Source organism: Amblyomma mixtum, chromosome 2 (genome assembly GCF_055824585.1).
Source record: "Amblyomma mixtum isolate Tamu chromosome 2, ASM5582458v1, whole genome shotgun sequence".
In the NCBI taxonomy this organism is placed as follows: domain Eukaryota; kingdom Metazoa; phylum Arthropoda; class Arachnida; order Ixodida; family Ixodidae; genus Amblyomma; species Amblyomma mixtum.
In genome coordinates this window covers 262,812,080-262,928,341 of record NC_143013.1, presented here as the reverse complement: position 1 = coordinate 262,928,341, position 116,262 = coordinate 262,812,080, and the positions used below count along the sequence as shown (strand labels likewise).

General features: G+C 45.7%; 2 protein-coding genes and 1 pseudogene across 4 annotated transcripts; 2 read left to right on the top strand and 1 right to left on the bottom strand.

Annotated features, from left to right (window-relative positions):
• Window positions 1–19,848: 19,848 nt before the first annotated feature.
• Window positions 19,849–35,501, bottom strand: LOC149363820 (uncharacterized; annotated as a pseudogene). The gene is made up of 10 exons (XR_016289118.1): window positions 35,401–35,501; window positions 30,640–30,929; window positions 30,299–30,473; window positions 27,768–27,885; window positions 25,776–25,829; window positions 25,420–25,473; window positions 25,050–25,118; window positions 22,941–23,006; window positions 22,580–22,664; window positions 19,849–21,837 (listed from the first exon to the last, which is right to left on the bottom strand). The product of XR_016289118.1 is annotated as an uncharacterized LOC149363820 (transcript).
• Window positions 35,502–36,253: 752 nt separating this feature from the next.
• Dna2 (DNA replication helicase/nuclease 2) lies at window positions 36,254–97,890 on the top strand. Its single transcript, XM_089573751.1, has 18 exons — window positions 36,254–36,446; window positions 39,840–39,887; window positions 40,514–41,136; window positions 44,803–44,949; window positions 47,930–48,176; window positions 49,333–49,415; window positions 50,781–51,072; window positions 52,340–52,593; window positions 56,286–56,477; window positions 59,161–59,451; window positions 63,744–64,048; window positions 64,444–64,688; window positions 65,667–65,860; window positions 67,269–67,355; window positions 68,544–68,844; window positions 69,709–69,888; window positions 73,273–73,459; window positions 97,798–97,890. Exons 1-18 carry the CDS (start codon window positions 36,429–36,431, stop codon window positions 97,881–97,883), a joined length of 3,780 nt encoding a protein of 1,259 aa, XP_089429877.1. The 5' UTR covers window positions 36,254–36,428; the 3' UTR covers window positions 97,884–97,890.
• On the top strand, window positions 97,844–113,676 carry Pisd (phosphatidylserine decarboxylase). 2 transcript variants are annotated; one of them, XM_089573752.1, is made up of 7 exons: window positions 97,844–98,033; window positions 105,434–105,624; window positions 107,309–107,545; window positions 107,955–108,092; window positions 109,009–109,150; window positions 111,061–111,221; window positions 112,396–113,676. In XM_089573752.1, exons 1-7 carry the CDS (start codon window positions 97,844–97,846, stop codon window positions 112,651–112,653), a joined length of 1,317 nt encoding a protein of 438 aa, XP_089429878.1. In that variant the 3' UTR covers window positions 112,654–113,676. The 2 variants fall into 2 exon arrangements, with proteins under 2 accessions (XP_089429878.1, XP_089429879.1); XM_089573753.1 differs by lacking the exon at window positions 97,844–98,033 and adding an exon at window positions 101,479–101,770.
• The last annotated feature ends 2,586 nt before the right edge of the window (window positions 113,677–116,262 follow it).

Sequence of the window (116,262 nt, the reverse complement as noted above, 5' to 3'; positions counted from 1 at the left end):
TGTTAGAGTCTACAAGGACTCAAGAAGCGGTCAACTCAAACTCAATGCAGCACTTGCAGGGTCTGTAACATTTCAATAAAGGCTCAGATTTGATTGAGCTCGTTCGTTAAGACGTCAAAACGTTCTCTGTTGATATGAGTCAACAGGCAGCCAATTGCTTACAGGTCAATTGAGCCTCATTCAAATTTGAGTAAACAAGAAGCCAATTTCTGACGAGTCATCTGAATCTCAGTTAATTATGTTTAGCAATTATTTCCCTACAGTTTAGCTTTTCATGGAACGCTCGATAAAAAGTTGTTCAGTAGTGTCTGGAGCAGAACGTTTCAACAATATTTATTAAGCACTGACTTGAAGCATTGAAACATTGATGCTAAGAGAAAACGAAAAATCTTACAGCCCTACCTTGCAGCATGCCACCACACGCTTAACTGGCGGTTATCTTTTCAATCCACCTTTTTTGCTGTTCTTTTTCGAGGGGGGGGGGGGGGGGGGAAGAGGGGAGGTTGCCACGTTCTTTAGGGGGTGAGAGGAGGTAAAAAATTTCCACGGGGCGTGGGAGGCACTCTCCGCTCGCTTTTGGAAAGTGCGAGTTTTTCGCTTGCAGGGGCGAGGACAGCGCCTCGTCGTTCGTTATAACCGAGTGTTTCGGCCGCAGTTGTTCGTTGTATCTGAGATACAGTGCTATGACATTAATGCTTATTTTGACAGTAGCACCGGCGTCGTTCGTAATAACCAAGCTTTCGCTATAAGTGCATGGGCTCGACTGTTGCCTGTGGAGCACCACGCGTGAAGGGAAAAGGATCGGAGACCGATCAAGACGACGGAACCTTGCTTTGCGGTCACGCAGGAATGCAGTGAGGAGCATATATCTCTGGTTCACAGTAGAGGTAATGATGTTTAGTGGGCAAGCTTATCAAACGTTTTACGCTCATCAAGGGCGACTATGGCTTCGACCTTGGGAGAGGGAGGAGGGTCAGATTCGTGCGTGAGGATGAAGAGGACCTGAGTGGACACACCCTTCCGGAAGCCAATTTTTTGACGGGGAGAGAAATGTGTGTAGTCAAAATAGGCCTCAAGCCGAGCGAGAGCCGTCCGTTTCATGGTCTTTCCCAGGCATGAGGTTAAGCAGACTGGGCGGAGGTCTTGAAGGGCGGATTTTTTGGCGGGCTTATAGCGGGGTTATAAGGGGCAGTTTCCAATATGCCGGGGGGTGGGGGGTGCTGACTTACCAGTGGGAGTTTATAACGTTGAGAAAGTGTTCTTTGTTCTGGTCGGAGAAGTTTCGATTGAGTGAGTAGGTAATGTGGTCATCATCTGGGGCTGACTAGCCTTAGTTGTTCTAGGGCCCACTCGAGGTACAAGAGTGTGAACCCTTATAAAACTGGTCTATAGACTATATACTTCTCATAAACTCTATTGCCTTCCTATACATATTTCCTTTTGTCTATTCATAGTCCGTAGACTGTCTATAGAAAAAGTCTTTTAAATGTGTATGGTCATAAATCTATAGATTGTCTATAGACTGTCTATAGGGTTTGTATTGCCTATAGACTAATCACTCGGATTTGTTTGTAGAAATATATAGACTTTATAGACGAAAGCCTATAGACAATCCATAGACTGGCTAAATAAATTTTTGTAAGGGAACGGCTCATCCGCCTTAAGCGGAATAATTACCGGCGACTTGCCCCCGTCGGACAGGCAGTGGGGAAAGGTCAGACTTGTGCAAATCAAAGGAGGAGGTGCAGAGATCCTACGGGATTATCGTTCAGTTACCTAGACGAGCGTACTGTATCGACTATTCGCGCTCATATTGAAAAGCTGGACGAGTGCGTGGGCAGAGAGCATGGTGTTAGAATATTGCAGAGAGTACTGGTGCGTTCACCGAGCTGCAGAATGGCTTCCGACCAACACGATGCCTGGGGGCAACCTATTCGTGCTCTCCAAGACAATCCCGACCTTACAAAAATTTTTTAGACAATCTATTGACTGTTCACAGGCTTCTGTCTATAAAGTCTATATACAAATCCTAGAGAACAGTCTATAGGCAATACAAATGCTATAGACAATATATAGACAATCTATAAATTTATGGCCATACACTTTCAGTAGACTTTTGTTTATAGAAGTTTATAAACTATGAATAGAGAGAAAGAAATAGAATCTATGAGAAGTCTACAGACTGTCTGTAGACCATTTTTATAAGGGCAGGGCCTGGCGAGCTGTTCCCAGACATTGCCAAGGTGTATGACACCGTCTCTTACGAACCGCTTTCAACCACATGTCGGACCTTAGAATTCCTCGTGAGCGGAACGACTTCCTGCGTCGACTCTACAGTGACAACACAGTTATCTGATTTATTGGCGCCCGCTCAGAGACCGTGTCCGTGACCGTGTCCTTGTATTCTTTAATTCAGCAGGGATGGACGTCTTCTCTATCTGTCCACGTTTTCATCTCACCTTTTTTGTGACTCCATTGTTCCTTATACTCTTGTGCTGTTTGTTTCTCTGCACACCCTACCTGTCTTTTCTTATAATATTTTTTCCCTCAAATTTACTGGTACTACCTGGGGTTGTTTAGTAGTACTGCTCAGCGCGTAGATGCTTTTATGTTCCGGTTATAATGACATGGCAGTGCCATGGTCAGAATATATTTGGTTTGGTTTGTGGGGGTTTAATGTCCGAAAGCGACTCAGGCTATATGATGAACGCCGTAGTGAAGGGTTCCGGAAATTTAGACCACACGGGCCTCTAGAATTTCGCCTCCATCGAAATTCGACCGCCGCGGCCGGGATCGAATCCGCGTCTTTCGGCTCAGCAGCCGAGCGGCATAACCACTGAGCCACCGCGGCGTATTTATTTATTAGTACCTCAAAGGCCCACTAGGGGCATTACATGAGGGGTGGGCATACATATCATTGAAAAAAATCAGTGATGAATGATTTGAAGTATTCCAGGCCAGGATGGATGAAAGCTTCAGTGGGGCGGTCGTTCCAATCTCTAGCGGTCTGGGCGAAGAATGATTTTAGGTGCGCAGAGGTAGATGCTCGAGGTGTATGAACAACTTTTGGATGACTGATGCGAAGTGAAAGGCGGCATGCAGAAAGTTGAGCATTCCATGTTCGACTTAAATAAAAGCACCCTGGAATACAGTCTAAACACGAATACATGGTTTGGTTTGTTTTTTTTTTTGGGGGGGGGGGGGGGATTTAACGTCCCAACGCGACTGAGGCTATGAGAGACGCCGTAGTGGAGGGCTCCGGAAATTTCGACCACCTGGGGTTCTTTAACGTGCACTGACATCGCACAGTACACGGGCCTCTAGAATTTCTCCTCCAAAGAAATTCAACCACCGCGGCCGCGGATCGAACCCGCGTCTTTCGGGTCTAAACACGAATACATCTACATGGCACTAAAAAGGGCGTAAACTGTACTCTAGCGCACTCCCTTGTAAAAAGGGGAGTGCACTACAGAGCAGCTTACTTCCTTTTTAATCCTTCCTGTTTAGAGTGTATGGTATACGATCAAGCTGTTTTGTATTTTTGGCAGTTGCGTATAATTCTGCTGTGGCATATGTAGCCTACATGACCACAACAGTCACGGCTGGGCCATCGAAACTGTCGCTAGCTGAACCCATTCTTCGCAAAGCACTACATTCTTAGGTTTGCGAGCTGTAGTAAGCAGTAATTGTTCTACAAAACTTTTCAGTGCCTCTCTGAAACAAGAGGGAGCATGCCCACGTCCCGATGTTTGAGAAAGTGCAATGCTATTTTTTGAACTACTAGTAGTGTCACAGAGCTCTGCACAACTTGTAGTTTCTGTAGTGTGCAAGTACAATTTCTTTATTTATAATGAAGTGTTTGGAACGTTTCTACAAAACGCATTATCCCTGTGTTATAATAATCGCAGTTATACTAAGATTATTGCTTTTTTATTGTTTATTCAAAGCGCGTCCTGTCCTTTGAAATGAAGTAATGCTTAGACGTGCTTGTTGAACTTTACTTTTATTTGTGTGCTTTACTGATGTTTTGTATTAGAGTACATCTCTAGCGAGTGTCAAATCTTGGGGATGGGAAAGCGGACAGTTGAGAGGCATCTCACTGCCCATTTCTCGATCTCCTAGGCACTTGTACTGTCTGCATCAAGCCATATTATCTATAAATGACTTCAACCTATAATGAAGGCTCGTGAAGACCGATTCCCAATGCCTTTGTGACACAGCAACCGGTTTTCTTCCATCAGACTCCAATCTACGAAGTCCTCTTAAACTGAATTTCTTAGTTCTGAATGTATACAGATCACATCTTAGCCAGTGTGATAAAAGAATTTCTCTATTTACGGAACTTGTACAACGCATACAAAAAATCTGGAGGAGCATGCAAAGTTCTGTAAAAAATGAAAGGCGTTTATCACAGGAATGCACTTTGTATTAATGAAATCATGCCTACTGTTCTACTAGGTAAGTCCAATCCCAAAACTTCCCTTGTTAACTCAAAAAACTAGTAACAGTTGTACAGAGGCTGGAATGTGTAGGTACATTCTTGAAGAAAGTGTCCAGAAGAGCGTATTAACATAAATACGTTAGCAATTCACGATTTGGCCATGGCTGTCATGACTAAATTATGCACGATCTGTGAACAGATCACGTGATCGTCTGCATCACTACCAAGAAATGGGGCATGCTAGAGAGAAGGAAAATCCTTATTTTAACAAAAGAACAAAATGTCCTCAACGGTGGGTGCCTACTTGTCCATGGGTCCACGGGCCTGGGATCCCAGGCCCGTGGACCCATGGACAAGTAGGCACCCACCGTTGAGGACATTTTGTTCTACAAGGGCGTCCGCAGAATTTTTTGCAGGGGGGGGGCCCATTGGCTGTTGGCGCCGGAGGGGGGGGGGTTATGTTCGTAGCAAAAAGGCACTATTTGCGGAGTAAATTTATTTATTTATAAATAAATAAAATAAATAAGTAAAATACACACATGAAAGAAAAATTACAAACAGCAAATTAAAGCGTGGCTAGGAGAGATACATTGGAGTTTATCAACGAAGAAACAATTAAAATTAATAAAAATGCAAAAAGATACTATCACTTCGTGGAGAAGAGTGCTCAGTCTTGCTGCATACGGGTTCTCGACACACCCGGATTGATGACCAGCACACAGCACAATATGTTCACAAACACGCAACGACAGTCAGTCAGTAAACAGCAACTGTAGACGCCTCGGATTTTTCTGGGCGAATTGCGTGATGACACGGGTGATAAATTCATTCCTGTGCTTCATTACACGCTCTCGGTGCACACTCATCATACAAAGGCCGTCCAGTCTGTCGTTTGTCATCGTTGAGCGTAGCCACGTTTTCACTCTCCTCATTGTACTGAAGGAGCGTTCGACCGTACAGGTAGTAACTGGCAAAGCCAGAGCCACCTCAATGGCTTTTGCAACACCAGGGAAGAATGTCTTGGCCTGATGTAGAAGCTCGCAGTAAGTTATTTCTGATGGGTCCCCAGTTTTGTTGCACCACATCTCGTACCAAGAGATGGCCTCTTCCTTGAAGTTGTCGATGCCGTAAAAGCACTGGAGTTCTTCGGCGAGAACAGCGAACTCAACACGGCTCAAGTGCTTCATTTTTGATGGATGCAGCTGGAGAAGTTTGAAGCTCCTCTCATTGCTTTCAGAAAAGCGCCGAGCTAAAGAAGCAGTGAGGGAGTCCAAGTACGGCACATATATTGCCACACGGTAGTATTCCTCCGGCGACTGAATCCCGTAGTTGTCTCGGTGGGCCTGACGAGAGACTTGTCTTGGCACAAATATCACCACATTTAAGTGATTGGCTGCCTCCCTTGCTGCATTCATGATGTTAGAGAACTCCTCTACAGCGTTCGTCCGGTGGCCGCGAAAAATACGTTGCAGCTCAGTGATGTGGTCATGCACAGAATGGAAGTCCATGGATACACCTTGCAGAATGTTCGTAACTGGTTCGAGCCGAGCGCTGTACTTCGCTACAATATGCAAGCAGACGATGAAAGATGAGCTTGTTGTTGCGCAGTAGAGGATGTGAGCTCGTTGTCTAGTTGCAGCGTTCGAGCATGATTCCGTGGACGCGAGCTCCTCGAGTGCTTCGACTATGGCCACGTAATGCTGAGAGAAGATCCTAATAGACTTATATTTTGCAGACCATCTTGTCTCACACAGCATCGGAATGTTCGGCACCAATTTTCTCCGGAGTACGCTCTCGCGGAAGAAGTTTATGGTTTGTTTGATTATGCCAATTGTGTTTCGAATTTCAGAGACGTCGTTCAGATCGTTGATGACGAGATTTAGTTTGTGACTTGCACAGTGGAAAAATAGTGCCTTCGGGAACTGTTTTTGTATAATTTTGTTCACTCCAGCTTCTTTTCCAGCCATTGTAGAGCATCCATCGTACCCCTGTCCAACGAGGTTCGAAAGAATCAGCCCGACATTCGTCAAAAACTTCAAGATTGCCGCGGCGATGCAAGCGGAGTTTAATTGCTCCAGCTCTACAAATCCCAAAAACTGCTCTCGAACGCACACTTCGGCTCCCGCCTTGTCAATAAAGCGAACGCCTATAGACATCTGCTCTTTTCCTGAAATATCTGCAGTTTCGTCAGCAAGAACGGAAAAAGCAAACGCTTTGTTAGCTTCGGTAACTATCTGCTCTTTCAGGATGTCGCCACAGATTGTGATGATCTCGTTCTGGACGCGGACAGAAGTGTACTTGGCATTGCCAGCAGAAGAAGCGAAGTGCTCCTGAAGTAGAGTATCTCCAGCTTCTACACGAAAGTCAAGCAGATCATTGAAGACTCCACTATCGGACTGCTTGCCGCGAATTGGCAAGTCATGCGTCGCGCAAAAGACAATGGTGGAAACTATTGGAAATAGTTTCTCACGGTTCCTTTCAACTTGCGCGTGGAGTGCTCTGTTCAGCTGCTCTACAACGGGTAGCTGCTTGCCTTTCATCACATCCATAAAGTTCTGTGAGGCCGTCATTGCCTCCTGGTGCCATTGGGATTTTACGTGATCCCTGCACGCCTCGTGCATTTTTCTGTAGTTACTGAAAGCGCGCACGATAAAACTTCCTTGAGTACCCCGGTGAACACGTGGAGGAAAAATGACGCAAAAACGACAAATAGCGCCTTTCGCTGTCGCTGAGTACGCAAGCCAGGGGGCGTAATCTCCCAGCCATTGATGTCGAAAAGGCCTCTTTCCAGGTGTTACATCCTTCTTAAAATCGTATGTAACATTTGGTGACCATGGCTTAGTAAGAAGACGTAACTTCAAAAAGTCCGGTATGCCAGTGAGTTTAGCTTTGCCTAGAAACTCTCCTAAGTCATATTCTTGAGGCAAGTTATTTGTTTTCTTGATGTTGTCTCCGGACTTCGATCCCAAGCAAGGAGAAAGGGAATCGTCTCAGCTTACTGCGTGACCGGAGCTCGCTGGTGAAGTTCCTTCCATGGAGACGACGACGTCGGCTACTGTCCGGTGATGAAAGGTTGCATCGCTCTGGTCAAATCCGGACTTAAATCCCAAGAAAGGAGAAATGGAATCATCTCGGCCTGCTGCATTACCTGAACTCACTGTTGACAGAGTCCCTTCCATGGAGTCGACGACATCAGCTACTGTCCGGTGATAAAAGCTTGCATCACTCTGTTCAAATGCTACACCGTTGTCACATATCACACCAGAATCTGCAGGGGCGCATTTGGATAACGCTTCGTCAGACAACCGCTGACGCTTGAAGAAGCGCCGAATGTCCATCATTCGGAACCGCGCGAGACAAAGCTGGCTATGGAGTTCTTCGGGGTTGGTAGTGTTAAAAATATATACACATTGATTGAAAAAACGGTTGAATGCGTACGTTGAAAACAAAAAATGACTATATATACAACGAAAACATATTTACAAGATAAATGCACGCTCGCAGCTTCATACACCTCGCTCCATCTTGCTCGCGCAACCGCACAGTCGAGTATTTGCACACACACTACTCGCCGCTCGTCGTTTTCTCGTCCGCTGTCTTGATTGTTCTCAGCTTCGTTGACAACCGGCCACTAAAAATACCGAAGCACAAACACAGAGGCGCGCACACATGCAAGGGCCTACTTGCCGCAGTATCCCCGAATACGCACTGTTGGAGTTGAGGGTTCAGGACAGGAGTGCCGCTGAGCGAAGAGGTAGATGGCGAAAGGAGAATAGGTTTATTTACATTTTACATTGGTGGTTAGAAGTGAGACGATTCTGCCGCATCCGTTGTCGAGTTTTATATCCTTCTTGTTCCCTAAAGTCCCTAGGTTGAGGACGCCCTTGCCGGAGTGGGAGGGGCCTAGAGCTTTCACCTGTGCGCACACACACGACACTGCACTCATGGTCACGCCCCCTTCACATGTGGAGTCTGAGGGAAAGAAGGTTGTCGTCGAGGTAGCGTTGACGGCGGTAGGTGATGGCCTCCGGCCAGCCGAAGGTTTCTGCGGGTCACCGACATCTGTTGATCATCAAATGCCACCCGCCGCTCGAGGCCAGACGCGAGGTCACGAAAACGCCGAAAGTGGTTCCTCGTGCTTGGGTCGGAGATGAGGCCCGCCAGCTTGTCGCGGTGCTTGGGCACGCCAAAGAGCAACCGGAGACGAGGCCCTTTGTTCCCTGGCACGGTCACGGCAAATGGGGAAGATAACGTTCGTCTCCCCGAGGCGGCGGCGGCGTTCTACACGTGCAGGCACTTTGTGAAGGGGGTCTGGTTTTGTTCCTGCACTCCAACCGGGAAAACTCCGTAATTGAAGTCAGCTGGCACCTGGGTCCTCTCGGTGCTTGTGGTCCATGGCGGCAGGCCCGAAAGCAATCACCCTCAAGTCGCTAGCAGCCATACACAGTAGAAACAGGCGTGCTGGCGGCCACCCGGCGAGACTTGTTGTCGTCGTTCCTAATAGCACTTTGGGGGTGAAAGGAACGCCTCGCGACTTCCGAGGGGAAGGGACACTCGCCACTCCGGTCGGAAAATTTGTTTTGTGTGTTTTTATGGGGTTCAGAGCCCCAAAACGACTCAGGCTATGAGGGACGGAGTAGTACAGAGTTCCGGATAATGTCGACCACCTGGGTCTCTTTACCATGCACTGACATCGCACAGTACATGGGCGCTGTTGGGATTTGAGGCCCAGCCAGAGGTGACAGGCGAGCCAGGCTAGCCAGGCAGGCGCCATCGGGCTGCCTTGACCAAAGGCGCTGGCTTCCGGAGAAGATGCAAGGAACGCTGGTGTGGGGGCGCCTCTGGAGACTGCGTCGCCGTGAACAAAAGCAACTGCTAATCCCCTTTGCCGAAGATTCTGAAAGCGGCGCTTCTACCGAACTGCGCTCTCCCGTGGATCGGAGGAGACAGCGAGCGGCGGCGGCGCCAACTCATCGCCTGCTTGCCCTTGAGCAGCCCGACAAAGCGGGGGTGGACACGGCTGATTTGTCCCTCCCTCCTGAAGAATTCATCGGTGGCCGGATTGTGCACTGTCTGCCTCCGTGTGGCTATCTCTCTAGAGATCAAAGAAACAGGCACCCATCTCAAGACGCCTCGAAACACATGCTCGCCGGTGCCGCTGTATGTCTGCAACGACGCGTCCCCGGACGCGGCACTTCGCAGATGTGACCCAAAGCTGGAAGCGGGGCCGCTTTTACTCTTTTTGCTGAGCGCACCGCCGCCCCTGGTGTGCGGCCATCACTCACGGTTAGAGTGAGTGATTTTCCAGGGGGGTGCAGCCGCCCCCCCTTGCCCCCCCCTCCGGACGCCATGGTTGGGTATGGGGGGAACTGCCGTGGGTTGGGGTCATTTCCAGTGGTAGTGTATGAGGGCAGCCTTGGCCGCTCCACATGTTGAGCAGAGCGAGAGGGTCAAGGTAGGGTGGAAGCGATGAAGGAGGTAAGGTGAGATGTAACAGTTGGTCTACAGTTGCCGCCAGGCCACACTGTATTTTGAATTTAGTATACGATTATAGTGTACCAGAGTACGGTGGAGGTGGTAGGGTGAAGGGGCTATTTTTATCATGAGTGGTGATTTGTTATGTGAGTACAGCCCGCGAGGTTTCCTGCGTGGGTTTGGGTGTCCGATCTTCCAGGGCCCGGAGGAATAGTTCTCGAGCCACCGCATAAACACGCTGATTACCGGAGACCGAGTCATGCCCAGGAACCCACGTGAGGACTATCTCTTGGGTAAGCGTGTGTCCTGATGCGAGAATGCATCGGGTGGTTTGTGTGACAATGCTTCGCCGATACTGACGGTACGCAACTTGGGAGTCGGTGCAGATTTGTGATGTTGGGATCTTGTGTAGCGTGTATGAGCGTCAAGGCGATGGCCGCGCCCTCAGCCTCCGTAGGGTTGTTGGCGTCGACGGTGGCTGTGGCCCTGATGGTGCCATCCACTCTGCGTCTAAACCCGGCCTTCATTTTTGGCCGCACCGTGTATGTCGCCCCGTACCTCCGAATGTGAAAAACTGGCCTCAACTATTTCGACGTCATCATCCGCACAGCCTGCAAGAAGGTACTAGGACTCCCCTTCAAGACATCCACCGATCGTCTACTTCAGCTGGGAGCCCACAACACTGCTGACGGGCTGATCGCCGCCGCCTCAGCGTCCAAACAGTTCGGCTCACCATGGATGAAAATAGGATGGTAGGCCCTCGCCGACCTCCGCCTCAACTGTCCCCACCACATGGTAGCCAGACAAAATATTCCCCGAGAATGAAAAACCATCTCTCATGCACTTCCTATTCCCAAAAACTTTCATTCCACCGATCAGCAAGACCGAAAAAAAGCATGAACCCAAAAGAGGCACCAATGATATTCCAACGAGCAGGGCGTCTTCTTCGATGCGGGTCCGGTTCACGGCATCTCAACTATCGCGATGGTACACAAAGCTCAGACGATCGATGGGCTTTCCATCAGATGCCGGGAAACTTCGGTAACGAAAGAGGTCACGATTGCTCTATAGTCGGATACAAGTAAAGAAAAAAGCGGCTTTCCCCTTCAAAGGACCCCCTTCCAGTCAAAGACGTCGGCCGCAGCAGAGTGGCCCCTAAGGCCCATAAAATTTTTAACAATCAAAAGTTCCCGCCTCGCGAAAGCAGCTGGTGTGGGTGTCATCGCCACCAGGGTAGGGTGTAGATGGAAATGAGTGCGCACACGCCTCAGCCCGAGAGTTTACCCCCGGGATCCTTCCTATCCCCTACCGACTTGGTGTCCTCCACCCCGCTCACATGTTCAGACATACTTCAGCACCTCCGAGGAACAAACTTTTCTGAGTCCTGCTGAAGGGCTCAGTAAGTCAGAAGAGTGTCATCTCCGACGGTTCCAGACCATGTCATACACCATTCCACATAAACTATACGCCATCGACCAGGAATCTTTTCCGGCACAATGCAAATTCTGCAGGAAAAGTGGAACTATTTCATAAGATAGGGGCCTGTCAGTTAAATGGCCAACGTGGGAGGGGTGGGAGGTTGCTCTCTCCAGCCCGGTACTCGAGAAAAACGAGCACTGGTTGAACGAGCCAGGGCAGCAACCTTCACCAGACCACCCAATCCCCTTCCCTAACACCCTTATACTTAATTTTTTCGACAACTCAGGGGCCTGCTACTGTGGCCACCCTGCACATTTCTCGCAAGAGTCTCGGAGAGCTATCTTTTAAGCCCCGCCTCGATGGACACTTCCGAGGCGTACACGCGAAGCGCCTGCGCGCCCAGCACGTGCCGCGACGGGCCTGGAAAAGTGGCATGTAGTACCTCCATGCTCCTGGTGCTGGCTCGCTCCCCCTCGCGAGCAGACTGAAAAAATGTCAAGCCGTGAACAGAAGATGATTGGTGAGCCAAGAATTCCAAAAAAAAACTTGGGGGGGGGGGGGGGGGGGGGGAATCTGAAAGAGCTTCAAGCAGTGAAGAAGAGAGTCCCCGAGAACCCCGCGGTCCTCCCATTGTTGTAAACCGGACCCCACTTCTGACGCGCGCGCGAGCGCCCGTGCGCAGGCGCCGATATCTGACATGCACAGATATCTGCGCCCTGCTCGCGCGTCGTGCCTTGCGCATGCGCAGACAGGCTCCATCGTACGCCCGTGCTCATAGGCGCTTCGCGTGTATGCCTCGGAAGTGTCCATCGAGGTGGGGATTTAAGTGCCAACTCCAAGGGCCCTTCCTGGGTGTACGCGCACAGCATCGGCGCTCTTGGCGTAGGCCGGAACGGGCGTCCAAAAGAGTCGTCGTTCTCCATCTCCTTGGTGCTGGCTCGCGCCCCTCTCAAGACGACGGAAAGAATTTCAAACCATGAAGAAAAGGGGTCGAGGGGCAGTGAAAGGACAACTTAAACCGCGAAGAAAGTTGGGGGGAACCTAAAAGCCGTGAAGATGGCGAGCGCTGAAAGGACAAATTAAACCGCGAAGAAAAGTTCGGGGAACACGAAGCTATGAAGAGTCCCCGAGAGCCCCGCGGACCTCCGATTGTTGTCAACCGGACCCCGCTTCCGAGCTGGCCAGCACAGCCTACCACCGCTCGAGAGAAGGGATTTGTACTAGCTCCGCCGGAGGCGGTTCTTCCTTACAATCCCATAAGATGTGGTCGAAGTGGCGCGTTCACCACAGGGTTCGTTAGGGCCCAGCAAACCACAAACCTCCCAGAGATGTACGGATTAAGTCTAGACGTCTACGTGCCGAGGTAAAATCTCTGAGACGTCTTATTTACCAATTTTTTTTTTTGTGGAAAAGCTGGAGATGTACCCATAACATTACATCTGCCTTAACGTAGACTCCTCGTAGGTATTGCTTGTGACGTCCTGGGATTGTAAGTAAGATATAATTTAAGAACTCCACATTTTTCAATCCTTTGATATTTTATGTTGCCTTACTGCATTTAAAGTTGGAAATTGCTGTTGACTACAAATTGAAGGCGTGACCAGCGCTGCCTGTATTTTTGTGGTGCGTGTTCGTGCTCACTTCATGGAAACGTTATCCTACCTAAAAAGAAAAAAATATTGGATGCAGTAAAGACAAATCTGCATGTACACCCATCAGGTTTCTGACTCAGCTTGACTCGGTTTAAAATGCCAGTCACTGCGGAGGAATTGTTATTTCATTACTGTTCTTACTTTCAATTTACACTGAAAAACATTTTTTAAATCAGCAGCCAGGACTATAATAACCATTTTCTTCTGATTAAGCATGTTTTATTCAACTTATCGAACTACTAAAATACAAAATTGTTTCAATTCAATTTTTAGGACCGAATTTTTCTCAAAAATATGTTAAAACTACTAGTCGCGCAAGCAATGATAACTACTGGAATGTTGAACTGAGGAAAGCTTTGGCATTTGCGTAGCTGAATGTGTGACCTCATCTTTCTTGAGAGTAAACGTCTTGGGCCCCACTTGTTATCACCAGCCTATGTCTACTGCAGGCCAAAAAATTTCTCGTTAACCCTGTCCTATGCCAGCGGCGTCCGCCTTATCCAAGCAAACTTCCGAACCTCATCTGCCCACCTGACCTGATTCTCTCTGCTGTGCTTACTTTCTCTCTGAATCCAGGACGTTACCCTAATGATAATTGGTTATCTGCCTCCATATGTTACATGCACTGCCCATATGCCTGTTCTGTTATTTCGATATGATGTTTTTAACTTAAGCTAACATCGTAGCTGAAATAACAAAGCCAGCATGGGCCAAGGAAAAAGCGCAATTGCGTTTTTTCGTAAATCATGCGTAATTGCATAAAGCATGGGTTGCAAGAACCCATGCTTTACAAGCTGCATTACAAAGATATAAGGTCTTCATCCCACTGTCCCTTGGGCATTTCTTCCCGTGAGAGTCCGCTGGCATTGTGAACATAATGCTCTTTGCATTATAATGCCCTTGCTAACATAATATGCTTTTTGCATTATGTTAGCATCATCATAGCATGCTAAAGCAAAGCCTCTATAGACAAGAGATGACCCAAGGAATAGTAGGTTGAGGGCATCAAAAATTTTTTCAATCCATAATTTTTCAGTTATTACAATTGCAGTATTTAAGACAAATATTCAACTGGAAATTGAACTGGAAGTAACTGGTTTCAAATGGGAGTAACTGGTTCCGTTGGAATCCAACTGGTTCCAGTCGGGGGCCAAGGGGGAGGCAAATGGTTCCAGTTTTCCAGCAACTCGGGAACATCGTTTCCCAGTTGAGAGCCAAATGAGAGGAATGGGGGAACAACTGGAAAGTAAGCGGTTCCGTTTGAGGGTCAAGTGGGAAGCAAAAATTCCGGCAGAACTAGTCGTGGGTAAAAACCAAATGGGAAGTTTTTTTACTGCTTGGAGGGATGGCGAGAAGAAAATAAATGCTTCCGTGGCTCAGCAGTCATTAGACGCAGAAATTAGATTGAAGCTGGCTTATCGGCGAACATCAATCCGATCCCACTGTGCGCACTGCAAGCTAAAATGCCGGTAGACGCTCTCCTGGCGAATAACGCCACTTTCCTCAAAACTCTGCATTGCATGTTTAGGTCGAGCGGCAGCGAACATATCGTGTGCCCGCGTTATTAGCAATGTTTTATTTTTTTATTAAGCCTGCTCTCTTTTTTTATCTCCAGCCCGTTGCGGCATCGGCGTTTTGGGCAGGGTAACATTACAATTATTTATTTATAATTGCCCAACCACCGAAACGAACTTCTATTGCAGAGACCATGATTACAGAGATATGCCATTAGACGTGACTGCCGCAGACCGGCGGCGGTGCGAAAAGCGCAGTAAAATTGCCTATGCCGCCATCTCGTTGACGTTCGTATCGTATTTTATCAATAACACAAACTGCACATGGCAATTGCAGCTGTGAAAAAGAAATATGTTACAATTAATAAATTAACTTAATTTTCATGCCACGGCAAGCAGACTACAAAGTATAAAAAAAAAATTCAGGGGGCACTTTGGCTATTTATGTACTGCAAGGCGAGAGTTTCCTGGTGCACTGTTTGTTCTTATTTATTTTTTTCATATTTTAGTTTTGTTGGTTTTATTCTATTTTATTTTATCTTTATTTCTGTTTTTCTAATTTTTATTGTTTTATTTTTCACGATGAGTTTTTCATCTTATTTTTATTCCTTTCATTTCATTTATGAAACCCATGCATTTATTCATGCTCAAACTTGAGCCTTCGTGGCGGAGTGGTAGCGTCTCCGCTTCAAATGCCAAAGGCCCTGGTTCGATTCCCAGCCTCGACGCAGTTTCTTTTATTAAGTAGTGACGCCGAAACGTGGACACGGCTGCTAACGACAGTATGAGGCATTAAAGGCTTTAGCCTTAAAAAGTGACGATACAAAACATGCGTCAGTTTCGCACACTCCACATGAGCTAGGTCAGCCATGGCGGCAACCTCCTTGGGCAGATATGGTTGAGCGCCCGGCGTGTGCGATTTCTCGTGTTCCGTGGGCACATCGTGTTTGAAGAACCTCGACAGAATTAATTATTTGCTTTTTAATGCTGGTGAGATTGTTCAACAGTTCTTTCTTTGACGGAGCTGAAGGAAGACAGTTTGCTTGCTTTTACTACTCAGCGAAGTGGACCCACCAGTATGAATTAGGACTACAAGCCATTTTCAAGGAGTATTCGGCATTCGTGAGAGGCGGAAGTTTGATGTACTGCCCTATGTCCATAAGACCTCGCATGGCCTGAAGAGGGTGGCAAGAAAATTCGGTGTGGAAATCTTTTCGGCGCCTTGTAAGCTGTCCCGTTTGTGCGCGCTAACAGTGAATCAAGAACAAAAGCAGGCTGTGGTGTAAACCACAAAATCAAGTTTGTGTCCTGTAGAATGGGAGTAGCGTATGAAATTCCGCTTAGTTGCGGCTCAGTTTACGTGGGACAAACGGGACGCTGCATTAATAAGCGCCTACAAGAACATAAAAATTCGTTGGGCTCTCACAGCGGCATGAATTTGCCAAAACACTGTCTTTCATGTGACAATAAATGCACGCCACTCTTTGAGCGTACAAAGATAATCGGAAGGGCCAAAGACCAGAAAACACGCGAGGTCATCGAAGCCTGGCAGATTGATAGATATGGGCCGGATAAGTGTGTAAGCGAGACTTCGGTCCATCTGTACAAGGAATTGAAGTTCCTGAACTCGATTAGATAAAGATTGCTTGTTGCGCATGCGTAGGGTTGGTGACGGAAGGAAGATGTGCTTCAATAAACAGTTGCAAGTCCGCGCTCGTCCTGTCTACTTCTTCCCTGTGTATCGTCCTTTGCATGGTTTTCGTTCTTAAGCCATTTTCACCGGATGGAATCGTGACCTTTCCAGGAAGGCTGGTGGTGTACGCAAACTGACCTCTACTACCGAAATGTGGGCATGCGTTCGGATGGTGTGCCGAAGAGCATGTGGAAGTACACTTCGCTCAGCACGACTGCTTTTTAGTGCCGCAAAGGCATCCTTTGACGCTTCAGACTTGCGTCGGTAAAAATGGAGTGAATTACTGGGCTTGTTTGTAGTGGTTGCTGTGCTATTCTCTTGTTTGTCATCTATAAAAGTGAACAATAAGTTTGTGCTCCCGTGGTGGCCATGTACTCGCTCACTCAATTCTATTTGAGCTAACTGGAGTGCTTGGACGTCCCGACGCCTCCATAGGGAAGTCTGTGACTGGAATGCAGTAGGTCCCCATAGCATCTGGAATTATAACAGGTGCCAGCTGCATCTGGCATTGCAACTTCCATTTGCAACAACTGGAAATGTGTTCCTTAAACCAAATGGACTGGAACCAGTTGGAAATTTTCACCTTGTATTGGTCTATGTATAGTCATATTCTCTTTAGATAGATGTCTAGAATGCATAGACTGGGCGTACTTACACCATGCACAAATATCTGGTAAATGTCGAGCTGGATGTCTGCACTACGTACTATACCTCGGACCGGATTCCAATTTTGGTTTTGTAGGTACAAGATTTTTGGTAAATGGGACTAAAATGGATGTCTGGTGCTAGTGTCCAATGTCCAGCATAAATACCTCGCTGATGTCCATGCAACGTTTTATGGTTTACTCGGGGAGTGCGTTTGAAGCCGTCTCCACGTGGTTTCTTGTGCTTTCGACAGCATTTTAGCCAGAGTGATAAACTCACCTAGCTGTCCAAGGCGTGATGGTGGGTAATGTCATGAAAAGAGGTCATGCCGTCTCTCGTAAACCCCAGATGAATAGGTGAGCGCCCTGCCCGGTTGGCGAAACCTCGTCTTTCTCTGAAAAGGCTTGGTGCTGCAGCTTCGCTATTCTCTTTCGGCTTTGTGTGGTTGCGTCCCTCAACGCTGCTAGCCTTGTTCCAAGCAGAAAATGACAGTGTCGACGGCTCATAAAGCGATAGATGACGGTGACATGTAGGTTTTTGGTTACAACAGCACGGGAAGAAAAAGCCATTTGCAAGTCTGCGCTCGTTTTGAGCGTGTATGTGTTCTGCGTGTCCCTGCGCCGCATCCGATGGTATCCGTCAGCAAAGCGATATGCGAAGCAGTTTGAAGCGTTTACTTTTTACTGTATACTCTGCGAGTGATATGTCAACTGCGTACAAGTTTTCTCCAATATGGACCCAGTGGATCGACCAACCCGCGCTGCTGTCTCGATAGAGTACTGTTGTGCGATTGTAAGGACACATAGCCGGGTTTAGGAGGCGCAGTGTTGGGTTTAAAACATTTGCCCTTAACAGTGGTGAAGTGTAAGGTCACGCCACAGTAAGATTAAGTGTACCTCGCAACTTACCATTTACTGCGATGCCGAGTCAACCGGCGACCACCTCGCCTAGTTGCACCATTTCTTTCTTGCATTCAGCTGATTAAACGCATTAGTGAAGTCCAGAATTTGTAGTTCATTGGACAGTCAAAATATGGGCCTTGAAAAGGTTTGGTAAAGCATAACAATTACTATAAAACATAGCTTGCTAACTCAACGAAGCAAAATCTTTTAACAAAAGTGACAACACTAGTGTGTGGAAGGAGAACACTCATAAAAAGGATTCAACAAAAAGACTAGAAAGAAGAATAAATGCACAACTGAATTAGATTACTTTGCAACCATGAACTATTCGAACAGAGGGAGCAAAAACATATAGGAAGGCGATAAATGGGGGCTTTGAGACAGAAAAATATTTGTGGACCAATCTTGCCAAATTGTGTAAAAGCTTTCATTTATCGGTAGTTATTTCTGCATCACAAAGTTGACAAAATTTTATAGAAAGCAATGTAAATGCAAAGTAACTGGAACACTGCGTGCAAGTGACTTGAAAAATTGGTCACAATTGTCGCAGCTAGTAAAAAAAATGAACCATTTCCCTCCCTTCTGCTTCATGTATTCCTTTCTGTAATATATGTAAAGAAAGAGAGTACCCTGATGACACTACTTCTATTGTTGCATTCAACTCTTATCTGCCTAGCCTGCAACAGTATAGAAATAGCCTAGTTTTCTGTCCAATTTTCTGTTCTGTTTGTTGTGTGCTATGTGGTACTTGAGTGCACATGCTGTTTTAATATTTGTCAAAACCATGAGCCAACCAGCATAGTCTGCACATAAGACGGGCATTTCAGCTGTGCACTATGTACTAAAGCATGATGACAGCTAAAGAATGATTAAAAAAGTGTACAAATTGTGGCTGGTAGAATGATAAGGTTTTCCTCTGTATGCATGAATGTACCAAGTGCATGTGGAAAAGTGCTTTCATCATTTAAGAACATGAATTCGTTGCAGGCTGCAAAGCTTATATGCTAGTGCTTACTCTGTTGCGTGCAGTGGGAGGATTACCCCCTTTTGACACTTTTATACTGAAAGGCCAAAATCACCTTCAATTGTGTTGGATATCCAGAACTAATATTGTAAGTATGGCACACTAATTACTCTTTTGATTATTCCAACTTCTATAGTATGAAAAACATGCACTCCATATTTTTACAAAATATGATACTTCAGTCGCCCTGTACCCTACATGACAGTAGTGCAGGCATGCTGTAAAGAAAGCTCTGGGAGACTGCTAACTGCAGCCCCTATTCTTGAACATCAGTGACCAATAGTACATGTCCATCTGTGAAGCTACAGCATATAGATTCATGAACAAGAACTAGCATTTGCGCTGTGGACATGTACTGTTGATGTTACTTAACTCGCTTCTTTTTGAAATGTGCGTATTGTTCATTTACCACCAAAGATGAAACTCTGATTTTAGGAAGCAGGTAATTTCTGGTCGATTCAGTAGCAATCAAGCTAAACCAAAGCCCTGATTACTCCTGAAAAAACTGACAGTGACTGCCATCAAGCACGAGCCTGCATCGTTGGTGTACATGACGCATTCACATTACAAAGCTATTCTTTTTAATACTCAGCATGACAGGTTGTAATGTACTCTAAAATGCGAGCGGCCCTTTAAATAAAATTTTCTTGTGAAAAAGTCACACATGAAAGTCTGTTGCATGTATGATTCTTATTCAGCCCATATTGTGCCAGCAAGCTGCAATGTTAACATGAAGCATGGGACCCCAATGGGCTGGTTGTATTCATACTCTACAATTAAGTGAGACCACATGTGCTGACAAAAACCAAGTCTGATTTTTGAATTCTGACCGTCGCATCAGTCACTGCCGCTTGAACTGAGTTATTTTTTTAAACATCTGCCGGACCTGAGCAGTGCACAGGCTCTCAGTTGCCTGCTTGCCAACATGAAACAGGCGCACGTTGATGTAATTTTCTGCAACACTTCTGACAAGGTGTATGTAATGATTGTCGAGTGGAGAGTTGTCAAACATGTGCTCATGAAGCTCATTGAAGAGCTCTCTACCGTGGAATGTGTAAAGAACCTCATGGAGAAGTTCAGTGAGAAGTGTTCTTGATATTAGTTTATTCAGGCACAATGCCGTCCTGATCACCGCCTCCGATTTTTTACAGATCTTCAGTACACTTTCTGATGGGTATTTCAGCCCCCCTCTGCTTTTCCTCTTAATGAGTAAATGTTTCCTCGTTCTGTTGAGTAGCGCACTTGTGCAGTGCTCACAAGTCAACCTTGTAGCCAATTTATGAGCTACATAGCCTGCCATGTAAGCCATGATTCGGCCTCCACATTCACTGATGTAGCCTGGAGCTATGATGTAGTCATGGTCTGCAGCTGTTACCCGAGACTGCTGAAAAGCGTCACTGTCTAGAAGTTGCCTCCTTGGTGCAGATATAATCAAGAGCTGAGAAGAAATAACTGTTGCACTGCTGCATGACAATATGGAGATGCTGTCCAGACTCAGACAGTTGCCTGTTGATACATCAGCCAGTTCACTTTGAACAATCACTTTTTTGAAGGCAGCACGAAACTGCTGTGTAGTGGGGTTGTCATTATGCCTGCCATGTGCTCAAATCAGGCCAAAAAACAGTTCCAAATGGTCCTGGCAAATTTTGTGAACCAGAATGTACTCAGCAATCGTTTTTCAGTAACAAGAAAATGAAAAAGACTAATCAGGCTTTGCATGCAGATGATAAAACCTAGGAAACCTGTTTTTGGTCTGTTTCAATCATTCTTGTTTGTCCCATTTGCAGACTTCTTCAAAGAAGAGAGGTAATGGGTTGTGGTTTTGAACACCCCTTCGAAAGCTTCAATGTTCTTTTCATTTATAGGTTTCTTCCAACCTTTCTGATATAGGCTTCTAGAATTTAGGGCATCAAATGTGTCATTAATTTCCAACAAAAAATTCCCTGTTGCCTGTGTGCCAGAAAAACCGTCCAGGTGAACTTCCCTGCACTCTGCTAGTGCTGTCACAACACAAGTGCTCATCACTTGGGCAGCAAGTCTAACTTTCATGGGCTGTCGCTGCCACTCAATATCAGCTCTGCGCAACTTGTTAGCCAAATGTAGGCTTTCTTTCTGCTGCACAGTATGCAACCACTCGATATGCTCCCAGGACACAGTCCTTCCTTGGTTGTCAGTAAAATGCCTCTTGTGTGCCAGTGCATTCCTCACAAGTTTTAGCATATGCCAGGGGTCCAAAAATGCTGCCACTGGATCCTGGGTAGCTGGATGTGGAAAGGTTGTTTTTAGGTCTCCCACATGTTAGAAATCACACCCAAGCTCTTGCAACATTGCCAGATTTGCAGGTGCATCATCACAAATGAGTGAAACGACCATAGCTCCAGCATCATGTGCTTTATGAAAGCACTGGGTGACAAGGTTAGCCCTCTGTGTTCCAATTAGGCCATCAACTAGGAAGTACCCAAGGGGCAACTTCCATCGCCCATTAATAGCCACAGCCATTACAACAAATGCAGCCTTTGACTTGTGGCAAAGAGTCGCTGTCAATGCCACTGCCGAAGTCAACAAACCCTTCAAAGTTGCGTTTGTTCCACTGGATGTTTTGCCGATTAGCCATTTCATCAGCCATGAGGCTGCAAACTGTTTGGTGCCCTTTGCTTGCTGTTTCAGCACATTTCATTTTTAGCGCATTGAAAGCTTCTGTTGACAGTCCTGTCTGGCCATCAACAGTCTCATACCATTTTCGCAGCGTTCTGGGATGTCGGAGGCACGTGTCAAAAACTTTCCTGACCTACTGATAGGTCTGTGGGGAATAGAAATTTAGAGTCAAAGCAAAAGTTCTCAGTTCAGGGCAGTACTGCTTTGGAGTGCCTATTCCACCATGCTTTGCGACTTGTCTTTCAAGTAGGTGCTTATTTGCTTTACCCAGGCCATCTAACACAGACAATTGCTCTCTACGGAGGATATTCTCCATAGTTAATGGTGACAGAGCAGATTTAAGTTCTGCGTTTTTCTTTTGCAGTCTCCGCCTTGTTTGCAGCAGCTTTTTGCTGAAGCTTTTTTGGGTGTGTCCTCCTATGAAGAGAAACAGAAAATGCAATGCATCATTAGAACAATGCACACCCAAGCCTTGCATACTGCAGTTACAACAGTGTGCACATATAAAGCACAAAGCACTCTGAATGTTCCATAAAAAGAAGAATGAAGGAGCTCAGTTAATCTTGTCATCCTACTTTAATATCGCAGTGTTTCACCTCTGACAGAAATGCTCAACATGCCATCACTTACAATGTACAGAAAATTCACTTGATCATCTTTTTCTCGCACATTGTACCACAGTAACAGATCATTTGCCCCGTCACATATTTTACCAACACCTCACCTCGCATCAAGCTGGCAATGTCTACAAGGGTAACCGTTTTTGTCCGGATGGAAAAGTACAAAATTCACCTGTAACCTTAATAATAAAAGAATGCAATGGTTTACCTTCCAGGATTGCCATGATAACAGAGTCTTTGTTATTTCAGTCAGCATCACTAACTTATATGTATTCGTCACACTTTCAGTAACAAAATTTAATTCTCAGATGACTAATTCGCACCTGCTGTTTAGTTTTTCTTTGTGTATTGTGAATTTTTCTAAGAATATTTACTTTGCGATGATGTTTCTCGACTTGCACCTGAGTGCCGTACCTACGCAGCATTTTTGTTTTTGAAACAATTTTAGTCTGCTTTGAGTTCCCCCCCCCCCCCCTGGTAATTCCCCTAGTGGACCCTTAGGGTATATGAATAGATCAATAAATAAAGCTCTGACTCACTGATTCTCCTCTGGTAGATGGAGAGGTGTCCAAGAAGAAGATTGTATAATGTGCTCCTCAGCTTGATGTGCAGGCCACTCACACACTAAAAATTCATTGGTTTATTGTTTCATCATTGCATACAATATGCCATGCAGATCATTTAGTGGATATTAGTAAAAATTGCCATAGCGAAATCAAACTAAGTCCATTCACACAGTATGGGTGCCTGCACATGCTGTGTTAAAGGTTATGCTAATAATGCATGGTGTGGATGGGCCACTCATGCTATCAAATACACTCTTGGCATATGCACAAGCATTTGACACTCATGGCGTTGAATTCTGCTTGACAAATAGACACATTTGACAGGCCCACTTACCATTGCTGGCTTTCTTCTTCTTGGCGTCCCGACAGAGGCTGGGGTAGTCGGCAAAGTCGGAAGTTCCTGCATAATATAAACTGCTTAGCAATGCAGCCCACCTTAGAATGTCTGTTCTCCTTCGCCATGCATTAAGACGTAAGAAGGAAAGCAGGACATGAGGCTAATCACAAAACTACTTGGCATGCCCACAACAGGGCCATGCAACAGCTTCAGCGCTTATGCACTCAATGCCTCTTGATGTCACTGCAAAATAAAAACGCTCGCACATTGTTAAACGCATATCAACTAGCATGTTAAGGTAGTGCTATATGTCTACACATTTTATTTTTAATTAATGTTATTATACAGCAACTGTACAGCAGCGTGAATTCATACAGCTTTAAAAATTATTGCATTAAATTTTGTGTAGTGCAATCTCCTTTTCTGAATGCCCACTGGAACTGACGTTAAAGAGGTAGGCATGTACCCATATATAGAAAGTAATTTACGAAAGCTTATACATGGAACAACTGAAAAAGAAAAAACATGACAGTACAAATTTTTCATATAACAAGCATGCCAGTTTGCACCGAATACTTTTTACATTAGCTGTCAATGGCCTCGTTCAAATTCAGTAAAACCAGTTTGGAATAATTAAAGAAAATTTTGCAGAAAAGATGCCACTGACCTGCATAGGCAAATTTTTCTTGATACTGACAGATTATTTGTAGCGGAACTCTAACGAGACTACTATATTAATTTGTGCAATGAACATAAGCATAGCGATATTATAGCGATAGCAATGAAGGCACATGAAAGAATATTGTGGCAGTCACTCATGTGCTTATGTAGTTCCAGAAAAGGTACCATCCTATATGAAGGACCTTTGCAGAACCTACTGCACTTTACATTGCAGAATTGCAACTACATCCTACCTCATGCAGTGACTATAAATAGGGTTGTTCGTTTTCGGGTAAAACCCGATTTTACCCGATTTTTGCACCCCGAACGTTTTCCTAAAATATCGGGTAAAACCCGATTTTTCCCGATTTCTGAAACAATTGTGCCCACGGAATTGTTGTGCCTCTAGTCTCAGACAAAGAAGAAAACCAGTTGACATTGTGGAAGCTGGGAGCCATACTCGATCTATACCAGAAGCGGCTGCTGAGTGAGCCGTTTGATGACTACCGACCTCTCTTTATCTCCGTGATGGACGATGTAGGCTCGCTTCGCGAGGAGTTTCACCCGTACTTGCTGGAAGCAAGCCCCACAAATGAAGGTGTTGAAGTGATGGACTATTGGAACGACGCAACTGTGCGTTACCCAAGGCTAGCAAATGCAGCGTTGTCATTGTTGTGCCTGGCTAATGGCAGCTGTGACGTTGAGCGAGCGTTCTCTCAGCTAAGGTACCTGCAGAGACCAGACAGGTCTCGGATGCAAACGGAGATGTTGCGCATGCAGATGATTGGTTGGTTTATTGGTTGGTTTATGGGGTTTAACGTCCCAAAGCAACTAAGGCTATGAGAGACGCCGTAGTGGAGGGCTCCGGAAATTTCGACCACCTGGGGTTCTTTAACGTGCACTGACATCGCACAGTACACGGGCCTCTAGAATTTCCCCTCCAAAGAAATTCAACCGCCGCGGCCGGGATCGAACCCGTGACTTTCGGGTCAGCAGCCGAGCACCATAACCACTGAGCCACCGCGGCGGCCCCGCATGCAGATGATTATGCGTGTTCATAAGGACGTGTAGAACGTCGATGACCAGCCCTTGTGAATAAAATGTTTCTTTTCTCAAAACTGACCGTTGTCTCTCACTGCGAGTAATTTTTAATTACCAAAGAAGGGCCAAATTTTGCAATACTTCCTTGAAAGCAGCCCAAAATATAGCCCTAATTGTTACCCACCGGTTAGAGCAAATGCAATAAATTATTAGTTTACAAATTTAACCCAATAAAACCCGAATTTCGGAGATTTTCCACAAAAAACCCGATTTCTCCCGTATTATCAAGCTGAAAAATAACGCCTGATTTTTACCTCCCGAATTTGAAAAAATATAAAACCCGAAAATGAATAACCCTAACTATAAACCTAGATGGGAACCACACCAAGATGATATAAAACTTACTGGTGTAAGTTGAAAGGCTTGAGATGGCCCCGGCTGAATGTCCAGCATTGTGGCCACATCCATAGATGCCTGTAAAAAATTTTGTTCAGGAAAAACGTGCGCGTACAGAGACATAACAGATGTTCAATTTTAAGTATGTAGTAAAAAGTGGAGAAGCATCACACTACTAGACCGTTTTGAGTTATATCTGAAGGAATAAAAATATGAATAGTGTGCTGAGGTGGTTTGGTCAAAACTTCCTCCGAGCCTGTGCCAGGAAGCATTCTTTTACATAAAAATTCATCCGTTTCGTGACTCATGCAGCGAGATACACTCAGACACTGTCATGCTTCTAGTAGTTGCTATCACAAAATGGTATATCATAAAATACCTGTTGTGATGGGCCTGGTAAAGTTTCCTGGCCTTCAGTGACATCCATAGGTGCCTGTAAAAAAAAAATTATTCTTGAGAAATATGCTTCTACCAAAACATAAGATGTATTCAGTTCTAAGCAACTACTGAAAAATGGAAAAGCATCACACTACTAGGCTGTGTTTTGAGTTCTGTCTGAAGGATTATAAAAAATGACTAGTGTGTTGAGGCGATTCGGACAAAACTTGCTCTGAGCCAGTGCCAGGATGCATTCTCTTACAGAAATCCGTTTTTTGTCACTCGTGCTGCGGCATAAACACAGACACTGTCGTGCTTCGAATTGATGCAGTCATAAAGTGGCATATTGTAAAATACCTGCTGTGATGGGCCTGGCAAAGTCTCCTGGCTTTCAACGACATCCATAGGTGCCTGTAATAAAAACTTTATTCTGGAGGAATGTCATCATCATCAGCCTTACTACGCCCACTGCAGGGTAAAGGCCTGTCCCATGTTTCTCCAACTAACCCTGTCCTTTGCCAGCTGCCGCCACTGTATCCCCGCAAACTTCTTAATCTCATCTGCCCACCTAACTTTCTGCCGTCCCCTGCTATGCTTGCCTTCAAACCACTCCGTTATCCTTAAAGACCACCAGTTATCTTGCCTTCGTATTACATGCCCTGCCCAAGCCCATTTCTTCGTCTTGACTTCGAATAGAAAGTCATTAACTTACGTTTGTTCCCCCAACCACTCTGCCCACTTCCGTTCTCTTAACATTACACCTATCATTTTTCTTTCCATAGCTCGCTGCATTGTCCTTAACTTAAGCTGAACCCTCTTCGTTAGCCTCCACATTTCTGCCCCATAGGTGAGTACTGGTAAGATACAGCTGTTGTATACTTTTCTCTCAAAAGATATTGGTAAACTGCCATTCATGATCTGAGAGAACCTGCCATAATGGCTTCACCCCATTCTTATTCTTCCAGTTATTTCCCTTTCATGGTCTGGACCAGCGGTGACTACCTGCCCTAAGTAGTCATATTCTCTTACTACTTCCAGCACCTCGCTACCAATTGCGAACTGCTGTTCCCTTGCTAGGCTGTTGAACATTACTTTGGTTTTCTGCATGTTAATTTTTAGCCCCACCGTTGTGCTCTGCTTGTCTAACTCATTGATTATGCTTCGCAGTTCATGTCCTGAGTGACTTGGCAAGGCAATGTCATCAGCGAATCGCAAATTACTCAGATATTCTCCCTTAACTCTTATCCCCAACTGTTCCCGTTTCAGGCCCCGGAATACCTCCTGTAAGCCGGCAGTGAAGAGCATTGGCGAGATCGTGTCTCCCTGCCTGACGACGTTCCTTGGAATTTTATTGCTGACTTTATGGAGGACTATGGTAGGTGCGCAGTCATTATAGATATCTTCCATTATTTGCGAATAACACTCTGCTACACCCTGATTCTGCGATGCCTGCATGACTGCTGAGGTTTCCACTGAGTCAAGTGCTTTCTTGTAGTCAATGAAGGCTATATATATAGGGGTCGGTTATAATCTGCGCATTTCTCTATAGGCTGATTGATAGCGTGAATATGGTCTATTGTCGAGTATCCTTTACGAAAGCCTGCCTAATTATTTGGTTGATTGAAGTCCAAGGTTGTCCTGCCTCTATTAGCGATTACCTTAGTAAACACTTTTTCGCAACGGACAGTAAGCTGATCGTTCTATAATTCTTCAAGTCCTTTACGTCTCCTTTCTTAGGAATAAAGATAATGTTAGCATTCTTCCAAGCACCTGGTACTCTCGAGGTCACAAGGCATTGCGTATAAAGGGTGGCCAGTTTTTCTAGCACAATCTCTCCTCCCTCCTTCAACAAACCTGCTTTTACCTGATCCTCACCAGCTGCTTTCCCGCTTTTCATTGCTCCTAAAGCTTTCGTTACTTCCTCTTTCCGTACTGCTGTGGGATGTCCCATTGCTGTGCGCTGAGGCTTCTCTCATTAACGTTCTGATTACATTGGCTACTGCATAGATTTGTGTAGAACTCTTCAGCTATTTGAACCATCTTATTCATATTGCTAATGACATTGCCCTCTTTATCTCTTAACGCATACATCATGTACCGAAGCATAAAAGGTGTTCAGCTTTAAGCAGCTAGTGAAAAATGGAGGTGAAGCACCACACTACAAGACTGTTTTGAGTGCTGTCTGAAGGGTTAAGAAATATGATGACTAGTTTGTCAAGGGTTCGGATAAAACTTCTGCTGAGCCCGTGCCAGGAAGCAGTGCTTGTAGCTCCTGCTCCAACATATATACAGCCACTATGATGCTTCAAGTAGCTGTAGTAGTCACAAAACAGCGCTGTTTGGAAATACCTGTTGCAGTGGAGAAGCTGGAGATGTGTGACTGAGTTAGCATTTTCGGCTGGGTGCCGTGCTGAGCGGTGGCAGCAACAGCCGTGCCATCTCCTGGCTGCTATGAAAGGGGCGTCTGCTGTAATGAATAATGAGGTGCATCACATGCTTGCAGTGAAACACCAGCCTTAGCCATAGCCATAGCTAAAAAGATGCATGTAATTCAACAGATAGATGTACCTATCTGAGACTCTCAATAGAACACAGATGGTGGGCTGGGGGCTAGAGTGCACCCATTTTTTAAGAAAGGAACAGCAGAGAATTGCACTGTTAGTACAGCACGTCTACCATATTTTTGAGAAGGGACAGTGGGGTGTCTTTTCTCAGGCTCACCCATCTATACCCCATGAAGTGTGTATGGTATGTGTATGAGGAATTATATATGCAGAACTGCCGTATCTGTAATAAGGGAGTAATTACTCATTTGCATCCACCCAAGCGCAGCTATGCGGCTAAAGGAAAACTATACAGTTTCACACAGTAACTTCGCTAAAGAAAACGGGATTCCCCTAAACATTTGACCAAGCTTTCTACCTGTGTTTTGTCTTTTTTTCTTGGTCTCATGCTTCCCTTTTTTTCTATGTGTATGACATTTACCGTATTTACCCACGTAATTTGTGCCCACACTTAAATTGTGCACCCCAAACTTTTAACCCGATTAAAAAAAACTACTCGCACATTTTGCACACTATGCTGAGCCAGACCACCACCATGTACACTCAAGCTAGGACGACTGTGGAAGATCGGGGCGGCCACATCACGAAGCGCGGTTGCGAAAGGTGCGAGTGGTGAGGGTACGAACTGTGCGCCGTTTACCCGGCTTGCTCACACTGGCGGTCGCTATCCTGGACGAACAGTTGTACGCGCGCCCGAATCCGCAACTCTACCGTACCGTTTGCTGTACAGTTTGCCACTACTCAGCCGGGCCACAAGCGAGGGCCCCGCTTTATTGCCAGTTATCTCCTCTGCCTCCCACTCTGCCCGAATCCGCAACTCTACCGTACCGTTTGCTGTACAGTTTGCCACTACTCAGCCGGGCCACAAGCGAGGGCCCCGCTTTATTGCCAGTTATCTCCTCTGCCTCCCACTCTGCCCGAATCCGCAACTCTACCGTACCGTTTGCTGTACAGTTTGCCACTACTCAGCCGGGCCACAAGCGAGGGCCCCGCTTTATTGCCAGTTATCTCCTCTGCCTCCCACTCTGCCCGAATCCGCAACTCTACCGTACCGTTTGCTGTACAGTTTGCCACTACTCAGCCGGGCCACAAGCGAGGGCCCCGCTTTATTGCCAGTTATCTCCTCTGCCTCCCACTCTGCCCGAATCCGCAACTCTACCGTACCGTTTGCTGTACAGTTTGCCACTACTCAGCCGGGCCACAAGCGAGGGCCCCGCTTTATTGCCAGTTATCTCCTCTGCCTCCCACTCTGCCCGAATCCGCAACTCTACCGTACCGTTTGCTGTACAGTTTGCCACTACTCAGCCGGGCCACAAGCGAGGACCCCGCTTTATTGCCCGTTATCTCCTCTGCCTCCCACTGCTGACTTCGCGACTGAATCTTCGTGCGTTTATTGCTGTGAGCTAGGCACGTGCTATCATGCCACCCCGCGGGGAGCTACATAGCGTGGGTGGGGCGGACGAGTCAACTTTTTTGTTTGCCAGTGAGGGGTGCCAGGTGGGGGGGGGTTCTACATATAGGCTGTAATATACCATACATATCGCGTGTTACGACCTTTGTACAGAGTTTTTTAGGACGTGTTCGGATAACTCATGTGCGCGTAACTTGCGCACCCTCTTTTTGAAGCCCTAAGAAAAAAAGTGCGCAAATTACGCGAGCAAATACGTACGGTGCTCTATGCCTCATGGAATTTCTTGGCGATTTCCTTTGTAAATGAACTATAGTTTTAAGGAATCACAGTGCTCTCCTAGTTATCAAATAGTGACACTTCTAGGTGCTATGAGATAACAAAAAATGCACTGCCAAACATTACTGCTAGGTGCATTACAGCACTATACTGCTAGCCCTTATAGCAGTAGTGCAGCTACTGTTGGGTGCTAGGTGCAAACACGTTTGCATACTGCAAGTAATAATTACCCAAATGGAAATATGTCCCAAAGAAACTGTGGTGTGCTCGATGGTATAGATGACAAGAATTTTTTTTTTTATTTTCTTCTAATTAGGGAGTGCGTAGGCTAATAAATAAATAAATGATCACGTATAGTAAGCAGAATTTCATCTGAGCCATTTCAGTAATTATAAACTGCAGTCAGTTCAGGAGTAATGACACAATTACTTTTTATCACAGCAGGAATACTGTAGCCACGCTACTCATAACGTCTAGCTAAAGCCATTCATTCGCAAATCATTCTATTTCTTGCACGAACACCTAGAACGTCATATTGAAAGCATACATGTAGTCAAGCTATAAAGCACCTTCTCAATAAGAGCATTTCTTTCCAATCTCTTGAGAATTTATCGAAAGTGGTTCCTCACCTGAAAGGCGACGGTATCCGCACAAATGCGAACTACAAGCGGCGACATCCGATCTAAGTGCTCGGGAAGAAAATGTTTTGAACACACACAGGTTCATTTCGCAGGTTCCCAGTCGCTTTGGCCTGGTCTAACAGCCTCACTCCACCGCTTCCTTTGCTGTGGATCTTTGGGAAACCTGTCTGAAAACAATACTATTCAGTGCACTCGGACAAAGAGCCACGAATAAAGCCAGGGCGGTATGAATACCACGTTCACGCCATGTCGTGTGTTATGTTCTGCGAGCATGCATTTTACTCATTACACAGTCAATTAAATATGAAAACAAAATGCAGTACACTTACGTGTGGAAAGTGACGCCCAGTTCTTGTCCTGGCATGTGCGACCGACACCCAGGAACGCAGCAGCTGGGCATCGCAGCACCTTTGTTCTCGATCGGAGCAGATGTTTCACTTTCCGTGCTGCCGACGGCCAGGCACAGCGCAACATCGTCTGCTCGCACCGCTCGCATTGGTTTTCGCAGTGCTAGCATGCCACTGGCTGAGACAACGCCAAATGTCATGGCGGAGCCCTCGCTTCCGGCTTCAAAAATGTGACGTAACAGCCTCTCTTCTTTTCCTTCTTTCCTCCATGGCTGAATGGGTGGAAAAGTTTTTGTTTAGTTGCAAAAGGAGGAGCAGTAATAATAATAACAATAAAATAACCTTTTATTTCCATCAGAATGATGGAGGAGGCTGTTGGGTAAAAGCTGCTCGAGAACCAGCAGCTCGCTAAAGCCCACAGCCCCCTCTACAAGGCGGCAACAACACGAATGGAAAACACGCGCAAGCATACACGCAGGCTTACACATTTATATATTTACACAAAAAGATAGAAAGGAAACCAACTGCAAGGTCATACAGGAAGAAAGAGAGAAAGAAAGGCATAAAGCGTACAAATAGATATGCAGTGCAGAAAAACAATAAGCACATGACATGGCTAGACATCAAATTACATCATAGAAGTTTAGGAATAAAGCTGCCGTATTTCATACTTGGACATTTTATGCAAGACAGTATAGGTTTTATAATAATGATTTAACAATGTGGGAAGGATGAACAACAAGTTTGCCACTGCATAATTGGTTCTGGGGGTTACTATATTTCATTCTCCTTTGTGGTGGGTTAGGTAAGTTAGTGTTCTTAGCAGTAATGTGTAGTGCCAGGATATGCTGGAATGGGTTTTGTTAGAACAGCCGTGCCTTTTGATGGTGAAGGAGGAAGGGCTGGCAGTGTTTCCTGACGAAGCGCAAAGCGATTAGTGACAGGCACTCTGACATCATGGGGGCCTTGTGGGAGAAAGACTTCTTGTAGGCCATTGCAGAAGTGCGGCGACAAGCGGCAACCTTTTGGAAGCACTTATCGGCCTTCGTTTTTATAGAGCAGGTGGGGTCGCATGCACTATGGTTTCCTCCGCAGTGAGAACAGCGGAGCTCACACATATGGGGCGTGGAGATAAAAGATGGCCCTGAAGGAACTTCTAGTCCACAGTGCTCACAACACTCAAAACCCACGGTGTGTAGATACACGTCCTCACAGTGGCCCTTAGCGAGGCAGTTTTTGCGCATGATGGCCCGGGGTCATTGGGGATAGATACAGGTCATCATTAGGCCGAAAAGGCGTTCGGGGGGCAGGTGAGGGCCCTGGATAGTCAACAGTACATTAGATGATGCTCTAAGATGGCATGTGAAGAGGATTGAGAAGCAAGGTGGCAATTCAATCTTGCACAGAATGCCGTGGATGACAGCTATCAATGCAGCAGAGTCCTGCCCGGACTCTGCCCGGACAGGGTGGTTTTCGCCGGCGTAGTGAATGCCTTCTGTGTTGGTTAATTTCTGGATAGCCGATTATCGCTTACTTTCAGAGGCGACAAGGCTTTGGTGCAGGTGGATGCGTACGCTGACATCTTGTTCCTCGGAAAAGGTGAGGCCAGCAGCGTGGAGGAGAGCGTTGACGACCAGGCATTATGGCACGGCCACCAGATTGATTTTTTGATGGAAAAAAATAGTTTTGGGCCTTACATGGCGCTTGATAAGCTGTGCTGGAATCCAAGCAGAGCATGTTGAGTTGGAGGCTGGGCCATTCAGGCCGGCATCTTGGTGGGTCTTCATGGGTGAAGTGAGGGGCCCATCGCTGCCAGGGATGTGGGGCTCCTCGTAGAAGTGCGAGATGCCTGGGAAGCCTTTTCTGAGGGCAGCACGAGGAGAGTTTGTTCTGAGGTGCAGCAGGTCGGTCGGAAGGTATGGCCAATGTCTCTCACAGCTCGGTGCAAACTCCCTTCCGAGTGGGTCTTGCATCCCGGCACACAGCCATTTTCTGCACCAGTTCACGGAATGCAGTACTTTCAGATTCGTTTTGCCAGTGCAGTGCGTATCCACTGCACTTGCGCCTTCGTTTTGCAAAAGTGCCATCCTAGTGCAGCTCAAGTCCTTGGCTGGCTTGCACTCTTCTAAGTGGAAGTGCAGCTGTAATGCACCACTATGGTGGCCTCCATGTGTAGGTCAGAGCAGCGTAGAAGATACGACCGTAGTCTCTTACTGAAATGATAGTTCTTTCTTGAAAGGAGGAGGTGAGGTGAGTTAGCGACATCATAACTGTAAACCTAAGCGCACAAGCTAAGCCCCATGGGCAGCATTTCAGCGCATATTTGTAAATCGTCTGTGTGCTTACATGCAACAGTTCTTTTTAGAGCGGCAGCTCTGTTCAGTGAAAAAGTCGCTCACCATTCCGTACCTGATTTGACCTTGGTTTAACCTTGAGAAGCACAGCATAGCAGCAGACTGACTTTGACAGATAGACCCTGGCCGATTTGGTCCAAAATCGATGTGGAACCATAACTGAGCATGCCCGACACAATGGAGACTTCTAATACCCCTGCCACACGGCAAATTTAATGTCATTCTCATCGAATGACATTTGTTCGACTTAATGTCATTTTTTCTGCGCGCTGCTACACGGCAAAAACTAATGTCATTTGCAAATGATGGCGATTGCGATGGAAAGAGAGTACAGCATACAAAAATTTCGATGTATGCTTCAATACGTTGCAAAAAGTATTGCTTTGCTAATGGAAACTGATTCTAAAATCTTCATCCTCATTTTAATCAACGTATTTAGATAGGCGCGCTGTGCGAGGGATCTAAAAACGTTGATTTCAATAACGTGTTAATCACTGCTATCCACCACAAGTCCAAGCCAAGCCAAGCGGCGGCAGGCAAATGGCGGACATTATATTGTGAAATGCTCTCTATGGTGAAATTAGACAGTATTAGCTATGCGTCCGCAAAAGCTTTGCGCATGCTACGGGCGCACCTTGCGCGCACTGCCGCCCGTCCTCACAACAGTTTTGGTAGGGAGCACGGTGGTTGGGTGTGACTAGCGTAGCGCGCGAGAAGCATAACATACTGTGGCGCCATCTAGACGATAGCAAATCAAACCTCCTGAACTGAGTGCCGAAAAAACGTTTTTCTCTTTTATTAACGGCAGTAATGAATGCATTCGAAGGCTTTGTTTTTTTTTAATGTAATTCAATTGGATGAAATGAAAATGTAGATTCTAGTGCAAAGTTGGAGAAATACTTCGCTCGGGGTCGTTGCTATGACGACAGTGTACGCCGTACATAGTTAAGCCTAGCATCAAGAAATTTTGAAATTTATCTCAAAAGCGACTGATATTTCAAACCTATAATGTTACGGAGGGATGAGAATGCACAAAATAAAAGCGAATACAACCGTTTAGAGCAAGCTATCGCGTCGAAAAATGCAGCGGCGACGCAGTATTCGGTCCGAAGCGGGCGAGCTGGGCGTCGCCATGTTGTGAATGTTAACCACGCAAGGCTGGTAGCGAGAGTGAGTTTTATTTTTTTCCAATTCTATTTGGCATTTTTATATACATGAATGAACGACAGCACAATCGTAGGGACGCGGAAATATTACAGTGCTTGTAACGTTTTTGTAATCGTGTTTTTCGGTGTATATTCTCACCAAGTCTCTGGTGTCGAGGGAACACATTAGCTCGGACGTCGCAGGCGAATGTGTTCAGGGAACTCATTCGATACCTAATGTCGTTTTCATCGAATGACATTAGATTTTCTCGTGTGGCAGCAAACTAATGTCGTTTTGAACGAATGTCATTCGATGGGAATGACATTAAATTTGCCGTGTGGCAGGGGTATAAATTTGGCCCAGGCCATTGCCGAAATGCTATCGCTCGACCTTTGGATATAACCATGGTTAAACCCTGCCTAACCTTTATTTTTATTTTTTTTCAATGAACCGACGATCTCATGGGGCTGGTTCTGGCAACACTTCATTGAGCTTTTCTGCTTGAAAACACTTCACGTGGTTCGTGATTTTGATGTCCACTTTTAAAACGCAATAGTTTTGATAAAATTCAGATTTTCAAATAATGGTTCATAAAAATGACGATTCATTAAGCTCAAATCAAGTTCAAAGGCCCAAATTTCCATAGTGAGCGCGCGTTGCATGTCTCAAATATCAAGCGCAGGCGTGACGACGCAGCGCAGCCAGCGAAACCGAAACCCGGTTAAGAGCTACCGCTGCTTTATCACATGCAGACCAGTTTCCAATAATGCTTTCCATTTTATTTTCATAAAAGATTGGACGCGACACCCTCTTCAAGGCTTTTTTTTTTTCCTCCACGCATCCGTCTGTTTTTTTTTTTTTTGCGCTTTCCCTTGCCCACGTGCTCACTTGACGTCACATTGTTTGCAAACAGACAGAGGTCTATTGGCTACCGGTTGAAGAAACACTGCCTTTAAAATAGGCCTTTAATCAGAAAAAAAAGTGTCATCACAAGGAAGACGCGATAACAGCCGTAATAATGGCTCCAAAAGCACCTGTACACACCAACTGCACGAGGCCACCGGGAAAGAGCTCCAGCGACCAGCGGCCCAAAACATGTGCTCGCCACCACTACCACTACGGCAAACCTCAAAGGCCGACAGAAGTTTAGCACGTTGCATGTTGCTCTGCAGGCCATAAACACCTCATACCAGCACTTGTAAACATCTCCACACAATGACACAGACAGGAAACGTGAGCTCACCTCATACATCAGGGTGCACAGAAATGATCTTCCCGCAAGTTCGGCCAGCGGCCAGCCGCGGCCGCCCGCGGTGGACTATGAATTTGCCGGCTTGGATCGCGTCGGCCCAAAATCCGTCTCTGCTCGATGCGTGCGTCGATGCAAATGTCGCCTCACACTTGGTTTTTTTTTCAGACGTGGTACTTGCGTAATGCACGTTCTTGAATATTAATTCCCTGCAGTACTCGTATTTGGAGCCGTTGTGACTGAAGTAAAACTGTATTTTATATTAATTACAAATAATTATATTACCACTCGTAATTTTGAAGCATAAAATTTTAAATACGTCAGTTTTCACTAATTTTAGTGTTCTAAAGCAACGATTTTTTATTTGTTTTTAATAGCTGTTGTATAATAATCGACGTTATGACCAACATACCACAATGCGCCGCAACAGCTGGTGCAGGCAGAAAGGAGCTGTAACGGGTAAAAAAAAAAAAAAAAGGCAGCGAAAGAAGGAAGAAAGGAACAGACTGGGATTATTTAACCTGCGCTGATATGGGATATCATTTAAACTTCATTGAAATGAGGATGACGCGGGTGGAATTTGATCTCATGTCCTCGTGCTTAGCAGCCCCTAGCAGCCAAACGCCGTGACCATTGAGCCACTGCGGTGGGTTGCCCTGAAAGCAATGAGAGAGAAAGAGAGGGGGAAGAGAAAGATACATTATTTTAGGTTGAACTGAGACTTATGGGCAGTCTTCCGCGAGAAGGATTATGACCAGCTGGTCGACGAGTGCCAGACACACCCGCTAGTGGTGGTACTGAAGGGGTCGAGCGTAAAGGACAAGCACATGTGAACTTATAAGCGAAACCGAAAACGTTTTGTACGTTCGGCGATCGTAGCGCCAAGGCGCGCTATCGGGTCAACTCTGCACTGCACTGCGCGTTCGCGCGGTTTTCTGAATGGCGCCAACGATAGTAAGGACTTGCTAAAACTTGTAGATGAGCTGTAGATTTATGCGAAGGCTGGAGTACATAGAGGCCCAATGAAAGGAAAAAAACAGGTATGGCTCAGCCTTTCTTTGTACGATGGATGGAAATTTTTGCACTGTCCGTCTCGCCATGCAGCTTGCCCGGCAGCATATGCCATTGTTTGGGTTGGAGTCACGCGTCTTGAGTCTGCCACTTTCTTGCCAGGCTGCACTTGCGTGTCACATATTAAATACAAAGGTTGTGATGCAAATACGTTTGCTAACTTTAGCTTTAGTGACTCGCAGTTGTAGTATTGCTTTGAATGCCCTTGCCATCTTTCTTGCGACAGATGCGAAACGGAACGCAGGAAGTGACCCCGGCCGTAGCGGCCGCGTTTCGATAGAGTTGAAATGCAAAAGGCCCTCGTGCGCTGTGCGATGTCAGTGCTCGTTAAACATCCTCAGGTGGTCGAAATTATTCCGGAGCCCTCCCCTACGGTATCTCTTTCTCTCGTGAACCGTTCATTCCCACTTTTCTGCCTTCCCTCAAGTGCGGTTGAAGTGTCCACCGAAAAGTGAGATTCAAAAAAGGAGGTTACATATTTTATATAACCTCCTCGAATTCAAAGGACGAAACTACCAGGGTTTCCATTGGGCACATTACAAAAGAAGCCAAAACTTGATATAAAAGTAGCCAAAGTAGCCATGTCCTTTTGATCGTAGCGCCAAATCAGTAGCAAAATAGAACACGAGCGATATTATGAATGCAGTTGTTATTAAAGAACAATAAATAATAGCATTTTGAATTAACGTAAGGAACAGAGTAAAGAGTGGAAAATTTTTGGCCTTTTGCTTGGTTTTCAAGCCGCAGTCATGTTGCAAATAAATAAATAAATTATTAAATGCTCAGTGCACGTAGATAGTGATTTTGGAAAAGTTATGTCACATTCTAGCCAACCCATTTGGACGTTGAAGCTGTTTTGCCTTAAAGCTGTGGATCAAATTTTATTCATGGAATCGCCATTAGGCTGTCCTGCTTCATCTTATTGTACTTCTGTTTTTTGTCAAGTTCACGAAGAACACACGCTCAGCATCAGCGTTAGAAGCTACAACTGACAAAATGTAAACGCGGTAATGTTAAGAAGCTCGTGTCGCAAAAAATCCACCATCGACCGTGAGCGACAAATGCACGAAAAATAAATCGAAAAAGACGCAATTTAGAAGGTAGGTGGGCCACCTGTGTCACGTAACCTTGTGGCGTCATCACTACCTGCCCACAGGATTGTGAGCAGACTGCGTAGTGGCAGGTGGCAGTTGAATTAATGATTGGTCACGAGAGTTTGCTAACCTGGGTTGCTTTAGCCCCACCAGTAGCAGCACCTGCAATTGCAAGGCTGTGGTGCATCGCTCTACCACCGCACCACAGCTCCAGGAGTGGGGTGAGGACTCCAAGGAACCTATGGATGTAAAGTTCAGAGTAACCAATTCCGCATATATGGGCATTAACCCATCAATGCTATTGCATCATACCTTTAAAGGGGCTGCGAAACACTGCCTGGGGGAATACCGGCTATACTTCAGGTGGGTTCTTTATGTCACACAGATGCTGACTTAAAAAGAATTACAGGAATCGATGCACAGGAACGGGAGTTGTTCAGTGAAGAAATTTCAAAATACAAGCAAACAAAACGCTGCCCTCAACTCGATTTTGGCGGGTCCTCCCACTCCTATTTCGCTCTCCCAATGACGGCACCTGGCGCAACCAATCAAAACAGCCAGCCAGAGTACGTCGCGGAAGTTTGTACTCCATGGTTGCCTGCTCTCTGTAACTCGTTCTTGCTGAGACTGGCAGCGTCGTTTCCATGCCAGAGCGCCCCTGGTGGTGTATTTTTAGTTTACTTGCTTTGCAGGGCTTTTATCTAAGACAAGCAAGTTGTTTTTGTTGATCTAATATAAAACGCAGACAGGTGACAAAATGTGTCTCTATTTATTCACACAGTTTGCAGTATATTTACTGTTTGTCCGGTCATCAAGCTCGCGCCAGGTGATGTCATATCCGCTGCTAAAAACCCGCCACTTTGTGGCGACACCATCAGAGTTATGAAGTTGTTTTTGGGAGGACTAAAATATTAAAAAACGGAATGTGCGCGGTATTACCGACGCTAATAGCACCATTATAACTCACTGTATGCAATCAACAGGCAAAACAGTTAACTAAGATTGTGTTTCTGGGCCCCTTTAAGGTGGAGCTTAAGTGTCCTCTCCAATTTTTCAATGTACGTTGCCCCGGGTGCAGAGATGGGCATATGCCGCAAGTGTCTTTGTATGATCGCGCTGCTTGCCATAGACTCCAACATGATGTGTGATAAAGTGTGTGATGGAGGAATATCCAAAAAAGTGCAGCGGCAGCTTCAATATGCTTTCATGGCTCTTTGCGCTTTCTGTGTCATCAGGGTTGACGGCATGCAGCCTCCTAAGTGCACACGAGACATTTGGAGGCTGCTGTAGGAGTTGTATCTCCGTTTGTCTCAAGAACTGGAAGCAATGCTCTCGCTCAGCCCCTTGCTCAAATGAAATCTGTCGGAAGATGTCACCTTCTTTAGAGTTGTGCCGCGGTATTATGTGAGCTCCTTACACCTACCCTACCCATGTGTAGGGATGCCTCGGCTCACATCATTCCCGCTGGCAGGGGTGGTGTAATTAAAAAGATGGGTGCCTGAATATAAGTTCAAAGTAGCCAGGGAGCCAACCAGAAGTTTTCATCGCAAAGCAGCCACCAACAACAAACCTGGATACTACTGTACCGGCAGCCAATAGCCCGCAAGTAACTTTGCCGGCAGTTTGACCCCATTGGCTGATTCCAGTCACATCACGGCATCTAGCCATTGAAACGGCACTGCCAGAATCTCAGATTGCTGCCTAAAGCCGACAGCTTCCCAGGGGAAACAAATATCTATTTGTCCTGTTTTCTTTTTCATTTATAAAAACAAATAAATCCTTCTTGAGGTGGGGGAGGGTAAGGGGCTATGCACATCACATGACTACAGAGAGCCAATCAACCAACATTGCCAACAACCTAACCTGACAGCTTTTCTGCCGAGTGCCGGCACGGTAGCCACTCCCTTCTTCAAAAACCAATTTTAATTTTTTTTTTTTTTTTTCAGTTTTCAATGCAGGAACGCTGTCACGAGCAGCAGATTTCCAGAATACTAGTGACTGGTGAACCTGCAATTCAATGCAGCTTATCCCATATTTTTCTTGTGTTAAATAAGTGCCGTATACAGGTGCCTTACACCTTCTTAAGGTTCAGCTTCCTTGAAGATGTTATGCTTTCTGCAAAGCACAGGAGTGAGGTCATAAAGCATCTGATGTGCAACATTCCTGCGCAAATAAAGGTGGCCCATGTGCATGTGCAACTTTCCTCTTCTTCTTTTTTGATGTTAGTGTTTTGTTTACTTTGAATCTACTAATGTTATTTTTTTCCAGACATCGTTGGGCAAGGGCCAGAAATCCTTATTTAGCTACCTGAACAAGGTAAGTCTGTTCTTCGTGTGGGGAAATTGTTTATGAGCAGATATATTGGCCATCAATTTCAGCGTTTTGTGGAATTGTGACCCTGCAAGAGCTTGAACCAGCTCTTTCGCTAAAATTTTGTTAAAAATATTTAAGGGACTGAGGGCTGCTGCACAAGTTCTGTTCACTGTTGATTTAATGTTTAAAGTGCAGCAAACCTATGTCAACAGTTGCATTTTCAAGTGTAGGTTACATAATTGCTCATGTCAGTGACTGTTTTCAGATCAGTTTTGTGGTGGCTTTTTTTTATTTATTTAAGGGACCACTTGAACAGCTTTCTGTTTCTTTATTCGATCCTACATGCTAGCGCAGTGCTTGTTCATTGTCTTTTTGGCACTGTGTTTGTATACACTTTAGCAATGTTTTGTGACATCTTTAGTACGAGAGGCTACCAAACAAAACTCGAAGCCTTAAACGTGTAAAGCCTAGTTCCTTGCACTTTATAGGCCTGCCTGACCTCACCAAACAGGGAGACGGCAGGCTAGCTTGCTAAATACTTGAGCTTAGTGTTCTGTACTATTTTAGCTCCCTGTTGAGCCTTCAGCTGGAATTTTATGTGATCTCATGTTTCTCAACTATTCCTCCAGAACTTGAAGCAGCCTAGCCGGATTGAAGCAAGTGTTGAGAAGAAACATATACCTTCATTGACGCAGGACGTCATTGATCTAAGTGAAGATGACTTTGTACCAGCGACACCGTGCCAGCGAGACTACAAATCTGTGCTATCGAAATGCGTTACCACGGCTATTCTGCCCGCAGAAAGTTCAGTGCAACAGCTGGGTATGGGAACTGTTGCAAAAAGTGTGGCACCAAAGCCATTAAGGCTTAGGAGTTCACCAGTGAAGCACCGGACCAGTGAAGCATTGCCTCAAACTCGAACAGCGTTGCTGCCAGCAAAAAGAAAACTTGAGGACGAAGTTGACAGCTGTAGAAGCTTTGATCTCAAACGTCCGGCTTCTGTTCAGAGCTTAAAAACTATTGCCATTGGGAACACTTCAAGCCCATTGCAAGTGCTTGCGAGCAGAGAAAATATCCCATTGAATATAGATGCTGTCAAGAAACATTCGGGAGACAACAACGACGAAGAGCAGTGGACTATCAAAGAAACTTGTGTTGAAGACGAAAAGTTATGGTCTGACCTGGGCTGCTCTGGAGGCCTTGACGCTTTGGATGATTGGGGAGCGGATGACTTCGGCCTCGAGAATGAAAGGTTAGCATGTCATTTTGGTCGCATTTCCTTGAGTGGGCCACCTTGACTAGTTGTCTATGCTGTGTGCCAAGCCAAACTTAGCCAACTAGTCAGCTTCTCTCACACAAAATACCATCAGTATATCACAGCACCATGAACGACATCACAAGTTGTATTAGAGTGCCAGAAAGAGTAACAGTTGCATTAAAGATACTATAAACAATAAGGTTGAAGAGAATACTTGTGAGAACTCATAAAAAACAGTGAGTGCAATCTATTGTACTGCAGTTTTTGTAAACAAATAGACACGGATTGGCATCATCCATAGTGTTGGTTCGACATGTTCACTGTAGCATTAAGCTTTGGTAAGTCATGCCACATTCTTCCACCGAGCTGCAGTCGATTTTCAGACCTTTTAAGTTGTGAATCAGCAGTACCTATTGATTGCAAAGGGTTGTTTATTTGTATTATTATTTGAGGTATGGCTGCTCTCAGAGAGGCTAGGTTGAATAGTTCTTACCTTCTGGTGACTCAACTTGCAATGGAAGTTCCTCAGAATTCATCCTGTTCTAACTGGGCCACATGCACAGCTGCCGCAGTGGCTCAGTGGTTATGGCGCTCAGCTGCTGACCTGAAAGACTCAGGTTCGATCCTGGTCGCGGCGTTCGCATTTTGATGGAAGCGAAATGCTAGAGGCCCGTGTACTGTGCGATGCCATTGCACGTTAACGATCCCCTGATGGTCGAAATTTCCCAAGCCTTCACTGCGACATCCCTCATAACCCGAGTCACTTTGGGACGTTAAACCCGCATAAACCATAATCGGACAACATGTGCTCTGTGCATTTGGTGCGAAGTGCTTTGGCATTTCCCCACAAAGCAAGTGTGGGCAGTGCCTCGCCAGTGGATTGCAGCATGCCATTTTTAAGTTGGAGGTTGCTCACTCTTGAGCCATGGTGCATCTTGGTCTGGGCTTTGTAAAGAACTGCCACGCTGAACATGTTAGGTACAGGAAACATGTGTTTTTATCATTAATATCGAATAAAATGCCTGAAAGATCATGGTGCAGAAACATAATGAACAGGTTCCATTTTGCAGCTATCGTTTCTTTAATGCTGGAATGCATTTAACATCTATATTCATGGTTCTCGTTGTCCAATGCATGTGCTGTTTTCTGTCCAAAGTGATTTTTGCAGACCCAGGTTGGCCCACAAAAAAATGAGCACCCAGAATGAATGCCATGTAGTGTGTCTTGTAAGTGCACAAGGTAGCTCAGCTTGAAAGAACACGTGAGTGCATGGCCGCTGCACTTTGCGAAACGCTGCTACTGAAGGTCAAAGAGACTGGGCAACACCAGGTCCTTATGTGAAAAGAGCAGCCAGCCAAGCTTACTGTGCATGGGCCTTTGCTGTCAGTCCTCATCGGCTTTCGTCGCCAGCACTTCGCAAAGCACAGTGGTCCTGCACTCATGTGTTTCCATTCATATCGAGCGACCCTGTATACCGCATACATGGCCGCATTGGTAGGAAGAGTAGTAGAAGACGAAGAAGCCATAGGCAAAGATTATAGCCTTAGCAGAATGCATCAACTTCTACAGGAGCTTCCATAAGAAAAGAGCTAAGAGGAAATGCATAGCAGCTGTTTTCCAAAGCCCTCTCCTCACTCGGTCACCTGTGGCGTGGTAACCGTTGCACAAAGTGCAAGCTGCACACTCGAACATTTCAGCCTGGTGGCGGATGGCGTTGCCAGGAGGAGGAGGTTAGGGGGAATTGTATGGTGCATGCATTCCCCAGTAGTTTCATCTATGATTCGCAGACATATGACTAGATTTTTTTTCTTTTACAAGTGAGCTCTAATTTCACCAGCTACATCTCTTCTGAGAGATAATGCTTTTAACCCATATACACCTAGCATCCTACATGTAGGACACCACTTTCTTGTGTGGTAACTCTAAAAACGTGTTGGGTAAAAGCTTGCCCCTTCTAGGTAAGTCCAAGAGGCTCTAAACTTTTCCTGTGCAAGGGTTGTGTTGTGTGCATTCAGTTTTGTGGGTTGTGTGCGTAAAGATCTAGCTGACACTCTTTGGACGCCATTTTGCAGATTTAACTCCCATCGGCTGCATTGTGTTTGTGCAAGAAAAACAAATTATTTTTGTGCATTTTCAAAGAAAACCGTCGTGAATAATGAGAAATATGACCTTAAAATCAGTTTCAAATGTTCGAAGCTTTACCACCCATAAATGGTAGCAAATTTGCCTAATGTCGTACATTACAGGGCAGCTCAAAAATGGTGTTGAGAAAAATATTTCCACCAATGAAGGGATGATTCTTAATTCTGAAGTGAAGTGGACATTTTGTATCGAAAAATACTGCAATTTTTCAAATTTGTGAAGTTTCGGCATATATGAGTGAACAAAACCGACTAAAGACCATGAGAAGTTCACATTTCTACATTTCTATCAGTGTTCATAAGCTACGGAGGTTTTTCTAAAATAACCAGGAACGAAGAGAAGGATGAGAATTGGAAGGTATGCACAATGGTAGTTTATTTACCATGGAAATGGCAGATACATAAAGTGCATTCATAGGTTTTTTCCTATTAATTTTTCTCTCAAATTGCTACAAAAGAAAGCCTAGCTGCAGTGAAAACTCGATCTAAACAAAACAGATTTTACGAAGTTCCTGATCTAGTGAATAAATTTTGATTTCCCCGGCAAGCGCCCCTAGGGCTGAATGTCCTCAATAACCCGCAAAACGGAACAAATAACCCTTAAACCTGCAGTCAGCGGCCCTCCCCACCTTGGCTTGGAATCCATTTTATCATATGGCGCTTTCACTTGCAAGCGATTCGGGCCGCTTTGATGGATTTTTCATACACACAGGCATGGGCTGTTGGCAGATACGATGCTGCAGTACCTTTTGTGTACCGCTACTTTACAATTTTAGCTTCCAGAGGCAGAAGAATGCCTTTCTCGATTTTACAAATGTCCCGATTTAACAGAATAATTCGTGGCTGCTTTTCACTTTGTTAAATCGAGTTTTAAATGTCGCTTATGTGATCTTTAACATTCATATTGTATTTGAAAGTGACATGAGCGACAGCGTTGGGAATATTGAATGAAATCTGAGGTGATTTTATTTGCACTCTGACTGTTTAGGCAGCACTTCAGTGCTTGCTTTTGCGGAATTAGTTTCGCTTTTATTTTGCCATTAAAGGTCACGTACTCTAGCTTTGTAGCTGCTCTTGGTTTGCTTTTTAAACCAACAGCAGCTTGAATTGTTTTGATTTTTACATTTACAAGTTCTATTCTTGATGTCATTTTCGCACATGAGGCAAGCTGTTTGCAAACCAGCATGATTTCTGTTTCCGATCATTGTTGAAGCAGTAGTACTGAATATATGTTTTATGTTTAATGCTTACTTCAAAGGACAAGGTTTGATGGTTTTTGTGAACGGCCTACAGGCTGCAATACATTCTGCCTTGGCCACTTGTACTGATGTTTAGCAGAACACAATGCACTTTCATTTTTCTCTGTCACAGAATTCAAATCTTTTTGATTTTCCTAAACCAATGTCTTAGGTCAAATTGTGGAATGACAAGCATGCAGGAAAGAGTTGTTGACAATATCCCTACAGAAAGTTGACACTCTGCATTTTCCTTCCTCATCTTTTGCAAACTTTGCTTACAGCTTCAACGTTGGTGCCAGTGAGCCTGTATTCCGAACTGTGAAGGCAGTAGTGAAAGAAGTGGACCTCATGACTCCAGGCTGTGTTAACCTCAGTGTGGAAGAAATCACTTCAAAAGAAATGTTTAAATGTGTCCTGAAGGGCTCCTGGTAAGCTTTCATTAATTACATATTTTTCTTCTGTGAACTTGTTTTGTCACTGGTATGAAAACTTCACCATGAACTTTTGCCTTTTATAGAGCTTCTAATTATAGTAGAAGTCTGATTAACTGTGCTAAAAGTATTTACAGCAATGCTCACCTCTAATATATATTCATTATAAAACACATAGAGATGAGTTTTCAAAATGTGTATTTGAGGAAACTGAAGTAGACTGAGGGAAATAAAATCTGTCTGTTGTTAATGTTAGTTTCAAAAAGACTGTTTCAAGTGGTGAAGTTTAACCATTTGAAACATCGAATGCAGGCTTAATGGATTGACTGCTTTAGCCATGAATGTACACAGCTCTATTAACTGTAGTTACTATTCTTACTGCTGTGAAGTAGAATGTGACCAAATTCTTCACACATTGTGTGAGTTGTTCACTGCATTGCATTTCTTACCTATGTCTGCTTTCTGTGATACTATATGGAGTAGCATTTTTTTTTCTTGTCTTACGCCAACTTGCGGACACAGAAGGGAAAATATTAATTTTGCGTTGTCTGCATTCAGCATGCTTGCTTTTGCAGAGGTGCCCCCCAAGGGCATCTCTTGCGTTTTTGGTGAAGCCAGGATTTTTGCGCATATAGTATAAACTCATGTAAGAGCCGCATCCCCCGTTTTGAACTAGAGAATTGAGAAAAAAGTGTGGTTATGTGTTCTTTTTTCACGTATGGGCCACACCTTGAAAATTCTCACCCGAATTTAAAAAAAAAAGTGCAGCTTTTACGTGAGTTTATATTGTAGTAGGTTTATATAAGCTGGTAGCTATGAAATAAAGACAAGAGAAGATGTTAGGTGAATGGTTTTATGCCTTTATAAATGTCCTTATCTGCAAGTGCAAGCTTTTAAAGGGCTGACATTTTTGATGGTACGCTTAGTGATGTGAGTTGGATCAGTGGACTCCCCTTTGTAGTGCTGCCTCCGATTCCATATCTTAGTGTGTTTGAACTGGGCTGTTAAATGAAGCTCCAAAAGTGTATAATAAAACCCAAGTAATGCCTGCAATTTTCAGCACAAAGTAATTCAGTATGATCTACTTTTCAAAAGGGGGCCTATGAACTTGGGTACGAAATGAGATATGCATACCAGCAACTGCTTTTCTGTTGTAGTAGTAAATTGCATGCGAGTAAAAGGAAATAAGTCTGAGGGGAAGGGTAGAGTCTTGTCGGGGAGAGGTGCTGAAATTTCCTGGGGTGCAGAAGCTGGGGCTGGCCCAAGATAACGCCAATTAGAGACTGATGCTAGAGGCTTTTATCCACTAGTATACTGAACCTTGCATATGATGATGAGTTGCCACTCTAGCAAGGTATGTGGTAAGGCTGTTTTGTAAGATGTTAGCAGGACCCCTTTTTTTTTTTTCAGTTTTATTTTCATCGAAATTTGGGGAAAGGAGGGGGGTTAAAAGTTGGATGCAATTTTTAAAATTGAAGATAAGGTACAAATTTGAGTTATTAACACTGTTTCATGATTTCGATACTTTTGTTGGAATTTGGTTTTTAGAAGTTGAAAGAATAAATCTTGATGGCTGATTATGTAGCAGAACAGTAAACTTCAATATTTGTTTTTACTTTTGACAAACAAGTTAAAAATTTCAGGTTTCACCTAGGAAGCATTCAGTTACCACATACGTCACAGAATTTCTGCATCCATGATAGACCTGTTCTATTATTTTGCTGCTAAAACATTCCTCACTGCATAACAGCTCGCGTTTGGAATTGGTAATCAGAGTTGTGTGAGTACTGCAGGATAATGCTCCACACAACCATGCCAACAAGATGTCGGTACCTGTGTTCTTGGAGATTGCTTCTTAGAGATTCCAAATGTGGAGTCTTCTAGAAACGAAAGGATGTCGTCATTCATGTTGATTAAGAGGTATATAACCAGCAACAGCTAACTGTAACAACCAAACTAACTGTACCAACCAAACTAAAATCAATCCAACATATTTGACAGTTTCCATAAAGTGGCTTAAGGCCCATTCACACTTGTGAGTCACAAAGGCCATGCAACCTGTTGTTGCTTGCTGAGGGAGTGGCTCAACTGTACCGATGTGCACACTTGCAAAGGACTGACCCGCAATTCGCATTCCTGAATTGGTCTCGTTTGGAACAAGAGTTGTTGGTCTTGACTATCACTGGCGCTACCGGCAATGAGAAGCCGGATGTTGAACAAGCTTTCGTTCACTTTCTGGCGCCACTGATTGGTGAATGGTTTGGGAATTGCACTTGGGAAGCTAGAAAGTTGAGTAGGACGCAACTAGCCTGAGACTCACTTTTTGACCAAAACGATGGCATAGCCTCTACGACTTGCGTGTATGGGCCTTTAGTAATTACTGCTGACAAACTATTTCTATGTGAACGTTGCTTTATTGGATAGAAATTTGATTTCACCTAAATTTTACATAGCCTATTCAGAGGGTGAAAATGGAAAAAAACAAAAAAAAATTACCTTGAAATGAAGACTCCCAGGCATGAGTAAAAGTTACCTGCCACACTCGTGTGCTGTCGGCAGGGGCAGAACATTAAATTGCTGAAAGTTATCCGACAGTTGGTGTAGGTTAAGGTGAAGGCTCGCTTTCCTTGCTAGGCAAAAGGTGACTAATGCAAAGTACAAGAAGACTTGAGAAATTCGCCCATTTGGAGATGTATGCCACTCATGCACGTACTGTTTTATGCTGTGTTGGCTCATGTTGGTGCATGAACAGATGCATGTTTGGATTTTTTTTTTGCTCTGATTTCTCAAGTAACATTCCATTTTTTTATAATGGTATGATGCTGGAAGAATATCAGTATGTTTTGTCATTTTCTCTCAGTGAGTTCCATAGGAGTTGACTATGCTACATGCGTCTGTATTATGAAAAGTGGTGTCACTTTGTGCGGGTACTAGCATTTGTCACTCAGTTCTCTATTTGCACTTCTTTTCACATCAGGCGAAACGAGAAACTTGCTTCGGGCGATGTCATCTCTATTCATGCAAAGTTCAGCGGGAACACGGCAACTGTGGACAGCGAGAGTGGTCTTATTGTGCCGCATCCTGACATTCTTGTCAACAGCACCACAATTGTTTCGTCATTATTCTGCACACGCAAGAGCATACTCGCAACTAAGTTTCGCGACATCGACAGCTCGAACATGACCATGCTTGTTGGCAGCATCGCTCACGAGCTATTCCAAAAGGTGAGAAGCACAATCTGTCTTTGTTCCTGCGAAGCAGAGAAGAGGGGAAACATGTCATTGGAGGGCGTTATAATAGGCCTAGAGTTCACAAAAACGGTCATTATTAAATAGAAGCATTTAATCTATGCCTTCACATGCGCTGAAGCATTAATAGGGCAAGCATTGACATTCACTTTCTGTGGAATGCTTTTCATCTGTTAGAGCTGATTCTCACCACTTTGCTAATTGCATGGCTGCCCAACATAATCTCATGTGCTGTTAGTTTAGAAGCCCCGGGTGGATTAGTGTCTGTAGGCGACGCGGCAGTAGGTTCAGATTTGTACCATGTACAAGTGCAAAAATTTTGTGATCTGTTATTCATGTGGGTGCCAGCATGAAAGTACATGGTGCTGCAAGTTAACAAGGTGCCGCCTGTTGCTGTTGAGTTAAAACTTTTGCTGGATTCTCAATTTATACTAAGACTGTTGAAATCAAAATAGGGCTTGTATCCAAGGCAATAAATAATCAAAGAGAGCTCAAAGCTTCTGTGTACAACAGTTCTTTGCCAACTTTGAGAATTTCCATTGGTCAGAATATGACCAGGTGTAATTTTTTGGGGAGTCAAATTGTCATCTAGTTGAAACCAAGAGGAAGAAGTGGGCTTGGGCAGGGCATGTAATGCGAAGGCAAGATAACCGCTGGTCCTTAAGGGTAACGGAGTGGATTCCAAGAAAAGGCAAACGTAGCAGGGGGCGGCAGAAAATTAGGTGGGCGGATGAGATTAAGAAATTTGCGGGAATATGGTGGCCACGGCTGGCGAAGGACAGGGTTAATTGGAGAGACATGGGAGAGGCCTTTGCCCTGCAGTGGGCGTAGTCAGGCTGATGATGATGACGATGATGTGTTTCTAGAAAGTCCAATTTCAAAGTGCCTTATTTAGCTAGCATTATCAAAACAATATTTTTCTCTGAGTAACTATACATTAAATGATTTTTGTAGTTGCTCACAGTCATATTCTTGCTAATTTACAGTAATGTACACTTGCCCCATTAAGGTGAGCCGATTGAAGTATAATCAGCTGCACATACATAACTCGGAGTCTGTGGCAATCTCTAGCGTTGCTTAGGAGCAGAAAAAAGAAAACTTTGGATGTCTGTGACTCTTGTGCTTTCTACAGGCAGTGGCCAGGAGAGGAAGCAAAGATGCCATGTTGGAGATCCTGAACAAGCTTCTCCAGAGGAATGACTTCTTGCATGATATGTAAATGTGGCTTTGTTATACCTTTTGTCGTTGACTGCAAATGCACTAGGGCTTGCAGTTTTATTATGCTGTAAAACTTGCTCTTCTCGACTTTCTTCTTTCCTTACCTCACTGAGGAACTCATTTTGAGGGTGGTTTGTTAATTAAATTAAAGAAGCAAATATGTTGGCAATGACTAACAGTAAAATTCTAAGCAGTGAAGTGTTGCACATTTTAATTGCGTACATTCTCAGTATTGCAAACAGGTATATGGGCTCATAACTCTGTGCTGCAGATCAGCTTGGAATGTTGCCTCCTCATTTGTGCTGCTTTGGGTGGGGCATAGACACCCATGTGTGCTTTCTTACAGGAATAGAGACACCAAATTTAATTTTGCGTTATAGAAAACATAAGCAGTCACAAGTGGTAAATAATTTATAATTGAATTTTTTTCTTTCACGCTGTTTCGGTTTTGGTTTGAGCTGCCAAATGATGGCTGTGACATACAAGGTGCGTTCAGTTCATGTGAGGCATATGAAAGGTGCAGTATAGTTGCTGCTTTCTTTGTTTTCATTCACATCAACTCTTAAGCAAGCCTGCTCAAGAGTTGGAATGACAAAAAAAATGAACAAGCGGTGGTTATATTGCAGTTTTTCACATCTCACATGACCTAAACACATCATATACCTCACGGCCACCGTCCACAGCTTTGGAGGTGAAACCAAAATGTCGCAAGAAAAAAAGCCCAGCCCCATTATTCAACTGCCATAGGTAAATTCCACGTCATGACTCATGTACACCTTTGTCCTGTGCCTCACTCCAATGAAAAAAAGTTGCATTCAAAAAAATTTGGTGCCTCTAGTCCTGAAGGGTGGTTTATTGTGAATTGGGAAGTGCCAGTGACAAAGAATGTTTGGCTTTGTGTGGTTTATGGGGGTTTAACGTCTTAAATCGACTTAGGCTATAAGGGACGCCGTAGTTAAGGTCTCTGGAAATTTCAGCCACCTGGGGTTAGTGTGCACTGACATCGCGCAGTACACGGGCCTCTAGAATTTCATGTTCACATTTAACATCGCCTGCAGTGTAGGAGCCTGGGCACAGTGAGAATTTTTTTTCTTTTTTTTTCGAAGCAGTTAGAATAAATCTTGTGGCTTTTGAGCAGACCTACGATGTTATGTGTAGTGGGTTGAGCACGGGTAGTGTTTTATATATCACAACCGATTTTATTTTCCTATACTTTTCGGTGTGCTGCGAGTGCTGAAAGAAAAGAAAGAAGTCTTGAAGGCAGAGGTGACAGCTGTTGATATCAATAGAATTCATTGGGATCACTGCTCAAACCTTCTGAGAACATTCTAAATACAAGTGGCTCCTTTTCCTCACTTCTAGGTATAGTCTCAAGGCCACTGAAGTTGAGGTGAGGGAGCAACTGCTGAAGCTTTTGCCGAACATATCACGCTGGGTAGAGTCGTACATGACCACGAGGCCCTCTGCTGGGGAAAAGAAGAGCTTGTGCATTACTGAGGTGCGGGACATTGAGGACAACTACTGGTGCCCACGCCTTGGTGTCAAGGGAAAAGTGGACGCCACGGTTGAGGTCAAGAGCCAAGACCGTCGCAGGTTGCTGCCACTGGAACTGAAGACCGGCAGACACACCTTTTCATCGGAGCACAAGGGGCAGGTAGGCTACCGTTTGGCTTTTAATGCTGTAAAAAGTTTTGATTAAAATGTAGAATGATGGTCCATTTTTTAAAATCTCAAATTGTCTAAAGTGTCACTCCATATCCGACTTGAGGGTGGACATCTGAAAGTGGTACCCACTAGCAATAAACAGTACTTAACTGATACCTAATAAAAGGAGGTTTATAAATAAACTTGCAAGGAAAGGGGCTAGCACAATTTGTGATGAAAAGAAAAATGTTATGTGAAACAGGGTAATGTTTTTTGAACTGCAGTTGGAGAGGAATGAGTGTACAGGAAAAATGGTGTGAAGAAAAATGCATGATTGTTGCTCTACTTAAGTGACGCGGTTGATACCACAGGAGGAGAGACAGGGAGATGACAGAGTCTACTTTTGCAATGAGCTTGAGGAACTTGCAGGTTGGAAATGGGTGCTACTGACGATGTGAGCTTTTTTTATTCATTTATTTAAGAATTCTGTAGCCCTCACTTGAGGGCCATTACAGGAGAGGTTTTTCTTTTAATTTTCGAGGAACAAAAACTTCAGGCACCGACAATACACAAAAAAAATATTATCAAAGCACGAATACAGGACCAGCAGTGAGAGAGAGAAAGAGAAAAAGCAGAACCAACAAAGTACACGTGAATCACTAACAAGATTGAGGGAATTCATAACAGCAGCATGATCAATTGTCAATTCTCCCGTTGCCTGTAATACATTTCCAAAATGCTCTCAAAGATGAGGGAATTCATAACAGCAGCATGATCAATTGTCAATTCTCCCGTTGCCTGTAATACATTTCCAAAATGCTCTCAAACTCTTTGACATTTTGAGCTTCGACAATGCATTCCGCAAGACCATTCCACATATTAATCCATCAAGGGAAAAAAGAGTTTTGAAAAGCAGCTAGGTGGGTTCTGTACGACCGTATTGCGGCACTATAGTTTAAATGCAGAGTGTGTTTTAGAGGGGGGTGAATATATGTTTCTTTATTTTTAGTTGACTCCTGGTGATTTGGATGGGAGTGATTTGAATCAATTGTGGGATTTAACGTCCTGAAACAACACATGTGCTATGGGGGACTATGTAGTGGAGGGCTTTGGATTAATTTTGACCACCTGGAGTTCTTTATCATGCACTGACATTGCACCGCACACAGGTGCCTTCTTCGTTTTACTACCTTAGAGACCACTGGATGCGCCTTGCACCGGATGTGGCTCAGCTGACGACGATAGCAGCGTGAATATGCAGTACCTGTCTCCACCAGGTGATCCTGTATACAATGATGATGGCGGAGCGGCTTGCCACGGACGTGGAAGAGGGCCTCCTGCTGTACATTCGTGACGGGGTGGACATGCAGCAGGTGCCGTCCAGGCATGCAGAGCGCAGGGACCTGCTCCAGAGACGCAACGAGCTGGCCTCCCACCTGGCAGATGTCTCTGGTGCCCTGCCTGCTCCCATTGACAACCAGCGCTTCTGCCCCAAGTGCCCCTATGCCACCACTTGCTCCATCTACAGAAGGTCCCTGACTGCTCTTTCTCTCTCAGTAAAGCGCAATATGGACGAGAATGTCGGCTGCATGTGGTTAAAGACTTGCAAAATTAAGGGGGGAAGAGGGTCTTAGAAATAAATTTTTATTGACGAAGTCCCAACTATGAAATCTTCAGGGAACATGCATATTTGTGTGCTGATTCCAAATATGTAATTTAATTTTATATACAACAAGTCCTTGCGCACTTATGCAATATGTTAGGTAACTTTTTCCGAGAGTTTGAAAGGAATTCTGCAGGAACTTGTTAGATTGCATACCATTGGTTTCTCTTGAGATAAAGCTATGCAATAAGGGTAAAATTATCATCCTGCCTGCTGTAGAAGGTGAGTGAATTTTGAAGGTGAGTGAAGAAGGTGAATTTTGAAATCATCAGTTTCTCCCCGTTTGTGAAGTGGCAAATTCAAAACCCTGTAACTCAACTTATATGATAGGCAGGATAATAATTTTGGGCTTACTGCATAGTTTGATGTCACGAAAGCCAATGGCATGCGTCCTAGCAAGTTCCCTGCAGCCAAAATTATTGAAAGCTGTCGGCAAAAAGTTATATGACATATTATATAAGTCCACAAGGACTTGTTTTACAAAAAATTAAATTGCATAGTATTTAGAATTGGCACGCAAAAATACGTTTCTTGAAGATTCCATTATTGTGACTTAATTAACAAAAATTTTTTTTCTAAGGCCAGCTTCCCCCCTTAAACCAGCAGTTGTCATGTATACCATGTAGCTGAGTGTTTAAAGCTAGGCTGAAAGTTTAACAAGTCGTTATGTGTTCTTCTTTGGGAAACAACAGTGCTGCATTTACATGGACACAGATAAGGCAATATGACAAAGCCCTTTGTCCTGTTATCTTCTTTGTTTGTGTTCATGTTTATGCAGTACTAGTTTCCTAAGAATAAGCTAAGTGTTTAGTACGTTCTAAGCTTGACCTGTTTTATAGAGGGTGGCCTGCTCATTCTGCCATCTCCTGTGGCAGCGTGTGTCTGAAGAAATATCACGTGATTGCTCTGTAGGGAACGCCCATTCTCATAGAAAGGTGCCGTGACTCCTCCCCTCATATTGGCAACATCCACACGGAGCACGAAACCAGGGATGGAGTTCAAGAAGGAGCATCAAACAAGGATTCTGTTAAAGAGGTGGCTTCTAGTGGGCAGCTGGTTTTTCCACTGCATCTTTGTATATTCAATTTCGCCACTGCTTTTCGTTCTGCTGCTGAGTGAGCTTCTAATGGATGGAGGCGTTGTGGAGCGTAGAGGCAGGTGGGTTGGTGATGGGTGGTGCTTCTGGAGGGTGAGGGTGGGTGGGGATCGGGTGGGGATGTGGATCGAGGATGTTGACGGGTGGGCTAACCCTTTTGTATTGCTTCTGTTTCTTTTGTAAGCTCCGTTCTTTCCTTTTCTTTATTAATGCATTACCATTAGAATCCCCATCTTGGAAAGATCCGTTCATCCGTCAGAGGGAAGCCTCCACTTTCAGAGGCTGGGTAGGAGAGGGAAGACAGTAAAGAGGGTGCAAGGTGACGGGTGCTGTATGGGAGAGAGTGGAGGGGCTACAACTTTTTCTCATTGTGATTACTTGATTGGGTCGGGAGAGTGGAGGGGGGGCATGGCGTGGCACACAGTGATTGGTCATCATCATCATCATCATCAGCCTGACTACACCCACTGCAGGGCAAAGGCCTCTCCCATGTCTCTCCAATTAACCCTGTCCTTTGCCAGTTGCTGCCACTGTATCCCCACAAACTTCTTAATCTCATCCGCCCACCTAACTTTCTGCCGTCCCCTGCTACGTTTGCTTTCTCTTGGAATCCACTCCGTTACCCTTAAGGACCAGCGGTTATCTTGCCTTCGCATTACATGCCCTGCCCAAGCCCATTTCTTCCTCTTGATTTCAACTAAGATGTCATTAACCCGCGTTTGTTCCCTCACCCACTCTGCCCTCTTCCGATCTCTTAACGTTACACCTATCATTTTCCTTTCCATAGCTCGCTGCGTTGTTCTGAACTTAAGCTGAACCCTCTTTGTTAGCCTCCACGTTTCTGCCCCATAGGTGAGTACCGGTAGGATACAGCTGTTGTATACTTTTCTCTTCAGGGATATTGGTAAGTGATTGATGGGCTGGATCAAACCACCCGTTCGCACAGTTTGAACCGATCAGCGGCAGCAGCTGCTCTATCAGGGGAACACTAATGCTAACACATACTCTGCTGCATTAATCGCATTGATGCAGTGATCATCTATAACCTTTTCTTGCTTCTTTACACACCTGCCGCGGTGGCTTCATGGCTTTGATGTCTGGCTGCTGATCTCAAGGTCACGTTTCAATCCTAGCTGTGGTGTTCGTGTATCAATGAAGATGAAATTCAAGAATGCCTTTGTGCTGTGAGATGCCAGGGGTTCTCTAGGGGTTCCTCATAGCCTACATGTCACTTTGGGATGTTTAACTCCACAATTTAGAATTTAGCTTATGTAAGAAAGGCATACTTGTTTGCTGCAAAAGGCTTTTGAACTTGTTTGGAAAATTTGAAGGTGGTGCATAGATTGTTCAGCACCGTTCAGGGCAACTAGCATTCCAAAGGAGGAGAGAGTGATGGAAAGGAAGAGTGCCACACTTTGCGGTGACTGCGTTAGGGAACTATTCATTTGTGTGCCCTGTCTCAGTGCTAGGCATGACTAGAAACCCTCTTAGAAGTGTGCTTCCGCAGTTTGCACAGGGAACCAACTTCGCTTGCCCCAGTCGCTTCCAAGTATAGTAGGCCACAGAAGTGTACTGCACTATTCTAAAACTTTTCAGTGAATGAAGATTCGACAATCATACATTCATGTGAATGATGATTGTGAACTCTCGTTTTAAAAAGCCTTGAAATTTTGCAAATTGTATTTTTTTCTCATTGAAGCATTGGGACTCAGTGTGTTATATGAAACACACGTGTGGCGATGTTTGGGCATTTGCTGCACCAACGCCTTTTCTTTTTGAGTAAATACGGTACCTTAATTAGCAAGCTTCGGCCCCCCCTTAGACACGTTCTAAGAAACAAATGAAGGAAAAAAAAATAGCTCTAAATTATGAAATTGCTATTGTGAAGGCCTTTGTCATCATTTTTCTGGTTAGTGTTGTGAGTTTGATCATCAGTGGATTACCAATCAGATACTGGCAATGTTCAAGTTTCAAACAGCCTGTGCAAAGGGCAGATGTTAAAGGCATTTCTCAATGGCTTTGAAAAGCAGCAGTAGGTCAGATAAATAGCAAATGCCCCTTCGATGGGCCAAGATTCATGTACATGGATTTGAGAAGAATTTGCAAAATGAACATATTAAATTGTTGAGCCTAGTCTAAGTGACCAGGTAGAGTTGCATTATTGCCGTTGCATAGTTTTAAAAAAGTCCTGCTACTGAGTGCTGGAATGCAAATTAAACATGAAAAAAGTGACTGCTTTTCATATGTAGCCCTAAATTCAAAAGCATGCGTGAGTCTTTCAGTGGCTTTTCATGCACTTGAGCTAGGTTGAGTGTTGAAGGCTGTTCACTGTAGTAAACTAGGGCTATTAGCACATTTCATGCCACACTGTTCGTGCTTGTAATCTATGAGAGGCAAATAAAAACTGTTCATGAGGCTGCCTTTCGTTCTGAGCAAGTTGTTTTGTTGTTTTAACGCTGTTCAGAAACTCGACTGAAGAAAGAGATTCACAACCCGGGAAGCAATCGGAGCCAGAATTTGTCGAACAGAGTGTAAAGCACCTGACAGCTGAGCATGCACGCTACTTCCTGGAGTGGTGTTCCATGCTGGATGTGGAGATGCAACACGGGAAGCTTGATCTCCAGGACCGCTTTTGGGTGGAGGACGCCGTGAAAAGGTGGGAGACTCAGCTGGGTTTTCAATTGTCAAGTGTTTGATTCTCTTTTATGTGTGTCCACCATCATTATATTTTACTCTCTACAGTATGTTATCTGTTATCTCTGCAGGAGTTATTCCGCTTTCTCCTTCCGTGTGTAGGCTGTTTTCAAAAGCCTTTTTTTATATAGCCATCAGAATTTTATCAGGGATAACATTCAAAAAGTTTTGAAAAAATTGGCTATCTTATCGTGATCATTTCTGTTTTGGAAAACATCTAAGCCTAGTCTTGCATTTTTGACACACATGGTACGGAATTGCAGCTATTTTGGTCGACTGGACAGCTCATCGAAATGTTGTGCAAACTTCTTTTTGAGCATTCAGAAAACTTGAAGGTAGTTGTTTAACAAGCTGACCTTTTTTTTTTATGTGATGTGTACACAGGCTTTCTTTTCTTTTTTTCCTTGTTTATACATGTTTGCATTTTGGTGCCTGGCACCAGGATGCCACCAGGATTAATGGAGCCACTTTGAGTTAATATGTATAGTCAGTGTGTTATAATCCACATTCAGACTGTTCTAAATTCCAGGTGTAATCCAGAATGATTCAATTTTTGCGCCCAAAAAGCCAAGATGGAGACATCCACTTAACATTGAATTAGCTGACTACTGACATCAAAAGGGACAACAGGCTCAGTGTGCAGGAAAAAGGGGCGGTTCTCACTGTGTTTCCATGTCATATTAATGTTTATTTTTTCCTTGCAATATCCAGAACATTAGCTAAATCGTTTTTCTTTGAATAAAATGGGGCTATGGAGTGACAATACTTAAAGTGCATTGTCGATGATTTTGGGGGCTAAAACCATTGTTACGAGTGTCTCGGTGTGTACTTTATACTGTTAGCGACAATCTAAGTGACAATCTCATATTTAATCAGAGTTGCTTGCTAATTAAGGTACCGTATTTACTCACATAATGAACCCACCCCCATTATTTTCGTTGAGAATTTACTTCTTTTTTTTTTTTTTAAGCTTCAGCTTTTCTTAGCGCATTCCTCAGTTTCATGCCATCCGTAGTCCGTAGGAGGTCCAGTGACTTCCCCTCGGAGCCGCATGTGCAGGCCTACATGAGAAATAGCAGAGCCGACTCCGACCACCAAGTATCCAAGGGGAAACGGTTCAAAGAAGAGGGCTATCTCCGCTACACAGTGCACAACGAACTCAACTCTGGGGTTCTGTCTTTTGGCTGTGCTGCTTGCTCGCTCTTGCTGCAGTTCCAGTAAATCATACGTGCTCTGTTTCTGAACCAAGTGTAGAAGAATTTAAATCAGGCTCGGTTGACAGTTTCTATTCAGAAGATGCGTGCGGGTGCGGCCTTTACACGGATTTTTTTTTTGAAATATTTCCTTCAGAAAAACAGGGTGCGGCCCTTACACGGGTTAATACGGTATTATCCTTCTCGAAAGCAACCAAAAGGAAGTCCCAGCTACACACTGCTATATGCCACAAAGCATAGGCTGAACAAAGTGAACACTGTAGAGGTATGCTGCACTGTTGTGCTTTGAAACTATGTCATAGGTTATGTAGCAGCATGCTTTCGATAAAGTAAAAAAAAAAGGTATTTTACAGATAGCATACAACCAGCATTCCAGTTTTGCTCATTCTACGCCTCATATTATAATACGTCACCTTTGTTTATTGTGTGACTTGTGTATTCATTTCATGACGCACCAAGGACGATAACATATAGATACGTTGCCCGCAGTCTGCATTTCATCAACATTGCTGTTAGCCACAAAGAGTGCTTTCATTTCCGACTACCCCAGGAACTGCCACTCGCTTCCAGGTGCATGGAACACAACGTCAGTAAATGTTGAAACATGGTACAGGCTTACTACCTAAAATACCACGTGTAGAAACATAAGTAATGAACAGCGTGCCTTGCCAGTGCCCCAGAAAGCCTCCATACTAAAATAAATGCACATGTATCTAGACTATTTGCTGCCGGCATTTCATTGCTGTCCTGTATTTTAAATGCAAAAATGTGTGCAAGTTACGGCTTGCGCACCTGGTCTTAGAGCATTCATTCAGGCGAGACAGCGGACAGGCAGACATGGATGAAATATGACTCTCACAAAAAATTGGCAGTGGCTTAGCTCAGCATTGCCAGTATATATGTAGCGAGAGGTACGGTATATCCCTAGTTACGTCTAGTTGTTTTGGTTATCGTCATGGCTACGTGTTAGACATTAAAAACGGGACATGTGGTGAAGGCGGCACGTGTTATTCAACTTTATTGGCTGCCAGAAAGACGGTCCGGTGATCCGTAAGGTAACACGCGGCCGTCTTGGGAGGCGAGCAGCGTTGGCAGCTGTGACGTCACTCGGCTCCTCGCGCATGCGCACAAGTGATGCCGAAGGCCCACAGCGAAACAGCGAGACTGCGGGTAATGTAGCTCTCGCTACAAAAAAAACTGTGGAAGCTTTTTTTTTTCTCGCATAATTAACCCTCCTCTCTAATTAATGTTGATGTCAGTTTTGCCCGGGGAAAAAAATGGGTTCATTACGCGAATAAATGCGGATATTCAAATTTCTGTTAACTAAAGTAATTCTGGCTTCAAAGAATTTGAACTGATTTGAATTGACGATAATGAAGTCACGAGTTCTTGCCATCTTACTGTTTCTCACTCTGCTTGGTTGATTTCCAGGGAAAATAGGGGCCTCTGCTTCAGCAACATGCAGCTTGTGCCGACCCAGGAGAACTTTCCTGTCAATGTGGACGGACAGACTGCCTTTCGGCACACGTTACACAGAAAGGCGCAGTATGGCAGACAGTGCACTGACACACCATCCCCAGCGAACAGCTTCACAAACTGCTTTGGTCTTGGTGTGGGTGACCGTATTGTTTTGAGTGAACAGGAAAGTCTGACTTGTGTAGCAGTGGCTGTGGGCACTGTGGCGGCCGTGAGTGACAGTGAAGTGATGCTGGACCTAGAGAGGTAAGTGCCCCGTGGCGTTCTTGATTTCCGCATTTCGCAGTAACGGCTGTTGATGGCTTACCGTTCTGGACTTTGGCTGCCGGGTGGAAGAAGTAAACCTGTTGATAGGTTTGATGCCAGATTCGCAACTCACTGCACTTGGGCGGGTGGCAGTCTTGAGAGAGGTCACAGTACTGGTCACATTGTATTGCATCTTAGTGGGTCCTGCTGGATGGCGATGGGAGATATTAAGAAACATTTTCCATACAATTTCTGTAGCTTAGATTTCATGATTAATGCTTGAGATTTAAGTAGACTTGAAGCCAAAACCAATGTGACACACATGTGCAGATACTTTTGTTTCATTAATTTATATAGTATTTGCTGCTGTCGATTGGAAGCAAGGACGCATTTGGAATTTGGCTAGTTAGAAGATGCAGTTGGCGTGAGCACGATGGCAGACTTTTAGCTGACCACTATGAAACGGCAAAGTCAGGTGACACTAGTCCTGCATGATGGCTGAAATGTCTGATAATTTGCTCTTAATTTGCTGCCCTTGGCTAATTTGAGCTCTGGTGTAAGTGGTGGACCGTGCACGGTCGCCCAGCTAATGTGTGTCAAGATTTTAAAATAATGAAAGATTTCAGAAAAATTAAAGTGGAGTGTTGTTTTAGTTTCCAAATATGATAACCGCTACTGCCTTTTGTTGTGCCCATTTAATTGGCCTCCATTGCTTACCAACTTTATTTTATTTGCGAGCTGTGTCATTTACCTGTGTTTTAGTGCGTTAGCACTTATAGTGGCCATTCTCCTGCATTTAGCCATTGTTTGTCTGAAGCCTGCTTTGTGGCACACAGGGTTGTGGGCAACACGTCCAGGTGCAGGTTGTGATGACATCACAAGGTCACATGACCTTCGATGGCAAGTGGGCAATAATGAAAAACAATAGCCACACAGTGCTAGTGCACCCAATTCGGATTTAACCTATGAAAATCGACCGTATTTTTTTTTTTTTACCAAACTGCATCAGGTTCTTAGCGTGAATTAGAACTGGCCTGACATGAATCTCAGTAAGATGGGCTCACTGCCGTGCCCAGTGTCTGAACTGATGAAGATGAAATAGCCAGTGTAAATCAGCAACTTTCATTTGTATTTGCAAAGTGCACTGAAGTGTCTGCCATTTTTAGGGAAATTATAAACTGAAATTTTCGCTTTGATCACTACCCGATTCTGTGCTAACTAAGCCTTTAGAAGCGGCATCAGGAAGGATGACTAAGAGCTGCTGCAGTATAGGGATAGAAAGGGTTTATCTTCTCTTTCGGTTCTACATCCTGAAGAAGACAGCAGTATATCAAGAAAGGCTTATGATCTTGCGCCTGCATGTTGCCTGTAGAATGGGAAGTGCAATCTGAGAAGGCTTTTATATGCTAGGAGTGTTAAGTGTAACTCCCCTCACTTTCCTTGTGCAGCCACTAATCAGGAAGTTTTATGGTATCATTTTATGGAAGCAATTATGGTATAAGAGGATTCTGATGTGGGCTAGTTGGTTCATGCTTAATAAACAGATTCACAACAGCGCTACGGAACGAGGACAGAAGGAACACGAAAAACACAGGACAGCGCCCATCCTGTGTTTTTCGTGTTCCTTCTGTCCTCGTTCCGTAGCGCTGTTGTGAATCTGTTTATCAATTATGGTACCCTCCAAGAGACATTAGATGGACAGTTTCTGAGTCTTAGACAAGTCCAGTGGAGAGCAGTGCAGTCTGCCAGAAAAGTCTTTGCTTGGTCATAATTATTTCTTGCTACTTGTTGAAGCACATCATGTCACCGTAGGCCAATCGCCTTCAAATGTAAGTTAGCTGTGTGGAGCAATCTTACATCCCAATGGCCAGGTTACCTAACATTGTGCATGAGTCCAGTCAAGCCTAACATGTGATTTGATTTGAGCCTTGCGTAGGCTTCAATAACAGTAGTTTGAAAATTTTGTGTGTAAGTGTGATGGGCTGTATACTTTGATGCACTAAGAAAGCGCTTTTTTTTTGTTTATTCATTATGTATACCAAGAGAACAGCTGTATTATGCAGCAGCTGACCATGTTTGCCTCTTGTCCAAGGGCGTCCGCAGAATTTTTTGCAGGGGGGGGGCCCATTGGTTGTTGGCGCCGGAGGGGGGGGGGGGGGGGGCATGTTCGTAGCAAAAAGGCACTATTTGCGGTATGAATTTATTTATTTATATATAAATAAAAAATAAGTGAAATACACACATGAAATAAAAATTACAAACAGCAAATTAAAGTGTGGCTAGGAGAGATACATTGCAGTTTATCAACGAAGAAACAATTAAAATTAATAAAAAATCCAAAAATATACTGTCACTTCGTGGAGAAGAGTGCTCAGTATTGCTGCATACGGGTTCTCGACTCACCCGGATTGATGACCAGCACACAGCACAATATGGTCACAAACACGCAACTACAGTCACTCAGTCAGTCTTCCTTGAACAGCAACTGTAGACTCCACGGATTTTTCTGGGCGAATTGCGTGATTACACGGGTGATAAATTCATTTCTGTGCGTCATTACACGCTCTCGGTGTACACTCGTCACACACATTGATTGGAAAAACGGTTGAACGCGTACGTTGAAAACAAAAGATGTCTATACATACAACGAAAACTTATTTACAAGATAAATGCACGCTCGCAGCTTCATACACCTCGCTCCATCTTGCTCGCGCATCCGCACAGTCGAGCAACCGCACGCACACTGCTCGCCGCTCGTAGTTTTCTCGTCCACTGTCTTGGTTGTTCTCAGCTTCGTTGACAAACGGCCACTAAAAACACCGAAGCACAAATACAGAGGCGCGCACACGTGCAAGGGCTTACTTCCGTGCGACTTCCAAGGGGAAGGGACACTCGCCACTCCGGTAGGAAAATTTGTTTTGTGTGTTTTTATGGGGTTCAGAGCCCCAAAACGACTCAGGTTATGAGGAACGGAGTAGTACAGAGCTCCGGATAATGTCGACCACCTGGGTCTCTTTACCGGGCACTGACCTCGCACAGTACACGGGCGCTGTTGTCATTTGAGGCCCAGCCAGAGGTGACAGGCGAGCCAGGCAGGCGCCATCGGGCTGCGTTGACCAAAGGCGCTGGTTTTCGGAGAAGACGCAAGGGACGCTGGTATGGGGGCGCCTCTGGAGACTGCGTCGCCGTGAACAAAAGATGCTAATCTCCTTTGCCGAAGATTCTGATAGCGGCGCTTCTACCGCACTGCGCTCTCCCGTGGATCGGAGGCACAGCGAGCGGCGGCGGCGCCAACTGATCGCCCGCTTGCCCATGAGCAGCCCGACAAAGCGGGGGTGGACACGGCTGATTTGTCTTTCCCTCCTGAAGAATTCATCGGTGGCCGGCATAACGAAGGCGAAAACAAGATGCACTGTGCACTGTCTGCCTCCGTGTCGCTATCTGTCTAGAGATCAAAGAAACAGGCACCCATTTCAAGACGGCTTGAAACACATGCTCGCCGGTGCCGCTGTATGTCTGCAACAGGTCGGCCTTCAACAGAGCTAACGGTGGCGTGGTTTGAAAACGGCATAAAGACGCGTGCCCGGACGCGGCATTTCGCAGATGTGACCCAAAGCGTGGAAGCGGGGCTGCTTTTACCCTTTTGGCTGAGCCCACCACGGCCCCTGGCGTGCGGCCATCACTCACGGTTCGAGGGAGTGATTTTCCAGGGGGGTGCAGCCGCCCCCCCTTGCCCCCCCCTCCGGACGCCCATGCTCTTGTCCATCAACCGATGCTTTTCTTTTTTTGTATATAATTGTCCCGCCGCTCATTGTGCAATCACTTTTGACACTGCACAATGGGCCCTGACAGCGTTTATTGAAAATCTGTGCTGCAAGGTGAGACAGTGTTGAACAAAATTGTAGCTTTTGTAGCAGTATGTCTGTGCTTGGGTGGATGTTAATGAGAGATTACGCCCTTGTTCCAAATCTACTTCACCTTTGGGGGTTCCCCTAAACACTGGACCAACACCTTTACCACTTTGAGTTGTTGATCAACTGGCTCTTCTCTTAACATATGCTAGCCATCCCGGTTAGCTCAGTTGTTAGAGCGACTGCTGTGGTGAGGCAGTGGTCCCAGGTGCGAACCCCAGACCAGGACAGATTTTTCTTCAACTATGAAGTCTCCATAGAGCTTTCCTTTGTAATCGTATGGCTGCACATGGGTTGATGCTAATGAGTAATTATTCACTGAGTAGAAATAGAAAAGTCTTCTGTTGTGCTTGTTGTGCTAGAGCCACTTTTTGTTTTTAGGAACATGCATTCTCATGAGGAGTGGAAGGAAAAGACATTCCGCATCGACAAGATGTTCTCATCAGCTTCCTTCACCATCAGCTACTCCAACTTGGCAAGGTTAATGAATGCCGAGCCTGTCTCTGACAGGCTGAGGTCGCTGGTCATTGACCGAGCCATGCCCTCGTACCGGAAGACATTGGCCAAGGAGATTGCTGTGGCCTGTCATGCTGTGCTCAAGCCCCTCAACAACTATCAGCGGCGGGCCATTCTCAAGTTTTTGATGAGTGATGACTACGTCCTTTTCAAAGGCATGCCAGGAACAGGTGACGTTGACTCATTTGGTGTACTTCCATCATGGCGGAAAACTGTGCATGGAACAGGATATTGAAGGGGACAGATATGAACAAAAAGATACAAAGAAAAGGGTGGTTTTTTGTATCCACCTCCTTTTTTTGTTATTGCAGCCTTGCAGTTTGCTTTCTTTTGTCTTTGTTTTTCCATTTAGTGTATAGCATCTTACAAAATGTACAGTTTGTTTTTGGCACTAATATCGGGCTCTTTCATAGCCCCGTCCTCTGCACTCTTTTTTGAGACAAAGACATGGTCTTGATCAGTTAAGATAATAAGCAATGCAGTTTGCAGGAACACTTGGCTTGGTTGTGGATGTCGGTGATCTCAGCACCTGGCATTAAATACTGCCATGTGGCTTGCCTTTCAGGCAAGACAACCACCATTGCAGCCCTGGTTCAAGCGTTAGTGTTGCTCAAGAAGCGTGTCCTGTTGTCAAGCTACACGCACAGTGGGGTGGACAGCGTTCTACTAAAGCTGAAGTCCCGTGGCGTGCCTTTTGTGCGACTAGGTGCAACCAACAAAGCCCACCCAAGCCTCAAAGAGTACAGTGCTAACAACCTGACAGCGTCCTTCACTACTACCCAGGAGCTGCAGCAGTTTTACGAAAACCAAGTAAGCCTTGTGTGCTGTCTACTCTTGTAATATAGCCACTTGGTAGAGTTCTTTAGCCTGCACTATGGAACACTGCACAAAACACACAACCCAGGGGAAAATTAATATCAGCTGTTCGTTTGATGCAAAGTGGAAGTAACATGCAGCAATTACCAGTGTCTGGTGCATAAATAAAAATTTCTATTGCAGAAAGAATGGAACTAAACAAAGCAATTACCATTAGTAGAGATTTGAGCAAAAAAAAAACAACCGCAATAATTACATGTTTCATTCAATTGAACAAACACTTGGAAGTTTGTGCTTATAGTCTCTTCTTGTCTGCTCCTTTTATGATTTAGAACACTGGTGTTGCTTGTACTAGCTTACAACAGTTTGGACTGTGTTTCTAAGAACTGTCACTGCATGCTTGAATACTTTAATTTAAACAAAAAGCTCTTGGTTATGTATGGTGGAGGTTCTGCATCACGAACCTCATTAGAAGGTGGAGCCTCAACATGTTTAGGAAGGCACATGCGTGTTACCACTTGATCTCCTCAGTACAATGCTGATATGAAAACTTTGTGTGCAGATAAGTTCTTGCTTTTGTTCTTTCACATAAGTCACTCTTCATCTGCACATCGTTATTTGTTGATATGAACTGAGCACACTCGTCCAGAATGCTTAAGCGATATGAAGGAAGCAAAATTTAAAACCTGCCGTTTGCAGTCAATAAAAGCGTAAGCATCTGCCCCTATATTAGAGCAGCTCTGCTGGGATTTTGCTTTGACTGTTGCCCAGTACACCGCTACAGTGCTCTAGACAAGTCTGCTGATGTCTATACAGCTGAAGCATCATCCAGTTCACTCTGGATACTGGTTAAAGTATGCTAATGTGGTTAGTTGTGAAGCAAAACAGCCTCATGGCCTTCCACATTCGGAGCAGTGGTACACCCACTTCTCACTACTCAGTGTCTTGATTGTGCTGCCCCTTTTCATGCAGTCTGTCGTAGCCTGCACCTGCCTAGGATCGGCTCAGGGCCCACTTCAGAGGCTACGCTTCGATGCCTGCATTGTTGACGAGGCTTCGCAGGCTTTGCAGCCTGCTTGCTTGGGTCCCCTCTTTTTGGCCCACTCTTTTGTCCTTGTTGGAGACACGCAGCAGCTGCCGCCTGTTGTGCAGAGCGATGATGCAAGGTACGACCCCCTTGGATGCCCACCTTGTGCAGTGTTTATATACAAGGTGTTGCATTCAACTTGAACCAAGCTTTCAAGAAAGATAGGGTAGTGCACTTAACGGAGCCGTTGTTAATGGCATGTTTTTGGTAGCTCCACTGAGAGTGCTTTTGTGTTTTGCTTAGTTAGCTGAAGGACTTGGAACTAATAATTATACAGGAGTAGGCTGGCCCTGGGTGGTACGAAACAGAAATAATTGGAAGTCAGTAGTAGAAACAGTGGATCTAGCCTGGGTTGTGGTAATGGTGCCTCTTGCTAATTACCTCTAGAGCGCTTCTCTCTCTGGGTCTCTAATGGAAGTAAGGCACAAGTCTACCCCTTGACAAAGCACTGCTATATGCAGAAACATGCTGCAGATTTTATCACCCAATTTCCTGCACCTATGTATTCCCTGCATACATTACTGCAGGAAGGAGGATCTGAAAATTATATTTGAACGCAGTCAGGTTTGCTGATTCAGACTGCCTTGAGTTGAGTTCTTGGGTCACAAGGTGTGCGTAGTGAACAGAGCGCCATATTACTGGCATTTAGTGATCATAGCCTGTTTAAGGTTGCAGGAATCAGATAAGAGGATCTGTACTCATGCTTCCATAGCAGTTCTGTTCAGCTAGTCAGTGTCACATTAGGTGGGGTGGTATAGACCAAGCTAAATACACATGTGGACACTAGCCATGAGTAGGAAACTGTTTTGCAGTTTTAGCTATAACATTATATTGAGTCACTTGATACCTTACCTGCGCTACAAGATTCTAACAGTGTTGGCCTATCTTGAGTGATTTCCCAGCTCATGCAAGTTGGCCGGACGGCTAGCATTAGCTTCATGTTTTCATTTGTAAACTCTCATAAGAAGCAGAGGAGTTCTGTTTGTGCCTTTGTTCAAGCAGAGTTGTTGACAGTGATCCTCAGTTAGGGCTTCTTTATAAGTACAGTAGCACAGGGAAAGAGTAAAAAAAAAAAACGAGGTTGTAGGACTGCGGGGGTTGTTCAACAGTTGCATGGCCTGTTGTATGTGGGCAAACTTTAACAGGTGGCCAAGGTTGTTCTCTTGCTTTGCACCTTGGTTAATCCTCCTGGGTTGCTGAATGTCTTTTGTCAATTCAAACTCACTTAATTTGAATGTCTGATTTGTTCAAACTGATACCTTGGTTGCACCAACATCGAGTGAATTAAAAAGCTTCTCCTCAATTCAGTCTCTGTTATATTTGAGCAAATTTTTAAGAGTTGGCTTCAGGAGTATTTTCTTTTCAATGGTGCCATGCCATTTGAGGTCATAGTGTGCTAGACACAAGGTTTTTCAAGAGCTTGCACCCTGAATGATGCTGACCACTTGTATTCATGCTGCCTGGTATGTACCTTGTATCTGCATCAGAAAGAAGGGCATGGATGTCAGCTTGTTCGCAAGGCTGGAACGACCAGAGAACACCGTTGTGCTTCCCGTTCAGTACCGAATGAACAGGTACTGAGCATTCTGTTGTTGCAAACCTTTTATCTTGTGCTAGGGAAATGAACCATTTTTTGGGAGGTGAACATACGTCAAGAATTTCAGCTTGGAATCAGATAATAACCAGCTGAATAATTTGGTTTAACATTTAAATGTTTGATATCTAGATTCATCATTAACTTGAACTCTGAATAGTGTCAATCGCATGGCCTCACAAGTGTACTTTTGCTAAAGCCAGCATTGTCAAGACTGTGGTACTACGCTGGTGTTAACTGCTTTGTGTAGGGTTTTTTCTTTCCACCCTTCTCCTTTTTCCCACTAAAAGCTTTTCAAGCTGGACTGTAAGAGGGCTGCGGCAGCTTCATTCAGTTTGTGCGCAGTCTTCCTTTGTGATTTGTCACACAGGAATTGGGTCCTTGTCCCCATTTGCAAAAAACACAGCTAACAATGACTTATGCTTCGCTTATGTTATAATCAAGCAGCTGGAAAATGTAAAAGTGAAAAGCATGTATGTTTTCTGAAAAACAAGTTAGAGTGAATACTAGAGCATGATGCTGTGAGCTTTGTTTGGCTTAACCTCTATGTTAGCATGCACAAAATGACCATACCTTGTGCTCAGTATGGAACAGGGACGAAGAAAGAGTGTTTGGGGATGGAGCCAACATGCTTGAGCAGTTTGTTGATTAAATTGCAATTGCCATGTAAAGAACAACTTGTAGATGTGTCATGCTGTGATCAGTGTTAAGTTTATGCAATAAAAATCCCGTTTGTATGTAGAAACAAACTCACTGTGGCTTATTTTTAGTGTGTTGATATTTGTACGTAAAATTGAGAAATTCATAAATTTATAAGCTCAGTCTTGACGCATGTTGGCCTTAGTTGTCTATGTACCATAAAACACAGCACGAACAACAATCATAAGCTCGGGTTTCATTGGGTATGGCTTCTAGCCCCCAACACTCATGTCCTTGGTTACATTTAAGTTAGGACCTTCACAGTTTTGAGTGAAATGAATCTCACAAATAACCTTCATCATCTTTAGGCCTCTAAGGCCTGTGGCCTCATTTTTTTTTTTTTTTTAAGTTAAGATAATAAGGTTAGTCAACCAGTAGAATTGCTCTAAATATTAAGATATCGAGTAGGCAGGGTTTATTTATATGTGTACATAATGGAATATACACATATAGCTTATTTGTGTTTCAGGGAAATCACTGCAGTGTGTAACAACCTGACCTATGGTGGTCAACTTGAGTGTGGGTCCGAGGATGTGGCTAATGCAAGTCTGTCACTCCCAAACCTTCCTGCTGCACTGGGACGAACAATACCTGTGGACTGCTGGATCTCAAAAGTCGTTGACACCGAACTGAGCAAAGCGGTTATCTTTGTCTGCACCGATGAGTTGCCACCGTCCGAAGAGGACAGCAGTGGCAGCAAAGGCAGCAAAGGCACCACCAGCAGGGTTGAAGTGAAAATTGTCTCACAGCTGGTTCATGTTTTGCTCAAGGTAAGTGTACCATTAAAAGCGGGGCTTCTATTGAGTTTAGTTTGTTCTTTTTAGTGTCAACATATAGCCTGTAACTGGCACACAGAGCCCATTCTAGGCCTCATCTCTAATAGAGCAGAAGTAACTGCCAGCTGTTCTAGCTACTTGTGCTTTTTCAACTTATTATGGACGGTGCAAGCCCTGTGGCACCTATTACAATGTTATTATTTTAGTGCCACTTGCTTAAGGTGCCATTTCCCGCTTTTCTCAAGGGACGTTGTATGGTCGTCCGTACACTTGCCTAGATCACTCAAACGGTTCACATTGTTGTACATTTATTACAATTGCCGCTGCTATAGCTTTTAAAGATATGAGTTAAACAGGATTCATGGGAATTTGCACGCAACAATGAAGTCTTGTTTCAAGCCCTGGGCCACACTAAATGACACAGCTGTACTCCCTGGTGCATCGTTTGAGCGCTGTAGACAGGTCTGTAGTGACTGTACAAGTGTACACTTCTAGCATAGAGCAAGAACGTAAAGAACTGCAAACTTCCCATTGCTGCAAGTTGGGCGGGTAACCAGATATACAGTAAAAGCTTGTTATTTTGTCCCCTGTTAATTTTGAAGTCCGGATAATTTGAGCTGCTGGCTGGGTTCTAGCCACTGCCCATGTAAATTTATGGCTCCCTAAGGAGGCTGCATCCAGGTATGACCATCGTGGCACAAAATCCTCGAAATATTCCTACTCAAAGCCTGAGTTCCATGCTGTAAAGTTGCCCACGCCAGTATTGCTAATGCAGATTGCATCACATCTTAGGATCACCTGTCATCATAGGATCACTTGTGCATTTGTTTTGCCTCTGTTTTCGTCACTTCACAATAGGGTGGCCTGTCAGCGGAAGAAATTGGTGTCATCACTCCATTCAGAAGCCAGGTCCAACTGCTCAAGCAGGCAATGCGAGACACAGCACAGGTGGACATCAGCACAGTGGACCAGTTTCAGGGCAAGGAGAAAAGCGCAGTGTTTTTTTCCTGCGTGAAGAAGTATGCGGGGGATAGCAAGGTGCGTCATCAGTGCTTTGCGATGCATTGTTCTCCTGTAAAGGCAATGGCGGCTCAGTGAGCTATGTTGTTAACTGCTAAGCTTGGGCTTACAGGTTTGATCCCGTCCAAGATGGCTACGTTCCACTGAAGCTGAAGTGCAAAAAATGCTCATGTACTCTAATTTTAGTCGACAGTAAACAGCCTGAAGTGGTTGAAATTAACTCACTGTTGCTTTGGCATGTAAAACTGATCAATATTTAACTAACTGTATCTCCTGGTGTTTGTGGTGATAAGTTACCTGCACCACTACTTAGACATATATTTACCATTAGCCTGTTGTATTACAGGCAACAACCATCTGAAGGGTGGCATTGTACAATTAAAAAAAAAAATCCAGTTAGGTTTCGTTTTACAGGCATATAGTAAATATGGTATACATAATGTAGTGTATATATAATAGCCCCTGTCCCAGACTGAAAAGGTGAGACCTCCTTTTAGTACAAATTGTCTGTAAAAATGCATACTTTGCAGTAGTGGACTCCAATAAAAACAAGAAATAATCACAACGTATGCATGCGGGAGGAGGAAAACGAACTGGAACAGCAAAGTGAAGAAAATAATACTGTGTATAGTTGAATGGTTACAGGCGTCAGAAGTAATCGGAGCATGCAAGCAATGGCCAAACTTCATTGCCGCATGCACACTAGCAACAGCTTGTGATGCTGATGAGCACATTTGCGTATCGAACATCGGCACCCCTTGTGGTGCCCATCATCCCTGCCTGCTTGTCTCAGCATGGCTGCGCTGCCTCAAAATACTAAGTTGGCACTGTTCGTAGCATTACGGTCACAGTTGCTCAGATTGCATCCGTTGCCTCTTATATGCAAATTGTCGTATTCGTGTAATTACCAGCTGAGACAGAAGTGTGCCTGAATATGTGTTCAAGCACTCCTGCCTTATTTCGCGGAACTTATATTCCGTGCTAGTAAATGTTTGCAGGTGCTCAAATCCAAGAACAATAAAAGGTTGGTTCTGTTGCTTGCCATCCTTGAAAAACATTTTCGTTTCCATTCAACACGGTGAAAAGTGTTTAAAACAATTTATTTTTGAAGCACTAGCTGATAAGAGATGTTGGCTGGGTTTTACGGTAGAGTTTCTCAATGTTACCTTGAAGGAAAGCTGCCGTAATCGTCTATGCAAGTTTTTTTTTATAAGCATTTCATCCACCGTGGGAGTGCCGGGAAGACGAGGTTTCTTTTTTGGCTTGGCTAGTATTGGGCAGAAAACTCCGAGACAGATTCTGCCTCGGAGTTGGCAGCTGCGCCACGATGCTCTCCTCGGTGCACAGATTAAATTAAAACAATAATGCAATTTTTACTCTGAAAAAATCTAGCGCAAGTGAAAATGCGGTTTTAGGCTGGTGCAGAAACTTTCACAGCATTCTTCAAGGTTTGTCTCAAGAAGAGTCGTATTGTTACGGCTGCATCCACGTTAGGGCTCCCATTCTACAGAAGATCTGGCATCGGCAGCTTTGTGAGTGAAAAAGCAGGTGGCCCACCTGCAACCTAGGTCGTGTGACTTTGTGATGTCATCACTACCTGCCCACCGGATGATGAGCTAACAGCCCACCATGGCAAGCTGCATTCCCATGCCTCTCCATGGTGGATGAAGTGCTGTGCCGTCAGCTTTCCCTCGAGGCAGTGTTTAAAAATTGTATGGATTTTACGACGTTCCGCATCCGCACAGGTGTAGAACATGGCTAGACTGACCTTTGTGCCTCCCCCCAACAGCTCACATGATCCCCTGATGTTGCATTATAATAGCATCCCACTATAATACACTAAGTTCTTGTATGCTGTGGTCAAGTTCTGGCTCCTAACCACCTTATTCATCTGTAAGACTATATTGAGGTGCTGTTCAGTGATTAGCTAAGTGATTAGCTAGCATCTTTGCTGGTTGCCTTGTGGTTTTATATTTATATTTTCACATTTGTTCATCACTGCACAGAAAAGAGGTGAGAGAAAAATGAAATGTTGTATTTGTAACCGAACTAAAATGGCTTAGTGCGATTCTCTTGGGTAAGGTCATATTTGAAAACAGCCCTCAAATTGTGTTGCTGTACTATACAAACAAATGCCGATTGGACACGAGTGGATTCTTAAAGGGACACTGAGGGACATGCATCAAACACTGCTATCAGTGAAAGCTGATTTGTTGGCTGTTTCTGGCTATGTTGGCGTTTTTCCTGCAGCAAAAAAAAAAAAACGCATTTATCGACTACAAAATTGGACTTATAAATCTTCCTCCCAGTTGATTCAAACCTGTGATGTCCCTATGAGAGGGATCATTTGTCGCCGCTTTGAAATGAATGCCGGTGTAGTGTGGCCTCTGGAACGCACACTGAAAAATTTGCGTTGGTGCATGCATTAATGCACGATGCACGGAGGTGCTGACAGCACCTCCTGTATTTCATTCTTTAGTCTTTTCTACCTTATAAGAGCTCCATTTTTGTGGAGAGTGGTTTTTTTGGGATTAGAGAGCAATATCGTGTTGACACAGGCTAACCTCTATTCATCCGCAGTGTCCATTTAAAGGGCAGCTGCATCACTTTTTTGAGAATTTCGCGATATTCAAGGATTCAAATCTATATAGGCTGTAGGTAAAGTATGCCAAGTGTTTTTGCACTAGCATTTAAAATAGGGACGTAATCGACAATTGAACTTCGCGCTGCTCCACAATGCACCAGAGGTGTGCAGGAAAACTCAGCGTGACGTCACAGAAGGTATAATTTCGAATTACCGTTGTCGTCAGCCACACCCTGCCCTGACTCGTTAGACGCTGCCAAACAACTCTCGGCAGGGTTCGCCTTCGGTGTCGTTTTTTTTTTTTTTTTCATTCAAAGCAGGCGTTTGTGCGTTGGAAATGTACCGATACCTTCGATGCCGTCATCATGCGCCCCCCACTTGGCGCTGTGCGCTGCGGAGAAGCTTGAAGGGTGTCCGGATTTTAATCGGCGATTACTTCACTATTTCAAGTGCTAGCCGAAAAAGACTTCGCATGCTTTACCTGCAAGTTTCACACATTCGGCCCTCTTAAGCTCGTTGATTTCTAAAACCTATGCAGTGTCCATTTAAGCAAAATGGCAATCCATTTGCAGGTTGCCTGCAAGTTGCACTATCTCCTCTTGTATCCTTTGCCTGATACTGTGTATTTTATGCAGCTGCTAAGTGTTACTTAAGAGGTACAATGTGACACACAAGCAGAAGCAAATTCTTACGAAAGGTATATGCAGTAACCCTTGTAACATGAAATACAGAAAAAGTGCGAAACAAGGGTAATTCTATGAAATGGAAGTTGTTTCTCACATGGATGTTCAGTTGGCCTGTCTCTCATGAATTTGCAGGACACGGAAATACTGAACGACCAGAGGCGGCTGACTGTGGCTGTGAGTCGAGCCAGGCACAAATTAATTATCATCGGCAGCAGCTCCACGGTCAGAAAGTACAAGCCATTTGAAAAGCTGTTGAGTTTTCTACGGGAAGACCAGTTTGTGAAACTTCAAAGCGGAGATGAGTCGCATTATGAAGAAGGTGATGAAAAATTGTAAACGAAACAGAGTGGTTGACTTTTACTTGCTTGTTTGCATCTGTAGGGATGATTGCAGCATGTATTTTAATATACTGTCGCATGCCTCATGGTAATGTGTCTTAAGTGTACATAAATGTGTTTTGGTAAAGATGTTTTTGCGTGATCCCTGAACATGTCTAGGTATCCCCACATTTACTTTGCCCTATCTTAATTACCTGCATCACATCAGCTGGACAAATGAATAGATTCTTACATGCAACATGGTTCTTCTTAAAAAAAAGTCAAATCACTTTGTTTTAGCCCCCAGTGGATAATTAAATTTCTTGCATTCCGGGTTTTTATACAATCAGCATTGCACTATACAATTAGTGACTAGAGATCATACCGTAAAAAACTGCATATAATGCGAGTTGTAATTTGTGGAGAGCAAAAATGGCAAAAAAAGTTTTATTCCATGTATATTGCAAGTGACAAAATCTCACCAAAAGCATTTATTTGCACTGCATTTCGCACTTTAGTGATCGTCATTGCCAGGTGTATCTCTTCTGAGAGCCCCTTGTCTGAGGCTTTTCCATAGAAACTCATCATTGAAATTCTAGAGGCCTGTACACTGTGCGATGTCAGTGCTGATTAAAGAACCCTAGGTGGTCGATTTTTCCGGAGCCCTTCACTACGGCGTCCCTCATAGCCTGAGTCGCTTTGGGACATTAAACCCCTATAAACCATAAACCATCATCTTTGGTACCGTCAAGCACGTTCAGCATCCTGCATTTCTTGAAAGTGCGGCTGACGAGCTCTCCGAGAATGCTGGCCCAAGTGTGGATCCAACTGCAGAGCGTGGCTGGAGAGTCCCATTTCAGCCATCCGGCAGCAATAACTGCAGGCTCACTCTAACTCATTCAGTCCATGTAGAAGCGCTTCACATGCTGCAGGTGCTCTCAGCAGCTGCGCTTGCTTTCCTTCTACAAGTGGCCAACTACTGTTTCATAGTCGCGACATCATGCATGGTGCAATCGTCCTGCTTCCAATAGAGGGGACGTCACAAGGTGAGTGTAGTGAATAAGAGTCGAAATTGAAACGGCCAATTGATGCTATTGCTAAATAGCACCTCCTCTCGCTGAAAGCTTGGCGGTGATAGCTCTGAACAATAACAACACCGAAACTGCAAATTTGGGATGGAGATTGCTTGGATCTTTGTATACTAATATGAGAGGTGGAAATTTTACATACGAAAATCCCGAAAAAAAAACTTTATGTTGCTCTTGCTTTTTTGGGGGGGCGGGGTCCTAAACCTCCCTGATTTTATACCGTTTTCAACTGTAGACCTTCATCTGTCTTTAACTCTTTCCAAGTTTAAAGGAATGAAGTGCAAAGCATATGTGCTGTCAATTGCTGGAGAGCATCATGTCATGTTGGTCACCTCTGATCAAAATCACCACTGCGCTTGAAGCATGGAAGCATGCATTTTTGGAGCAAATTAAAATGTGCAAACAGAGTAGTTTGGTCCTGTCATAGGTGGTGTACCATTAGTTGTACTGACACCTAGTTAATTTTACTATAACTATGTAGTTAAGGGATACATAAAGCAACTCACCGAACAAGTTGTCTTCAGTAAATCAATATCTGGAATGACTGCAACTTATCAGGTGCCACCTCCTGGCACAGAGCGTGCTTTGAACCAGAGCGGATTGAGGTAGGTGTGAAAAGCAAGGACAGGCCATTAGAAGCGCACAAGTCGCAGACGGTTTGCTTGGCCTAGGTTTGAACGTGCTTTGGAGCATTTTAAATTCTGCATTTTTGAGTTCAGTAAGACTATAAAGTATTCAAACGTCCCTTGCAGGTAAAAATCAAGTAATATGGCCTGGTGGAGAATTCACCTTGCTCGAGTTTCTCTTAGGTCTTCTCTACAGTCAACTAGAATTCTGGTTTGTTGCAGTCTATTTGCTCCACGGGTTCTTCCATGCACGTATACGTACCACAAAGCTTCGCATTTATGAAAGTTCATTGTGGCACGCTCCACGCGCTTGTTCCCTAATCAAAAACGAAACTGAGCCCCGCCGCGGTGGCTCAGTGGTTACGGCGCTCCGCCGCTGGCCCGAAAGACGAGGGTTCGATCCCGGCCGCGGCGGCTGAATTTCGATGAAGGCGAAATTCTGGAGGCCCGTGTACTGTGCGATGTCAGTGCACGTCAAAGAACCCCAGGTGGTCGAAATTTCCGGAGACCTTCACTACGGCGTCCCTCATAGCCTGAGTCGCTTTGGGACGCTAAACCCCACTAAACCAAACATAAACCAAAAACGAAACTGCACGAAAGCAACCCAAAAACGAAACCACAATTGAAACAGCTCCTGAAATAAGTTAAAGCGTCGTTTAGTTTTTCAGCCTATGTTAATTGTTGCTATCACAATACTGTAAATAAATGTATATATTTTGAAAGTTTTTATGGTCGTTTCTTATAACTCGTATAACTGTGTTGTCATTGGTCGTGTCGCGAAACTCTCTATTCGTTTGCGTGGTCGCATCGACACCGGCATAATGGCGGCCTGATGTTGGTGGGTAAGTGCAGCTTTCACTGTTTCATTAAGCTTTTGCATTAAATCGTTTTGTAGACAAGGATCGCAACTGAACCACGCGTTGCTGAGTGTTGTTCCAGCATTTGTGTACATGTTGTCTGACAAGTGTGCGTCGGGACGTGACGGATACTACGTTGCGCTGGGAAATGCTTCGCCGCTCCCGTAAACGATACCACGCCGCCTGACTTTTCCCCGTGAGTGTTTTCGTTGAAGTGTTTGTTTTTAAAGCACGACTGGCTTGCTTTTGCTGAAGGTTGCTTGCGGAATCACGTCGGTTTCTTGTTTCCGCAGTGTGTTCAATCGAGCTGAGCCTGCTTGCGCATCAGGTACGCGCGAGCGATGCGGCGATCGCGGCTGTGCTGAGTAAACTTAGCAGACACCCAACACCTGCCTGCTTAGCGCTTTTCTTCATTTCGTGCTATATTTTTCTTTTAATCGGGTGGGTTCTCTCGCAGAACTGAAGGAGTCCATTTAGTCGCATAAATTTGAGTTTCGGAAATGGGACTACTCTGGTGGCTACGCATTCTTTCGTTTACGTTGTGAGGGAACGCCTAAGCTTCGAGCCTGGCAGTGCGAATAGTACGTAGCAGCACTGTGCGGACTCCGAAAAGGAAAGGTATCGAGTCAATTACATGTTCAGGTGTACGCTGTCAAATCTGCCCTGATCCGGCGCACCTTGCTTGAAAACACGCCGCGCGAATGGAATCCGTTGTTTGTCAGCTCCGGCCGTAATAACCGGGTTCGAAGCCGTCTCCTCGGTACGTTAATCGTCGCCCGCAGGCGCTCTCACTTTCTGCGTCTTGCGCAACGAGAGGTGTAGGTACCATTGCCACGACCTTTCCTCTGTGCCGTGTACCTCCCCTCCCCCGTCTCCTCTAATGATAACCGGGAGCGAGCGGTGTATTGTCCTTCCATTCGAGTTCGCCGCTGTGGCCGTTTTGGGCGACACTCGCCTCGCTTCACAATACGGTCAGGGGCATGCGCCTTCACTTTCCTCCGCGTTTTTGACTCGCTGTATTTTTCTGTATTTTTTTTGTCATTGTCTTTCCTGATTATGTCTGTATTTTGCCCACGTCATTTTTCTTTCGTATACCAGAGAAGAACTGAACATTGGGTGCCCACTAATGGGTATGTTCACTGCATTTCTTACGGTTGAATCTCTGCCCTGGCTGTTCTATTCTTTTTTTCTCTGTAGATGGCTAGTGAGTGTAGGAATCTGCTGAAAACGGATGTTTGCACTTAGCCTTGGTCACATAGTCATTAACCAATAGAATACCATCGTGCAGTGTTACATAACAAAGCCAGCTTATCGTGCCAGACAACACCAAACGTCCTGAGGACGTCCTCAAATGGTCAAAACGTCCTCATCCTGAACAGGACATTCTGAGTACTTTTTCAGTGCATCACGGCAAAATGTCCTCATGAGGATGTCCTCAGTTTGTCCTTCGCGGAACAACTCCAGGACGAAAATTTCTCAAATGTCCTACAAACATCTTATCGGAGGACAATATTGTTGCGTTGAACTGAGATAAAACCAGCTTTATCTCTCGCACTCGGCTTTCATTTCGTAAAAACTGCAGGTTTATTAAAAGATACTTGTGTACAATAGAGATGTAATGTAGGAAACCATTGTGACTGGAAATATGTCCCTTCAGGAAATATGTTATTTTGGTTTTCTAACCTGGTCAATTATGTACTGCATGCTTCTGATGGGGTTGGAGTGTTCAGATTTTTTCGCAATTTGTCGGGCTGGCTTTTCCACTGAGGAGGAAGAGTTCAACTCCTGAGCGAGTTATATAGTCATTGCGGTAGGAAAATATTGCATGGAGAATAGCCTGTAACTGCCAACAATTATGGTAAACGAACCAGTCACTTGTTGAGTTCGCAAAACTTTTACAAAATTTCTTAACTAAAATCCAAGACAAATATAAGCATGAATAAAGCTGTTTCACAACCCCTGTGCACACTGCCTAGAATAATTAAGAAAACAGTGGCCTACATTCCCTGGGCTACATCGTCATCTGATGTCCTGAAAACAGACTGAGAAAGTCCTCCAGAGGAAATCTGAGGATGTCCTGAGGACATACTGAGGCCGGACAACAGGACTAAATGAGGACCTTTTCAGGATTAGAAGAAGACGTCCTCAGGACAACACAATGTCCTCAAAAATTAATTCTCAGGACGTCCTGAGGATGTAGTTGTGTTGTCCGGGTGAAGTCAATAAATACCTGCTGAAAAAGTTTGGCCGTTCTTTTCGGCAGTTTTCGGAAGCTTAGCAGGTGGTGGCACTAGCTGTGATCACTGATCAGTGGTGCATAGATTCTCCGTTTAATTAGCTAAAATGTGCCAACATTTTAGCGCTGTCTTCTGCTGCAGCCTGCTGAGTCTGTGTGAATACATGCACGAGCATGCAAAGCCTTTTCTGTGTTCTGATGGCCGTGACAGACCTAGTGGATGCCAAGGCACTTGTCAAGGAGTTATAGGAGACAGTCTCTGGGGGCCACTGGTTCAAAGGTCGGTGTACGCACGCGGCATCTTGTCAGACAGACTGCCCAGGCGCCAGCGCACGGTCGCAGTAATTCCTACCAGTGTGCCCGTCGGCAGGGAAGCATTCGCGCGGCCGTTTAAATGACAAGCATAGCGGATTGACTGGCGACCGGCGGATCTTCAGAAGCGACACTGCCTGCGGAACGACACCTCAAAAGTAGCAACGTCGCGTCGCGGACGCCGGCTTCGGATTAGCTTTAGCGCGAACTTCCCCTGCAGATTAGCGTTTTCCGGGGGCGTCAGGATGGTGCGCAGTGGCTGGGCCGGTCAGACCCGAGTACGCCATAGGAGACGCACTCGCGGGGCAGGGTTCGATGAATGGGTCGTTTCGTCAACAAAACAACACGGGGCAAGCGGCGAGCCCCCTTCCAAGCCACGTCGCAGATGCCACCGTCATGGCGGCTTTTCGGGAAAACTGAAGGGCCGAGACGGCGGCGGCTTATCACGGTAGACGGAGGGACCTGTACCGGGGTACCGGTAATCCGCGCGCAGCCAATGCGCATGCTCAAATCGCCTTGACGGCGTCAGGTACAGGTACCCGGTATCTGCGCGCGCGTCTGCAGCATTGGGACCAATCAGCGCGCGCTCACCGGCGGTGTGCGGGCTCCCGGTAACGGTAACACGGTATCTAGTAACCTTAGCGTTGAGAAAGCCGGGTGCGATGGCGGAGCGTAGGCGTCACAGGGCGAAAGGAAAATTTGGTGCTCAGGTGTTTGTTTCCTTTTCTCCCTAAAAGAGGGTTTCGCGTACGCTGTGAAGGGGTTGGGGCTGGACCCATGATTTTGCGGGCCAATTGTGGTTTTTGAGATCACTATGCCGTTCTTCGGTTGTAACTAATTTGACATTCCTTTTGCTTGCATATATAAGTCTTGGGAGAGAGTTAGTACTTGTAAATTTGAACGGGGCGTTGTATGCAACAAGAGTCCAATCATGTTGGCGCTTGCTGCAGTTGGATACGATTCGAATGTGAGCTGGACGTCGAGGATTATAAGACTGAGCCCGGGAGTCCAGTTGGTTGTTCTGAGGTTGTTCTGGCTTAAAGGGACACTGAGGAGAGCACTATTAATATATTTTTTATAGCAAAATCCGATAGTTCGGCTTGTCATGGCTTTGTTGCCACTTGGCCGGCAGCGAAAAAAGGCATTTATTTCTAAGAAATTTGGATTCGAAGTTGAAAAGGTTTTTCCCGCCGCTGTGATTCAAACTTGGGATTCGGCTATGACGACAGAGGACTAAGTGACGTGAAACATGACGTGACATGACGTGATGCAGACTCCGTGATTTCTGGCGGCCAGCAGTGCGGCCTAGCAGCAGCCGAAAAGAAAGCTACCGCCGGCCGCACGTTGAAGGCATCTATCGGCTATTGCGGCCGTCGCTACAGTCGCTTCGCTTACGTTTGCGCCGGCGTTTTGCGAGCGTTACGATGGATCTCGTTCTCGAAGTCGTCAACGAAGTTCTCGCAAATAGACACCTTTAGCATACCGTGTACCTTGATACCGCTAGCGGAATACCGGGAGCCCGCCTAACGCCGGCGAGCAGGCGCTGATTGGTCCCGATGCTTCAGGCGAGCGCGTAGCTGCCCGGCACGTGGCGCCATCTGGCGACGTCAAGGAGATTTGCGCATGCATTGGCTGCGCCTCAGTGATTTGTGCTTCTCGTGTCCTAGCGTTGCTAGAACCATTGGTTCTAGCAACACTGTTTTGTTATATGACGTCATGACGCTTGTACTTGCGAGTTTGGCCTGTGGCGGCGATACCTGTATTTTGGTTCTTGCTCTTTTCTACGTTACAAGAGCTTTGTTGTCAGTATGAGTGGCGTTTTTGTAATCAGGAGCTGGTATTCTGTGGATACAAGCCAACTTCAATTTCTCCTCAGTGTCCCTTTAAGGTGTAATGCCTAGCTAGCCAGATCCACGTTTAATTTTTGTCCTACCTTGCTGTAAATATTGTAAGTGCTGTATATAAACTTCAGTTAATTCTTTGTTTCCTGATAAACTGTCGCTATTCATAATTCGTCGTTCTTTATCACCGTCTCGAACGGGGAGCACCTCCAGGTGCAGTACCCCTTCGAATCAGAATGAACGAGAACAAGAAGCGGAGAAAATTCACTACTGGAGATGTTCGCTGGGTCATCTGCCTGGTAGGCTGCTGCAGATTAAGGTTCTAAAGACGAAGTCGAACATACACGCACAAATGCACACCGCAGTTGTGCTAGGTTGTCGGAAGAATGCAGCACAGGAAAAAGCCAGCTAAGTAGAAGACAGATCAGCATGCATCTTTAGGGACACAGGAAGGCAGATAAGTGTAACTTTTTATTTTGTGCGGCCAGTGCTTGGTCGGAAGCAGGGATTCGGCAGTGGAACAATAACTGGTGCCGCTTTTCGCTTTCTTAAATGTAGTGCTGATTAAGACGGCAGAATAGTAGCTGTACTGTCGCTAAACCTGTAGCATAATCATGCTGGTTTCTCACTGCGGCAGGAGGATGGGAAGCTGCGCGTTCATTTGAGCATAGATTAAATCATATAACTCTTGCGTTTTCACTTCCTTGTTGGACGTATACGCGTTCGGAAATTTGCAACGCATTTCTTGGAGGTCTACGTTTAGTGCAGCACTAATTGCATATGTTTTCAGCCAAGTGCTAGCATGTCCAAATACGAAATTCACACATCTCCACCCTCCCGTGGTATAGGACTGCATGGTCGAAGAATGGTAGCAGCAGACCGAGCACATGGTCTCGGCGTGCCACCACGAGACACGAGTGAAACGGCTTGCGTTTTATTTGTTTTTGTTTTTTGTTACTCAGCATCAGGGCACTGAACAGCGCGCTGCCTTAATCTGCCCGTGTGCTGTGGTTTGGTTTGGTTTGTTGGGGTTTAACGTCCCGAAGCAACTCAGGCTTTGAGGAACGCCGTATAGTGAAGGGCTCCGGAAATTTCGACCACCTGGCGCTACGGTGTTCAAGACTCTTGTGTGCGTACGAGTTTCCCCAGAACGTTGAACGCGAACGCATTTTTGTGGAAGCCGATAAGACACCTGTCTGCGAGAACAGGAAACCCCCGCCCCGCGAGTTACTCAGAGGCGCGGTTTCTTGCTCCGCGTCACAAGCGACGCTGATGTCATCTTCTTCGAATGAGTGGCGTTTGTCTCCGGCTGCTGTTTCAGAGCGTATGAATGACACTTGCCAGTGAATTAGGATGAGGAACTGGTTAGGGTCGATATGAGATAACGATTCAATTTTTTTATTATTATTCCGTTCGTTATTTTTTTTTTCTTTTTTCGCTGTCCACTCTCCCGAGATTCGTCTTCGTCATTGGTTCAGGCCCAGCGATAGGGGACGGGTTGGCTTGAGCCAATCACGTAGACCAAAGAACGAAGTGAAATGATTTTTTCTTTGCTTTGCTGTCGCCGATATGGCGCTTCGAAAAAGACAATTGACTGTAGAGGGTCACTTCGCGTGACTACGACCAGCGGAAGCGACCGCCGACGAGGGAGACTGCTGCTCGGTGCGAAGTAGCGCTTTGGTAATTAGCCTAGGCTAGGGGATTAGTACTTTCTAGTGACAGAGAGGCTACTTCCAGCGAAATCGGAGCTCTTATAAGCTAGGGGGGGGGGAGCGGTTTGGTTTACTGGTGAGGGACGCCGTAGTGAGTAACGTGCACTGACATTGATATTCGACCGCCGCGGCCGGCATCGAACCCGCGTTTTTCGGGTCAGCAGCTGAGCACCGTAACCACTCAGCCACCGTGGCGGCCGAAAAAGAAGCGGAATATGAAATTCTGCTAACGGCACCTTCGGCCGTCTCCACAAGTACACTGCGGTGACCGGTGATGTCCGGTGGAAGCTTTTGTTTCATAGAATAGTTTAGTTTATGATGTGTAACGTCCCAAATCGACTCCAGCTATGGGGGACGCCGTAATGAAGGGCTCCGGAAATTTCGACCCTCTGGGATTCTTTAACGTGCACTGATATCGCGCAGTACACGGATTTCAAGCATTTCGCCTCCATCGAAATTTGACCGCCGTGGCCGGGATCGAACCCGCGTCTTTCGTTCGGGTCAGCAGTCGAGTGCCGTAAGCACTGAGCCACCGCGGCGGCCGTTTGTTGCATAGAATAAAAAAAAAGCAAAGGACTGTGGACACCTAATTTTAGTTGCGTGTTTTATTTTTCCACATGAGCCGCCGCGGTGGCTGAGTGGTTAAGGGGCTCGGCTGCTGACCCAAAAGACGCGGGTTCGATCCCGGCCGCGGCGGCTGGAATTTCTTTGGAGGAGAAATTCTAGAGGCCCGTGTACTGTGCGATGTCAGTGCACGTTAAAGAACCCCTGGTGGTCGACATTTCCGGAGCCCTTCACTACGGCGTCTCTCACAGCCTTAAGCCTGTTTCACATGCAAGCGAAAATGCTAGCGAATCCTGTCGCCGCGGCGGAAAAACCTGTTTTGAGTCGTCGCTGCGACGAGCGGCGAGGTTTCAACAAGTTGGAAATTTTCGCTGCGACGCGCCGCTCAATCGCTCAGTCGCTTGCATGTGAACCGGCCTTTAGTTGCTTTGGGACGTTAAACCCCATAAACCAACCATAAACCAACCATTTTTCCACATGATGCGTTAGACATTAGACATGAGGCCGCCGCGGTGGCTCAGCGGTTATGGTGCTCGGCTGCTGACCCGAAAGACGCGGGTTCGATCCCGGCCGCGGCGGCTGGAATTTCTTTGGAGGAGAAATTCTAGAGGCCCGTGTACTGTGCGATGTCAGTGCACGTTAAAGAACCCCAGGTGGTCGAAATTTCCGGAGCCCTCCACTACGGCGTCTCTCATAGCCTCAGTCGCTTTGGGACGTTAAACCCCATAAACCAAACCAAACCAAACCATTAGACATGCATCAATGCGTGGTATTCGCCTCCAATCGCCGATAAGTTATAATTGGATTTCTTTTTGATGCTGTTTCATTTTCATCAACCGAACGATGGCTGTGACGTATATTGTTGTTTAGGTGACGTGAGGCACGAAAAAAACTGCGATGTTATCGCTGATAAGTAGTTTTACTTCTCAACAACATGCAACGCTTAAGGCAGCCTCAAGAGCTAGAATCACAACAAACGACGTATCAGCAGTTGTATTGCTGTTTTTTTTAATTTTTTTTATATTTATTATTGCCGTTTTTTATGCCTCTCGTGATCTGAACACTATCTCCACGTCACAGCCATGGTACAGTTGATGAAACCGAAACAGCATAAAGAAGGAATTCCGTTATAAATTATTTAGTGCTTTTAGGCGAACACCACGGGATAATCCGCGTATGCTAACTTTAAATTATGTAGAACGACACTCGACCTCGTCGCCATCGTCGCTAGTTTGAATCGCGTGAGCGAGAAATAATATAGCGACGGATTTCTCGGATATGAATGCGTCCTTTGCTGCTTTGCAAACGTCAGCGGTCACGAAACGCCGGCCTATTTGAATGTCGCTGAAAACAAACACTCGATCGTACGGTTCTCGGTGTCCCTCTGAGCTGAATGGCATTTCAGCGTCATGTGTGAAGAGCCCTCAAAACAGCTGCTTTTTTTTGCAGTGCGGGGAAGAAACGTCTGGGCTGCGGCTTACAAATAACGCATGCGTGTCTACCGCACGATGTGGAACTACAATAGGCCGTTTTTAGGCGCGTTTCGGGTGCCAGGACTTATTCACGTATTTTGCGGCGACAATCGTATTTTCGGTAAACATATATATGTGCTGCAAGAGCGTGCGTCCTTATGAAGAGGCTCTGACAGCAAATGAAGTATATACCAGCTGTGCATATCTATCTCTCGCTGTCTGATGATTGCGCGCCCATTGTCAATATTATATTCAACATTTTTTGGCCCCGGAAATATTTCGAAAAAATCACAAATTCGGTTTGGTGCGTGCGGAGAGACTTAATTTCCTTCTTTTTGTTGTGGTTGCTGTGTGACCGTTTTGGTCCCTCGCGGTATCGCGCAAATGAACCGGATTGCGGTTGATCTGGAATTTCTAATGCAAGTCGGATTCTTGGGAAATTATTCACCGATAACGTGACGCATATCGCACTTGCAGCGCGCACGGCCGCGGCTATTCTCACAATTGGTATTCGGCCGTTCGCTGTATCCGCCAGTTCCACGCCACACCCGGACTCTCCTCTGCTCGGAAAGAAAGGCGGGGGGGGGGGATTGCTACTTTGGAATGTTCCATTTTTATACGCATGTCTCGTTATCATATTGGCGCTGCCGCGCCCGACATATATTTATTACAGGCGGCGGCTGTATATGCCTCGGTGCCGCATTCCAGAGATGACGTCCGTTGGGTTGAGAAACCGCGCTTCGGCCGCCACGGTCTGCGTAAAGCTGTAGTGCGGACGCGAAGTTCCTCGATTTTAATGCCTCATCGTTGTCGACAGAAGGTTGTCAGCAGAGGTGTCACGCTTTTCGGTTGGTCGAAATGGTTATGACGTCAGAGTGCGCGGATTCGAAGTAATCAGGTAACCCACGGATGCCTGACGCCCCCTTTTGGAGCAGACGACAAATAATGAAATAGTTGTCGTCCACTCCGACAGGGGGCGTAAGGCGTCCGTGGGCGACCACATCGCATACCTCATTACTGCGAACAGAGCCATGGATACAACTGAACTCATCGAAGCAGAGAGAGAGTCGTGCTAAAGTCGTGTAAAGAGAGTCGTGTAGTCAAATAAAGCGCTAGTACAGCACAAATAGTCTCGCAGTCAGTGCCAAACAGTGCGCCAGGAAAGGCTTTCGCCTTGCAGCACTTTAGGGAGCCAAAGTGCCCCCTGAATTTTTCATCTAAACTCGAGACTTGCACGACGTCTGGAGCAGTATCACAATGGCGTGAAATTTAGCCACAATGGAATACAACGGCGCGAGAAAACAAGGACGAGAACACACAACAGACAGGACGGTCGCCAACCAGTTCAAACCATAGTCTCGCTGGCGCGGAACTTTTACGGGGCACCAAAATGGCGTAGTCGGCGTTGCCCTGAGTAGGTACGGAGGGCGCGTCCGTCGACTTTTTTTCTTTCTTTTTAGCGCATCTACGGTGAAATAGAACGCATCAGTTCTGCAGCCCGATCGCCATTGGAAGTCGGGATCTATCCAATGCTTCCACGCAATCACCTTTTCAAGAATGGTATAGCAATAGGGGGCGCTCTGAGCAGCTTCGTAGGGCATCGTTCGAAGCACGGGATGCTAAGAGTAAAATACTATATGAAGAACGCCTGAGGAAATTGGACGATAACAGGTGGGCAGCTAAGGTATTTAAATATTTATACAGAAAGAGCGTTGACTCACAGTGGCGGAAAAGAACTAGAAAACTAACCAGTAAGTATGCAGGTCATGAGGACGGAGAAAGAAAGAGCATTAAACGACAGGTTAAAAACGCGGAAGTTAAAAATTGGATTAATTCAATGGAAAAGAAACATAGTGTAGAACTATATCGATACTGGAAAAGGCAGATCAGGATAGAATTTTTCTATGATAACTCATAATCAAATGTGATGGTATCCATCCGGATGTCGATGCAGGCGCAGTCACTCTTCCTGAGGCCCTGGGGTTTAAAGATAACAATGGTCATGCAAATAAATCTGCAGTGGAAGTTAGAAAAAAGCGATTGGAGGATTGGTGGCTGAAAAGCAGAGATGTGGCATAAGGTTAGAATTGTAGGAAACTGTAGGTAAAGATGATGGCGATTCTTAATGAGAATTGCCAACACAGTAAACAAAAAAAATAATAAAAAAAGAAAAGCTGAGCATGGTGGCAATTGCCACCACCCCGTTTCAAAGAGGGCGCTCCTATCCATCCATCCATCCAGTTGGTTGCTCTGTTTAAATCTTCCTGCTAAACCCAGCGGCCAAATAACTACCTACGGAGCTCGAAGTAACGTTGCAGGTAAAGTTGAACCTACGTCTGCAAACTTTTTTTGTGTGTGCGCGCGCGTTTATGGGAACTGCCAGACTTGAGAAAGTACTTATTTTGACAGACCCAACTTTTGCTCGGGTTTGAAGAGGATGCCATCAGCGGCTGTCGTCGGCTGTTATCTGCGCATTCTGTCGGAACGCATGCGTCGTCTACTTTCCTCGAAGCCGCATAGAGCTCGCCGTCCAGCTGCGCATTGTTGTTCGCCTCAGTGGCTTCGCCGCATGTGTTATCGATCCACCTATTTCGACGCCGCGGCCCTTTTTCATCCGTTGGCGAAGCGCGCGGTCGCCTCTTCGCTGTGTACTATAGTGCTTTCATGCCCTCGCCGACAACGCACGTGTCAGTTGCGTGCGCGTCACGCGTTTCTGAGCCTTTTTTTATCTTTATTCTGACGTCTCTTAACGGAAAAGAAAAAAAAGGTTTCGATATCCCCTTCCTCGAAGTCCCTTTCTTTTGTGTCGTCCAACTATGGCGCGATTTATGTCGATTCGCTTCCTTGTTGGTGTGTTCTGTGCAAGTACCATGACTCTTAACTCGAAAGGGTCCGATTTTTTTTTCTTTTTTAATTACGCCCAGTTCGGATGGAGGGAAGCCTTTAATGTGCACTTATGTCTAAGGGACCGAAGCTCTCGGTTCGTATAAGCCGAAAGTTCGAATTAAGCGAGTACTAACTAACGTGCGTCCTGTCCCTTCAAACCTACAAAACACTTTGACACCGCGCTAGCTCCTGCCCGGGCGCTCGCGCGGTGGAGCTCATACTGAGCGCGATAGTACAGCTCTGGATGGCTTGCACAGCTGCCGCACTGGCCTCCATGTTGGTGGATCAGGTGCACGGTTAAAGTGGATGGATGAGTTTTGTTGGCGTGATCCTTGAATCCGGGCCGTGACGAGGGCCACCTTGCCTGTGTGATGAATTGAGATGTATTTGTTGATTCCTTAATGTAAAAAAAAAAAAAAAGTCTTATTGCGGATCAGTGTCATTCAAAGCTATTTTCTCCCTGTGTTCTAAGCTCCGTCATTCTGATTTATTTGATGGTTGGTGCAATTTTTCCATTCTGAATCTTTTTACGTCACCAGTACTCTATAGTCATCTCTTGCTCATCTCTGCGCTGTAAACCTTCTAGCGCGCCATTTCAGGGGAAGGGTGTACGCTGCCCGGGGTAGATTTTTACTCTTGGCAGCGGAGGCATATTCCCACCGCAGAATAACCTGATGCAGTGAGCAACGGGAGGAGGCTTTTAATCGCGCCACCGGGGGTGTTGGTATTATAACCTTCGTGACTTCCGGAACTTCGAATGTTTTGAAGTGGGAATGAGTTTCCCTTGCCAGCCGTAAGTGTTCCACATTTTTACTCATGGGAATATATCCCAGGGTTTTGGTCAGAATACCGTGCCCCTAAAAGGGAGTGCTCTAGGGGATTTCTTACTCCCTTTATCGGTTAATTCGTGTTTAGAGTGCGCTGGCTTTAATTTCACTTCCACTATCCCTAATACAGGTTCGGGGTGATTTACTGCGCCCTCATCGATACTTGGGTGTGTTGTAGCTTTAGATGTCTATCAGAACATGTGCAAAGTTTTGTACGTTGTTCCCGTTGTTCTACGCAAATATCGTCTCAGTTCTCATGCTTACTTCTATATTATTGCCTCCTTCTGAGGAAACCGGATCTGGCCTCATAAAGGACGCCGCCTTCCCTTGGAAGCTATGACCGGTGTACCACCGATCCAGGCGGCCATGGGTGCGCCGTCGTGACTCCCCTGACATCACGTGCAAGATTCGGCTTGCACGTGTTGTTAAGAGGAGTCACGTTATGGACGATGGCCTTGCACTCTATGAATTACAAGGAAGCATTGTTTTTGCCGCACATATGCGTGTCCTTGCATTCACCGTATTTCATCAGCCGTTCATTAAAAAAAATAAAAATCTGAGGCATACGAAATCTGAGGCTTTTTAGCTTGGCCTGTAGTCTCACAGTCGCGAGTCCGATTCGGGGCGGCAGAATATGCTTTCGCCAAACCCAGTGTGATCGCGGGGCGATAGGCGGGCACTGGAAAGGTCGGGGTATCTCAATTTCTCTCTTACGTATATGCTACCGTTTGATTACGGAAGGATCAGGAGTACTAGCAGATTTAGGACCCCTTCCTGAGCATAAATTTTCGGTGGGAAAAGCCTGCTGCCTTGGCATTTCCCAAAAGCATTCTGGGATGTTAAAAAAAGGAGTCGTGTCAGCCGTTAAATGGTAAAACTTTATTGAATGCACTGGGGTGGGTTTTAGGGGAGAGTGGAGGGTTTCACCGCTCCCTTGCCTGGGTTGTGTCCTTATTCCAGGACACCATTGGTGGTAGCCGCTGTCCGCGCTGTTTGAACCAGAGCCCTCTGGAAAAGGCGAAAAAAAAAATTGGCCCCCGCTCCGCCCCTTCTAAGATGTTGCCCCAAAAAATCCGTCCCTTGACGCATGCGCGTATTAGAACGGGAGCTCCCACAGAAGCCCGTCAGTTCTAGTATATCGAATGACCTTAATTTTATTTTTATTTTTTCAGGAAGATAGTTAAGCGATGCATTGTGCGTGTGGGACCACCCCATCCCTCCACGTGCGATATAAATGGCGATAAGTCCAGCGCCGACCTCGTCGCTCCTAGGCACGCGGTCCTCAGCAGTTTGTGCACACGCTACAGCGGTATACTATAGTACTATGCGCTGTTTTCGCCGCCCCCCCCCCCCCAGTGAAGCTGTGACAGCAGCAGCAGCCCGCGCGTTTCCCCACCTACCATTGTCTCGCTTTGGCGGCCGCTCAGCCAGCTCCGTTTCTTGGAATGGCGCGCGCGCCGGTGTCAGCCGCCAAGAAGAAGGAGCATCCGTTACGTAACTGACCGCCCGTTGTGTCGGAGATAGAGAAAGTAGGCTCGAAGTGGAGGAAGGCGCTTCCTTCTTTTCTGAGCGCGAGTAGCGGTTAGGCGGCGTCGTTTCTGGGCAATCGCGTGTTGCTTATCACTGGGGCCGCGTCGTGGAGTTTCCGCGAGTTCTTTTTAATTGGAGACGTCGCTTGGCATGTAGGAGCGTCTGCAGGGAACCGCGGGAGCATGCAGCAAACGTCTTTCTTTTAAAAAGTCTGTGCTGCTGCTGCGGCTCGTGTGTGCTCTCTTTCGCTCTGCGCCAATTAACTCTTTCACAGCGGTAGTTTTGAGGGGCCCTCTCCGGTGCTTTTGTTGACGGCACGGGTGTGATACACTAATACTTTATTTGTATTGTCAGATGGTGTACTAATTGTAATATGTTGGGACCTAGAACTCGCGTTGATTGGCTGGCCGGTAGAAATGTGATCGATGGGGTCGAAGGACGTGTGCTCTTGAGAATGGGTATCCTTGTTCCCGCGATTCTGCAGGTGGCCATGGCCCACACGCACGTTTTTTTGTTTGTTTGTTTGTTTCTGTGGGGAGTAGGAGTGCACAGCTGTTTCTGTCATCTTCGCGCTTTGGAAAGAAAAAAAAATTTGGTAGTTTTTTTATTATTTTATTTAGCAGTCTACTCTGTGTATAATAACCTTGAAGCTATCATGCATTTCACTTTCGGGCAGCGTGGTCTTCTTCTCACAGATGTCGCTTTCTTTCTCTTGTCTATCCACCATATTGCGATGCGTCCGCACGCGAATGTTTGTCTTGCGCGGCTGTATCGTGTAGCTAGCTCGAGTGGCGGACCCCCCACAGTCTGGGCTGGGCACGAAAAGGGAAGTGTCCCACGTCATGGCGCGTTCCAGCGCGAGTGACAAATAACCACGCCAGCCGGCGACTGCCGTGAGGAATGATAGTGGTATGAAAATCGGGGCACCGGCGTGGCGGTGACGTCACGGGTGACGTAATCTTTCGCGGTTTCGTCGGCGTTTCCTCTGCTTCTAGCGATCAGCTTTGGCTCCCCGTGCGCGCGTGCGCGTTCCCGCTTGGCATCATGAGCCGGGGCGGTTCTAAACTTAGCCGACGAAGCAAGCTGTGCAAAGCCGCCGCGTTGGGTGCCTTTTCTTCCTCGAAGCATGAATGGGTGGGTAGACATCTAGAAGCGGTGGGGGCCGTTTCAGCGGCGGCGGTTGTGGTGGGTTGTGCAAGCAGCACAAGCTGGCACAGGTGTGTGCCCGTGCGTGTGCAAGGACTCGGTTGCGCCGTCGGGGTATCCTCTTGTGCCATTGGCCACGCGTTGCATTGCCGGATTCCCGCTCTCCCTTGCAAGCGTAGCTGCACTGAATTTGAGCTGATGTTTAGTCACCTGAATGCGGACGGTAGCGTTACAATACACCGCTATTAGGACATAAGCCAAGTTCTTTTCAGGGTTACGAGTACTCTCCAAGTCTTTTCAGGGGTCAGGGTTCAGGAACAGTTATGACAGATAAGAAAGACGCTTATAAATGCGGAAATCCATTCTGGGACTTATCTGGATCCATACGAGAAATACGTGAAGGTTGGGGTGGGCTGCCGTTTATGACGCCAATCGTGTTTGATAAGACGCTGTATACGCTTGCGCCGCTGTGGGTCAGTGGTTTCGGCATTCGGCTGGCGCTCCCAAGGTCGTAGGTTCGATTCCGACCGCAGCGGCCGTATTTCGACGGAGGCGAAGTGCAAAAATTCCCCGTCTGCTGAGCGATGTCAGCGCACGTTGAAGAACTCCAGGTGGTCCAGATTAATTCGGAGCCCTCCATATAGCCCATGTGTCGCTTCGGGCCGTTAAACCCTACAATCTACTTTTTTTTTTTTACTATCATCTGCCCTACTATCTACTTTTTAGCCTCAGTCGTTTTGGGACGTTGAACTCCTATAACAACTTTCTTTTCTTTTTTTTTTTACTATCTGCGAATTGTGATGGAGTGGTCAGTAAAATAACGTTGTAGGAGGCGTTCTCATCATGCAATGGTTTATGCATCTGCGGCCTTAGGCGACGATACTTATGTGTGGTGTCGGACCGTTTCGTCTTTCGGTCGAGCTTTATAACTGGCGGAGATGTCTTCGGTGAAGGCGACCTCCATCATGTGGTAGCTTTATAGGGGGCGGGGCGCTCGTCTTCGGGCGTCGTTCAGGATTTACGGGTGGGTTCATATATGCCCGGGAGTGTAGGCTTAACCGTGACGCGGGGTCCCATGGCGGGGGTTCTTTTGAGTGTTTGTTTCCTTTCGTATTGGTACCAGGCTACGCACACGGAAGCGTACCACTTTAGACAACTGAACGCCGTGACACAAAGGGCTGCATGCGCTCGCGTTGAGAGAAGATTAGCCACTGTGCACACCGTATTGTTTCTCAGTTCGGTACTGTCAGTATAGGCGGAAACAGTTGACCAGGCCGGTGAAGTGCGTTGAGGCCGGAGGCAGTGCTTATACCTTTTTCGGGGCCGTCATAGTATACCGCGCGAAAGGGGACTCAAAATTAATGACTCGCTGCTTCAGCAATTGTTGAAAGCTGTTTTAAAGATCATTTTTTTGCACTTCTAAGCGCCGTATTTGGCTTTGGCCCGCAGATTAATGGATGGCCACCAAGAGGCGTCGCCATATTGGCTGCCGTTGCGGTTAGCAACAACGAGGGGGGGGGGGGGGGGTACATGGGTGTGCGGCCGCCGCTTTCCGGTATCCCATTTTCTCACCAGCAACGGCAGTCGGCTGGTCGCCTTTGACGTTGTTGTGCAAAGGTTTTATTACAGAGAAAGCTGCTGTACCGTCAACATCCTGCCATGTGACTGATCACGTGTCATCACGTGGCCATCGCCAGGCACGTGCTTATATTGCGATCGTTGGGGTTGCCCAGGTTAACACAAACTTTGTTGGTCGTAGACTTGACTGTGGGTCTTCGACGTTAGCTAAAGGCAGCAGCATACGGCGCCAGCTTTCACTTAGTTTAGTGCAGCATAGCGTTTATCATTCTCAATGCGCTCGCGTCTGAGATTCGGTTGCAAGGTTGGCGCGGGTAGAAAGCATGATGTTAGTGTGTTTGTGTGTGTATATATATTCGAGTGCGGGCTCTCCGTAGTTGCAGCAAGCAAGGAGCCGCGCGCAAGGTGATAAAACACGTCGCAGCGGCGGGGGCAACGGTGAGAAAATGGGGGTACAGGTCCGGCATCCTCTGCGCGCGAGGAGTGCTATCGCTCCGACTTGCACACGACGCGCTCCTCGTTCGATGCTGCCGCCAGCACACCGGGTCGACAAAGATGGTCCGGCGGTAGTGTCGCTGGAAAACTCGAGTGTACCCTGACCAGTTTCCACGTACGCGCTGTCGGCCTTGAACGGAGCATGCCGCGGCCTGAATGTTCCTGGCAGAAGCAACGGCTTCGCGGCATTTAAATGCTCTACTCTTCCAGGAACTTCCGTAGCTGGCGAAATTAACATCGGCGATAATGGGAATTTAAAGGTCAGAAGGAAGCAGAATGCGAGACTTCGCAAATCGTGCAAACACTGGCTTGAGGCTCTGGGTGAATTGCAGCGTTGAAACGAGGTTGTGGTGATTCCCAAATTCTCCCTTTATGCGCCGCCGCCTTGCTCGATATCGGCGGGGTATCGCATATCGGGCCGCACATGCAAAATCAGTCGAGATGGGATCGAGAAGCGAGAGCGAGTTGCTGTGTGCAGGCATAGGCGACCGGCCGGCCTTGATTGATATCGCGTGGTTGCCGTCTACTGAGAGGTGCTGTGGCGTGAAGCGTGTGGCAGAGAGCCAAGATGGGGTGGTCGACGCTGACGCAACCTATCGCTGCCGGTGCGGAAGCTCGGTCGAGCTTTTCACTCCGATTTTGTTCGAGGTTAAGTATAGCAACCGTCGAGTCGCCGTTATGCTAGTGCCCGCGTCTGGTGATCATCCTCGCTGCCTGCATAGAAGAGGAATCGTCGATGGGCTTGTAAACTTAGCCGTGTGCGACGGAGTCGTTGCCTCTGGAATGCCTTTGTGGATCGAAAGTGCCCTCATGCGCGCTCTCCGCTGCATTCAGTCCGGCCGTGCCTCATGTAGCAACGTTTGTAGTGTGGCGTGCTACTCCGTCGGTTTTACGCGGCGCTTAAAGTCGGGTGAGACTGCTTTGTCAGAAAATTCGATTTTGAGATTTTGCGTCAATTTGATGGAGAATTTTTCTTCCAGAAAATATGTTACACTGGGTATTCGCGATTTCAAAAATAATTTTTTTGCCCTTTTTCTTCGTCACGTCGACCGAGAAAGTGGGTGCACATCGACGTGGTCTATTCGTTTCGGATACTTGCAAAAATTCAATGCTCTGAAGTTTTTTATCAGGAACTATGGTTTTGGTTTCGGTTTGAATTTGGCCTTGTTCGTAGTGCATCTTTCAGCCACTAGGGCTCAACCTGTTGCTCTTCTACCTCTGTCAAGGTAGTCAAGGGAAGTTTTGATGAGTAAAACGGTTTTCAGAGGCTTTATTAGTTTTTTTTTTTAACAATAAGGTTTTTAGAGGTTTGTGTACCTTTTCCTCCGGAACTATAAGGCATAAGCAAACAATTTTTTCGCAGATGTTAATGGACTAGAATCAAATGCATAGGTGCATTTGTATTTTTCTGACTAATAGAAAACCATTCATATGTGGCAATTTTATTGCATCGACAAAGGTAAAAAAAAAACATAACAAATCTAGCTGTCGTTGGAAGTGCATAATTTTAGTTCCACTTGTATAAAACGTTGGCTGCTACTCGTGCAAATTTTCAACACTCTGCAGGTAGTAGATTTTAAGAAGAGGTACGTTAGTAGAAAAACAAGAATAAAAATATTAAACATAATTTAAAATTAGTTTTGAGCTCTAATGCAAGCTTCCTTGCATTAGAGCTCAAGCTTCCTTGCAAGATTCGTTGCAAATTTTATAGCCATAGCTTTCATTCCAACTGCTGTGCAGCCAAATTTTAAAACTCATTTTCAAAGTCTCACTCTACCTTAATCACGCTCGTGTCTCGTGCCCATGCACGGTGTCCTCCAAGGTTTTGCAGGCGTCCGGCCGCAGTCTGATCGACTCTGCAGTAGCTTTTACAGCGACTGAATTCGGTTACCCACCCGCGCCATACCTGAGCCAACAGCGCCGTTGCAGGAGGACATCAGTTGATTCTCTTCTTTTTTTTCTTCGGAATGGTGCGTAGGAAAGCATAAACCATGGAGGAAGGAAAACTAAGGAGAGGCCCTTCGTATTCCCAATGCATTGACGACATGATTGACGAGAATGTGGAGGAAGTGACGTCAAAATTTAGGCTTAAAAAGTCGGGCCACTAGCAACGTTGTCGTTGTTGCTAAGAAAACTCGGGCTACTAGCAACGGCGTACGGCGTCGTTAGCGTCGTTGTTGCTAGGGGCCCGGGTGTTTCTCGGTGGCGGTGGACGGGCTTTCGGCACGGTGGGCTCGGCCTTGCGTGTTAAAGTCTACATGCCTGGCGTCGTGACGTTACGCACGTATCTAAGATTGCTTTTAAATGCAGCAAATAACCGCTTAATTGATATTTTGTTCGTCAAACTTGGTGTCGTTCCGCGGAGCGATCGATACATTGAAATGAATCTCGCGAAAAGGTGCCACTCCGGAACCGCGCTTCGACACGCGAAGAAGCGTTGATTGTTTTGATCAGCGAACTTTCGGACCTCACCAAACAGCACAGAAACATGAAGCCGCTCTCGGCGATGCTGAGCTGCGTTTCGAAGGCCACACGGCGGGTGTACGGTAGCCCGAGGAGGATGGTGAGCTGAGCTATAAGCGGCGCGCAATGTCGTCTTTCTTCGCCTGGCGTCGGAAAAGGTTCACCGCACCTGTGCGCCGGTCTGTGTCTAGGTGTCTAGGTGCGTGTTTGCGGGGAGGGAGGTGTAGGAGTGTAGCGGCGAGCGGCGCGGTTTATTTTATACCTTTCTTTTACGAAGCGCTTGCGAGCCGCGCGCGATCCCCGCCCCGTAGCTCGGTGGAGAAAGCAGATAGTGAGGAGAGCCGAGCCAACTTCCGGTTGCGGGGCGGCTTCACAAAACGTGACGTCAGGGCCTCTCCTTAGTTCTTTCCTTCCTCCATGGCATAAACATACATCTGCTTCTTCGGTGTAGTTTCGGTTTCAGCAGCCTAACGGCGGTTGTGACGTCACAAGTGGGTGGGTTGAGGTCACGTTATACATGCAAAGACTTCTACATAATCACTCTTTGATCACTCGCTGTTTTTCTCTCTCCGGGGCTGGGCGGCGTGTGAAAGTTGAAGAGAATAAAAGTGACGAAGCAGCGATTATAACGAAGTTTATGTAAGTATTACGTAATCTCTACCCGCTTGACCGCAGCTATAACGTAATAGTGACCTGTGGAGTAGCAGGCCAGGGCCATGTTACCACCGGCCGACCTCTCCGCCTTTTCCTCTCATTAAAATGCCTTTCTCTCTCTCTCCTTTCTTTTTGTAATAGCTACCGTTGGGCTGTCGAAACCGAAACTACATTGAAGAACAAATTCAGTTGCATAAATTGTTTGCCGGGCGCAAGTGAAGTTCACTGGTAAACCATGTTTCCTGTTGTCTTGCTTATCGTTCCAAATAAAGACAACAGGGAAGTATACTGTCGGTACCCCTCCCAGCGAACCTCCCGGTTCGACCGCCGCAACTCTCACCTCCGTGGACACGGCGAGGCGGACCCCGCGTGCTTTTCGGCTGTACAGTGAACCCGCGCACATCGATCCAAACGAGCAACTGACCGCCGCTGTACCACGACGTAAATCATCCGCGCTACGCGAGTAGCAAATCAACGCAGCCCTCCGTGCCGACCCCCCCCCCCCCCCCCCTCCCACTCCCGAACGCGTCTGCCGAACCGCCGCGGTTCGAAAATAGCGTGCGCTTGAGCGTGCAAGGAAACGCGATCAGGATGAGTGAGAGGAGGAGGAGGCAAAAAGAGCGGCCAGACGCAGCCAGGCTGAGCCCAGTCGGCTCTCGTAGCGCGCATTGAAACAAACCTTGCGAGCGGTTATGTAAGGGCGTAAATTTAGCACAAGGCGAGGCCTCGGTTTATGCAGTAGTGTTTATGGCTGATTGGGTGCAAAACTGTTGTCTCCGACTGCTCGGCCAAGTGGGCGCGTATATTCTTTCATTCTGCTTAGTTCGCGGGTCCAGTGATATTCGTTCTTCCAAGCAGTCTTGAGAGCCTCTTGTCTGTATTCTGTGTCTTCAGTGACTAGCAGGTTTTGTTCAAACAAAGTAAGGGAGTTCAGAAACTGGTCTTTCTAACTTTGCAGATAAATGTGCGATTTTTTGCATCTGGCTTTTAGCTTTCTAGCTGGCCATATTTCTCGCCACATATGAAAGGCGTATTTTTTTTGTTTTTTCTTGGAACTGGAGCATGTTTAGGTTGTATATGCTGGTGGTAGGCATGCAGAGGAATTTTCATTTGACAGACTAACTGTATTTAAGCCTTCTGTAAGCTTCTAGGTTTAGGTAACATGAAATCTGGCGCGATTTTGCTTGTAAAAGTGTTTTCACTGCTTAGCAGGGAACGGGAGGATTGAGAGCTGTGATGGCAGTTCTCCGTAAGTGATGCAAATACCATGCGATAGAGGACCTTGTACAGGTGCACAATGCTGCATAAATTTCTGTCTGTAAAGGAGCTCTTTCCTTGAGCCATTCTTATTAGAAAGGCCTATTATATTCAAGGAAAGAAAGCGACAGCTATACGGACAGGACTCAAAGCTTTACTGACCAAATATTCTTCTTTTTTATTATATGTATTGACGTTGGGCCTTTTGTTGTGGTAAACAGGTGAATCTGCACTTGTATGGGAGTGGGAAAATGCATGTAAACTGTTGGACTTTGTGAGCTGTGAGATACGCTGCTGTGGAAGACATTCGATTAAATTTTGACCACGTGAAAAATCTTAGCACCTATTGTATTCACTCAGATGTAACTGAAGTTATTTTACCGATCATAGAAGTGAAAAGTCACCCCTTGCAATATAATTGAGTCAGTGTATTGAAATGTTTATTCATTTTTTTATTTATTTTTTTTTGCGCACCAGCAAAAGCCACCCTTGCATTGCACTCATGGGCAACGTATACATAAGGGTAAATAGAGTGTATGTTAATGCATTTCTTGGCTGCTGTGATGCTTGAAAATGAAGGTCGTCAAACGGAGCAGGTTGACAGAGGTAGTAACATTACTGGTTGGTACTATAGCATGGTGTGATTGAATATAAGCCCCTAATTTTATTTTCCACTGTCTTTGCCTCCTGTTTCAGGTGCAGGTTTCTTGACATGCATGTTTAGCCTGTCAGTGCTCAAAGACAGAATGTTGAAGGTGATGCATCTCTTTGCTGTTTGTCTGTTTCCTTCCCGCAGTGGCAGCCGTCTCTCTCTGTAGTCGGAAGAGTGCCATTCGGAAAGCATGTGGCTCTCACACCAGAGCCTGCCGCTGCTGCTGCTGACCACCCAGCGCGGCGGTGGCCCCTGGCTAGGCCACCACAAGAACGCCTGCCGTGCTGCTGCCACTCCCCTGTTCGCGTCGCCCTGGCTCTGTGCGCTGCCGTCCGCCAGCCTGCCCAACTGCTCTGGTCGCACCCGGCACATGGCAAGCCGTAAGTGGTCGGGCCTCTCTTCTTCTTCAACGCCGATGCGCCTGCACTAGTGCTGCAGTTAGTAAGCATGAAGTATGTGGAACACTTGCGTATTATTGATCTTTACAAAATGACTTGTACTCCTCCACGATAACGTTTGGGGCAATGTTCAAAGGTAGCCGGTACGAATGGAGAGGTATATGGGCATTATTATCACTGTAGAAAGAAATTTCCATTTTGTGCATTTCAATTTTAGTGAAAAGGAGTTGTTTCGCTGAAAAAGAAAAAAAAACATTTCTAGTTAATTTGGCGTCTAGGTGTGTTGTATGAAGCAAACACTGACCATCATCATTACTCATTGTGCATTATCTATAGATGCCAAGGTCGTTTCGAAACATTGTTCATGGGAAGCATGGGAACTTCCTTTGGAATCAGAGCGCAACCGTCCTCAGGAGCTGTGGAAGCAGCACTAAATAAAGAGGGGAGGGCTGGGAATGGGGGCATTTCGAGTAGCATAGATTTGAACTGCCACTCAGGACGTCCCGTGAACTGACCTGAACTAAACTAAATTGAACTGCCAAGTACTAGTTCCCAAATGTATTGTGGTCATTCTCAAGGTGCGCACTTGGTTTTCTGTGCTGTGGAGACAGAAAACTGCAGGGGCCCTGAAGGGTAATTAACAGTGTCCTCCTCCTTTCCTTTAACAGAAATTATGACAGAAAGGTGCAGTGCAATGCCACTGCCTTCACATTCTTTTTTTTTTTGTAGTAACTTTAACAATGCACTCTACTGCACTGTCTTTTGGAAAGCTCTGTTTGATTTCTTGTGAACTAAAATTTATTGGTACAATTGATAGTGTGTGTATTTTCTAGGTTTCTACTGAAGAGTGAAGCATTATGTTCAAGCTGATCTTGAATAGTGCATTAGTACCTCTAGTCTTTCTCGTACTGGGTATTGTGCCGTATTATGTGGTGCCCACTTTACTTGAGAAGATGCATTTGTTTGTCAATTTGGAACCACATCTTGCACTACTGCGCACTGTTTGATAGCATCTTGTCGCAAGGGAGTTCCTTGCATGCCTTGTGTCCACAGTTCCTTTTGCGATTGTTTGGTGTGCAAGATATCTGGAATGCTCCTGTGCTCACGAGATACGGAATGCTGTGTTGCTAACCGGTCATGTGAGGGAAGGAAGTCAACGTCGGAACTTGCTTCTGAAGGGCGCATTGTGTTGGATGGTCTCCATGTTATCTCTCTCGCAGGCTTGAGTAAACTGCCTCGGATGTTTTCGAGTATGTGCTTTAACTGGGTGACACAAGGGAGAACTGTGTACAATTTTAAATGAACACCCACTGAGAAAAGAAGATACAAGGAAGCGACTGTTAGGCACATCTACGGCCTCTTGAGTTATGCACCGGCGAACCTATGTACTCACATGCACATTGCTGATCAGCTCTCGCTAGGGGAGTCTGTATTGAATATCCTAGGTTGGTGGAATTGCAAGGACGTCGCAAGCAATACGTGCGCGTGACCATTTCGTCCTGTTGGTCTGACAACCACCACTCATCTGTAAAGGAGCAGAATTCACTGGGAGGGGGGGGGGGGGGGGATCTCTGCAGGAGATAAGATAAGGAAGCGTTGGGTTGCGTTTCGGTCCTTTGCATGGCCAAGCAGAAATGTGCCTTACGCTATCGCATGCGTCTAGCCAACCACTTCAGCAAGAGTATAGTGGTTGTTATGTAGCGGAAGCTTTCCATTAGTTTTCCATTGCTTCTCATTTTTGTCACGATGTCCTTGTAACTGACTTTCATGCAGTGTGTCTGCAATTGTATACCAAAGACTTTCCCTAAATGTTATTTGATGCTAATGGCTTTTTTCTTTTGTGTGTTAGTTTTTCTGGCTTCGTATGTTTGTCATAACTGCTCAGGACCTCTTGTTTTTGTGTTTCCTTTATCGTTATTTCCTCTTTGTTTCTTTACTCACGTTCCTGGTCATACAAACTTAGAAGCAGGCAGCTAGCTTTTTCCACGAAGTGGAGTTTAATTTCAATTCTTGCTTGACGTTTGCTTGACGTTTCTTATGAGAACAAGATGTGCATGTGGTTATTGTCCTCAGCAGTTGCCTGGCTCATCAATATAATCCTCTTATAACTTTCAATATAATCCTCTTATAACTTTGTGCTTTCACAAAATGACGTTGGCCGCCGCGGTGGCTCAGTGGTTATGGTGCTCGGCTGCTGACCCAAAAGACGCGGGTTCAATCCCGGCCGCGGTGGCTGGAATTTCTTTGGAGGAGAAGTTCTAGAGGCCCGTGTACTGTGCGATGTCAGTGCGCGTTAAAGAACCCCAGGTGGTCGAAATTTCCGGAGCCCTCCACTACGGCGTCTCTCATAGCCTGAGTCGCTTTGGGACGTTAAACCCAATAAACCAAACCAAACCACAAAATGACGTTGATATGCCATTGCCTTATGCCAATTACTACTGTGAAGGATTAATTTTTCACAGTGGCGTAATTTTTCTGATTCTCGCAAATAGCCTGCTGATGAGAATTTGTTGTGGAAGCATTTCTTCCGTTGCACAAATGAAATTGAATGTCCAAGCTTCAGTGGGGTTAGTGTAAATTGCTTGAAAGATGCATTTGGAAGATGTTATGTTATGACAGTATAGCTTCATAAACATATCTAAACTTATGGCAAATGCTGAAGTTGATAGTTATATAAGGTGCTTTTTTTTTCATGTGCATTTTGTTTAATCATCAGGATCACCTGTCTGATTATGGGGACGTTGACAATGACTTTGTTCCGCCTGTGGGTCCACGGCTATTTGTATACAGTGAATCCACTTGGGTCATTGCATTCAAGCTCTTCATTTTAAAAGTTCGCAGGCGATATTTTCCTTGCTCAGAAGTACTCATGATTCTGCGTCACGCTGAACACGTCTTCCTGCCTTTCCAGTTTGGCAGAAAATCAGTCATCTTTGTCACTGCGGTATTTTGGTGCATTTGTTGCCTAGATGTACTTCTTCTTAATGTTTACTGCTGTCTGTACAAAGGGTGGGGGTCTCTTTCATATCCATGTAACAGTACCCCCGTCACTGACGTGAGGCAGGCGGCTTATCACACCGCTGTTCCTAGAGGGGCAGATAAGAGCAGAGCGATTGGCAGCTGCCCCGGGGTACGTCACTGCCGACCCACTCGCGACAACATTGTCGACTCCTCCTCCATCCTGCCCTCTTCCACCTTCCCCCTCCTCCACTCCCGTGGTGCTGACCATACCTCAGACAAGCTGTCACCCCACACTCTCTGGGCAGTGCCGACGGGCCGCCTGTGCCGAGTATTTTGATAGCACACCGCAGGCGCAGCAGCGACGCCAGCATCCCATTTCAGAACTACCTCCAGCCGTTTGCTTTATCAGCTGAGCACTCCGTGGCACGAGTCTTTTGCCCCTGCGCTCCGTCTGTGTGCGGTACGTTTGAATGAACGGTGCCGCCGCTGTTGTGAGCTTTCGACAGCGCCGTGTTTCCTCTGCTGCCTTTGCCTTGTGTGCTCTGTGCGTACGCGCACTGTTGTGCTATAGGGAGCCATGTTGCTGGGCCAAGCTCTGGTTGAGTTGTTTCGCATCGTGGTAGTGACGGGGCTGCTGATATCGAAGCAGTCGTTCAAGATATCAAAGCAGTCGTTCAAGATGGTTGACAGGCTGCCCGCAAAGCGGCCTTTTCTGTGCAGCACCGTGTTTCTCTGGTTGCTGCTGCTGCTGAGTCAAGGTATTGCGTTTACGTTTCAGACTTTTCTCACTATGCCTTTCTTGTTTGTTTGCTCTACGTTGTTTACAATTGGATGACAGCTAGAGGGGAGGAAAAAGAGCACGCTGTCAGTGCTCATTGATGTTGATATTGACTCCAAAGTGTGTTTATTGCTTTGTTTTACTACACGCTGACATAATACGTGCATATTACTATCGGGAAGCAGAGCCTGGTGTCTACCGTTCCGGTCCTCCTCACTCCTCTGATAAAAGTATGCTCTTGTAATTTAAGAGCAGCTATGACAAGTAGGTCTTAGATTGGGTTGTGAACACTGCTCAAATCGCTAATGTAATGTGACCATTTTTTGAAGTGTTAAAACGAGTGACAAGTGAACTTTAAAGACTCAAATATTTTGGACTCACTGGAGAGCTTAATGTCCTAGGTGTCTGATCCTGCAGTGGTAGCCAAAATTTTGCAGTCAGTTTCAGTTAGCGGATGCACTGGTTTTTATGTGTTAATTCATGATCGGGGACGGGACAGTAATTGCACACTAGCGAAAGTGAGGAACTAAGAACTATTACAGCCCCATGCGCCATACAGCAGTCGAACAGGTTTAGTATAAGGAAGAAGAGTGTCAGTTCATTCTCAAAAAGTTACATTGTTGCGGCTCTATAATAGGAAGCAGAAGTTATTGCAGAAAAGAGTCACTCTCTCCCATCGCACGACGTATGACACTCCTTTTAATTGGGGCACAGTTCACGCAATTAAACATACCTTTTCACGTCAGCCTACTTAATCATCCTTTGCATTCTTCTCAAATTATCATAAACTATCGCGAAAATAAAAAGTTTTTCTTTTTAAAGTGCCTCTGTGGGCGGGTGCTGGTTCACATGAATGGGGTAGAAGTTTTGACGAATGTCATTCGTTGGCAGTTGCTGGCTTTGTTGTAGAGCAGAAGCTTCTGTGTTGTTGTATGTTACATGAAAATATTCTTCTTAATAGCTGTGATTTTTCATACAAGTGTTTTTTTGTGAGAAAACAAATGTTGTTTACGAACCAAGTCCGTGGCGCTTCCTGCGTGCAGTCGTATCTTTATGTGTAGATACAGTCGAACCCGGATATATCGAACCCGCATATTTCGAATTATTGGCTATATCGAACACACAGATTACCCCCTTGAAAATACTATGTAAAAGTATAGGACAGTTGCGTTGTATATCGAATTCCATTTTCGACGGACATTGGATATATCGAACGCCGCGCCGCGCCGCGCCCCTGGAAGGTGCGCTTTCCCCAAAGACATTCCTGTCCGGTCCTCAGCCGCCTCAGCGGAGAACATTTCCGCAGTCAGCAGGCGCAGGGCCCTTTTTCTTTTTTTTTGTTCCCCGTTTTTGCGCCCCACCGGCGCGAGCTTTCCCACTCCTCCTCTCCTCCTGTACCGCCGGCGTGTGCTCTGTCAAGGTCATTGGAGATCAGCGAAGAGAGAGCGCCGCATGGAGACGCGCGGCGACCACGCTTCTTGGGGAAAGAGAGAGAGAGAAAACGGTCGCTCGTGGGCGCATCGTGGGTCTGGGGAAAAGAGTGAGCTCAGAAAAAAAAAAAAAAAAACGAAGCCCAGAGCGCCGATCTTTCTCCCTGCTCTTTCTTTTCCCTCTGTCGTTCCTTCGCAGCCGCGTTGACTGCCGCTCGCATAGGCTTCGCTCTTATCGCTCCATCTGCGCCTCGCGTGTTTTTTTTTTGTGTGTGTGCCTGTGTTTCAACGCGCGACGTGAAGCAGGCCCCAGTAGCCAACTGTTTTGGCAAGGCAGGCCTTGAAGTGGCCGGAGATTAATGTCCGGAAGATTTAGATGACGATGAGTGCTTGGACGACGCGTTTCGCGACTTGTCCAATTTTCTCGGCGCCGTTCCGTCCGAAGTGACTGTTGAGGACTTCAACGCTGACAGCGAAGTTCAAGCGGTAGCTGGCGTTCAAGACGCCGACTCCAGCGACGACGAGGGCAACTGCGTTGTCGAAGAAACGCGTCCGTGCGCAGCCACTGAACTGGCGTCAGCGTTAGCCTGATTCGGCGCTGTTGCGGCGAAATGGAAGGCACTGTGCTCTCGCACCTGGACAGTATCGAGAAGATCGAGGCCAGTGTTTTGAACTTCGTTTCCCAGGGGAAAAAGCAGCCCAAAATTAGTGATCTTTTTTTCCGCGAAATAAAGCGCTTTCACATTGCGCGCCCATACTATGTGATTCGCGGCTGTTCCAAACGGTAAGCCACAATTTGTTATGATCGGGAGTGCAGTTTTAGCCTATATCTGTATATCGAATTTTCGCTATATCGAACTATTTTCCGATCCCCTTCGAATTCGATATATCCGGGTTCGACTGTATTACAGTGAACGAAACAGCTAACCCTTCAGCTTTATTACAGCAGAAAAGTAACTAAGATATTGTTTGGGCATAGGCTCTCTAATTTTTTTTTCACTGGCGGCATATTACATCTGTCGAAAAATATTTCTGGCTACGCCACTGATGAACAGTCACCATCATACCTCAGTCGGTAGGGCACCAGACGCAAAATTTAAAGGCCATGGGTTCGGATCCCACTGGCGGCATGTGGTTATCTTTTCTTCTACCTTGTAATAGTTATCTTTCAGCAATATAATAGTTGCGCTATTACGTTCCCATCGGTCAATACTACACATTATAATAAAAAAATATAAACATTTTCTTATGCTCCATTGTTTCTGCAAATGTTGGTTTCCTTCATATATATGTCATAACAAGCCCCTCATTTCTCTTCCCTTGTCTGCTGTGTATGAGAAAAAAGCTTCACTTATTTACTGCATGTCTAAATTTTTCTTGTGTGTACTCTGTAAAAGTTGGACATGACATTGCAGGCGTCATCCCCTTTTGAAGTCTGATTGTATGCAGCGATGAAGAGTAGGAGCAATACCTCGTATGTGCGTCACTGCTAAATGGGTGTCGAAACAGCTGAAAGGATGTCACGCAGCCATTGTATTAATGTTCAAGTACACTAGTGTTTGCAAAGGTTCGTGTGACATATCTCATTGAACAGTATGCCTCTTGAAATCATTGCTGTATTTTTATCTGACATGCGAGTGCAAGGGTGTGATTGCACTCCAGTTTCATTGCACCTACCTGTTGTTGTTGCAGGATATGTGCATTGCCTTGTTTCCGCACCACAGCCTGGCAAAAGGCTGAATGAAGTGGGAATAGTATTATGCATAAATAGTTCTCTGATAATGACTTGCGATATGCTATTTAGTTTTAAAGCTAATGTTGGTCTCAACTAGCACTTCTTGTCTCCTTCCTTTTTTGTTTCTCTTCTTTTAACTCTTCAAAGTTTTGTATTCATTGAGGCTGTGTGCGATGTTAAATGCAAGGACTTACTGAAAGACTTTCACCATGCTTCTTTTTTCGGAATTAGAAGCATTTTAGGCACTGTGCTGATAGCCACACGGTCTAAGGATCAGACTTTTTTTCTTATGTCTTCAGTTATATCGCGTTTCTTGCTAAATAATCTGGTAAATATTGAGTAGCCAAAGTGCTGACAAATTATTTGATGCAGCCTTGATCAGATGGAACATTTGAGCGTCTTAGGGATTTGTTTAAGCTGCTGTATGTGCACTACCTGGTGGAGTACTGAGGGTTTGAGCGCTGTTCTTTGTGACCAGATGGGGGTGAGCCTACATCACCACGGCCGGCCTGGGAACGGAGCAGTTCTTTCTTGGGCGCCAGTCGCTACCTGCGGTGGATACCCATACCGCTGGGTCTTGGCTTTGCCTGCCTGGCCTACCTGAGGAGTCTGCGCAGCCACCAGCGGGATGATGAGAGCAGCCCACAGCCCGTCGCCTCTGGCCTTCAAGTGAGTGTCAGCTGCTTCATCAGTGTGATGAAGTGCAGTTCCTTCATCACTTTGCTTCCCTAGCAACATTGTCTTTGGGCTTCAGATGAACACAGGTTTTTTTTAGTTGTGACATGCTATGTCTGTAGCTTCCGCAGTGCCGTTTACAATAAGAACGACTGTTGTGCTCTTGGTACTATAAAAAAAAAATGATGCATGTTTTATTTATTTATTTAATACCGCAGAGTCGCTCGACTCCAAGCAGGCATGAGCACAGGCATGAGCACAGATACAAATAAAAAAAAACAAGATAAGCACGAACTTCATGCAAGGGCAAACGATGATGCGAAAAAAGAAACCAAAAAGACAAGGGTTTCACATAGAAAAGGCTCTCAAATTATCAACAAACGTTTCTACATTTGGGCTGTTCACTACACACTTCGGCAATTCATTCCACTCTGCAATTGATTTGAAAAAAAAATGAGTGTTTAACTGTGTTGGAGTATGCACGAAATTCTTGCAGCATTTTTCCATGGTTATAACGCGTACTTGCTCGTGAAACAGGAGTAATATAATCATGGGTGTTTATTCTAATCAGATTATTATATATTAGGTACAAAAATTTCAATCTTGCTTCAGTGCGCCTTATCTGAAGAGATTCTAGGCCAATAGAATTGATCATAGCTGATACACTATCTGATACACTATGCTTCATGATGGCCTCAGTTGCCTATGCACCATAAAACTCAACACAACACGCATGTTTTATGTGTTGCACAATGCGACCAAGTGAGAAGAATTAAACAGAGCTTGGTCTGGGCTAGTTGGCTTGAAGTTCTTGTATACATAGCGCCAGACAGACAAGGGCGCCTGTCCTATATGTTCTGTGTCGTGCCTTGTGCTATGTATACGAGGAGAATAATTAAACATTTGCATTCCAAGACTTCGCCCTGGTTCTTTTTTTTTCTTTTATAATTTAAATGCTGAGGGGCAATGTATTGCAGAATTAAAAAACTGAATTTCTCGAAATTGAAGTGAACTTCGCACCAAAACTTTGGTTGGGTACAACTCAAGAATGAAGGTATCCAAGTAGAAGTGAAGCTGTGCGAATGCAAGTGCCCAAAGGTGCTTTACTTCTACTTGAACACCTTTCTTATACAGTGGGCCTTATAGAGCGGGTTTCAAAAAGCAGTCCCCGAGCCTTCGAAATTAAAATCACCTGTGCTGGTATTCAGTCGCTACCAACTAAGTCCTTCTCAATTTGCTCTTTGCATTCCACCTGTCGTGTTTGCAGTTCTACACTTGACACTGTTATTAGACTTGTTTTACTGAACTCACTGCAAGATCTGGCAAAGGTTCAGTGAAGAGGTTTTAAGTACTGGAATTCGCAAGGGTCAGCAATTTATCCTGCATAATTCACTTTTCTCTTTTTAATTTAGCTGCCATTGTGGCTCATTGGTTATGGTGCTCAGCTGCTGACCCGAAACACAGGTGTGGTTCGATCCCGGCCGCGGCGGTCGCGTTTTGATGGCTGAAAAATGCTAGAGGCCCATGTATTGTGCAATGTCAGTGCACATTAAAGAACGTCGAGTGGTCTAAATTGTCTGAGCCCTCCATAACGGTGTCTCTCACAGCCTTAGTCTCTTTCAGAACCTCGTAAACCATTCAACCATCTTTTTACATTTGTTTATTGTTTTTCCCGCAGGTGTCCTTCTACCGGATGCTGCCGCTACGCATGGCATCTCGGTGGTGGGGCTGGGCGAACGACATAGCACTGCCTGTGTGGCTGCGTACTCCAGTGTTGGGCCTGTTTGCCTGGGCCTTTGGCTGTGACGTACACGAGGCCGAGGTCGAAGACCTGCGGCAGTACCGGAACCTGGGGGAGTTCTTTCGGCGCTCGCTGAAGCCGGGTCTCAGACCCCTCTGTCCAGGAGACTGCGTGGTATGTCTGCACAAGCATGCAGCTCATTTTTGAAATCTATTTTTAAAGTCCGAGGTGCGCAAGCCAACTCACTCTTATTGTATGGCCAATGAAACCGGGTGTCACTGTTTTTTAATGCCTGTGGCATTGAGAAGGGCTGGATCTTCAGCAAGAAGAATAAGCTAGCATCTTTGAAGTTCCACATGCCTTGTGAAGTCTAGTACCAGATGTAGGTGCACAGTTTGGGTCTCCCTGATTCACGTGCCTGTATGTACAGACACATGACAGAGCTCAGCTAGAATAAACATTAAGAACACAACCCTGGTGAATGCCTTACAACCTGTTCCATCATACAGCGAGCAGTGACTTAGCAACAAACTTCTTGTGGCTGCCTAAGTTCTCATCAAAGTGTTTTCCCGGTTATTTGCAGGTGAGTCCAGCAGACGGCACAGTGCTGCATTTTGGCCGCATAGAGAAAGGTTTTGCTGAACAGGTGAAGGGCATCACATATTCACTGCCAAGGTTTCTTGGACCTCATCCCTGGGACCCTCACTGTTTACACACCACTGTAAGTCTGCCTGCTCGTGCTTTATTAGCCTTCGCTCTCCTCATTTGTGTGCACCATTTGGGAATGCAGAATGGTCTTACTTCAACTGCTTGCTTGAGATGTATTCCTTTCCATTCACCCCACCTTTTTTCTAAACTTCTCTCTTGAGAAGAGAAATAACTCCTCACTGAGGTACACCGCACCGCAGTGCTAATAGCAAGAACACCTGTGATTTTGTGATGGTGTGGATGGGCCCAGGACTGTTGCGTGCTCGGAGATCAGGCGAGGGCTAGCGACACTCTCCTGTGATTGCATATTGTCGGAGCCGGTAGAGTCGCTCAGATGGAAGCTGCAGCATTGCGGCAGTGAGGAAACAAGGTCTGCTGTGGTGCAGGACCCAGAAGCTGGTCTCCGGGCTGACGCAATGAGATCAAGCCCGCACAAAACACAAGCATCTTGGACACGCTTCTTTTCTTTCATCTGAATTTCAACTCCTTCTACTACTCGCCTGCACTAATCTGCTATCCACATCATGACACTATCCCCCGGGGCTCTTTTACTTTTGCTCGGGGCTCAACCACACTGAGTCAGCCCCGGGAACCAGCTGTCAGGACCCGCACCACAGAGGACGTTCTTTCCTCGCTGCCGCGAGCAGCTCCACTGGCTCCGGCGACACGCAACCACAAACGAGTGTCGTAAGCCCTCGCCTGACCTCCGTGCACGCAATGGTCTTGGGCCTACCAAACCATCACAGATATAAATAAAAAAGGAGCACTCGTAGAACTTGCAACACTGTGGAAACTATGTGTGCGCACAGCAAGCTGACTATAAAGTCACTTGGTTCTCAGCTGCGGCTATTTGGCAGGTGCAGCATTTGCTTTCTCTGTCCTTGACGGCGCATGTTCACTGAGGGCCTTTTGCTTTATTCACCCTGCAGGGTGAAGAAGAGTACCACAAGAAGCTGCTGCAACAGAAGGACACAGAGTTGTATCACTGTGTCGTGTACCTGGCCCCTGGTGACTACCATCGGTTCCACTCGCCTGTGCACTGGGAGGTGCAGCATCGGAGGCACTTCCCAGGTATTACTGTTTTTACTATAAGTGGGTGCCTACTACTGCGCTTGTGCCTCACAGTAGTTAGAGTTCAGTTCTGATGCAGTTGGATTCTCTTCACCTGGTATCATTGTCCCACATGCTGCCCCATTATTACGACTGGGATCGGCCGTCCTGCGCAGCAGATGATAACAGTGGAGAAGTAGTAGATCCCATATGCTCTTGATGTTTGTCACATTGTGTTATGTGTAATGCGTTCACTTCGTCCTTGTTCAGAAATATTTGCGTTTTAGTTGTGCTTGTTTAACAGCACAGGTAAATATAAATGTCACAGCTTGACCAGGGTCCATGCGGGTCCTTGAAAACCTTGAAAACCCTTGAATTTGGAAGAAGTGTTTTCAAGGGCCTTGAGAGTGCGGGAATTTTCGTGGGTTCCTTGAAAACCCTTGAATTTTGCTGTGGTGAGGGAGGTGGCCGTGGAAGAACACTAGTATCCTTTCAATTTTCTTTTTTCACAAATTATCTTGTTGGAGATAACTTTACTGGAACTCCACCTCTGCGGCTTTGGTCGCTGTCCCTTCGACAAGAGCTCTGCGTAAACGCAGACGAAGCCCCACTGTCTCCGCCCGACGCTGCACATAGCTTCCGTCACCCCATAACCTGCCCCAAGAGCAAGGTTTGGGTGCAAAACGAAAAGAGACAGTGCGAACGCGGTTCAGGCACGGAACCTGGTGCGCCGTAAGCGTAGGGAGCCTGCACATTTGCGACGCAAGCGGTTCACCGGCACACAGCAAGTATGCGTGCGTCGCTCCGCTAGCACAACGCAGGATTCACGTAAAGCCATTCTGTAAAATGTTCTGTCCACCATAAAAAAAGTGAGTGAAGTTATAGGGGCTTCAGCGTCATCCACAGCTGTGCCGCCATGCAGGAAATTTTCCTTCATGCGGGCAACAGTCTAGGCCTAGCCTGTTTTGCACCGAAATTGCAGCCGACTGTGCGTCTAAAGCGGCCAGAGCTGAATGGAAGGTCTGCTTTTGGTACGGCTAGATGTCAGATCCATCAGCTTATAATAAAATAAAGACGTCAAGTTCCACGACGCTTTCAACCGCAAAGCTTGCAGACGCAGGACAGATGTGAGGTGCAGTTGGGGTAGAAAGGCAGATATTTGTTGGCATCGCAGTTACCGCTCTTACTAGCAACTCTTTATTGGTAAACGGCCCTCAAGAGAGGTGTATTTTTGTTAAAAGCCTCTTCTGCAATAAATGCTAGATACATGTGATGTAGGAAATGTTTCTTTAATAAAATGCTGTGTTGCTAAGTCCTTGAAAGAAATAGTCGGGGGTCCTTGGAAGTCCTTGAAAACCCTTGAATTTCGTGGCTGAAAACCAGCACGAACCCTGTTGACTGGCATTTGCTGCAAGGGCACGAAAATTCTGCAATGTGCACTTGTGCCTTGATTACATCAGTGGACATTGAATATGGCGTCCTCATTGACAAGACTGTTTTCTGGTATAGGAAGGGTGGAGAGTCTACATAAGTGTTTTGATGCAATGTAAGACTTGTGCATAACTGTGAGGCACATCACAGTGGAGAACCAAAGGTACTGTGCACCGTGATCAGAGTTTTGTCTGGATGGGCACCGAGTGGCAGCACTTCATAGCGTAGAATTTCAAATTTTAATGCAGTGCACACCCATGAAAGGACATTTGATTGTATCTCATGGGATTTTACTTATCGAGTGCTCTTGTCTAGGAAGGAGGGTGTTTTTAGTTTGGGCAATATTAGATGAGTGTCACCATGTGAGTGAGTAAAGTCCTGTGGTGTTACTCTGGGAATTTGAGGTCAGTGTGTGATTTTGCACTGTGTTCTGTGTGCCTTGTTGTCTCTTCTTTTTAACAGATAAGCTCGAGAGTGTGTCTGATTTTTGGATATTGCAGGAACGCTTCTAAGTGTACGACCAGGCGTTGTCAATTGGATAGCTGGCTTGTTCAACATGAACGAGCGAGTAGTCTACATGGGTCGCTGGCAGCATGGATTCTTCAGCATGACTGCCGTAGGTGCCACCAATGTTGGCTCCATCAAGGTTTACTTTGACAATGTGAGTTGCACTCATCTTAAAGGTTCAGATATTTTTTCACTCCACATCTCCTGTTTTGCACATCTCAGTGTCCTCAGACCTGTTACTTGCAGCTCTTCTGCCTCAGTGCATAATTGATTTTGGCCTTGTATGTTCTGGCCAGCACAGTATGTATGTACATATGACCAAGACAGCCATCACTTTATGACGCTGATAATTGTTAATGGGAGCACACCCCAGGTCATCGTGTAACCGAAGCCAAGGCAGGCTAAGCCAAGGTTACAACTACAAAAGGCTTCAGTTACACGACGACCTGGGGTGTGCTAAGCTAAGATAACCTACGCCAAGGCAAGCAAAGCCAAGAGACAGAGAAGAAAGAAGAGGAGAAGACCAGGGAAATAAGACAAGGGGAGAAAGGAAAGGGACATTGTTTTAGAAAGAGAAATGAATGTTTCTGTTGGCCACCATGGCTTACGTTCAGCATGTTGGCTTTATCTCACCACGATCGGCCGCCGCCGTCGACTATCGCATAATTGTCAGATCGTACCATGATACAGCCTTTTCAAGTGACCAATGCCAAACACCGGCCACGCTTGAATGCGAGTGATGTAGGGACGCACCAAGCGTGTGCTTTTGTTGATAAAAAGCAAGCGGCTGAACGGGCGGGCCTGCAGGGGTGTGGGTTTGTGGAGAAGCGAGCAGGTGGGGACAAACGGGCAGTCAAGCAGACGGACATATTCAACTGGACTCGCACAAAAACATCTGTCTTTTTTTCTAATGAACTCTCCCCCCAAATTGATGTCAACTTTTCTGCGCAGAAAAAAAGCGGCTTCATTACATGAGTAATTACGGTATAATATAATCCAGACGTGCTCTCAGAAGCTTGAAAATCTGCACAATTTCTGCATAGTGCTGTGAAATCCAGATTATCTGAGGTTTCTCATGTTCATATTAATTGGCTAGTGATCTGAACCAGCCTTTTTTGTCCCATCGTAGTAATTTGTGTTTAAGGGGATATAAACAGTGCAGTAACTTAAAACCTTTGCGATATAAAATGGGTAACTTGAACAGGCTGCTTTTGATTGAAACTGTGAATGGATAAAGTTACATTGTACTCTGCTGTACACCGTTTAAGATTGCCTTACTGTTTCTTTGCTCTCATCACCACCTTTTTTTTTCCCGCTGGCCACAACAGAACCTGGTGACCAACCGGCGCAAGTACAAGAAGCACAACTTCAATGATCAGTGCTTCCAGTCGAACCACAACTCGGAGGGCATCCACATTGAGAAGGGTGCCCCCTTCGGCGAGTTCAACTTGGGGTCCACCATCGTGCTGATCTTCGAAGCGCCTCAAAACTTCTCCCTCGAGCTTAAGGAGGGCCAGCGTATTAAGTATGGTGAGCTCATCTGTCGACAGTGCCCCGAGAGCAACAGCCAGGTGTCACGGACATGAGGTCCCCGTGCAGTGTTGCTGCTGCTGTTGGCTGTGCGTCCCGGCTACTGTCGCCGTTGAATTCCTTCTCACAGTGATCGATTGCGGCGGGCACGTTGCAATCATCCGGAGGCTGCCTGAAGGTCCACAGAGATTGGATTTATTTTTTGTATGTTCACCGGCATGGGGCGAGTGTTGCCTCGAGGTTGTGCCAGCTGACGGGGAGAGATGCAAAGAGGCGAACTCTCCTAGGGGTTGTCTTTCCCGTGTGTGCAGCATTTGCTGGCTTCACTGTGGAGGCAGGGTAAATATATTGATTGCAAGTTGCTGTAGCATTTCGTGTCATAGAGAGACTGCAGCGGGCGCGATTATATAAGTCCTAAAGATATATTAGGCGTAGGAGTAAACTGCGTTATATTTGGTTTGTGCACAAACGCATATGTGCTATGCGTCCGACATCTTTGGGGGGCAGGTTGCATTGAAGCCTGCCGTCGTTTCACACCAGGGTCGTGTATGTGTGGGGCATTCACAACGGTACGGTGGTGTTGTGAGATCAGATATCAGTTAGTGAAATATGCGTCATGTCAGTAACTTTAAGTGCTGCTAGGTTATAGCGCTGCCATCGAGGTGCATGCTGTGCTGATTCAAGGCAGCTAAAAACTATAACCTCTCTTTGTTCCGTGTTGGCCTTCACCACCTGGGCCTGCCTTGGCGTACGTTTGCATACACACTGAGGTAAACCACGACGAAGATTTTAGCAGCTGTTGTTGTACCAAATCCAACTGCCTTGTTTACGTTTGGTTTTTTTTTCTTTGTGTATTGCACACTTGGACTTCCACTGAAATTGATTTATGGTTGCTGCTGTAATGTGGAGGTTTTTGATTTCTTTTTCTTTATGCGTAATCAGCAAGCGGAAGCATCACTCAAGAGTTAATTTACCGTTGTTGTCTTCCAGTAAAACTGAATGTGCTGTTCACAGGCAGTTTGGCTAATTAATGGAGGAACTTGGTATGTATGCTGAGTCTGCCATGCTACTGCTGCTGCTGCAAAAAAAAAAAAGAATTATCCCTGTCATAAATGATATAATCCATGCCATAAGCTTTTGGAAGTTTTAAATTCTTATTGTGGCTTTGCTGGTCGTGACTGAAGGATTGAGAATGAAATCACTGTCCCCTCCCTTGGTTCCCACTATACTCGTTTCGTAGTGAACTTTTGTTCAAGCCTTATGGCGTTGAAGTGAAAATTGTTTTATGAGAACAGACACGTTCCTGGCAAGTTTCTTCCTAGCTTTGTCACTGTACTGAATGCTTGTCGCTGGTGCGACCACATAACAGATAATTTTTTTTTTTTTTAGCTGGTTTAGAAGCACTGAACAAGCATTGCAGTTTCACTGACCAATGCCATATTTTTTTTTTTTTTTTTGCAAGGCATCCAACTCGAACTTTGCAGTGGAGGTATAGACTACTGCAAATGCGTGTGGGCCTGTTTTATTTCTTTATTCTTTTCTTTTCTGGGTGGTGGGTGCACTGAGCTTATCAAAACCGAATGACAGGAGAAGGGACAATCTCTCAGCTGCCTGTGATATAGAGCATTGATGTCTCTGCATGCTGCACCGGTGTTCAGAAATAGCTGCAGATAGTCGTGGCAGCCTTCTTTACTCCGTGAACACCTTTCTTTTTTTTTTCGTACATTTTGATGTCGCTCGCTTATCATATGCGGAGTATACTCGGATCTTGAAACTTCTCAGATTGTGACCTTATGTAGAGTCATTTGCTGTATCCGTAGTTGTTAGGCTACGGGTCATTTGCTGTTTTCGATTTCCACACAGATAAACATTGCACAATGCGCCTGAGAGGTGCCGGTATAGCTTGGGATTTGTTAGAAACATTCTTCCTTCGTTATGGTTGTACCCTTTGGATTAGTATGCACTGTATTAGGATTTTATTAAACAAGGTAGCCATTTATTTAAGAAATTTTATGGTTTCCCTCTCTCTTTTTTTCTTTTTTGCACATAATCCTGGGTGTTATTGGGAGGCACTAGTGTTGAGCATGTCTTCACAGGAGCAATTGAGCACTGCCTTGCGGCGTTTCCATTCCAGAGTGGCTGTCTGCTTAGTAGTGCTCTATTCGTGGTGAACAAAATGAAGGCTTCATGAGCGGCAACTATAGTAGGGTATCAGACGGAGTAGCTAATGTCTGTCTGTCTAACTTGTGGGCTATTTCTTCAAGGTTTACGGTGCCCAGTTGTTTTTAGTGCTGTTATATTTCATTGTAGGCAGTTTTCAAAAGTGTCTAACGCAAGCAAATAAGTTTTTAAGGCTGAAGTTGCATTTGTCCTTTCACCTGGTATTCACAGGCAGCACAGTTTTCTTTGAACTCCCTTAATTTTGTTCCTGCAGACATGCACGCTCACTTTCCTTTCCTGTGGAACACAGTTTTGTATTTATTTTATTTAATTCGTTTTGGTTTCCTTTTTGTTTAGCTCACCCTTTATTCTGGATCTAATATTCATTTTACTTGCTTTCTTCTTCATAGGGTTATCTCAGAATTTGGAGTATGGTTTGCTTGTGCAACACTGACACGTCAGGCATTTTAATGTCTCTTGGCTGCGGCAATTGTGCATTGTTTATTTGCCAATCTGCTGACCGCCTATTTATTATAAAACTACATCTCCTGCAAAAATGATTCCAAAAGTATCGTTGCAATCAAAGACGGAGCTTTATCTCCTCAATCAGTGTTAGAAAATCTGGGGTACAGCTCCATCCACATATGACAGCTGACCAAGCTCTAAAAACTGCCAGCAACTTCTTAGTAAAAGCTGGGCAGAATTCATTTGTGTCTTGGTTCAGTACCAGTTAAGGCCAAAGCTTTTTTTTTCCCCTCTTTTTTTGTCATCGTGCTGTTGGTGTTATTCACATAATTGTGAGCAGTAATCAGTCACTGTTTTGTTGGAATGTTAATGTTGTGATTGTTAGCATTAAGTCTGTCTGCTCTGGCTTTGCATTTGTTAAAATGTTAACATTGCTGCATGTTTTTTATGTAGATTTGCTCCACCAACATGTCTAGGTTTGTTTCTGTTTTTTTTTCCTTGTGCCAAGGTGATCACAGAAGAGTCTCAAGTTTCCCAGTGTTTTTCAAAGTCAAGGTAGACAGCACTTGCCTGACTGTTTTTGGAGGGCATTTTTTTGTTGTGCAGAATCAGTGTCAAGTCTTGGTTAAGGAAGTGGGATTCTTTCTTGTTGGCGGTGTTGTTTTTGTGAGAGCTGAGTGAAGTCGCTGTAGCTATGCTCACTAAATGTGTGGTACAAAACCGTTTGCTGTTGTCCTTAGCAAAGGGCCTGCCTGTTGTGTGAAGGCATTGCCCTGAAACCTCTAACAGGAAAAGAAGTGCCACAGGAGACAGTCTTTTTTTCACAAAGATCTTGTAATGCATTTGCATCACTTTTGTATCAGATGGTTGCCAACTTACATGGGTGGATACTGTAACAGAAGTTGCCCATTGTTGGAGCCAGGGAAGTCTACATACACTGTGCTTGAAATTTATTCATGGTCGTATCACTTGTAGGTGTACAATGTCGGCATTAAACAGGTGAATTTCGTATATGTATACCGGTTCTTTCTGAATGCTAT

What these genes read in the sequence shown, in the direction of transcription:
- Dna2 (XM_089573751.1), top strand. An exon ending in TGTGTCCTGAAGGGCTCCTG is followed by an intron (nt 44,950 to 47,929) that starts GTAAGCTTTCAT and finishes TTTTCACATCAG; the next exon opens with GCGAAACGAGAAACTTGCTT. An exon ending in GTGCAGAGCGATGATGCAAG is followed by an intron (nt 65,861 to 67,268) that starts GTACGACCCCCT and finishes TATCTGCATCAG; the next exon opens with AAAGAAGGGCATGGATGTCA.
- Pisd (XM_089573752.1), top strand. Translation starts at nt 97,844, where the DNA reads ATGTGGCTCTCACACCAGAGCCTGCCGCTGCTGCTGCTGACCACCCAG. An exon ending in CACCCGGCACATGGCAAGCC is followed by an intron (nt 98,034 to 105,433) that starts GTAAGTGGTCGG and finishes CTTTGTGACCAG; the next exon opens with ATGGGGGTGAGCCTACATCA. An exon ending in TCTGTCCAGGAGACTGCGTG is followed by an intron (nt 107,546 to 107,954) that starts GTATGTCTGCAC and finishes GGTTATTTGCAG; the next exon opens with GTGAGTCCAGCAGACGGCAC.